At 39.9% G+C, this 138,765-nt stretch overlaps 2 long non-coding RNA genes across 12 annotated transcripts; both read left to right on the top strand.

The window, feature by feature from the left end:
* The first annotated feature begins 36,660 nt into the window (after positions 1-36,660).
* Positions 36,661-95,891, top strand: LOC135301148 (uncharacterized). 10 transcript variants are annotated; one of them, XR_010362890.1, is made up of 14 exons: positions 36,661-36,873; positions 39,578-39,621; positions 61,228-63,142; positions 63,574-63,700; positions 66,401-66,649; positions 69,518-69,611; positions 75,370-75,593; positions 84,491-84,575; positions 85,421-85,552; positions 86,296-86,456; positions 88,116-88,187; positions 89,138-89,229; positions 93,764-93,946; positions 94,463-95,891. It is a non-coding gene; the product is annotated as an uncharacterized LOC135301148 (long non-coding RNA). The 10 variants fall into 10 exon arrangements; XR_010362887.1 differs by lacking the exons at positions 93,764-93,946; positions 94,463-95,891 and adding an exon at positions 90,703-91,230 and having other exon boundaries at positions 36,662-36,873; positions 85,400-85,552; XR_010362884.1 differs by lacking the exons at positions 93,764-93,946; positions 94,463-95,891 and adding an exon at positions 90,703-91,230 and having other exon boundaries at positions 36,662-36,873.
* Positions 95,892-98,944: 3,053 nt separating this feature from the next.
* Positions 98,945-114,876, top strand: LOC135301149 (uncharacterized). Of its 2 annotated transcripts, none has more exons than XR_010362894.1 (4): positions 98,945-99,007; positions 101,831-101,924; positions 107,353-107,539; positions 107,627-114,876. It is a non-coding gene; the product is annotated as an uncharacterized LOC135301149 (long non-coding RNA). The 2 variants fall into 2 exon arrangements; XR_010362895.1 differs by having other exon boundaries at positions 107,416-107,539.
* The last annotated feature ends 23,889 nt before the right edge of the window (positions 114,877-138,765 follow it).

A 138,765-nucleotide genomic window follows, 5' to 3' on the forward strand; every position in this document is an offset into this window, starting at 1 on the left:
AAACTGTGCAAGAGATGAATATGAAGGTGAGGTAGTACATTTGTGGACTTTTCTCTCAAGGTAATGATTTTGGAGTCTCTTGTTGGGGTGGATAATTTCCTTCATTGGCTCATTTTCCTGTCTCAGACTGTTGAAATCAAAGGTGGCAAAAGGTATTTAAAATGCTTCTGCAAAATCAGCTGTTAAGCTAACATTTTAGTCTTTTATATTCAGGCCTAAATGCAATTATTTAGAAAATAAAAGCCTGGGGAAGAAAGATCTGTCTCTTGTGAACCATTTCACTATTATTCCTTTTGATCTAATTGGCCTATAGCAAAATTCCTCTATATTTTCCATTAAGAGGAAGAAAAAAAGACTTTATTTTTCTGCTTCAGGGAGAAAAAAAATGATTGGCAGCCTCTGTTCAAACAAATAGTTGTATTTACTTTGCAGTAGTATTTCTACTTTCACACTAGAAAATTATTTTATGTTTGCAAAATTAATCCTAAAGATTTGAACAGGTTTTCTGAATGGGATGAATTGTGTGTTTTAAACAGAAAACCAGAATAAAAAAACAAAACTAGAAGCTGCCTGAATGAGTCCCACTACCACAAAAGAAAGATCACATTGTCACTGAGATGTGGGTCACAGCAGAATATGCTTCATATGTTTAATTGAATCTTTTTATGAATGGCACACTTTCATGCATTTCTTATTAAAGGAAACGTAGTGTTTTCATTTATTAGGGGCTCGGAGCAAGGCTGTATTGAAGAGATTAAAGGGTGTGATTTATTCACCACCAGCTGCCAGTGCTTCCGACCTGAGAGATGATACCTTATGGGAGGGATTTCTGAGGGCAGGAGAGCTGGGGTTCATCTCATGTCCTGAGGGAACATCTCCCTCAAGGACACGCTCTCCTGCTCCACAGACACCTCCACCCATCTCCATTGGGAGTGCCATTTGAGCCCTCTCTCTGGTAAAACAGCTCTTGAAGGGGGGTTTCTCCTTTTCCATGGCCACACAAAGCAAGGGAGTACAGCACAGAGACATGGATTTAGTAATTCCATATCCTCTGAACAGAGAGAGACATGGTTCTCCCAGGAAAATCCTGGGAAGCTGTGTAAAAACTGTGGGAAACCTAGAAGAAAAGAGTTCCAACAATTATGATGTCTCTTTCTGTAACCATTGTTTATAGATATGGTTCTCCAGAGTGAGCTGTTCATAGTTCACCCATGGTGTGAGAGAAGATTCCTAAAAACCAATCAGGTCTTAGGTCCACCATTGTTTCGATAAGAACTGTAAATTTCTTATTTACAGAAACCCAGGGCACTGGGAATATTTCTCTGTCTGCTCTGGGGTGCCCAGACCCCCAGGGAAGCACTGACTCTGACCGTCATTCATGGAGAAAGTTTCTTGGACTTCAAGACAGACTGAAACCCACCAAAGTGTGAAATAGATTATAGAGAGTAGTGTAGGCGTGTCACTTGGTGAGAAATTTAGGGTTTGGGATTTTTAGGATGTTGTGGATGGAAGCAAGGTGGAGGGCACAGGGTGTTGTCCTGGGTTTGTTCTTCATGCTTCTTCCTTCTTCTTCATGGGTTTGGGTGGCATTTTGTAATTGGGCAGAAAAGTCCATATTGTGGGCTCTTTGGGATCAGTTATTGGGTTAAAAGGGAAAATAATCCAGGGGTCAGTTGTTAACTGGATAGTTTAGCTTTAGAAGACCTTGTACCAAGAGATTATTGGCCATTTTTTGCGGTGCTTTTCCAGCGTGCTGAGCCTGGTGTGGACAGTGTGCAAAACTTTAGGTAAGATAATAATAAACCAGAACCTGAAGACTGAAAAGATCCAGTGGGTCTCTCTTTCCTGACACAAAACCACTCCAGAAGGGTCTCCCCTGACACGGGAGCCTCCTGGGAGGGCCCAGCCTGAGACCCACAAGTCGAGGGATTGGCAACAGAGATTTCTGATAATAAAGTGTCTTTTCATGCCTTCTGATGGAATCTCTGTATCCCCTTTGGCTGCCCCCATACCCCTACAGTAGTACCTGGAGCTCAGGTGGGTGCTCCATCCAGGATCCCATTCCAAGCAGAGGTGCTGGCTGTGAGCATCTCCCACGGGGAGCCACCGTGGGCATCTCTGCCCCACATTGCAGTGCCTTCCCTTTGGGAACTCAGCTGGGTTTTACAGCTCCCTGGGGCACAGAGGGAAGGCAGGGCTCCAGCAAGACTGGCAAAGATGCAAAAGCAGTGCCCTGATGCTTTTCACCACTGCAGGGATGGGGTAGGACCATGTGCTGGCTGTACTGACACACAGTTGTGCAGGCATGATTTTAGTTTATTTAGATGTATTCCCTCTGGTGGTAGGATGACTTCCTAAAAGGAAATAGCATCTGATTTGGACAGATGTCTGTCATTGTAATTAGAAGTTTTCAAGTGGTTAACGACAGCAGAAATGGTCAGAATCAAAATATTTAGGCTGCCTCCCATGTGTGTTCTAAATCAGGCTGAGCCCTCGCACAGAAACATGAAATAAATAAGCACAGCCTCCCTGGGGGCTCATGCACACACAGATAGGAAACCATTCTTATTAGGGGAAAGTAAACTGTGTTTGGTAAATCCAGAAACTGAATCCATACAAAATTAAGGTAGAAAATGTATGTGTCCCCCTTTGTAACATCAGCATGAGTCCACTACCTCTTTTCCAGTAGCATCCAGAACTGGGTCACAGTTTCCACCCTGCACTCCTGATTTGAAACAACAACAACAATAACTACAGAAGGGTTTTACAAAGTTAAGGTGTTTGCTTTTAAGATCTCAGTTCTGATGCTTTCTTATTTTATCCCTCTCCACAAGGTCCTCAGCTGGTGCCATTTCCTATCATGGAATAATCTCTTCTGTGTCTTGCAGGGGAAGCATAATCTCTGCTGTCTCTGCTAGCCAAGTCTCCAGCAGGAAGAGGGAAGAACATTTCCGGAGCCTCTGGAGAAGATTCATTGCTTCTGGAGTATTTTCTTCTCCTCAGACATCATTCAAGGCAAGCACTTTATCTTTCCAAGCACCTCTCATTACCCAGGACTCCCTTTCAGTGCTAGATTCAAATTATTAAGTGTTTTTGCAACTCTGCAAGTGTTACAGGAGAAGGAGAATTCTTTGCCAGCTATAAATCTGGGATGTGGACACACAGGATGGGAATAGCCCATCACATGAGCTAATTAGTAGGTGATTACTTTAACGTGGAAGGAAAACATATTACAAAAATTTTTTGCACTCCACTTGTTCTCACCATGCACTAACCCTGACCTAAGTTACTTCCATTTATTTTTTTTTCCTTTTTACTCTGAGATTTCAGAAGGATTTTATCCTAGGGTTGCTAAGTCTGCTTTATTGTTTTTCCATATCTTATTTCAAAATGTGACCTGACACAGGATTCAGTTCATCAGTTAACGATTGAAAAACAGGCTTCTCTCCAATCATAAATACATAATTTCTCTAGATGAGGTTTATTCTGATCTCTCTTACAGGAGAATTGTTTATGCAAGCTCCTCTAGCCTTCATACAGAATTCAGATTGCCTGCAAAGGTTGAATTAACACAGTAGAAACCTTTTTCACTTGACAAGTGAATTTTTTATTGAGTTCAGGGTTACTCCTCAGCTACACTTATAGAAGGCTGAATGATTTTGGTCTTTCATGTTCTGCTTTCTCATCACATCTTCTTCAAAGCTCAAGCAGCACTGGGTCTCACCCTGCCAGAGAGGATTTGGGCAGGCTGATCATCAGGTCACTGATGGGAATCCAGAACTGCTGAGCCATGAGCAGGGAAATTGCTTTTGTCCTACATGCCATGTTCTGACTTCACACCTCTCTTGTCATGGTTGAAATGTGGCTTGCAACAGGTAACAAATCTCCCCAGTTATGGGGTTTCTACAAGAAAAGTTATTTCCTGTGTACTCATCCCTTGAAAATTTGATATCTCCACGTTTGTGACAGAGCAAGGGGCTTGGGTTTCTTTTTTTCCTGTTGGAGTTGAGCAATGGAATTTTCTGTTTTGGTGAAAATGCAGAGGTTTTGCAACTGCACCTGCATGCAGCTAAGGTTACTGTCTGTTTTTAGAGTTCATCCTGCAGCCAACCCCCAGCCAGCTCTGGTTCCTGTTTCATTCAGGACTTGAACACTCCAGTCCTAATTCTTCAGTTCCTTAAATTTCACCCAGGCATTTACACCTGTAGGAAGTGGGTTTAACAGGCTTTGCAGCTCTGTTTTTGTGCCTTTCATTGTACTTTTCCCAATATAAATAACACTAGAACAGTGAAAGCAACAGAATAAATGCCTAGGAGAGATGGGGTACAATAGGAAAGCAATGTGTTAATTTTTCAAAATCAGTCTGGTTTCTAGGTTCTATTCACTTGATAAGGGAATAAAGTATAAAAGAGTTTTGAAAATCTCTTCCAGAGAGGAAATCAAGGATTGTACCTGCTGACAGATGGTTTGGTTAGCAGATATCTTTGGTGTGTACTCTGTGCCAGGAGTTGTGATGAGTTTGGTCAAAGCTTGTGGTCAGGGTGGCCTAAGTTCTGCTCTCAGCTGAACCCAGCTGATCAGGCTGGTGCAGGAGAGCACTTTTCCTTCCCTCTCTGTCCTCAGGTGCTCTGAAATCTAAGCAAGGTTTTCTGGCATCTTAGGGAGCTCGTGCTCTGTTTCTCCACAGTGTAAAAATCGAGCAGAACATGTAAAGTTAGAATAATTAGAGACCTCTTAGCAGCAAGTTGTGGCTCTTGGCATCAGTGTTATTGGAGAATATGTGCCCATACTGCTCCCATGATACATTTCCAGAGCTGCTCCTGGGGGCTTAGGCAATTGGCATGCTCTTAAAACAAGTTATTTTTGATAAGGAATTGATTGGGCAGTCATTTCTCCCTCAGGTCCTCACCCTCTCAGTGCAGCTGAAGTGAGATAATAAGCATTTTTAAAAACGCAATGCTTCAACAAAATTATTTTGGTTAAGATGACCTGTGAAGGGATATCAGTTTATGCTTTATGCACTCAGGATAGCTTGCCTCACCTGAAAGGCTGAGGTCTGCAGCTGTGAAGGTTTCTGGTGGAGTTCAGGGACCTCTTCAAGCAGAAGTGGGCTATTGCAATTTCATCTTGAAATTAATTAATTTGAATAAGCAGTGCCAAGGACTGCCCTGCTCAGGGGAAAGGTGCACTCTCCAGGTCATCCTAACGGAGCAGAAATAATTCAGTGCCACATCTGGCACCCAGAAGTGCAGCAGCAGTGATGAGGCACACCAAAATCTCTGATCCAGGGAACTGATGGGAAAACCTGGAACCCTGCCCTGTGTAAATCAGAGTTTTGCAAGAACAACTAGCTGATTTTCTCAGTGGTGACTGACAGAACTCCTGTCTGCCTTTGTCCAGTGCTGCTGGGGCACAGAGCCATGCCCCAGCCCCACCTGTGTGCTCTGAGGATGAAGCCCACCTGTTTGTAGCATCCACAGTAAGACAATGCTGAGATAAAACTTTTACAAGGTAATCTAGCTCTGAGTTGAACTGGGAGGAGCTGATGTGCACTTGTGTTATTTTAATGGAGGAAAAGGTAGGTCTGAGCCAAAGGGGTGTGTCTGGGGTCTTGGCATGTGTCCTAAAGGTCAGACACTTTTAGGAGGGACATTATGACATGAACAGCACCTTCTCCATGACTCCAAAGCAAGTTTAAGCAGCCAGCTGAAAGTTCTGAGGTGTCTGAATGTACTAGTTGGTCAATGGCTGTTGAAGATGAGACCTGTTCATGCCTAATTAGAGCCCTGCAGCTGTGCCTGCATGGCTGAGGTCTTGCGAGACCCCAGAACATCTGCTGCCCATCAAGCTGGGAGCTTTTGGCTGATGAGGAGCATGCATTGCTCATGGGTCTGCGAGGCAGATGGCAAGATGTGATGGTAGGAAAGCTCCTCTGGGAGCCCCTGGTTAAGGGAAGTGTGTCAGAGTTGGTTTTTGAGCACTGCAGGCTGTGTTAGCTACAGGAACTTTCTGCCCAGTAAGTTGTTTCCTGAGGCAAGCTGTGTCTGAGTAAAATAGGCTTTTGAGGTAGCTTGTTTTCATCCTGCCTCAATGAGATGGCTGGCATGGATAGCCACAGAAACAAATCATGGCTCTGATGTTATTTTCTACAAGGGATAATTGGGGCTGAAACACTGGCCCTGGAGCAGGGAACCTCAGCCCTTTTTCCAGCTTGTTCGAGAAAGTGGATGTGATTAAAATAATGAATGGAGGAAAAGAACTTGGACTTCCATTGTCATAATGCTCTGTATTTCACCAGGCCCATTAATGCATTGAGCTTCAAATCCTGTTACTCCTGGAGTGCAAGTAGCAGACCTTTCACCAGCTGTAGGCAGTGCTGGGTCCCTGCAGCTTTGATAAGCAGAGAGGAAAGACTAAAAGTTCAGCATCTGGGGAAAGAAGCCCAGATTCCTTTCCAGGTGAAAAATAGCCATGAAGCAGCATTGTTCCTGTGTTTGCACAGGATCATGGAAGTCACACAGTATTCCCCTTGCACAGCATCATTCTGCCTGTCTGTCCTCCCAACCTGACTCTTGCAGCTGCCTGGCCCAAATCCCAGCCCTTCAGCAGGAGCAGAATGCTGCAGTCTGTCCCTGTCTGTGTGTCAGGAAACGTGAGCATCAGCCTCCTTCTCTAACAATTGTGTTGGCTCCCATCTGCTTCAGAACCCAGCTCCCTTGCTCTGTTCAAAACTCTATTTGACAATCTGGATGTTAGCACAAAGATGCTGCTCAGCCTGCTCTCGAAAACAAAATGCAAAGAGAGGAAAGAATTTTGTTGAAATATATTAGTGAATATTACAAGCTGGGACTTGTTTCAGCCACTGTGTTCTCCATGCATCTGACAAAAACAGTGCCTGGCTTATTATCTATTACAGAAAACCCCTGTGATCAAAATGTACTTCAGCTGCTGGAAACCATTGTAATTTTCCTACTGCTCGCTATTTACACCAGGAGAATGAATCCTAATTAATTTTTGTTATGTACTTACTGTGATTGCTCAGCTTTCTCAAGGGAAGACCGAGGTCATGAATCAGAGTTTGTGGAAGGATTTGCTTTTTTTGAGATGCTTTCCAAAGGTTTTCATTGCACCTGGAGTTTGTCAGCCATATCCTCTTGGGCTGTGTGGAGAGAGCATTATGCATGAACTTTTGAGCTAGTGAAAGAGGATGCTCCAGGATTAGAGTCTTAAGCAGTCCCCAGGCTTTTCTTCCTGTTCCCTTTTCCCTTCAGAGCCCTCCCAGGTCTGACCTGCATTTCTGTGGCAGAGATGTTGGTTTGGAGATAGGCAATGACAAGTCTGTGTAGATAAAATGTGAGTATCTTCTGAGATAAAATTCACAGCCTTGCCCTGATCAGGTGAGATTAAAACTCTACAGCTCAAGTAAACTTAAAAATATTTATAGCTTTCTCCTTTTGGCCCAGAGACCATCTTATGTGAAACAGATGAGAGCTTAGCCTTGTCTTTAGATTTTGTTATTCCTAAATTTTATGCTTGTAAATGAGCTACCAGAATTCAATGAAATGAACCCCTTTTTAATAATGGAATCTATCCTGCAGAGCAGTAAGAAATAAAAATTCCCATTAGTCTTATTCAATGAATAGATTGTATTCAATGAATAATTCTATTTTAAATATTCTAGTCAATAATTCAATGAATAGATTCAGCAACTCTTCTAACACATTGAAGTGAGTCTAAAGAAGTGGGGGTTTTGGTATGACCTTTGGTTTTCCTTTATTTTCTTTTCCTTTCAATAACATTAGTGTATTTAAATCTTGGACTGCTTGGAAAACAGAAGTTTTACTTCTTATTTGGCATAGAATTCAAACAGGGGGTAACACTGTCAGAGTCTGGAGGTGGATAAAACATTTCCCAGATTTTATAGAGAGCTTGAACTTGGGATTCTGATTTCATTCATTCCAAGGAAAGAAGCCAGACAAGAAGTTATATGCATAGAAATATTGTAGATGTATTGAAATATTTGTATGGCTCTCATCACTAGTTTCTGAGTGAATAGGTTTGGACCTGAATTTCAGCTGCAGTCAAGAGTCTGGATCAAGGCTTTAATTTAGGGCCATCTTTCTTTCTAAATGGTTTCCATGGGTATATGACCCTGCTTGTTGTTTTTTGTTTTTTGGGGGTTTTTTTTCACTTTAGGCAGCACAATGATTTAAATTGGCAAAATACAGCAGAGTTGTTTGCAGATAATGAACCTGTGGATATTGTGGGGAGCTGACACCTGTGATTGTCAGCCTTGACCTCCAACAATTTTTTCTTTAAGTGAAATCTTTGTGAAAGCTTTGCCTAGTCAAAGATCTCTGAGGAAAGGCCCAAACATAAGTATATTATTAGTGAATGCACCATGAAAGCTTAAAAATAAAAATTGATTTCTAATTATTAAAAAAAGGGAAAAAAAAGGAAAAAAGCTTATCCTTAAGCTTTATCCTTAAGCTTCAGGATAAATTGCCTGGGGTTATGGGAAAATCTGAAAAGGCAAAAAGTTCTGTGTTGCTTCCTGACATTTGAGCAAACAGGTTTTTGCAGCTGTGTGTAATTACAAGAAGTTAGAGGACTGTTTATTTAACAATGATATATTTATACATTTACTAGGAAATACAGCATTAGTCAGAGAGGCATTAAAATATCTGCTAAGCTATCCATTATAATATCTGCAAACTGAGCCCTTAAGAAATAATATTCTTCCGTAGTATTCTTCCACACAGTCATTTTTCAGTTTCCTGTAAACACAGCTAGAAAGGCATAATCCAAGGGGGAAGTTCATGGAGGTTCACACAGAAACAGGGAAGTGCACCTTTGAAGTTTATTTCTCTCTCTGATATAAATTTAACACCTGTTTGCATGTCAGGACTTGGGGATTTTGGGGTGTTTGTGTCACTTATGTTGGGAAATCTCAGTGTCTCCATTCCCTATGAGGAAAATGAGCTCTGGCCTGATAAATTCAAGAGGCAGAGGGGGGATTTAGGTGCCCAGAGCTAAGACTGACCTGCAGTTCTGGCCCTGCAGCCACATTTGCCACTCCAGTTTGCACAACAGTCCCGTGCTAAAGAGCCTTTGATGGTGATGTGATGCAGCCCCTTCCCCAGGGGACCATAACCCATGTGCTGTAGATGTGCTTTTCCTGAAAAAGCTGCCCCAGCTCAGTTCATATATTGAAAATTTCTATCCCTCCTTTAAAAGTTAAATTCTGTTAAGTTAAAGAGCCCAGGGAACTGCAGCCAGTGTTTCAAAGTCACAGGCTAGCATTTTATGCATTCATATTGAAACCAGAAGACAGAATTTAATATTTTTTAATATTTTTCTTGGGTAATCTATCTTTTTTCTTCATCTTCTTGAATTAATTTAGTGGTGCTGAAAAGTTCTGAAGTTCTTTTCTGGGCTAGATTAATTATTTGAGACAATGGGAGTTGTTTAGTTGACTTCACTGTGAATTAGAACAAGTCATTTATTTAAAGGCAAGATACAGCACGAACAAGCAGTGAAGTCAACTCTTCATTCTTTTGTTCTTCTTACAAGACACACTTGTAAGCTCAGCTTTGACCTCTAATCATGAAAACAGATTGTTTTCCAGACTTTTTCATTATATGGTGATTTGAGAGGAGGTTACTGGTGATAATATGCACACCTTCCAACTGAAAACTGGATTAATATCATTAATTCTCCTCTACAAGTTCTATCAAATGAAAAACAGAGTGTATCATGGAGTATTTCAAATAGATTTTTATTGTTTTGAAGGAGTTATATGGTGTGATGTTCATAATCACAGAAAACTATAATAATTTGAGTTGGAAAAGACCCCTTAGATCACCAAGTCCGCCCAGCACTGCCAAGTCCACCACTCTAATAATGTTTAAATTGCTTCCTTTTGGGCATGCCTGTGCTGTAGATTTTAGAGGTGGGGAACAAAACAGAGGCTGTGATCAAAAATGGAGAACCAGTGGGATTAATTTGTTCTACAGCAGCATTTTATTCTCAGTCCTGCAGTGCATCTTGCCCCTCCATCAGTATCACATTTTGTCTGAGTGGAGAAGGCAGTACTCCACCTGACATAATCCCTTGGGCCATGGCTGATAACCTTCTTATTATTTCTTCTTATTTCTTATTTCTTATTTCTTTTGATGCCACCAGCTGTGGTTAGAAAACCAGCACTGAACAATGCTGTGATACTAGAGGGGAGAAAACCCAACCCCCTGACTCTTTCTTTTGCTCTTATATTTTAAGTTTTGCTAAAGAGGGATAAAACAAATTGGAGCCATTTTTATGGGGTATCTTTAAGAATATGCCTTAAGGCTTTTGCCTCTTTCTGCTGTGGCAGATGATGTTGGGAGGGGACACACATTGCTCCACTAGAACAGTCCCAACTTCCCAGTGACCTCAGGTTTCTTCTTATTCGCTTTGTGTTTCATCTTATTCATCATTCACAGTGTCTTGTGCAAGCATGGTTGAATTCACACGAGGTGGTTATTTAAATGGCATGTTCTGCCTTAAAATTGTCTGCTTATTCTCCTTAATTACAAACATTAGGATGCCTTACTCAACCACTACCCTTATCCTGAAAATCAATCTGAATCTGGTTTTGAACTCTCCAGCAATTTTAATAATATGTTAATTTTATTTTTTTAAATAATACGTTAATTTGGGTTGGACTTGATGACCTTGAAGGTCTCTTCCAACCTAGTCATTCTGTGAATTCTGTGAATTTTCATAGTGTTAAGAATCTTTTGATCTCACTCTGCCTCAAGATATGATTTTCATCATTGGTCTAGTCCTTCTCCCACTGAAGTTAAAAGAAGGCTTCCATTAAATTCAAGAGGAGACAGAATTTAATCCTTTTCAAAGCAGTACCTGGTTTGTAGACAGGTGTGCTGCCTGGACTCTCAGATGGGAAATTACAATTGAGATTTTAGTTTGATTAATCAGTCTACAGTAACACAGAGGACAGTCTGGATCTCAGTCTTAATGGTAAGGGGGGGTCAGGTCCCTTGTCTGATGCTTAAATCTTCTGCAAAATGAATTTTTTTTGTCACTTTGAAAAAAAGAATGCTGTTTTGTAACTCTTTCCTCTCTTTATTGCTCCCATCTTTGCATTCAGTGCAGAAAAATATTCCTGTATAATGACTCTGGTCTTGTCATAGTAGTCCTCAAATGACTCTTTATCCTAAAATGACTCTTTATCATTTCTCTGTGTTTTCCTGACTGTATACAGAAAATGGGAATGTAGAACATGTGGTGGACTGTTGTGAGGTTACCCTGCTGATAGCAATATTTCTCTAAAGAGCTGTTTTTACAATACTTTTTCTGAATCCACACCCCAAATTCACAAGGAGGACACATTAAACTGACTTTTCCTGTGGATTCCAATAATCTTTAAAATCATGGGCTTTTCAATCCTCTGTGGTACCCAGTGCTCCTGCACCTTTTACAAGCAGTTAACATTATTATTGTTTGATCTTGCTGCTTCTTTCTGGCTATTTTAATTTTGAGATTAGTCATGTGTGCTCCACGACTTCCCTGTAAAGACAGGGGATGAGTTTTGCAATTGGCATGTTGTGATGAGACCATTTGGGACCCTAATGAATATATTAAACAGGCTGGGGGAGATGAGAACTCTTTTGGATTTGTCTGAAGACGTCTTTGGAGCCATTCAGTGAAAACAAAACAAAATAAGGGGAAAAAAATTTGTTTTCAGCGCTCCAGTTGCGACATTGTTTGCTTCAGAATGAAACGCTTCACTTTTAGGTGACTTAAACTTCAGGCCCAGTTCCAAAGAGAAACATCTTGATTTAGGAAAAAATATTTTAGCAAAAACTTACAATTGTTTTGATCCACTGTTCCTTCTTTGTGCCTTTTTCCCTTCTGTGTGTCTGCAGCTGCCAAAGTTGTGGCACCAGGGCTGTAGGCTGACCTTTCCTGTTTGCCACTGCATTTTTTGCATAGTTCAGGTTGCACTGTCCTCACATCACTCCAAAGGGGAAGAAAGCAGAGCATGGACAGGCAGTTTCCCTCAGTGCCTTCACAGACCTTGAGTCCCATTTGAAGCCACCTCCAAATGAAATTAAGATAAAGGCTAAGAGAAATTGCATTCAAGAAAATTGTCCTGGAAGAGATTTAGAAGTTATTGGCTTAAGAATGTAACCCTTCTGTAACTGCTGGAGATGAAGGGGTTAAAGGGGTTAAAACTCTTCTGTGATTGTTTTTTGGTTTCTGATTCTGCCTCTGGAGCAACTGTGCAGGTCACTGAAGGCAGCAGGAACACTTAACTGGGTAGAACAGTGGTTCCAGCTGCTACAGCCCCTTCTAAAATCACCCTCTGTGGCAAGATGTTTATAATTAGCTGTCCTTTCTGGTGTTTGGGAAGATACTCAAATAAAACCCCCAGCACTACACAAGAACAAAGGGCTATCAGTGGGGAATGCTGATGAATGCAGTTACTGGTTCAACGGGGCACTTGTGGGAATTTGCCCAGGATTAATTTTGATTTCCCAGCACATTTGCAGGTGAAACATATTCTGAAGTGAAATAAGAGGTTAATCATGAGAAGGCAGCTGACTGCTCTAAGCAGCAGCCTTTTTCATCAATGCCTCTGATGCAAATAAAAACCCCAAACAGCCCTAAAACTAAATATAGCATGAAAGTCCTCAAAAGCCAGTCAATAAATAGTAATTATCTCTCACAGCTGGAAGCATGTTTTGCTTTGAGTGCAACCAACAAACTGTGCTTGACTGTGTGCTGATTATTTCAATCAGGTTATAAAGGAGAATGCTATTTTGGAGCCCCTCACTTGGAAGGTGTTCTTGTAAATGTGTTCTATTTCCAAACCCTTCCCTTCCTGCCCAAGACCTGGAGGAGTGGCAGAGCCTGGCTGGTTTGACCCCAAAGCTGGGCTGTGATTCTGACATTGCTGAAGGACAGAGCTCCCCCAGATCTCCTCCCTGTGCTCCCACTGCTCTCAACAGAGGGAGCAGAGCAGACATTCAGGGTGGGACCAGCCCTGCCAGGCTCCATGGAGGAATGCCACTGGGGAGGGGGGAATCTCAGTATTTTGGGAGGGAGAGAAAGGAAAGAAGAGACAAGAAGGCAGCTCTTGGAAGAGGAGTTAAAAACCAGGCCTCCCATGTTTCATGGCACAGTGAATTTTTTTTTTCCCCAGACATGTCACCAGCACTGGAGAGTGGCTTAAACTGTGAGATGCTGACAAACTGATCCTCAGGACTGGCTCTCTAAGGCTGTCAAACTGAACAACAACTTTGGATTAACTCTCAAAATTAACACACCAACAATCAGGTCAGGAAACTGAAATTTATAATGTTCCCGTGATGCACTGTCCTCATTCCAGGGAGTGAAATTGTGCTGCCGTACCAAACATCCCAGGGAAAGGCTGGGCTGGCAGGGATAATTCCCATTTCAACAAGAGCCACATTTTTCAGTGTCATCTTGCAGTTCTTGGGGCCTGTTTTAGAAACTACATTACCTTTGAGGCTTTGTTTTTTGCCTGTTAGAATGATGGTTGTCTTCTGGAAAATAATATCTATTCTAATGTTCAGTCTCCATTTCTGACAGCATCAACATAGCCAATAGTTTTCTCAGTGCATAAATAAATTATTGCCAGGCTCTTGTAGATGGATGTGCACTGCATGGCCATACTTCAAATTATTACAGATCTCCCTGTGTGCAGTGTGCTGAGTTTTGAAAAATATACAACCTGAGGTGCTGCTGCAGCTCTTAGATGAGTATTTCACATATTCTCATCTTCCTTCTTCCTAAATGGACTGGTTGAAATTCTCAGATTGGTTTTGGTATTGCTGGTAAATTAGAGAAAGCAAAGAGGCTCTCAATTGTTTTAGTTATTAATTAAGGAGATCTCTGTTTTACTAGAATGACAGGCACAAGGAGGAAATTTTGAACTCCCAGGAGGGATATTTTATGTTATTTGTTTTTTTTTCAAACAATGAACTCTTTTTTTGGAAGGCTATTTACATTTTCATAAGTAACATTTTAGGATGCTGAATGTAGCTTTTCAAGTAAAAGGCAATCATTAAAAGGACTTTGAGGTGGTGTCACTTACAGTGTGCACCTGAATTATCCTTGAGAACCATAAAAATTGCTCTATTTAAGTATTTTCCTTTTCCTTTTCTTTTTCCTTTTCCTTTTCCTTTTCCTTTTCCTTTTCCTTTTCCTTTTCCTTTTCCTTTTCCTTTTCCTTTTCCTTTTCCTTTTCCTTTTCCTTTTCCTTTTCCTTTTCCTTTTCCTTTCCTTTTTCCCCCTTTTCCTTTGTTTTGTTCTTCAAGATTCATATAAGGAGCAGAATCTTCCTTTGTGAAAACCCCAGAGGAATGGGATAGAGGGAATTGGATGGTCAGAGGTTCAGGTATCCCTAAACATTGCAGAACTGTGATGAAGTGTGGCACAGTGCAGAAATTCATCCCAGTCCAGCGAGGTTCTCCCGAGATCAGTGTGGAACAACATATCTCGGTGTCATTCAGATGCTCTCTCGAGGTTGCATTCTTGGCAGCTGCACACTTTGGCTGGTTTTTTTGTTTTTCCAACTGTATATGGACTTCTTTTGTTTCAAATTAATCTCTTGATTGGCTGCAGATGTACACCAAAATGTCCTTTGTTTTAGTGTACATTTTCAAGTGACTAATGATTAGCACTGGTTGGAAACTTTTCCATTGACAGACATTTGTGGTTACAGCAAAATTTATATTTTCTGTGGAAATGCATCACTTTTGCCAAGGAGAAAAAAAAACCAAAAAAACTTTTTTTTTTTTTTGTCAAGTCATCCTGAAATCCATGGTTTATTTTAGGTCAGCTGGTTAAAAGCTCAAAGCTGTTGATTGTTTCAGGGCACTACTTAAGACTTGTTTTTGATGACTGCTTGCATTTGTTGCTCCAGGCTCCATTTATCAGCCTGCTTCATCCATCAGTATCTCTGGCTGTGATGTAGCTGTGATGCCTTCAGAGACAAAAAAATATCCCACAGAAAATTATGGATAAGAGCACAACTCCTGTGGGGGATGCAAGAGCACCAAGTTTGCAGTTGCAACCTGGCAGGGTTGTAAATGCAAACAACTTAAAAGGATTTCATTTCTGTTGTTGCAAAGCAATTACCTTTAGTTAGAAAAGTTTTAATTGTGATTTTATTTGAATGCTATATTGGAATTTTTTTTCAGTGGTTCGTGACATTTCTGTGTTTTAAATGAATTAATTATGTGTGTGTAAAAATACTAAAGCATTTCTATTAGATAAAAAAAATGCTATTAGAGTTAAACCAGGACTGTGTAGAGATTCCCAAACTGCCAGCTGCTTTCTGAAGAAATTTTTAACAGCTGTTTCACAGGTACTGGGTTTTTTTTCATCATAGCCTTCCACAAATGGTCCTGTAAACAAATTAATTTAAGGTAATAGTAATAGTTAGCATTAAGTAGTCTGAGGATAAAGACTGTGAACATATTTTTAATGATATGGGAATGTGGGAATGTTAATTTTTAAAATAATTTTATTAATTTTCTTAGATTTCTGAGCCAACTGGTCATATCCTACTGCCATATCATAGTCATATCCTACTTGGGGAGCTTTGTGTGCAAATTGGAGCTGTGAGAAACATAGTTTCCTTTGAAAGCATTTCTATCCAGTCCATAATTGGAAACTATTAATAATTTGATGTTAAGTAGAATGAAAATCTTATTCTTGAGCCTCCTGTTATCATCTGTAGTTTTTAGCAGAGGTGCTTTTGTACTCAGCTTTAAGGCTTAAAAAACCAAAACCACAATAATAATAATAATAATAATAAATGCTTTTGCCTCTTTTAATTTGAATTTTGAGGGTATTTTTATACAGCCTTTAAAATTCCCTCAAGTCTCATTTTTCAATCCCCTGTCTACAAGTACAAAGGCTTGAAACCTAACCTTGCACTAAGCAAATACAGCATCATTAAGTAATTACTTGTTTTCAGGAACTGTGATTCTAAGGAAAAAAAAAATTATAAGACTTTCACTGGTATATTGAGAACGGGGTAAATGAGGGATAACAATAGTGGAACTCTGATTTTTGCAGTGGCTGCCACCTCTATGACCATAAGCCATTAAATGTTCACAAAAATGAATAAACAAGCTGCCTAATGTCGTATTCCCCCATGATTTGAGACTTGATCTAAATAAAATCCTGATAAACATAATAGACACCCTCCCAGCTTCTTCAACATCTGTGCCAGCCTCATGCAATTGGAGCATGGAGGAGACAGAAGGGATGCACTAACCAAATGTAATTCCTGTAAAACAGGGCTATAAGGAGATGGGATTGGTAACTGAGCACATCCAGGATTTCATGTTATCTGAGTGCACAGTTCATGTTTATGCAGGCACTAATAACCTCATTTAATTTCTACAATATCACTCATTTGTGGAGGGATGAGAAAACCTCTCCTTTGTACCCAGTAGTGTGCACACACAGGGGTTCTCACTTATCAAAGCTAATTTTACAATTAGAGAGCACACAGAATCTGTGAATTAGCCCCATAATGACGGGAACAGATGTCCCTTGCTGTTGAATGAGCAGCACAGGACATCAGGGGTGTTCTGTGCAGTGCTGCCTCATGCTTCCTGACAGCCAGCTCGACCTCCCTGAAGCCAGCCTGCTCCTTAAAAACCTTTCCTAGTGTTTGTCTAGCCAGAGGCACATTGCAGTGGTGACAGAAGGCAGCCCCACTGCAAGTCCTAACCCCTTCCATCCCCTTTCCCCAGGCTGCCAGAAGCCCTGGGCAGGCCTTGTTCATTGCAGTCATTCCCCTCCAGGGATGCGTCAAACAGAAAATCAAAGTTAATTCTCCTGAGGCCGCTCTTGGACCAAGCCACATACAGACCTAATCCTAATTACATAATATTCCCTTGTCAAACACTATTTTGCTGGGGCAAGATGCTATTTATATCTCACAAGAATGGGATTTTTAATAAGCACTAGGTCAATTTAAAGGCAGAGTTGTGGAAGGACTCTTGTTCCCACAGCTGTGATGCCAGAAAAATCATATGGAGGTTTGTACAGGAAGGTTTGAACAGATCTATTTTACTGTGATTGCAAAGAGAAAAGTGAAAATATGGTGATTAGGGCATAAAGGAGGAACAGCCTACAGTTTCCAGGGCAGATATTGCTGCTGCTTTTGTGTATTTGGTTAATGGGCAAAACAGGCTTGGGAGGGTTGAAATGTTATGTATAATGCAGGCATGAACTGTTGGCTGCACATCACTAAAAATGTGCAAAGGGTGAGTTGATAGCTGGGAAAGTATCTGAGATAACCTGGTGGAAAATCAGCCCTGCAGTGGCTCTTCAGCATCCTCAACACCCTTGGAATGCTGCTGCAGAAGGATATTTCTATTTTTCCCCCCTCCTCACAGCTTCACAGCAGCAAGTGTACAGGAAGATTACCCCCAAATATCATGTGACAGTTTGGTGCTGGGCAGCTTTTAATTGAGAGGTGTTAGGGTGTGAGAGATTGCAAGAGATGGAGCTGTCATTCCCAATCTGTTCACACGATTACATGGATGTGGGTAGTCTCATAATCCAGATCTACCTTTTGTGAGCAAGCCAGGACCAAACTGCTTCCCTGATGCCCTGAAAAGGGGAGTAATTTTTTTTTTCAGGGTGTCCTTTGCAGCATGTGATGGGAGGTGCTTGAGGTTTGCTGTTCCCCTTCTTGTTGGGCTCAGTGCAAGTGATTTTGTGAGGAAATCATTAAATCAAGTGAAAGCATCATGTTCTCTAAAGGAACAGCAGAAAGCCAGCACAGTATTTGCAAACCACATACTCTTGCTGAGCCTCCAGCTTGTTCAGAAGGGCTTTTCTGCTCTAATTCATCTGATGTGCTTTGGTGAAATCAAGCAATTCTGTGCCTTAACAAGTGTTCCTGTGGACACAAACAGGGTGGCCTTGGATCACACGTGAGTTAAGACACTGAGTTTTTGCGAAACAATAGATTGATTAAGGTAGAAGCATTCTGATCCTGTCCATTGAGCTTCAAGCTCTGTGATTGGCAGTCTTAACTCGTAGTCACCATGTCCCATTTCTTATTTTGGAAAGCTCAGTTTCCCCTCCAGATCCTCAGTGCTGAATGGCTGGAATGTATCTTTTGATTCCAAGGGAAATTTGCAGGCATGGTCTCTGGGATTTAGCCTGCCCAGGGTTAGGCATGTTACTATAGGGACACTTGCAGCACATCTGTCCTTATCCCTGTTGCTGGGGGAAGAAAACTCAATTTTAACATTCAAACACAAGTGTGCTTGGTGAGCGCATATATAAAATCCTAGCTGTTTGCAAGCTGATTTACCTTATAATACATTGCATACACAGTTTGCATCGTAGTGTTGGGAAGACAGAGGCTTCTACCTGCTGAGACTGCTACCAAACCCAGTTCTGCATTTAATTTTAGTGGACTCCCTCAGCGTCCCTCCCTGCGAGCTTCGGCGGGTGGGATAGACAAATCCCTTTTCGGGCGCTGTTTTTCCCCACCTTTGGGACAAACCCTGAGCAATTCCTCGTGTTCTGCTCGTGTTTTTCAGCGGGTTTCCCTCCCTCTCCCGGTGCCGGGCGGGTCCGGTTCCAGGCGGCCCCACGAGAGGGCAGCCGGGACGCGCCGCATCCGAGCGCTCCGCTCCTGGTCCCGGCTCCAGCTGCTGCATCCCACCCTTCCCAGGTGAGGATGCCCTCTCTGAGTGCCCACCTGCGCCTCTGCCTGCTCAAATCCGCGGCTGGTTGGCGGCAGAGCGAAACTGGACAGGCTGCCCTGAAGCAGCAGCCTGTTCTTGTGCGTGCCTAAGGGCAGCGGCTCTCCTGTAAAGCCGGGATGCTCAGAGGAATATTCCAGCTTGCTAAATTTAAAAAAGGAACGGGACTGAGTCGCTTTGAATTTCTAAGTTTAAATGGTGTTTATTCTCATTTTATCAGGCAAAGGTTAAAGATTTGCCTGGTGGTTCTGCCATACATGCTGCTGGTTATGGCAGTCACTCTGTAACTTTGGGCAATACATTTTCCAAAAATTAGATACAAATTATAGATCTAGATCTATAAATTATATTAATAATATTATATTAGTATTATTAAAATATTATTATAATATAATTTATATTTATAATACAAATTATTAGATCCATCTTGTATGCGGAGCTGTATATCAGATCATTCCAGTCCTCTCCTTTTGGTTTGCTGTTTGTTTTTTTTTTCCCCCCTCCTCTATCTGTGGTTGAAAAGCACAACTGCTGGAAGCAGAAAGAAGTCAGAAAGATTCACCAGACTGGAATATGCAAGATCCCTGTAATTTCTTGGGAAGGGATTGATGAAACCTCAGAGGAGCTGCCTAAAGGCTACAACCTTAATTAGTCATCAGTCTGCTGTCAGAGTGTCAGAGAAAGAAATGCCTGGGTGAAAAGCCATAGAATGGTTTGGTTGAAAGATATCTTAAAGATCACCCATTTCCCCTGCCATGGGGAGCATAAAAACTAAATGTTGAGCTTTTATTTTCTTTTGCTGGTGTTGGGATTAAATATGTGAGATGGTATTTTTTGTTTGGATTTAGATGTTTATTAGTTCTTATTTTTATTACAGCTTTGCAAACTGTGAGTTTTATAGTACTTTTAAAAAATAAGTTAAAGATGGAAACACATCTTTTTCTTTATAAGGGTTTTTAAGGATAAGTTGTTTAATTAAGAAATGGCACAAATTATTTTTATTTTTAACTTAATAATTACTTGTGGTTTGTAATGTGGATTTTTAAAATTTAATTACATAATACTACTTAAATTTATGAAGAAGGTGAAGAAGAACAGAAGAAGGATTACTTTTTGTTTTAAAACTTCTATCTTGTTATATATATATTATATTTTAAAACTTTAAGTTTTCTACTATGTGATATTATACACTTTTATTCAAACTACATGCTTATAGTTTTAGTTTTATTATTTAGTTTTGGAAGCTTTTTCTATGGCTCCAGGTTAAATGTAGTGGTTTTTGTGGGGTTCGCGTTTGTTAGTACAGAAAGTGTAAAATGTTACTATCTGGATAGTGAAAGGACACCTTTCACTGTCCCAGGTTGCTCAGAGCTCCATCCAACCTCGCCTCAGACATTTCCAGGGGTGGGGCACCCACAGCTTCTCTGGGCACCGGTGCCAGGGCATCACCACCCTCACAGGGAAGGATTTCCTCCTATTATCTGATCTGTACTGTTGCCTTTTCAGTTTAAAGCCATTTTTCCATATCCTAGCCCTACACTCCCTTTAGAAAAGTCCTTCTGCATCTCTCCTGCAGGCCTCCTTCAGGTACTAAAATGTGCTCTAAGGTCTCCCCAGAGCTTCTCCTTCTCTCCTTCTCCTTTTCTCCTTCTCCTTCTCCTTCTCCTTCTCCTTCTCCTTCTCCTTCTCCTTCTCCTTCTCCTTCTCCTTCTCCTTCTCCTTCTCCTTCTCCTTCTCCTTCTCCTTCTCCTTCTCCTTCTCCTTCTCCTCTTTCTATCCCCTTTTCCTCTCCTCTTCCTTTCCCCTTCTGCTTCCCTCCTACCATCCTCACAGGACTGGTGCTCCAGCCCTCTGATCCTTTCTTTTTGCCTTGAAATAGTGTTTTACAACAGGAAGACTTTCTTCTTTGATATTCTTACTGGTTTTTGGGAATTTTTCATGGGTTTTTGTTGTTCTTCTTGTTGTGCTTTTTTGTTTGGTTGGTTTTGAGTTTGCTTTTTCTTTTTCTTAGATTGCTTACCTGACCAAGATGAATGTCAAACCTGAGGGCTCTAATGTGTTAGCAAAAGGTAGGTGAGGAGAATCTTAGATACTTTTTGTTTCAACAAAGGAATAAGTCGTACATCATAAGTAAGAAACCTGCTGTTGCTTTTTTAGATTTTTTTTCTTTTGCTAGAAGTTTTTGAAAAAAAACTGACAGGGATTTTAAAGCTCTGGGAAACCTTGTAACTTCAGAAACAGGAAGATAAACCTTGAGGCTATGGTAATGCTGCAGAAACACAGCAGAGAGTTTAAAACAGTGAATATATTCACTGGATATACAGGATTGACATGAATTCTTCTACACTTTGCCTGTGAGTTCCCTGGGCAAAGCCTGTCTTTCTTTGTGTTCTGTAGTGATTTGGGCCACACCAGAGGAAACCCAGCAGGGCTGGGACTGTTTGTGATCTTCTAATAAGTAAAATCAACAGCAAAACATGGGATGTTTCCAAAACTGGCATCTCCTCTTCCCCTGACCAGGTTCTTTTCTTGTTTGTTTCCTCAGGAAAATTTATAAGCCCATGTTTTGCCATGCTGTCACTGTGGAAATTGCTGTGATTCCAAATACCTGAAGATCATGGCTCTGGATAAAGAGAAAATAGACTGCCAAGCAAACAGAACCTTTTGTGTTGCAAACAGATGAGTGCAACGTGAGCTGAGGATGCAGAATGTAATTTGTGGTGGGAATTTTCCCAGAACTGGAAAGGCAGGAACTCAGGATATGGTCTCCAGGTCTGCTCCTGACCCAGTCCTAAGGATGATGGATATGGCAGGCCATGCCACAGCCATCCATTGTCTGCAAGTTTATTTAGAGGGGGAAAAGGAAGTGAAACAGATATAAGTGATATCTGACATTTTCCTTTGAAAATGAAAAATATTTGAGATTACTGAGATTTGATTTCTTACATGAACTGCTGTTTTGCCTTCTGTATTCTCCTTTTGTCTTTTTCTTCCCCCCACCTCCTTAGCTGAAAGTCTCTAGCAATTTTGTCAGAAGAAAAACTTGGAAAAAACTCACAGAAGTGTTCACATCGGCATGCAAATGAAGGTGGTGAGAGTCAGCTGGCATGGAAATGAAGAAAACATGTCATCTGGAATAAATGCAAATATCTGTTTAAAATGCCAACCTTAACTATTTTGCTGCTGATCAAAAAGTGAAAGAAAACTGAGACGCTCAATGGAGGAAGGAGGAAAATTTGCACTGGCTCTCATCTTTGTGAAGCCAATGAAAAATACCTGAGTGGATAGCTTCCCTGAGTTTTTATTTATGATTCCTTATGGAGAATGGAGGAAGAGAAAGGAAAAATACTAGAGGAGAATGGTGTATCCTTTGGACTGAATAATTAGTGGTTGACAGCAAGAATCTCAACACAGCATCCAGGCTCAACAGAGAAGATAAAACCCTGACACTCCTAAATTCTGCTAGGAGTTAGGGGTACAGAAAGCACACCTTTCTCCCAGCTGAGTTTGAATACCAGAACTCAGAAACAGAAATCACACATTTAGCTGCAGCAGCACTTTAAGTGGGTGGATTGGAGGAAAAGATTGACTTGAATGATAAAAACTCTTTTCCAAGCTGGGAAGAAAAAGTATGTTGTGTTTCTTCTAAGATATTACCATTGCATTCAAGTTTTGGACAAGGCACTGGAGTAAAAAGTATGGAGATGAGAAGGTCTCAGCCATGATTCATGCTTTGTAGCACAGTGATAGAATTAAAATAATTATGGTTTCTGAAAAAGAAATAAGCTCAAATAATGATTTGAATGCCCTTTTTAAGCTTTGTTTTTGTGATACACCTCTCTGCAATGGTTTTGGTTGTCTCCTGGGTCACTATTTTCTTAATTAATCATAGTTTAGTTGGTTTTTACTGTTGTTATTATTATTGTGGTTGCAAAACTTTGAAATATAACACAGTGAAGACTAATGAGCTCTTGTGAATAAGGAATGAAGATTACTTGGTTTAAATCATGTTTGGAAGAGTGATTTTGGCTCATGAGCTGCTATGACCAGGATTTTCACTAGATAGGGTTCGTTTTAGGATAGCATGAGAACTAAATGTTTTCTTTAATGCTAGCAAGATACTTCTTTTAATTTGCAAGAACCACCTCACTGCACTTTGAGAGAAAACTTTCTTTATCATGATCAAGGTGTTTTTATTTTTAAAATTTATATATATATATATATAATAACCACGTGTGTTTATGTGCATTTAGAAGTTAAAATGTTATTTCTATTGTGAAAATTGGATTTGTTAAAAAACAAAAAAAGTTCCAGTAGGCCATGAAAAAACAGTACCCAGTAAAAAGTGTCAAATACACATCAAGGACAAGTTCTTGGATGAACTTTTTCTGTGCTGCTCGTTGATCTTATGAAAAGTTGATCTTGTGAAAAGTTCTGGCAGTTTGTGAAGCAGAGAACAGACTAGTTTTCTGTAGTGCTATGAGGTGTGATGGCTGTTGGACCACAGCACTTCCTCTAATTACAGCTGAACACGTCAGTGCCTTGTGGCCAGTGTGACTTAAAAAGGAGAAAATAGAGATGCCAGGTCTTTGTGCACAGTCTTTTGGGCTTTTGTATGAAGAAAGAATTATTTATGAGAACATGCTGTGTCACTGAAGTTATCAGAGGTCTTTGTTAGGAGTTGGGTTTGGTTTGTTTCTCTTTTTGTTTTTTATTCCTTTTTTTTCTAAAATGCTGCCAGGAAAAGAGATGTTCTGGTACATGGATAATGAGGCATTGCATCAAAATGTATTTCTTAAGCATTAGTAGTTACAATGAATATTGCCAAGAGTGGTGAGTTATCTGGAACACTTGATTTTTAAAACAACACCTTTTCCCACACACCCATAGAGCTGTACTCAAGAAAAATGCTGTGGTCCCCCTTGTCTGTTTTACAAAATACCCAGAATGGTCCCCTGAGTTTCAGATTAGGATTACTTCAGGTTAGGATTTAGCAGTTTGCACAGGCTGCACTGCAAAGCACCTCCTTGAGCATAACACTGCCATGCCAACCCCAAAAACTGCACTGGCAAAACCTATGGAGTGATTTGTGTCCAAAAGCTATTTTTATGGGCTCAGATCTGCAGGCTGATGCGTGCCAGGAAGCACAGCCAGGGCTTTGCCTGTTTCCCACCACCTGGCAGCGAGGTCTGGGTGCCACAGGGACCCTTGTGCCCTGCAGCAGGCTCCAGGACAGACAGACTGCTCCTTGGAGCTGCCCCTGTGGAACAGGCAGGCTTTGGAATCAGCAGCAGAGCTGAAGGAGGGGTGTGCAACTCGCCAGGTGTGGAAGAGGTTTTACCGGGACTGCTGTGAAGTTTGGTAAGAGGATCCATGTTTACCCCTGGAAGAATTTCCTACCAAGGTCATTGACACAGAAACCAAGAAAGAAAGAAGGATAAATAAGAGAAACCTGCAACTGCCTATTCCAATAATCACTTTGTTTGTCTTTCCTGACCAGTGAGTGAAGTGTAAACTTCTGAGTTCTGTAGGAATGTATAAAAAGCATGCAAGATATAATAAAAACAATTTGAAGCCTTCTGCAAATGGAGTGTTGTTTTGTATTGTCTCCATCTCAACTCTGACAATCAGGATCTGGGGAGAGAGGGGCAGCAGAATCAGGTCAAGAACTGGCATTTTTAGCAGTGGAGCCTAAAGGGCTTTTGAGGCACAATTCCCTTTTTTTTGGGTCTGCAGCTGGCTTGGATTGGTCTCAGCTGGAAAATATAGGGATGGCTCTCATGTTAGGACTTGTCCTTGGAGGAAATTATTTTAAAAATAAGTCAAGGTATGATCACAGTTCAGAATCATTATTTTGTAATAAATTTCACATAGATGCTTGGCTTACATTTTGTCTCGTGCTAGTTTTGGATATAGATTAAATTAAATTAAATGGTGTGGAGGCAGGTTTGCTGTGCAGTAAGAATGTCCATATGCTGAGATACAGCCAAGATATTAGTTACAGCCATCTCCTGATATTAGACAAGCTCTTCCAGACCTTCTCTCCTGAGAATGGTAAAGCACACAGATCACCAGGGCTGTCCATCTGCCCCTTTCATTATTAATTTCTGGTGCTACTAAAAATGTTTTGTTTTTTGATCATGAATTGAATGTGATGAGTTGAAAGCCATGATGAAACACATGGTGTGAATCTTCAAGGTGCTCACAGACCCACTGAGGAAGAAGAGTTCCTCTTACTGCAACCTGTGTGGGTAACATTCATCCTGAAAATGGCACGTCAGCAGTTCAGGGAGATAAAAAACTTGTTGATACTGTACTGTATACTGTTTATTCTTGTTTATACTTAAAACACATGAGGAATTGAAGGCTATAATGTAATCACAGGTAACTGTAGCTGATGGGAAAACCATTTAAATGGCAGCCCAGAGTGTCTATCACAGAAAAAGATTATTTAAAAGTTTTTTTTCACATCAGAAACATTGAAACACATCAAAACTAACATTTCATGTCGCTCCTAAACACCTTTCAAAAATTATTTTGAAGAGTGAGATAGGAGAGAGGAAATCTCTTTTTCTGTTTCTCTTTTCAAGGAAAAAAATGCCTAAAGATAAAGGGATTTTTCATTTTCTCTTTCCCTATTAATTTCTATTTCAGACTTTTCCATTTTTAGCCTTTCCTTTAAAAAAGAAGGGCAAATGACTGATAAGGAATAAAATATCATAAATTCCATGTGAAATATTGTGAGATTTGCCTTTCTGCAAAATGTGTTCAAAGAACATTTTTGGAGGGAATGCAGTGGTATCATTTTCTTTTGACCTGTGGTCTCAGCTGCTGTCGAAATGTGGAATTCTTTCTTCATAAAATTGGAAGAATTAATCAAAATAGCTTTGCCTCATGCAACATGTGGAAGTCACACATTTCATCCTGTCAATTTTCAGTTCTTGTAGTAGCTTGCTGTGTGAGGCTTTGTGTATATGCAAAATTTCCTAAGTGGTACCTGTAGGTCAAGTGTGTGTGGTGGTTTTTGCATGCTTTTGTACAATTATTAAAATGTCAAATTTGGACATCAAAATGAGTTTCTTCTTGCTTTTAGTACTGAAAATATCCTGAGCTGATCAGTATAAAATATCCTGGGTCCTGGAAAATGGCAATGGAGTGATTATCTGTTATTTCCTGCCTTTTTTCTCACTCACCTTTTTCTTTAAGGGTAACAACTTTACTGGCAAACATCTTGTGAGCAGAGACTCCATAAAAGTGAACAGCTCCCAGTTTCAGGAAGGTCTTTGATTCTTATTTGCTGAACCTAGCAGTTTGAGGCTACATCCAGGCAAATTTAATACCAAAATGAATTTTGTTGTGGTAGATACAGCTGCTTTTGGCTGCAAGGAAGAAATTCTTTAGGATCTCAAACCAATTCTCAATTCTTTAGGATTTAGCTGTCCCGAAACCTTTGCATAACTTGGAATTTAGAGACTGGAACTCATACAAATTCTGCACACCAGTCCCTGGTTCAGTCTAAAATGCCTTGAGATCCTCTTGATCCTTAATAAATTAACATGCATATAGCAGAGATTGAGGATGGAAATAAAGTCATAACAAGTATAATAATTGATACTACAGCATGAGAAAGAAGAGGTGAAGTTTCTGGCTGTATGAAAAGATGTGTTTTGATAAGGGAGCTCAAGAATGTCCTAGGGAGGGTATCTTACATGCTGAGAATAGCAAGTAAAAACCTATATTTAGGAACCCCACAGACTCCTGAGATGTAGCTCAGTAATTATTTTGCATGTTATTGCAAGGTCAGAGTCTGAAAAATGCATCTGATATTGGAATACTAGAAATGCCAGCTGTCATGCTGCAATAATAACTGTAATTAATTGTCAGTACTGTTTCCCTTCTGACCTCAGAACACTTTGTGAAGATCACCAGAGTTGCTGTCCCAACTGGGAAAATGCCCCTTTTTTAAGGAAGCACGTTCTTACATTTTTTGCTGTAGTTCTTAACCTGTACAGTTTGATTTCAACTTTTTGTTCTGCTGCAGAACTTTTCCTGCCCATCTCTCCTTACCCTCTCATGAGTGAATTCAGTGCTTTTTTTTGACCCTCAGTGCCATTTTATCTGCTTCTCAGCTCTGTGATCAGGATATTTTTACAGTATCCAGGCTTAAGGAATGCAAAGTCTGATGTTTGTGGTCAGACAATCAATGTTTAGGCCTGGGTAAATATCCTGGCACAGATGGGAGTGCTTTCCTAATTTACATCTGAGAGGGTGAAATGAGATGTAAGGAGAAAATTCAGTAAAATTAACTGTGGAGAGTGAGATATCTATACCGCAGAACCTGCTGTCATTTTTATCTGCTGGTGAGTGCTTAAAATGAAAAAAAAAGGATGATTATCTATAGAATCAGAACCATCAGAAGTGGAGCATTTAAGTGAGAGTTTAATTTTTTTTTCTTTTATAATGAAATGAAGATAGTATAAACAATTTCCTTCTGTCCAATGAAATTCAACACAGTCTAATTTCACAGGTGTTTATTTTGGCCATTAAATACAATTAAATACAATCTACGAGGATTTTCAAGAGGATTTTTTTCCCCCAGCTGTGTTTTCTCAGCCTGCCTGGACTAGTTAGGCTCTGGAAGTGTTCAGGAGTCTACCTGGAAGATCAAGACAACCAATTTTTATACATACACATACAACTTTTATGTGTACTGCTTGGTATCCCCAAACTTGTCCCTCAAGGTGGGCTTTTCTTCAGTTATGATGGGACCCCCTCCGTGTCCACATCATAGATTGAGGATTTATTGTCATCATTTTGTCTGTTATTTTTGTGGTTAACAGTGTTTATATTTGCAGCAGTGCCCATCTCTTTGCTCTCCAGATTAACCTACCCTTTCAATTCACTTTCCTGATACTGTAGAAGACCTTTCCAGTAGAATAACTGGCCTGTTTAGGACCCAGGCACAAAATTCATCATGATGTTTTGGTTCAAAGCAGGTGCTGGTTTTCAGTGCTACCTCTCCAGCTCAGAACACACATCCTATTAATTTACACTATTTAAATATTTGTACTGCATACTGTTAATTTTTGAATTGATTAAGGACACAGGTGAGGTACAAATGCTGTCAAAACCTTTTAATTAATACTCTCTTGTTTGGCACCACCTGTTCTTTTGGTGTATTTAGCATTTCTGAAAAGTGTCAGATAAGTGGTGTAGAGTCTTCCAGATGCTCCCAAACCCTCCTGACATTGTGTTTCCCAGCTCTTATTGCAGAGCTTGCTTACTGAATGGTTTGTTTATAGGGAAGAGGTTTAGGAGCAAGGCAAAAGTGATCTGGATTTTTTCAGCTGAGACTCCAGCTTAAGCTAAAGTGAATTCTAACAGAAATAATTATTACCATAATCTCCAAGGGTTAAATAGTGGTCTGAGAGAGATCTGTCTTCAAGCAAACCATTGAATCCACCTCAAAAAATCAATAGTTCTTACAACAATTTAGGGAAAATCTCAGTTTTGTGCTTTGAAGAGACAAATAGGTCAGGAAAGAGAATCTTATGAGGTTGGGTGACATAATATATTGATCCAACCTCAGAGGAATTTGTACTGGCCAGAAATCAACAGCCAATTTGTCTGGGAAAAGAAGAAAATTTACTAGGATTAGGAGAATACACAAATGGGGAAAAAAAGGCTGTACTTCTGGAGCAGATTTGTTGCCAAGTATTTATTAAGAGTTTTCTTTAAAATTTCAGAGCAACTATCAAATTACTCCTCCATTCCAGTTTGGATAGCTTTTATCCCTGGTGGACAGTACAGTTTAGAAGCCATGTGATGTGTAGTGAAAGAGCATTTGTGATAAGTTTGCCCCAATTCCTAGCAGCACTGTGGACACCTAAGATTTTATATAAACCAGATGAGGTTTAATCATCTCTTTGCAGGTGCAACTGTCCTGGTTTGCTGTTCTAAAATCCCATTAATTTCTTGTCTAGAGCTCTACCAAATGACAACCTTTAAGCTTGTTTTGCCATAAAGCATGTGACCAATGCACTGGAGTAAATTCTGTGCAGATTTTACCTACAATGCTTAGGTTTGTGGGTTGCAGGAAACTTTTTTGTAACAAATCCTTCTATTTTCAAGGTGTTGGTACTTCACTTACTTCAGCTAAAAAGAGAAAAGTTGGCTGTAGCTTCAATTTATCAGGTATCACACATTTCACATCATGGGGGAACTGTTAAAACATCTGAAATAACATTTTGGAAATAATATTCACAATAATAAAATTATTTGGAAATAATTTCACGAATAATGTTTGTGAAATTTAGCTATTTTATGCACAAACGAGTTTTGTACTTTGAAGAAAGAACCTGCAGGTATTTTTCCAGGGGGAGAAGCACAGGTTTGAATATAGACATTGTTTGATGTTCAAGTTTAAATTCCTGTCCTGACATGCATTTCTCCATGTCACAGAAATCCACCAGCCCTGTGTTTCATGGACCCTGTGTTGTGGTAACTGTTGTTAAAATTGACTTTTGAGTAACAACTGTTGTATGCCTGATTTTATGAAGTTCATGTTCTCATAGCTGGCAAGGAAAGTTACTAGACTAGACCTCTACAGCTAAAAATTAACTCCAGCTCTATCTGAGGTTTGTGTGGGGTGAATAAAGCCATATATTGACTAAATTTCCCTTACTTACGTTGTAAATGGAATTATAGGGATTGACTGCAATGGTCACTGAAGGCAACTAAAGAGAATATTTGTGGGAAGGAAATTTTAAGCTCATAACGATGACTGTTTGGTCTGGAAAACTGATTCTGGAAAAGTGATTGAATCCTGCTCATAGGAAAAAATGGAGTGTGGGACCTATACGTTAGTGCAATGAGGGTGGTTATAAAAAGTTGAATGTTACAATAGACTTAAAACAGAATTTTGTGCTGAGAGTCGTGGAAGTACCTCTTGGTTTTTCTTTGTGTGTGTGAGGTGTTGGTTTTGCTTTGTTTTTTTTTTGTGTGTGTGAGGTGTTGTTTTTGCTTTGTTTGAATCAAAATATAAGGTTGAAATAAGACTGCTTATGAAGAGGCTAAAACTGTGACCACAGTTATGCATCCCAAGCTCACTGAAGTCACACTGTAGCCACTGCATCTGATTCTTGGGAATTGCTTTCTTAGGAGGCTGCTCCCAGAAATTCTAAATTTGTGTGCAGTAGATCACAAGTTATTCTAGAAATGATGACAGCATGTATAGTAAGATCTATATTTTCAATCTAAGTACTGTCTGATAAAGAATGCCATTAGATGAATTAGAATACAATTATATATAATTGTATATTATAATATATAATATTATACATTACATATAATATATGAGTATATATAATTATATTAGTTATATAACATTATATTAATTATATACAATATAATATGTATATGATTTTATATGTATATTAAATATATTATATTCAATATAATAATATATAACATATAAAGTCATATTACAATAGACATTAGAATGTCATATTATAACAACTAGATGCTCCCAGTTAGGAATGTGATTTTCCTGTACTGGGTGCTGTCACAAAATACAACTCAAGATCCCTGCCAGAAGCATTTGAAAAACTTAACTTCCAACCTGGAGCCCTGTGTTTTGTTCAAATGTACTCCCTGCTACTGAAGGTTCTGTATCCTTTCACTAAGTTCTGCTTTCAGAATTTGAAGAAGCCTAACTGATACCTAAGCTTCATGTTTGTCTTCACTGGCTTGCAAGAACACAGAGTTCTGGAGAATATATTCTAAATTCAGTCACTGCTTGCACTGTTCTGTTCCAGCCCTCAATGCTTCCTGTGATTTCCAAGCAGCAATTAGATTTTGTTTTCCAGAAGTACACGCAAATTAATTTTAAGTACCTATGGGAAATTAAAGTAACATTTCTGCAAAACTTGTACTTGCAAAGTTATTTGAACATTTGAAATTACTTGGTCTACTGAGGAAGATTCAAACCAACTGTTCAATTATACAACAGTGGGGTTTGTTCTGTCTGAGAACATCTCAGGGATGCTTTGTGTGAGCTGTTTGCAGAACCTCTCTGCTTCAGGGACTGCACCAGCATAATAAAGGCTGTGCTTGGTCATATGTTTACAGGAACACAGAGCAGAGATTTCTTTTTTTCCCAGGACTAGAATCCTGCACTGTAACTGGCAAATCTCCTGGAGCCCTTGAGCTCTAGGTACAGGGAGATAAAATGCCTGTGTGCAAACAAATAAATGCTCATTTTACTCTCTAGTGTTGGAATGGGTGTGGCAACTTCTCACTGCTTACAGACCAAGTTAGCCTGATAGGTTTTGTTCTCTTATATCAAAACTTTATAGAAAAAGGCAAATACTAGAGAAATATTTGTTCTTCATGGAGACAAAATTTTGAGGGATCCTTTGAAAGGAACACACCTTTTGGAATACCTAAATGAATATATGACAAAAAGGAATGCAAATGGATCACTGTGTAGCTTTGCTTTTATAATAGTTAGAAGTTTGAAAGGCTTTACTTTGCTCCAGAGAGAATAGCCCAGTGGTATGACTTACCACAATAAATGCATGCATCCATCTGTCCACATACTATATATAGTCTTTATAAACTTGCAGCTACATAGTCATGTCTTAAAAACAGAGCAAATTTTTCCCTTGTGTATTTGCCCTGGCCATGAATCTCAAAGTCATTCCTTCCAAACCAGGACAATGTTGCCTGAGGCAGGCAGACAGAGTTTTTCTGCAGTGAAAGTTGTTGCTTTGCCCATAATCCTCTCTCAGTGTGTGCTGGCTATCATGACATATTTTGCCCCAGTTTTCCCCCCACACACACTGATAAAATCAAGGTTTTAACCTGCTTTGCTGTGCTGCAGGTGAGTACCAACACCCTTTCAGTCCCTCACACTACGAGTGTACATCTCCAGGAAGGAGCAGATGAGAGTTTGCAACTAAAATCTATATATTCAGATTCAGACCACTCTGGGGAGAGAAGTATGAGGTTTCATTGGTTTGCCCATCTGTTTTCCTGTTAGACTTGCCTTCAGCAGGCTTTTTTCATTAGTTTTAACATTTTTGCTGTGGATAACATCACTGGCACTTCCAGTCCTGTCCTGAGAGGCTTTTAAAACTGCTCAGAGGAGCAGCAATCCAAAAGCTGAGTGCAAATCCCCTTTCAGTCTCTTGTACCTCTTAACCATGTACTTCTAAGGAGATTTCAGCCTCAATAGATGGGGTGAGATGGAAATCAAGGATAAAACTTCATTTCCTTTACAGCATTATTGGAAGAATGGTGTACAGTCAGTCCTCTTAATGTCCAAATCAGTAGTCAAGTTTTGTGAAAAAAAATTTTGCCCATCTTTATGCTCTACAAATCTGATTAGAATCAGATTATACACGTTACCTGAAAGGCTGACAGTTTCTCATGCATCACAGAAGTCTGATCTCTCTCCTGCTGAAACTGCCAGGAAACCTTCCATTAATTTCTCTGTCAACTAAATCAGAAACTGTTTTTACCAGGTACTTTGATACTGAAAATATTGATGAATCTGGAGGGTGTTTTGAGACTTGGCATGACAGAAGAGGAAAAAACGCAATGGCAACAGAAAAATCCGTGCCCTGAGCACTCTTGGAACAACTGGCGAGCAGTGAGCAGTAATGGAAGCTTGAAAAGGCTCCTATTGGCAAAAGTAGAACTCAAAATGTTTTACAATGCACCAGTAATGGAGAGCTGGTTTCTAGACCACATTTTAAGACTTATAAAAAGTGGGATGCCTAGCAAAATGCAGCAGGATAAAGTTTGCTGTTCCTTTCAGCCTATCCCCAGTGGGACTGATTCTGCAACAGGATTAGTGGCACAGATACCTTTAGAATTCCATTGTTTTTCTCAAAATTAAATATATTCAGGGGTGTGAATGAGTGTATTTAGTCTCAAGGCTGAGACCTATTCTTATAAAACTTCCTGTCTGAAGGAACAAGCATCAGTGTGGTAACCCATGAACAAAACATGAAAGAACAAAAGAAAAAACATGTCACTGGACTCTGAGCAGGGAAAAAAGTCTAAGACTGTTTACTAAGACTCAAAGGTCAATAGTACCTACCAGGAATCCACTACTCACTTCTCTTTAAAAATAGCAGCTCCCATACAACATGCCTAGGATAATATTATCAGAGGTGGTTTCTGGTGTCGTTTTGTTGACCATAATTTTGTACCTGTGTTTCTTCTGTAACAAACACCCTCACTAGTGAGGAAGGTACTTGTGATATCTCTCCCAATTGATATATATGGCAACATTTCTTAAGAGCAACACAGGACACAAAGGCTATTTTAAACTACTTTTCCAGGCTTTGTTGTTTATTCAAGAACATACATGTTCTGTCTTGGTTACAAAAAAAAAAGTGGAATGGAGAAATATTTCAGAGATATCCTTAGAAAAATGGTGTTGGTTCAGCCACCAGAGCTGATATGTGATACTTCAATGAAAGGAGAGCAGAAACATTTCCCTTTCAGTAAAGGACACCTGTGGTGGAAAATGATTCTACTTATTTGAGCATTTCATTACTTTCACACGTCCAATTTCAAAGCCTTTACATCTGCTCCTAGCAAGCTTCAACTGAGTTTTGTGGGAGTTCCATTGATTGAAAATGGTTCTTTTCCCCTGTTCCCAGTGTGGGTATTTTTCCTGCCAGATAAGGATGTATTTGACTGACCATCCAATTATGAAACATTGCTGATACAGGTAAGTTGAAAGAGGTGTAAGAGTGATAGATACAGAGTAACACTACTGATAACTTGCTCAAATATTGTGTTTGTTTTACTGTGCCTTTGCTGGCTTGTGTGTTTGAGCATTGCAAAAGACCGAGCACGTGTGAGCAAACAAACTTCTTACTGTGATCTACACTGCAAAGAGCCACTGTTTGTAAATGTTTGCATTCTGCTTTGCTAACACTGGAATGTTTCCTGATCCTCTATGGAATGTTTCCTTATCCTCTAGTTCACACCTTTCCCTTGCTCCTGGAGGCAGGCACTGAGTCCAGCCTGAAGCTGAGATTCTTGCCCAAACTCCAACAGCTGGAGCCTTGACAGTTATCAAATCTTGTGAAATTTCACAACGACTTGCAGGAACCGTGATTAACGGTTGTTCCTTTCTTTTATTAGGAATATTTCGTGAGGACTTTGAGCTATGAAGTTGTGCAATTTTTGGAAGTCCTTGTGGGTTATGATTAGCATATTCTAGTTAACCAGGACCAGGAAATTAGCAACATTCTTGCTGTGGCCCCCATGGATCCCCACACCCCCAGTGCCAGAGGGGAACGAATGAAGTCACCTGAACCTTCCACTCTGATGAAAGGCTGGGAAAATGAATACAAGGTCTCCACACTTTCCTAGAAGCAAAGGAGTCTGAGTGGCTGATTGCCAAGTGTACCATGCCAAGAGCTGTTGGGATCTCCGACACATTCCAGTGGGAATATTAACAGGCCTGGGTAAAGTCTTCCAAGAGCTCAGTGAATATCTGCTCTTTAATGTATGTAGGGTTTGTGGTCCCCAGCTAGCCGGAAACTCTCAAAACTCTGCAAATACCTTCTGAAACTCTCACCCCCAGACTGCTCTCCAAACATTCCTTCTCCTCTCTTGGAGCATATGTGGTCTCAGAATCCTGAAACCATCTGGAAGTATCAGCTATAGGCTTCCAATCATCACCTTGTAATAGGATTAGCACCCCATCAAGCCCACAGATGCTGGGCATCTGCTGAAATAGCTGTAACACTTTGAAATAGAAAATATCATTAAAGGGGTGTGTGGAACCTGAACCAAAGCTCACCAAAGGCAGTGAATTCTGCTGTTCCATGTGTCTCAGTGGGTTTGGGGTTAACCCATGGTCAATAATGATTTTGGATCCTCTGACTTTTTATCCCATCTGAATATACTCTGAAGCAGCTTTTAAAGACCAACTGAGACGTGTTCTGTCCCTTTAGATTGTGTGAAAAGACTGAAGTAATATAAAGTGGCTACCAAAAGTCTGCTCCTGGACAGGACAAAGACACTCTACAGAGAACCTGTGGAAGAGCCAGAATTCATGTTCTTAGGGAGGCAAGACAGGGGTGTACCGCTACAGGCTGACCCCTGAAACAGGGTAGAGCTGAGGAAAGTCCTAAATTAGGTTTTGAGCTGTCTAAAGTATGCTGCAGACAGAAATCCAATGAGCAAGAGTCAGGATGTTTCAGTGCTTCCTTTGGTCTCCATCCTGGTTGCTGTGCTCTGGTGATCTCAGTGTGATTTGGGCTGTAGGGATTTGGGATTGGGCTGTAGGGATTTGGGATTGGGCTGTAGGGCAAGGTACAGCCAGATCCCTGAAGTGATTTGGGATTGGGCTGCAGGGTGAGGCACAGACAGAGCCCAGCACAGCACTGAGAGCAGTGGGGAGATACTGCCTGGTCCTGACCAGACTGATTTTGACACCTGGTGTACAGGTGAGCCACTGAGGACTTAATGGGAAATAACAAGTGAAGAACAGTGTTTTATCCACATGGAAAGCTTTGTGGAAAAGAGGAGGCATTAAAACAACTGACTGCGCCCCTTGTAGTGTTTTACCATGGGCAAAGTCATAAGATTTTAAGACTGATGCAAGTACTGCTTTTAGTGTTTGGAAAGAAGTTAGGGAAAGACTATGGGACCTGGACAGAGCTGCCAATGTGCAAAGGACAAGCTGGGAGATGGGGCACACCTCCAGCTATTCAAAGTGCAGAGCTTCTTGTCTTCCCCTTGCAAAATATCAACAAGGTGATACTGTGGAATACAAATGCCTGAATTTCTTTATCTTGAAAGGATCTTCAACAACCTCTTAGTGGGCAGTGGACAAGCCCCCCACTTTGCCTGTACAGCATCAGAAGAAGATAAGGACAGAAACAATATTGAGCTGAAATAGGTTGGACAAACCAAGCTGTGCTCCACATGGGGTGCCTGTATTGAATTCCACTGTAAAATGGAATATTTGAAAGACCCAAGCACTCCCAACTTCAGAGCACAGTGCCTGGATGGAGTGGCTCCATGTCCTGTGTGTGAATAATCCCCATTGTTTGGTAAATGGAAATGGCATGAGGGAGCCCAGCTGTGGAAATGACAGATCCTCAACCAACCTGGTGACTTGAGCTCAACTTTTCCTGGTGTTTCCCATTTTGCTGTGCTTTGTTGGCAGCTTAACCAATGCTCTGTCTTGGAATTTGTCCTGGTTTTTATCACTGGATGGTTGTCTTTGCATATTATCCACATTAGATCTAGTTTTGTAAATGTATTTACATTTTATGCAGACAAAGGGTTGTGCTTGCCTTTTTTCCATTCTATATTGATCTCACTGTTATTTTATCAACAACTGTAAAAGCATTATAACTTGGAATTATACAGCTATATAATTATTGATATTGTTAAAGTTGTATAGCTGTTGGGGGAATTGTATAGCTGTTGATTTTGCTGATATCCTGGTGTTTGGCCTTTGGCTTATTCTTGTATGTTACCATTGATATTGTCAATATTCTATAAATGTTTTATTGATTTTAATGATATAAAAGTTTAGAGACTGAATCAGGGTCAGTACACAGACATATTCCAGAGTTAGTGGAACCTACAAAATCAATACTTGTACCATATTTTCTATTTCTTCTGTAAGGCTGCCCTGTAGAGAAATAACAGACATAGCATTTATTTAAAAGGAAAATAAAGGGGCATTGTAGGCACAGAGTTGGTGGGGCTGTGGCTCATCCCTGAGTGGCTGCAGCTGTGCAGCACAGGTGAGCAGCATTGCAGGGAACGAGCCATGGAGTGCCCAGGGGCACTGACCAACCACAGAGGGCACACAGGGCACACAGGTGCAGGGCATTGACTTGGGGGTATAAAAGGCTGGGCTGAGGGACAAGGAGGCCACATGCTGCAGCCCTCTGGAGTGGAATGGTGTTCGTGTGTGTGGATTGAAGCTTTCTGACATTGTATGGTGATGCCCTGTGCATTGTGACCCTCTTCACTGCAGTGTGAGTTTTGACAGTGCTTCACCTCCCAGGAGAGCACTGAGGAAAAGTGCTTCTCACTTTCTTGGCACCTGGTAAGCTCAAATTTCCTCTGTAATCTTACCAGAGGCTCATTTCTAACTTTACAGATAATATTACAGTCAACAATATGTCCTTTACTCTTTTGGATGATCTACCTCAGCCATATCTCTAATAACTGGCATGAGTTACTTGTAGGCTCTTTGTCTCAATTTAATAGATTTATAACTTTTTAAGTAGTTTTATAATGGTTTTATTGCTTTTTTTGCCTTTATTCTGTGTTCCTTTTAGACATCCTGTTAAGAAGCGTGGCCTATGTTGAACAATCGGTCCTTATAGCAAACTACAAACTGTTTGGAAAATATCTAAATTAGTGTCACTTTTGGCCAGGACATGACAATGGTTTTGTCTTCCAAGAGGTATAAAAAGGTTGTCAGGTATTGTTATTTACCTGCTGAGTAGTATGCATGAATTTGAGCCTTTTGCTGCATCTGAAAAATACCCCATAAATATACAGATGTTGTGGGCTTGTTTGCTTGCAGGTTTTTTAAGCAACAATGAGTTTATACTGGAAAAGAGAGATGAGCATCTGAATTTCTGTGAGAAAAAGCAGGCATCTCTTTTGTTGGTTTCGTCTGTTGGGGTTTTTTTCTTTCCCAAATCCATGTTTTTGTTTCACCCATCAGGAGAGGGAGTTTAATGATGTTTGTTTCCAGATCTGAACATTGTCTGAGAACATTTTTTTCGTGGACCCATCAAGCCTTTAAAGTGAGATTGAGAGTAGCAAAGGGCTGGAGCTGAAAGTCACATTAGAAACTCTTCAAATGGGACAGCACTTGTCAGCTGACAGTAAAGGAATTTTAAGAGGCAAGCACCAGCTGCTACACTAATGAAAAAAAGAAGGAACACATTTGACCTGGCAATTGTTTGGGGGTTTTTATTGCAGTAGAACAAAAGGAGAGCCTGAAAACTCTTATGATTGGGGGAAGGAGTGGGGAGAAAGGGAAAAGAAAGCTGGGAATTCCATGTGCCTTCAATTCTGCTTTATAAAACTGGCCTGGTCCCAAATGAAAACACAGATGTAAATTGTTTTGTCTTCTCTCTTAGACTACAAAGCTTACAGAATTAAACTCACCTCAGTGTGTTCATGTTGGGCTAATTTGCTCATTCAGCTGTTTTCCTGGAGCAGTGGAAGTTGGTGAATACAGCTTGAGTGGTCACCTTCCCTGGGGGTTTTATGCCAAGATGGATATTTTTAATAGCACCGGTAGGCTGCCATGGGATGAATTTTCTCTTTTCCTACCTCCACCTCCTATGCCCACACAGCTTTTTGGCTGACACTCTTTCTTTGGGCCAAACCCAGCACAGAAAAGTGATGGAGGTGCCAGAAAAAAACAAGATTCACATCCCTACAGAGACTCTCCCAGCTCATTGCAAATATCACTAAACTGAGGGTGTCAGAATTTAAGATTGGGATTCTCCCTGAATGATGGAGGGATCTTTTGCAAAGCTTGGATCAGATTTCTGGCATAAGTTAGCAGTCATCTGAATCTGAGATTTTGGTCTGTTTTTCTCTGTGGTAGGAATGAAAAAAAGGGATTTGAATGAAGTGAGAAAGAACTCAATGTTCACACTCAAAATGTTCTGAAACAGAATACTTTCTATCTGCTTGAAACTTCTTTAATTTTATATTATTTGAAAAATAAAAATATTTTTCAACATAATTTTTTCCCTGGTTTGGCAGTGAAAATTATCTTCCTTTGCAGAATGTCTGCTGCACTGGTCTTTTCAGCCAGGAAATGCAGTCTTGTAATTGGTAAATAAATAGTTCCTGTCCTCACTTCATGTTTAGGCCAGCCATTTGTTATTGTTATTACTGACAATTAATTTAATAATTTGGCAAGTTGTACAAATATAAAGCTATACATCCAAAATGAAAAAAAAAAAAAACAAAAAAAATCAGCACCATAAAAAATACTAGAATAAGAAAAATTCATAATGAAAGGCAACTTTGAAATTAAAAAGTTGAAAAATGCTTAGTGACAGTGACATTTAAACAGTTCAGGTAGAAAATATTTGAGAATATTTGATAGATTATTTTAAATGAAGCCCTACATGCCCGTGGATGTTTCCTAAAGTTCTTTTGCATATCTTGTGGCAAAATGAACTTTTCAAGGGTGCCTGGCACTGGGTTAAGACAAATAGTTTTAGAAAATTGAGAAGCTATGAAAGGGATGCTGTTGTTTAAAGGAACTTAAACAAAATAGCAATTCTCATGCTGGGTAAGATGGCAATTATTTCTCTGCAATAAGAAATGTGAAGAAAAAAATGGCAGGGTAAGTGAACACAGGAAATCAATAAAAGGATGCCATTAGTATCATTTAGAGATCACTTTGTTTCAGAAAGAAAGGGTGGGTTTTTAAAGCTTATTAGCAATAGAAAAGCCACTTGTTTATTATTTCAGTGATTTATTTATAAGACAGACCAAATGTGTCTTGTAAACTGAAAAAATCTGTTTAACATGCGGTGATCACTGGAGTAATGTGAACCTTTCCTTTATTTGTTTCTGTGGTGCAGCTCTTTTGTAACTCTTGTCTTTTTTCCCGACAGTAACACATTATTTGGGGCGTACAGGCTACTAATTATATTGTACAAATACACAAGCAACCCGAAACTTCACACTGCTTCAAAGGAACTGCAGTTTATTTTCTTCTTTTGGTATTAGTAGTAATGATCGTGTTGTTACTTCTTTCATTCCAGGAGGAGCTGCTTCCAAGCCCAAGGAAGCTGTTGATGAAGCAGTGGTGAGTCTGGATGTCATTTAAAAATGCAAGTATTAAAGAGAAGTGGTTGTGTTGGTTTCTGTCAAGTCATCCTGTTTCTCAGGTTACAACAGCTTGTAATAGGTGAATAAGTTTGACCTCTGTGAATGCCAGCGATGAAATTGTCAAATTATTCAGGTGCTTGTTTGGGTGAAATGGAGCAAAAAGCTGAAAAATATCCTAATAGGCAGGGAATTGGTTGAGACTAGAAAGACAAGGGTAGCTAGTGAAGTGTGGAGACTGGGCTGAGGTTCTGCAATAAAAGGAGCAATCCCACTCAGTGAGGCCTGAAATAAAATTAACTAAGAAGGAGAGAAGAAAAATTGGTCTGTGCCTGCTGAGACAGGTTCCCACCAGCAAGCCAAAATCCATTATTGGTGATTTCAATGTGAAATGGAGGGAGCATACAGCATCAGCAAGGAACTGAACTGGAGGAAGAGTGTGCTCATTCAGTGTTTTAAAAATGTGTTTTTACACAGTCATAACTGGATATGCAGCTGTATGGCAGGGACCAAGGAGGTACCAGTGTAAAGCTGGTTCTGAGCCTTGTTCTCACTCCAGCTGGGTGGCAGCAGATTCTGGGGATCACACACCAGTGCTCATCTGTCCTGCTCCATGGGAGCAGCCAATTTGCTGCTGAAGAGGGCTCATAGCCGGCAGGTTTCCACCTCTCCATACCACGTTTGGGAATTCCCCAGGATTAGGAAGTCTCCATCACCCCCTGAGACTCAGACCAGGAGCAGAGGACAAAACCAGGGAGGGCAGGAAGAAATGTTTTGTGGCAAACACGTGTGTGAGGAGCAGCAGGAGTTAACCCATCATATGAAAGTATGTTTGTCCCACTTTCTTCAGCTATTCCACTCTACCACTCATGCTCTGATAATTTTAAGCAGGTCAGTTAGACTGGTGCCTCTCTTGCCTGTGTGTTTTTCCTCCCCAGTCTATCCCCTTTGCAGGCTGTGCTTTTGCCTTTTCTGTACTACCACCCCTGCCTTGCTCTGAAGTGGTTTTCCCATTTGTTTCTGTCCATGAGGGAGAGTGAGAGGAAAGAATATGCCACAGATACTTTACGAATAATAGAGTGTTTCTGAACTAAAATAATCAAGGGCTGACACATTGACCTTTTCCACAGCTCTGTCTGGCACTAACAGCCATCAGCTGCTTTGAAGGGCATTCCAGTGAGACTAATGAAATGGCAGCCCCACTGCAAGCAGCTACTCTGCCTTTTTTTTGATGCCAGTGATTATCTCCCTTAGTGTGACTCCCTTTCCTGTGCTTTGAGCTGATGGAGAAATATCTCCTTTCTCTTGTCCCCACTGCTCGAGCTGTTTGCTACATCTGAGGCATGAATCTCCAGCGGAGCTTGGGCAATGTTTTGTGAGTCTCTCAGGAAATGCTCTCCCCTGTGTGTGTACCCTGGCCCGCGTCCCCCGTGAGAACTCCGGCCAGCGAGCGAGACGTGAGCTCCTTTTCCTGCAGCCTGCTTGGCCATCATCAATCAAGCTGTTCAAATGGCTTGTTTTGTTATAAAATCAGCTTCAGCTAATGTGTGTGTAATTTCCTGCTGCCTCCCCAGGCTCTTTCCAACTGTGACATGATCTAGGGCCTTTTCTGGTTGCCCAGGCTGCCGGGGGATCTCGTGTGTGTAAAAGCCACGGGTAAAGGAGCAGGGTCTTGTTCCTCAACCCTGTGTGAGGGGCAGGCTGCAGGGTGGTCATGGTCAGGATTTTCCAAGGGAAATAAAGTCTCTTGGTTGCTGTGGGGATCCAGGATATGCTGCTCATGCATGAACCAGCGCTCTGTGAGGAGAAAACATTCCCTCTGTGTGTCACTGATCTGCCTCTGATGGCTCCCTGGAAAATTAGCACTGACTTCTCTGAAGTAACTAATGAGCTTGCAATAGGATTATTGACGTCAGGATCTCTTTTCTGAGGGAAAGGACAAGAAATAATTAAATTATGAAGGAAAATGATGCATCCTTTTCTATCTCTTTGAAATTAATCTTGGCAGGGAAAGAAACCTAGGGTGGCAACAGTTTTACCACTGACCTGGAGACAGAAGCACACAGTGTAGGGAGGACTCCCCTCAGGTACAGCTTTAACTCATGGGATGTCTGAATTTTGTGGTGGGACATCCTGCTAGAGACATCCCTCTTTAATATGTTAAAATCTCTTTATGTACTCATTCAGTGAGTCTATGGCAGAACTTCCCTGCAAGAGGAAGCCAAGTGCATTCCATTTATGATATATTGTCTTTCCACACTAAATGTTTAATTAATTAGGCAAAACAAAATTGTGTTCTTGGAAAAAGCAAAGGTCCATGTTTTAGTAGCATTAAGTAGTAATCTATGCTTAGATAAGAAAGTGAGAAGAGAGCATTCACACCAGATTAGCAAAACCGGCACAAGCCTCAGGCTCCAGTATCCTCTAGAACCTCTGTTCCTGTGTGGCAGCAAAGTACCCATGAGAGCTTCAAATCCAACTCTTAATTTGCTTTGATTTTCTTGGTCCTCAAAGAAGAAGCTTCTTATTCAGCTGTATGGAATGTTTCATTTGACACAAACCAGATTTCTCTCCCCCAGCCGACCTCTAACGATACTCCAAGTGCTTACTACAGTTTCATCATGGCTGCATTTTTCAAAATGCATTTTTGATTCAAATGCTGAACAAAAAACAATTTGTGCCACCCTGCTTGAAGTAGTCCAAATATTACTTTGGATTAAACTGGTAGTTTAATAGGGGTTTTATTGTTTTTTAGTCCAAGAACTGATTTTGTAGCTTTTGGATGCTCTCTCTGCATTTTACTATGCAGTAAAATGAGTTGTAATGAATTGTATTTAGTTCATTACTTGTCCCCTTCCATTTATAATTATAGTGCTGCAATGAACATCAGTCCTAGCATAATGCACTGCCATTGTGACAATATTGACTAAATCAATCTCTCACATGAGCTGTGAGGTTGTAAAAAAAAAAAACCAAAAAACCAAAGACAAACTTAAAAGTGGGTTTGGTTTACAAATGTACTACTACTATTTACTCTTTTAATCCTATTTTTTGTGATAAAGCTATTATATGTGGCAAAGGTGTGATATTGCTAGACAAATAGGATGGGTCCTCTTCAAAACATGTCTCTCTTTGTAAGATGAAGTTTGATGTTTTGCAAGAGATGTAGCATAAAAGGAGCTTCTTTTTCTGTAGGCAAAGGATTATCTCTAATTAACAGTCAAGGAGGCAAGACTTAAGGTGATATCCAGTAATTTTAAAGGTGGGGAAATGCCCATCAACTTAAAATTAAACTTTTATCTTATCATAATATTCACTTAACATGTGATGCTCCTCTTGCATAAGTCATTAGAAATACAAAGATGTTTCTATACGGAAGTTCTAAAATTTCCTCTTAACCTTTGATATTCTTAAAAAATCCATCTTGTCAGCAGTGCCTGCAGTGGGACAGGTTAGGTGAGGACACCAGTGAGGGCTGGAGCTGTGTTTGGTGGGCTAAGAAACCCTTAAAAGGGAGCCCAGCCTCCAGTCAGAGCTTCACACAAAGCTTGAGAGGAGAGGCCAGCAGAGATGTGCAAGGAGGAATTTGAGGAGTAGGGTGCAAAGCTGTGAATCCTTCCCACACCCACAGTGTTGGGACACTTCTGCTTCCTTGCTGAGTGTGATGGAATTTCTCTGGGACTGCTGGGAACAGTCCCCACAGCCACTCACTGGTAGGGACCCTTTGTTCTGGATCTCCTTTTCTCTCTACTTAAAGGCTTGTCCACTCCAAACATGCAGGCTGCTCTGTATGGAAATGGTGCTACTGTATGCATCAAGAGGCTTTGTTGACTAAACCAAGTAGTTGTAAAACATTCTTTATCATAATTATTCACCAGCTGGTCACTTAAAAACCTTGGTGAGTACGAGCCTGGTGCCTGAAGCTGTTCGGTTTAAACCTTTATTAATAATGTTCTCATGGCTTTTTCTTTTAATTCCCATAATGGCCGGATACTGAGCTGCACATCAAAGGAATTTTGGTTTTAAAAGCAATGGTGAGTGCTGCACATTGCATTCACTCCCCTTTGATCACCATCCGCAGCACAAATAAATCTCATTAATCAATATTTTCTCCATTTCCTCCCTGCCTTTCTGGCAGTGCCAGAGATCTGTTTCTGATTTGCTTTGCTTTGTTTTAAACGAGAGGAAGATTTCTATGGCTATCTTCTGTCTAAAAGGTAAATTTCTCATTACTTTAGGAATGAAACTGTTGTAACTGGGACTTGATCAGAGCTTCCTCATCTTGAAGGTCAGAGCAGGAATATTGAAGCAATTAGAGCAGCCTATGAGTCTGTGAGCAATCCATTGGCCAGGATTCATTCACAGAAAATATTTGGTGTACCCTTGCCAGCTGGAGGCAAATTAATAAAAGTCACAGTCTGTTCGCAGACAATTCTTGAGAAAAGTGATACATTTCCTGAAAAAGCTGTGGCTTGCCCATCCTCTTCCAGTTGTGACTAGAAATGGCTGTCAGTAACTGGTGCATTTTGCAGGAAGGAAGGCTCTGAGACCTGGTTCCCCTTCATTCCTCCCTGAGCAGCTCCGTAGCTCTGCCCTGTGTTTGCAGCTTCACCTCTCTGCATTACATGCACTCTTGGGGTTTTTTATGTTGTGGGTTTGTCTTTTCCCCCTCTGTTTCCCCCATGTATGTTTTCTATTTGCCTTCAGTTTGCTGGTGTCAAGCATTTTGGTGCATCTGCTGCCACCAATGAATGGCTGTGCCGGGAAAATCCGACTCCTTGGGGGCGGAAAGGGAGAGAAAGGATGATTATTTTTCCATTCTGTTGAACAAAGCTGGCTTCTGTTGCCATTTTTAACACTCCAGTATTACTGGAATTAATTTGATGCATCTGTTCCTGAATTACCTCCCATAGTTTTTAGTCCTTACTAGACTTCCAAACCAGTGTTGATTTAGGCCTGTTTGTTCCCATCCATATTGCATTCCCATAAGCTCTATGCTATTTTAAAGCAGTTGAATTGCTTTTTCAATCCTTCAATATTAAAGTTACAGTAAATTTCAAGCTTCATTATGTTATTAAATGTACATGTCTAGATTCTCTCTAGGGCTGTATAATGTCTGGCATGTATTACCTTCCCCAAGTATGTTGTGAGTATTCAGGTTCCAGAGCCTGGTCAGGGACAATATTATGGGAAATCCACAATGTGTAAGCACTTTTTTTATTGGGATGCTCCAGATCCCAGCTTGAAGCAATTCCTTTTGACTCAAACAGCATAAAAGTTGAGAGAGTAAGTGCATGTTGGTCATAAATAATATTTTCTCACAATTAAGCTTTCCAAGCAGCATGCCATTGGCAGAGTTGCTTCACCTTGAATTTAATGTTTTCTTACTTGGAGCTGTGGGGAGATAAAGACTTATTTAATTGATATATATATTTCAGCTGATCTTGTTGAACACACATAATTTCATTTGATTGGTGTCCCTGTAACAAATCCTGTGTTAGTTTTCAGATTTGCATGTCCTCTGGGCTCTTGGGCATGGATTTATTCAGCAGCAGAAGGAGCAAGGTGGGAGAGAAGGGTTGGAGATAGGGGTTGAAATGACAATGCTGAAACTCCTGTTAAAAGGAAAAATATCCTGTTAAGAACCAGTCTTTAAAAATGCTGCTGGGGAGAGCCAAACCTTCTGCCTCCTTCAGGTTCAACTAATTTAACTCTCCAGTCAGTATTTCTCCTTTTCCCTGTCCCAGGAAACAAAGCTGAAAACACAGTGGGAGACCTAAAAACTTCAGCTAACCTTGGTCCAGGCTGGGCCATAAATTCAGACCAGCATTACACTACACTTCCTATGGCCCCCAGAGGCTGATGCAGTGGCCAAGAATAGCTGAAACAGAGCAAGGCTCTGGCCATGCTCCCCCAGCCTCTCTCACACTGGGAACCAGAACAGGGGAGCTGCTGGGAAGGTCCCACGCTGCCAGGGAAGCCACTGGCACTGGGGTGCCCTCCCTGCCTCCCTCCTCTTCCTCACAGCTGACACAGACCTGTTTAGTTTATATATTTAAATATATATATTTAAATATATATAAACAGATTATTTACACCACCAGGAAGGGCCAGGGGGTGACAGGCTCAGGAGCTGGTTTTAAATAGGTTGTCCATATCAGGGCTGGGAGTCCAGAGGCAAAAGATTTATTTTAAGCTGGTCAGAGGTAAAAGAATTTTGCAAGTTTGATACCTTTTCCTGTCATTTGTCTAGCCAGAGTTTTGTGCTCCCCACAGTTAGGCTAAAATGCATTTGAGATCCCTTTTTTCCTTACAACTGGAGGTAAAAATAACTACCTAGTCAAAAGCATTTCGCATGTGAAGTGATAAGTTTTTCTTTTTATGAAGGAAGCACAGACTCATTTAAAAAACAGACTGTAAACAAAATTATTGCATTTCAATTCTAAAACCTGGTGTTTGGAAGTCAAGTACGTACCTGTAATAAGCTATTTAATTTTGGTTTTAGTTTACTTGTACTGCCTTCCCTTTTTATGCATGAAAGAACAACAGTTTCAGATAAGTCACAAGCAGTTTTAAGCAAAGAACCCACAAAGAATCAAGTCACTCAATTTAAGACAAAATCCTTGTCCTTGAAACATTCCCTGAGGTGAAGCCACTTGAGCAAGAGTGGAAGAAGAGGCAGTAGCGGTCTAAATAAGCATTTCTGCTTTCTGTCTCACCCTCAGCTGAGTTGGACTTTTTGGATCATCACACTGCTTTTGAGCATAAGGAGTTGACATGAATAACTTAATTTTGCTTTTGTGAAAGAGGGATGCTGGTGCTGGTTTTGATTTTTGTTTTGTGAAAGCAAGAGTGAAAAACTAGAGGTGGTGTCCTACCTTGTTTTTTTTCTTCTATTTTCAACTGACTGCATCAATGAATGAATGTTTCCTCAGATATCATTTTTAGTCTGTGTTGCTGGGACATTTGAGAGAGAAATTCTTGGTCCTTTGGTACAGAGCATAATCCAAGATATGCTTGATCTAGAAATTGGTATCCTGGGGAGAAAAATGCATTCCCAGCAAGATGTTTGCGGATGTAAACCCAGGCAAAACCCAATTTTTCTTTTGTGTGTAAAGCATTGGAAATGCACCTTGACTTTGAGGAGACAGTAACCTTTTAACCTGAATCAGGAGGTTTAACCTGAGTCAGAAGGCTTGATCCCAGTCCTTAAAAACTCCCTTGTGTGAACCAGAAATATTTAAATGCTTTTGTGGGAATAAAGGAAAAGCAAGTTCAGCTGGCAGTCCCAGGTGTTGGCTCTGTTCATTTCAAGCACTGCTCACCCAACTTTGTGCCCATTGAATACCAGAGATCAGTGTGATTCTGGGTAAAATGGGAAGAAATAAAATCTATTGTTCCTAGAAGGGACTGAGACAGGTGCAGGAGGAGAAACAGGCTGAGATTGTAAACGAAATATTTGTGTGTTCTTAGTCTCTAGCAACAGTGGATTCCTTTTTGCAACAAGTAGAAAATGTGCATATTGTGTTTGGTTTTTTTCTTAACTGCCCAAGGTCTGTAGAAAAATGAGTCCCATTAACTTTCAGTGAATTTGTTCAGCTCAGACCTGAAGATGTTTTGGATACTTTCCCCTCTAAGAGATAGTCCAGAAGCATTCCATATCATACTTAGTGGGAATACTGAACGTGTTTTCTTTACTGTTTCTGCAACTTGTGGGAATGACCTGGAGTGAAATGAAGTCTGTTTCCTTCTTTCTCTCTGTCCTTGACCTTGCCAGCTCTTCTTGCCATTTCTCCCTTGGCCAAAGCCTGTTTTATAGCAGAAGCATGGCTGGTCAACTTGCAGCTGGGGGAGACAAAATACAGATTTACTTCAGCCCTGCATTTTCTGAGAAGTTTTACTTTACCGTATGGAGGAGGTAATAAATAACCTTTGGCTTCTGCTTCAGCCACCATTTTACCTGGGAAGGTCAACCCCACACCTCATTTCCCATTTTCTATGGTTGTTACTAGTAAAAGACAAAAAGCAAACAGTGAATCCACTGGGGCTACAGGACTGCTTGAGAGTGCCAGGATGTGCAGGAAAACTACAGATGAAGTGCCCTCTCTAACTATGGTTTATAATTTATAATATATGGCTTATAATTGCTTCTTTCTGTGCATGGCTGCATTTCTGAGGGCACTTGTCAAGGGCACATCAGACCCCCACTGGTCTGGGTGTAGCTCTGTCCTGGGCAAGGGATGTGCTGCCCTTCAGCTTGGAATGTCTGAGTGTTGTTCTGGCCCACAAAGCTTTGCTTTCTAACTTGGCTCTGCTTGGCTATTGTTATTTCTGGTTTACCTCTGTGTAAACTAAGCCATGGGGATGCTAAGTTCATCCAGGCTGAGCAGTTCATTTGCTTTACATTAGCACAAGTCGTACACAGAGTCCCTGATCCCATAAATCCAGTAAACACAGCACTGTGTTTTCTCTCCCAGCTGCTGCTTGATGAGCCAGCACTAAGTGCTATGGTACCTGCTCTAAGTTTTGGATGATTAAGTGGGTTTGGGTATTCACAAAATTAAATTAAAACATCTGAACTGTGTAGAAGCTCAGCTTAGGAATAGGTCCTTTTTCTTTATGCTCCTTATATAGTCATAGGAGAGGTAATTTCATGTTTTGCCTCTTTGAAGGAAAAAACCAATCAAATCCTACAAATCTGAGAAGGCTTCTGGCTTATATATCCATATTTAGAGACTCAGTATAGAAAGTGTGAACAACTAAGGAGGAATTTATCTGTGCTACTAAAACTTGTGCCCATTTAGTAAAGTACATTTCACTGATCAAGTTGGAAACTGGCAGCAGATGGGTACCCAAACAAAGGGATAGTTCAAGGATCGCTTGGAGTAGAATTTTGGTTTTCCAAGCAGAAAAATGAATGTGTCAACCTCTAAAAGATGAATTGTTTATTTTGTGTTTATTTTCAAAGTCTGCTGAAATGAGATGGTTATCTCTAGAATTCCGCCCACTGAAATCTGTGGGTTCTTGTAGTTATCTGCTCCCATCTTATATTTTTTTGGGAGCTGGAAAGAAAGCAGGGCTTGTCTGGAAGGAAGCTTGTACTCAAGTTTCAATGTCCTCTACCGAGCGAGATTCACTTTTTGGCTGTGGAAAGGATCCCCAACCTATCAACAACACTGACAAACTTAAATTTATTACAAGAGTACTGATTTTTTTATACATGCAGTCGATTCTAAAGTGCTTTTTGTATAGTTCAGTTCAAGTGGTTAAAGAGAGAAAGCATGAGAAATGTAAACATTGTTGACATGAGCTGTTTTCTATTAATTAACTTGTGCATATCAAACTGAATGCTGTTGCCAGCACTATACATGCAGCTCCCTGTCCCCAGAAGACGCTTTGCCAAACACAACACGGGTTACAAGGTGGGAAAATCAATCAGGGGAATCAAGCCTTGATCTAAACTTCTGCTGCCATGTACATGATTGACACTGGCACACCTGTGAGCGTATTTACAGGAGCAAGCAGTTTTACTGCCTAAACACCAGGGCTGCTGAAACACCTCACTGATGCTTTCTAACAGGTGCATTTGGGGATTTTTGGGTTATAATGCTCAAAAAGGTTCCCTACTTTGTGCCTTCTTGGAGATCTGGCAATGCAAGGCTGTGTGGTTGGCTGGGTACTTGCAGCCTTGCTCCTTGGCAACCAGCCTTGGTATTCTTTTGTCTCCATTCTGCATCGTGGTTATCACACTGCCTCAGCATGGGGAAGGAGCAAAAACATTTTTAAAAGTGCAAAGGAAGAAGTTGAATGAAGATAAACATTTACATAACTGGGGAAAATTACCCAGGAAGGACTGGAAATCTGATGACATTCTGTTTACCTAGAGCAGTATTGAAACAGTTTGTGAGAGATACAAACCAGAACACTTTGTATAAATCACTGTGAATGTAAGGACCTGTGAAGCCAGACAGTAAACACGAAAATTATCAAGCTGGCTCAGCACAATAGAACTCAATCAAGACAATATTTCGCACAATACTTGTACTAAAGCTCTCTTGAAATGGGAAAACAGCAAGGTGATACCAGGCTTCATGTGAAAAAAAGTTGCCATACACTCTACATGTACAATCTATAAATTTTGCCCATTCTAACCAAATCTAGGCCTTGCCATTCTATAAATGAAGATATGAGACTACAAAATTTTCATTCCCGTTTCATTTTTTTACTATTAGGTCATCATAAGATGTGTTTGTACTTCTTATGTGTTTTAGCCAGGAGAGGTGAAGCTGTGCAGAAATTTGGGCTTTATGCTGAGCAGTTCACACCTCTGCTTGATACAACCTGTGAGATATCAGAGGGTTGAGATATCTGTGAGATACCAGACTGCATCTCAGAAATGCATTCTGTTTTGTTTAGAAGCAGAGGTTTCATTTGTATAACTACCACAATATTTGGCTCCTCTTTCTGAAGCTAGTCTGAGTTTTTCATGCCCTCAAACTAGATTAGATGTGTGTTTTCTCCCAAGACTTCACTGTAATCCTAACCAGGTTTTCTTGTGTTAGGGGTCAATTCCAATATTGGAGGAGGTGCTGGCAAGCTATGGAAATGGATGTTTGCTCTTTTTGGCTGGCTGATCTAGCCAGTCTCTTGATTACAGCATATGGTGTGTGAAAACAAGCATCGAACCAATCAGATAGGCAAGGCTGGAAAGGGAAGTAGCTAAAGAGGTCTGGGAAAAACTCACAACAGGGAGATCTCAGCAAAAAAGAGGCTGGGGAATTATTAATGTGCAGATGGATTAGAAATTCTTCTCCTATGGGAAAGGACCACAGCAACCACAAAATTCACATTTTCAAAATGAAACACAAGGATCACTTCCTTAAGCAAGGTTTCTCAATAATAACATGAGACAAGCAAATTCATTAAAATAACATAACTACCCTTCTCACTGCCTGGGAAGAGAGAGGAATAGTTCCGTGCTCAACTTAAGTTTTGTAATAAGTACTGTATAAGAACATAAGCTAGATAATGTATGTCATGATAAATGGAGTCTAGTCTACCAGGAGGCATTTATTAATAAAAGCCACGGTGACAGCCAAAACAAACAGGCCTCCACAGAGCTCAAGTTTCTGTTTCATGCTCTGTGTTTGGGAGGGATGTCTCGAGCTCTGTGCACAGCAGTGAGGCAGAGAGTGGCTGGAGGAGAGGGCAGGAGATGGGTACAAGCTCCTCACTTACACCAGCAGACAGGGGAACATGGGCAAGAGCCTGGCAACAGATGAGATGAGAGGGAAGGGGAGAGGCAGGCTGGTGAGGCAAGGGAGCACAGAAACGTGACAACTGTGAAAGGAGGGCTGGGAGGAGGAAGGATGAATTGTTTGAGTGCTGGAGCTGATTTATTCACTTTCTGTGGGAATGCAAACGAGCTGCAGATCCCAGTCCACTGTCAGCCCTGAACATCTGGGCAGATTCTGAGCTTGCCTCCTGACTCTCTGTTCTCTTTCTCTTCTCACAGTTCCTTGCCCTTCTCTGTGTCTCTGTGACAGCTGTATGCTCCTTGGGAGAGCGGTGTTTGGGGATTTCCCCATGGGAAATGTTCCTGGGCTCTCTCAGGTCTGTGGGGGGGCTGCTCCTTGGATCACTACCTGTGGTGGATGTGGTGCAGTGCCCAGCCCTACCAGCTGGCAGTAAAATACAAATTCACCTTTCTCCATCCCCTCTTTGGCGCTGTTCAGAGCAGCAGGACTATGTCAGGGAATTTTGGGTGTTCTAAGCATATTCATATCATATTTGATTTTATTCAGTTCCACTTTGTTGCATTTTTTTAAAATCTTTGGGAGCAGGCTTTACTTTCTTCCTTTCAAAAGTAAACAATTGGTTCCAGGGCCAGTGAAAATATAATCCCTTCATAAGGCCTGAAGCTGAGCCCTTCCCAGTAATGTTATGGCAGGTCATTGTTCTGTCAAAAGATTATTAACTTTTCTTGGTGTTAAAACATAAATAAATAAGTAGGGAAGTTGTGCGTGTCCCCAGGGCACTTGCTCAGCTATGAAAATACCAAGTGCAAGTACATTTCTCATTGCAGAAAGGAGAATGGGGATATGTTTGGAACAATAGTAATCAATTTCAGAAATGCTGGGATTTATTGGGCATGGCAGTTTCAGATTTTTGAGGCATGTGTAATACTATTTTCTCCCCATCCCTTTTATACAAACAGATAAAACTTTTGGTGGAATTAGAGCTCACTTCACATGATGCATAATGCTAAAGAAGCAGGGAAACAATTCATAACAAGTTTCTCTGCTCTTCCCAGAGACAGATTTTATTAGCAAAGACTTGGTGTCCATTTTAATAACATTTTTTTTTTTAGATATGGTTCATTACTTTCCCAGAGGTTAAAAGCCATGCTTTTAACAAAGAGAAAGAGGAGAATTCTTTTATTTCAGGTCAGCTGCTTTTCAGGTACATGACAAATACATGTGTCTGTATTTCCTCATTAGGACACAGAGAATCATAACTCAATTTATTTTCCATTTTGACAGTGTTAAGTAGCTGTTATCAGTAAAAAAAATGAAGAGTAATGTAATATAATTCTTCCATAGAAATGACATTTGGAGAAGTTTTTTCTTAAATGAGAAGGCTTCCCAATTCACAGTATCCAGGGGTTTCTTTTTCACATAAGAAACTCCCCATTTCCATACCCAGAGCTGAGTTTGCTGTTGGAGCCCTGACTTACTAGCGTGTTAAAATTTTTTTGGCATTTGAAAGTAGAACATATAAAACTGATTGGTGTTGAAGTTTAGTTTGGGGAAAAAAACCATTTCATATCTGATCTCTTGCTCAGCTTTTGCACTTGGGAGGTCTCTGGCTTACTATAAAAATCAGATAAAATTGGCTGCCAAAATCAGGAGTCATAACAATCCATTTAACAAACTTGCCAGATTTGCTGGAAGATCTAACACTTGATCCTCAGACATCTGCCTTTGCTCTCTCTGTCACTCAGTAACAGAATATTGTGTTCCTAGTTAAGTTTGCTTCTTCCCATACCCAGCAAGGCCATTTTTGTTGTTTTGTGGGAGAGTTTATGGCCCTCTCTTGGTTGCTGTGACTGAGTTCATTCTGACTCTTGTTCACTTTTCTTGCTGCCACCAACAATGATATCCTGAACTTTTGCCTTCCTTTTTTGCTCCTTAGTTGTCTGTAGCTCACATCAAATCCTCATTTGTCCCACCACAGCTGCTCCCTGGAAGCTTGCTGGCAGAAGGGCAGTTCTTATACTCGTCACCTCTTAAAAAAATGGATTATTTCCATGTCAAAACCATTACCTTTAGGCCACGGGTGGTGGTCTGCCCCATCCTCTCTGCTCTTTCTCACTCGCTGCAGCCCTGAGCAGGGTAAGCATGACCCCATGAGCCAGCAGGGTTGTTCTGGGACAATGAGGCAGCAGAGGCTGCCAGGAGCAGGCTGTGACTCACAGCCCAGAGGAGTCCTCATGCCACGCTGGATGGGGTCCTGGCATGCCCCATCTGAGGCTGGGAATGCCATGGCTGGCCTTGGCAAGATGTGCAGGATGATCACTGAGCTGCTGAAGGAGGAAATGTGGAATAGAGAGGAGCTGGGAGCTGAGGCTCAGTGCAAGCAGGGCTGCTTTGTCCCAGTGTCAGTGCTCTCCCTCCAGCTACCCCGTGTAGGGCTCCTGGTGGCTGTAACAGGACACTCACCCTGCTTCACCCCAGCAGGCTGAATCTGCTCCTCAGCATGTCACTTCATCATCTAATTGTGGGCTGTGAGCATGATGTGAGCAGAGCTGAGCCCTGCTGCAAGGCCATTAACTCAGATGGAGCTGCCTCCAGAGATGAATGTGCATGGAACTTCAGAGCTGCTTTAATCACAGGGTTTCGGTATTCATGAACCCCTGTGTAAAGAGAGCTGGGTAATTAAGATCATTCATAATGCTGTAGGATATTCAAGCTAAGATAAGGAAGGTAACTTGTTTTTTAAGGGCACAAATCGATCTCCTGCTGTGGTTAGAGAAGCATGATCCAGTGCACGTGTTCACAGGAAGATTTAATAGTTGTGCTGCTGTTCTCTGAGTGCATGTAACAGGAAGAATGAGGTTTTCTGATAAATTACATAGTCATTTTGCTCAGTGTTGATGCCTCTAATCAAGACTAATGTGCATAAAAACTACAGTGAATCAATGCAGTGCTTGTCTCTAACCCTCTCCTGAATACTGGGAAAGAACAAGATTTTTTGGGAGATAAACTGCTGTGCCTTTCCCTTCTCTCACACTCCTTAGAATTCATCAAATGTGAAAATACAGTCATTTCTTTTCTGAAGGGAAAGGGAACACAGCAGGTACGAGGAACATGCACAGCCTCACAGTCCCTCCCTGCTTGTCTGACTCATTCAGAGCTTTGGAAACCCCCCTTCACCTAAAATATGACCTGCTGTGGGAAAGCAGAGGGGTTTTTCTGTCCCTGCAAGTTCCCAAATGGTCCTTATGGAAGAGGTTTAAAAATGTGTTTTCAACACATCACACAATTAATAACCAGCTCTGTGCTCCCTTCTGGCTTAAGTTACAGGGAAAGGCTCTCCTTGCTTTCCTCAAATCTCACAGCAACATGCCATGAAATTGTTCAGGAGAGAGGCCCAAGAGCTGGTTCAGGAAGGCAAGAGAAGCAGTTTGTTGTTTTAGGTTGAGGCCTCAGCTTTTGGGGAGAATTTGGCATTTTCCTTGCTCATCTGAGAGAGAGGCTGTTGGATAGGAGAACTTCACTGCCTCCATCTCTTGGGGAGGTGCAGATCCTACTTGGAGAGGAAGCAACAATCTTCCTTTTCTTGGCGTGCTGGTCCTGAGATCCAGAAGACAGAATCTCCCTCCTCCAGGGCAGCATCTGTTCATGCTCTGTTCTCAGTCCCTTCTCTTCCCAGTGTGAAAGTCTCTAGGAAGCTTCTGTGTCCTGTGACCTGTCCCATGTATTCGCCAGTTTTGTGAAAGTAGAAAGAGTATTGCTAGGCTAATCACCTGGAAAAAGCTCTCTAGGTGGAGCTGAGGGATTTGTTTGGGGTTTCGATTTACAGAAATGCTCAATGCTCCTGCACTTGTTTATGTATCAAAACAAAAAATAATGGCTTATTAAATTTGATTTTGATGTACTGCTCTAATTTCCAGTCTAATAATTTCCTGTCCTCAAAAATACTCATTTGCAGTTTGCAGGAGGCTCGCTAGAAGTTTCTTTGATATTGTACTTTAGAAAATGTCACTTAGTTTTTGCTATATTCTGTTCTACACTTGGCAAAAACACTGTTCCAAGTTACATTGTGAGACCTGTAAACCTGGTGTAATTTGATATGGAAATGTTTAAATCTCTACACGGTGAGGCAGAGAGAAAACCACTGTTCCAAAACTTTTGCATGAGCATCCAGTTTGAGCCTTAGATACCTACTTTGGGAGGAGCTGAGATTAATGGTTTGCTCTTGTGAGAGCTCTCACAGCTCAGTTCAATATTTTCCCTGCACTAGGCAGTAATGTAGCAAAACCCCAACTTGAATACCAGGAAAATTTCAAGGTGTTTCACAAAAATAATGATATTGTATCTGATTCTCTTGTCAAGTTCTAAACAAGATTATTCCTGATTTGCAAAACTCACCAGGGTGCTGATTAATGGCTTGTCACCCCTTGTTGTTCATGTATTCACTGCTTGGAAAATGAATCCAATGTTTAACTCACAGAGAAGTCAGGTTTTCAAGGGGGCCTGAGGTTCTCTAAAGAAAGTTACTTGTGGAAGATTGTCTGAATAAACTGCATGTTTCATTCTGAAAATTTGCAGCAGCTAAAAAAGAACAAATGTTTGTTGCACACTGAAACACAGAAATTTATATTTTAAGAAAAATGAATTCTAAACATTTTTCTTTATGTCTAAATCCAGTAATGGTTTAACAACCAAATGTGTTCTCATGCCTAGAGAAATACCTTTGCAAATTTTTAGGGCCAGATGCTTTGTAAAGCATAAATGAGAAAACAAAAATTACTGTGTGAAAGGCATATTTCATAATGAAGGTTTTAAGTGAAAGCTAAAAGATTTTGCCATAGAATTTTCCATGAATTGTAGTGGAAGATGCATGCTTAAGCCACCCATACTGCAACTCTTATTTTCATTAGGCGTTCTACCACTGCCTTCTTTCCCTTCACCGAGGTCTCTGCTGGTTTTGTATTTTTCTTTTTTTCCTTTTTCTGGTCCAGACAAATACCACAGTGATGAATATGTTAGAAAGCTTCTAAAATAATGCAATGTCCATAGTTTTTCACTCTTTTTTCTGTCCCTGTGCTTTACCTGATCTTGCAAATAGATAAACAACAGCCAAAACAGTTTTTTTTTTCCCAGAGGACTCCAGGCAAAAGCTCTCCAGGAGATGCCAAAAAGTTTAAATAATTTATTTGACAGTAACTCATTTATTTGTATTCCTGAGCATCTCTCACTTATGGAAAGAGGGAGAAACATCAAAGTACTGTGGAATAGTAATTTTTGATGACATTTATGCTTTAACCTCAAATGGGAGAATTTTCCATTTGGACAAATATCCTGTCCCCTTGGACCTATCCCAGTATGAGGTGCTCTATGTTTCTGTGAGAAGCTTTAACATTTTGGGGTTTGTTCTGAAGAAACATTTTAGCATTTTTAACTTCCTAAGCCATTTCAGGACAAAGAAAGAGCTTCAAACCGTCCTAGCCTTTTCTAATATTAGATTTTATAGGTAGGTGGATCCAGTACCTTTTTGTTTCTGAAAGCAACAACTTCTAAAGTATTTAGAAATTCTTAAGTAGTTTTCCAAACATTAAACTTATAATAGCCAAATCTGTTCAGTTATAAGCAAACGGTATCTAGCTGCACCTCATATAGTTTTCCTAAATATGGTATATAGAACTAAGATTTTATCTGAAGAGTTGTGCTTTGGAAGGAGATCAAAAAGAGTTTCTCTTCTGACTGCAATTTTGTTTTGCTTCAATGTTTTTGTCAGGAGGATCTGGATTATTACAACTGAATAGAAAAACCATCTTTTCCCAATGATTTGAAAGCAAAATGTAAGACAAACTGCTGTTGTATGAAAAATTACTCCATAAATACTGAAAAGGAAGAAGAAAGGAATACCCTCCAACCAAACAATCAAAGAAACCCATTTTATTTTTTGGGTTTTGTTCTTTCCCTTGGTGATGACATTCAGTGGTTGATTAATGCTGCGTCAGGCCACGTTTTGTTTAGCTACATAAAATCTTTCTGCAAACTCTCCCCATGCCTTTGTGGATGGTGACAAGAGCTTGGATTTTCCTGGTGATGAGTGGTGCTGTGGGGCTGTTCTCAGTGTGCTGAGTGATGCTCTGATTGTCCATTCTCATCAGGCAGCATTAGAGGCAAGTGCTTTCTGTGGAGTGTTTCTTGTGCCAGAGGATGTGCATCACCCTCCCAGCAGCTTGGCTTCTCTCCTGCATTGAGATTCATTTGGATCTGCAAGCTGTCCCCTGAGCATGAGCACTCTGTGCAACTGGAGATACCTCATTCCCTCCTAATCTCTCTCCCTGTTCAGAGCCCTTTGTACATGGTTCATTTTCAGAATTTTATAGATCAGTCTCCAGAAATTACATTTGAGAGTTTCTCGATTTGATGGATTTTGAATACCCTAGATTTTTCTCTCCCTTTTTTAATGTGTATTACAAAATCACCCAAATTTGCTTCAGAGAGGGGTGTTGCTTCATTTCATTATTGAATATAAATTTATTCTGGTTTGGTTTTTCTTTTTAACATAAACAGGTTAGTGCATAATTTTCTGCTTATTTCCTCTGTTTCTATCTCTTCTGTGTAAATAGGAATTGAAAACTTGAAAAAAAAATTTAAATGTTTGCTACAGCAGAATTAGAGAACAGAAAAACAGTCACAGAATCACAGACCAGGTCAGGTTGAAAGGCACTTCTGCAGATCCTCCAGTTCACCCTCTCTGTTCAAGATGAGGTCAGCCATGGGATGCTGCTCAGGGCTGTCTCCAGTAGAGTTTAGTGTCTTCAAGGCTAGAGCCTCAACAACCTCTCTGGGAAACCACTGAATGATTTGTCTTTCAGTGAAAATCCTTTAACTTATATTTAAATGGAATTTGCTGTGTGAGAGAGTCAGAGCAGTCTCCTTTATTGTCTCCCACTGGGTAAGATTCTCCCATACTGGCCATCTCCTCCTGAGACATTCATTTTTTCCAGGCTGAACAGTTCCAGTTATCTCATCCTTTTTGTATGATAGATAGTCCAATTTTTTCACGGAGTTTGATGAACTCAGCATGTCTCTCTTGTGCCAATGAACCCAGAACTGGGTACAGCACTGCAGATGTGGCCTCACCACTCCTCAGTAGAGGGGAAGGATCACTTCTCTTCACTATCTTGTTGGCAACACTCTTGCTGATGGATCCCAGGGCATTGTTGGCTTTTTTTTGCTGCAAGGGGACACTGCTGCCTTGTGCTCAGCTTGGTATTTTGATTTTCCTCACCTGATACCTGCACACTCAAACAGTGTCTTTATTCCATCTCAGTCACATATTCCTGCTTCTACCTCTTGCATGTTTTATTTTCCTGTTGCAGTCATCAGGATCCTCTTGTTGATTCATGCAGGATCCAGGCATGAGGGTTTTCTTGTCAGGACAGACCAAGGCTTGGAGGAGTTAGTCCCAGGTCTCTCCCTTCTCTCCAGGACTGTCTCCACGGGATTCTCTTAGGCAGATCCTGGAGGAAAATCGTGTGCTCATCTGGAGTCCTGCTTTTTGCCTCGTTTCCTTCTCACAGGGCCTTGAGCTCCACCATCCTGTGGTCGCTGCAGCAAGGTTGACCCTGACCTTCACACCCCTGACCAGTTCTTCCTTGTTGAAGAGTGTGTGCAAAAGACCTTCTTCCCTTGCTCATTCCTGGATATTCAGGAAAGGAGACTGACTTGCACTTGTCTATTGTGGTAATTTTCTTTAATTTTTTTGGGTATCTCTGCATTTACTCTCAACCCTATACCCCAGTTGATTAGAACTAGCTGTGGTAAGAACTGTTCTGGCCTGCTGCCCAAAAATAATATTCCATCATTTCCTGACAGGGAAAAAAAGTCCTGTAGACTTGTGGCCATTTGTCCTCACATCTATTTGCAGCTCCTTATTTCCCTTGAGAAGCTTCCAAGACCATTTGGAAGTTGAATTTTCCGATGCCCTCACTGATTTCCAACCCCCTCCCCCTCTTTTTCTTGGAGAGACCAGATTATGAGGAGAAATCTCCCACGTTGTTTAATTCCATTATTCACTACTCTGTGTCCATTTTATTTCTACTCCTCACACAGCATTTTCTTAGCTCCTCCTTTTTCTGAACTTGGAGATTTGCCCCCTGTAACACTTACAGATGCATAAACATATAAAAAGTGGGCACTTTGTCATGTTACAGATTTTATTTAACAGCAGAATCAGCTATCAGATTATCATTAGGTAATGTGCTGACATACACATCCCTGAGGGAGATGATTTTGAGCTGCTGGAGGAAAAACGATCAGGATTAGTCTGCCAAATATATGGTAGGTATTAATCATCATTAAGAACAGCAATTTTTTTTTGTCAGAAAAGCACTAAACTACAAAGCTTGTCCTTTTGTCCACAGAACTACTATAATATGCAGTGAACTGGGGTTTTTTTTTGATAGAATCAACTTTGACAGCATATTGATCTGATAATTTCTATTACTTTCTAGCATTCCAATGTTTTCTCCTCAGAATTCCCCTACAACACATAAAGACAAGGATTTTGATCAACTTGGACTGAATGCCTATGGAATTTGCATTATATCCATTAAGAAACTTCAAATAAAGTTTTAATGCTGTTTCATTGTCATTTCCCACTATTGAAAAGACAAAAACCTTCTAGGCCTTTTCAATATGTGAGTACCTTCTGATGGAATTGAGCTTACTTAGCACTGAATTCCATTGATCTTGGAATTGAGCTTACTTAGCATTACAACTTTGTGTTCTGTGTCCACAGCAGCATACAGAGAATTGAAGTCCATATTCTTGTATGATGCACTTGAACTTAAACCAGGACTTCGTGTCTTGAGCCTAGTGAGATTCAGATCCCAAAATTATGGATATTAGCAAACTGAGGTTCTCCAAGAATGACTTTAAACTCTTTGTAAAACAGTGTCTCTGGTTCCCCTTAGAGATATTAGTGTATTATTCTGAAATTGAAATATATCAAGAAGAAAAAAGATGGAATAGAGCATTAAGGCAGTTTTTACGTGATCTTACTCAAATTTTTCAGAGTAGATTGAACCAACCCTTGAATGCAGTAGATGACTCCATTTTCCACTTCTTATTCTACCCATTTAGTCCTCACTGCAGAAATCATTTTTTTCTTTAAAATAAATACATCAAGTGTTGCACATGGTGTGAAGGAGGGAGCTCTCATCATGCTGATCCTGGTCTCAGGGGCATGATGCAGATCACAGTGCAGCTGGTGGCACCAACAGAACACACAGTGTTTTCTTGTTGTCTACTACTGTTAAATTTGCAATGTGTTCAAATAAATATTTGTGTAGCTAACAGATAATTTAAAGCTGTGCTATGGGCATCTCTTAAGACTGAGAACTCAGCGATATTTAAAATTTGCCACTAGGATTTTGCCAGGAGTCACTAAATGGCACAATTAAATTTGCAGAGTTCCTTCAAGGTTCATTTCCTTTTAGGAGAAGATCAGCTGTCAGAACAAGAGTTGTTCTAGAGAAACAGCATAATCAATTAGCTAAGCACTTTTAGCCAAATGATTTTATCCATTAATATATTTTCCCCAGCACAGTTGAAGAATGCTGCTGTATCAGAATAGTTAATGATGTTAAACTTCAGAGCCCAGATGAATTTCTGGGTTCATTGAAAGGAGCATAAAACTAGCAATTTTGGGAGTTTTCATCAGAAAAGAGAGTCAGTTTCTCCAGTAAGTGACTCCTTGTGGATAACATCTTTTTCTATATAAAAACTGAAGAACTATTAGCATAATACCACTAAAGCTCTCTTAGATCTCATGTTGTGCTGCTGACAGCACTGCCATGACTGATACAACACAGAAGTATGTTAAATACATTAGTCTTTCCACTTAGGTTTGCAAGCACTTACATCTGAAAAGAGGAAGGGAGAGGATGGTTAGTTAAAATTATTTTTCCTTCCTCACATAAAATACAGTAGGTGAATCCAATGTTAAAATAGATGAAAGTATCAGTGAATTCCTGTTGTGAGCATAAGGTAGTACAGAGCACAGCCTTCCAAAAAAATTCTCATGTAGGAAACCTCCTGAGAATGAATTAGGGAGTGTGTGATGGCATTGAAATAAAAGGATTTGTGCAGCAGTAGCTGCAAGCAGAGGTTGGTTTGTTCTCCTGCCAAATGGATATATACTGACCTCACTGGGATTACTCAGAACATGGGGACCAAATCCTGCTTTTGCTGAAACCAGGGACAGAACTCCCATTGACCTCAACAGAACCCAGAATTAATGCTCTGTTTCTCTGTGAGTTATGTTTTCACATCATTTACAGGAGGGAGTTTTTTCTTCTTGGTCAACGTGGAAGGAGCTTGTCATGAAGATCTATGAAGCAGCTGCAGACTAATGTCACTGGGAATGAGAGGAGATTTTGACCCTGTTTGTTGGAGAGGAAACTGAAAGTAATGAGCCCAGAGTGCGAGGAGACCTCTAGAACTGGAAAATTTGGAAGCTGCACAGCAGGATCACAACAGCCACTGGAGCTTTGGGTTTGCTGCAGTTAATATGTGACACGGAAAAGGGAGGGAATTTCTTATCCCTCACACTTTCCCTTTACAATAAAAGCTAGAATGTAATATTTCCAAAGATTAGACTTTAAGAATTGCAGCAAATATGTTCAGCTAATGGCTTTTCTCGGTGAATGGAATGGTACACCAGCTGAGCTTTTCCTGCTCTCTCAGTTCCCTGGAAAATTCTGAACATTGTAATAAGTTCAGAGGTGAAATTGATGGCAGGTCACACAGCTACTGGCTGAGGAGTGCTGATGTGTACTCTGAGAATGGTTAATAGTTCATTTTATTGCACAGCCAAAATAAGACAGAGCTGTAGTGCAGACTCTTTTCCACTTGTACTCTGGGGATTCTGAAACATTTCACTTTTTCCTGGTGGCTATATGGAGCAAAACAAAACATCAGCCAGTAGTTTACATTTTTGCTGCCTGCTTTATTTAGCACCATCCCTGAAGTGACTCTGGGCATTTATAAATAGAGAACTCTCACAACACTGAGCCCATGTGAAAGATGGTGTCGGCTTTCCTCTGTGGAGATTAAAAACAGAGGATTTTTTGTGCCAAGCCCAACTTCATGGCTGAGTTAAGCCAGGGAGCCTGTTTTCTGTCCCATCATTGGCTGTGTTGGGGATTAATGGTATAACTTGTTCTGTCAGTCTGTCTTTGCAAGTCAATTCACTGGTCTGCAATGTGATAGGTACTTAAAAACGAGCCTTGACTCTAGATCCATGCAGGAGTCCTTCCTAAGAGAAGGATGCATTGCAAAATGGACAGGCATTGCCATTTTTCAGAATCTTGTGTTAGTAAAATTGCTACTGGGTTGGAATGGAAATATTTTATATCCCTAAAAATTAGGGGCTTAATCTTACCATGAGACATCATTTATTAGAAGTGTTTCTTTCTGAAACTTTGTGTAATTCTTTCTGTTCTTTTCTATATTCAGTTGTCTTTGTGTCAGTAAAAGACAGTTAATTACACATCAATGCAAGGAAAACATTCAGGTTCTTTTTAGATGTTTTATATGTTTAACAGCTAAAATCAAAGAGGATTCCAGCCTAGTGGAAGTTTTGCTTAGGTTGCTATTCAGCAAAACCATAGATCAGAACTTCCCCAAAGGGAACCAACAGCCCTACAAACAATATAAACCAGCCTGGTGACATGGAGAAGTACCTGATGGCAAGGGCTCTGAAGAAAGCATGCTTTAAAATCCTGTTTTGTGCACAGATGTGGATGCTCAAAACAGGAATCTTTCTTTGAGAAGGGGTCAGGACACAATACAAATAAATCAGTAAACCAGAAACGCTTGTGGGACAAAATATTTCAGTCTTTCAGGCAGTTGAAGTCCAGACATTCAGGGGAAGTAAGTTAAATAACTGGTGGTGCATTTGAATGAGAACATTCATCTTTTTTGTCAAAGCCCCACAGATATTCTTCAAACTGACAGAAGCATCTGACCACATTTCCCCCTTTCCCTACCCTGAATGAACTTGTGAACTAGTTGGGCGCTGCCTGGGTTCCGGGCATTTCAATAGTTCTGGCTGTATTCTAACATTCAGCCTAGAGGAATTCCTGTTAATTTTCTTTATGCTCTTTATTAAGCTTTTGTTTTGTTCCTTCAGGACTTTTCTGCGTGTTGAATGGGAAAACCATTTTATCTGATGCAGTTTACATTTCCGTAATGGTGAGCAATGGGTACTTTCTCTGAGAACGTACTATGCAAAGATCCAGAGTGCAAAAATTCTTGAACTTTGTGTTGTTTGGGTGGTAGGTGAGACACTCATGGACCTAGACTTCAGTTCTGCAAGTGACTTTGCTCTATTCATAGGGTGGGGGGATACAAAAGCTTGATGCTCTGCATCTTTGCAGAATTTGTTATGGGCAGCTGTAAACCCCCAAACAGTTTTGGGGCTGGTTCATTTAAATTTATGATTGTTCTGGAGAAGGACTGATGAGGAGGAGTGCTTGCAGGTGCTTAGCAGCTTAGAGTGCTTAGCAGCAGGTGATGAAGCGAGCAAATACCTGGGGGGTGCTGGGTGTTACTGTTGTGGGGGCCTGCAGACAGCAAATGCAGAAGCTCCAAGAATTTTCTCTTGGCACGTATTATAACATCAGGTGAACCACACAGAAGAGCCTGGAAGAGACCAAGGGTTTTTTTTGTAGAAACAGCCAGCCATCCTCCTGCCCAAGTATAGTGCAACCTGCACTGTCGAAAGCCACGTTCTTTTGGCTGATTTTCTGGGTAAGGATCATGATGAAAATATCAAGATGGAATCATGTTAAACTCACCAATTTCATAGATCTTGGATTAGTCTGGCAGGTGCACGTGCTACCTAAATTCATCCTGTCTGATGTTTGTATAACATGGTGAGGTAATCCTTCTAAGCCCTGTGCCTTTGTGGTTGTACTGACCAATCCACTGAAGCTTCAAAGCCTTTTAGTATCACTTAAGACATTTTGCCTGATCAAGCTTTTAAATATGCCCTGCTTTAAAATTTTTATTTTGGACATGTCAGAGAGTCTCATAAAAGAAGTTGTATTGCAGTGTTTTAACTTGGCTCAGAATCTTTGACCATTTTTTCCCCTGTACTTTTAAAGTCTGTAAGCATTGAGAGATTTACAAGTTTGGGTTTCCTTGGCCACTGCTCCTTTTCTGTCTCTCTTTTTATTTCCCAGAATGTAAGGCATAAACCAATATAATCATCCTTGGACTGTAAGGAAGATGATCTCAAAGGCAGTCAAAAATCTGTTTTGATGCTTTTAAATGAGAAAAATATATAATTTTACATATAAAATAATCTAATTATTTTATTTGCCTGAAGCTTCGAGATCAAATTGGGAGAAACAAATTTACTGCAAACAAAATGAAACCGAAATATGTTTTAACTGATTTAAACTTTGCTTTCTGGCTGCTTCACCTCAGGTCATCAACAGATTATACATCTGTTCTTCCCATAAAATAACTTGACAATTAACTTTGGAAACCTTTCCTCTAGGAAAGGTGAGACTGTGTCACAGGATGTGAGATGAGACAGCACTCTGAGGGGATGGGAACGAGCAGTTCAGCTCAATACATTATACATCAAATTTATAAAGCTGACTTTGACTTGAGCAGGACAACAGGAGCCTTGTCCAAGCAGCTGTCACCAGGACTGGCCCTGATTTTAGAGCTTCACCGGAGAAAGATTTAGCAGCAGGAAGTTTCCCTTTGCTTGGCTGCTTGTGTGGTGGATGGTGTGGCTCTCCTTTTACTATTTCAGGCCTTTCCTGGCTTGTACAGCAGCACCTTGTAATACCACAGCATCATTTATTTAGGTCCATGTGAGGAGGAGCTCATGTTGGTTGTTTATTTGTGCTTGGAAGTGGGTTATTTTCTTTCAGCACAGCTTTCCCTCACCATAAGAGAGAGAAGGGACTGATGTATTCCAAAACAAGTCCAATTAAGTGTTGTCAAAACTAAGAGGATGTCTGATTTCACAGTCAGAATACCCTAAATGATAACTTGATCTAGTATTCAAGTTACAGTGTGGTTTCCAGTGTCTTTGAATACAGCTATTCTGCATAATATAAAGTGTGATTAAACAGAAGACACTGATAAACACTTTGTCAAACCCACATTATGGTTTGGCAAAATATACCTTGTGACCTTTTATGAACATTTTTCACTGATTGCAACTGTTCTTTCAACCCTAAAATCAGCACAATAGTTTGTTTGAAATATTAAAATGCAGGTTTCCAGCAGCTGCAAATTTCTTTTGGTCCCATCTAGTTAGACAAGAGTCATGTACCTCCAAATTAATGTCCAGATTTGCTACTGTTGACAGACCTCAACATGGTTATGAATGTCATTCATTTCTGCACCCTATGATGAATACAGGGAAAACAAAGATCATTAGGTAACATATTCCACAGCAGGACACATTCCACTGAAAAAGTCCAGCCATCAAGAAAAGATGAATATAGGAACAAACAAAAAGGGGACTCTTGAGCTATTTAGTTTTTCACTTTGTACTTAAGAACCATATTTTTCCTTGAGAGTCAGCTGGTATCACCTGGGGCCAAAATTTAAACCTGAAAACATGGACTGGGATGCTACAGATAGGGGGGAAAAAATGATGCAATATCTTCAGCTTGTCTAAGACTTCATGGGGCTGCTGAGCACCTGAACTGTACTGGTCAGGACCATGAAGTGTCCTGGAAGTTTGGTAAGGTAAAAATACAATGATAAACCAAAAGGCCTTGATCCTGAAACCTACCTTTTTCTTAAACACTTTAAATAGCTAATAATTTGGATTTAATGTCTACACATATTGATTATATTTATAATTTTGTACACTAGAGAGATCCCATATTATTCTATTAATGAGTTATGAAACCACTGAGAAATAAAAATATTAATAATGACAAAATAGATGTACAATCATGGCAATGCTCAAAAAAGTGTTGCTGCCACGGCAAATAGCCCCAGCTGAAAAAGACAAAATAATTTAAGCACAGCTATGAACAAACCCAACCAACCAGCAGAAAGATTGATGTGTAGTTTGCTTATTTTGTGTAGTTTGATGCTTTGTTAATGCACCAAACTTGCAGCATGCAACAGTCTTAAGTGACTGTCCTGTATCAGTGTGTCCCCAAGAAGAAACACAAATGATACCAAAATGGAGAGGTTTTTCTTTGTAAAATTTGTTCAAACAAATTTGCATGGAGGAAAAATTTGAGTCATAGTAATATTTCAATATCTGTAAATGTATATTGCTACAATGCTAATAATTTTAGTGGATTTTTATCTTGGAATGTGTTTAAAATGCTTATTTTAGAATGTGCTTAAAATGCTGACAGGCAGAAATCATCTTGGCACCTGGGCAGATTTTCAGGTGAATTGTTTGACAGGTTATAAACCTGCAAGTGTGATTGATTTTTTCTTTTTTTTTTTTTTTTACAGTCATATTAGGAGTGTGGACACACTTCCAGCCCAGATTAAATATGGACCTTAATGTACAAATTAGGTAAAATACCAGTGGGTAGTCAAATGGTAGAACTTGATACGTTACCAAAAGAGATGATGTTTGATGCCAAAAAATCAAGAAATACTTCAGATATTGTTTATTTCAAAAGCTGACTTCCTGTGAGAAATTCCAAGCCATGCCAGCTGAATCCAATAAAAGGACAGGAGACCTTGGAGTGTGTAGAGGTAGAACACGATTTTATAATAATATTTTCTAAATGCAACTTAAGATATTACCAGTGAAAGCACAGTAACATTTAAAGGGAATTTGTGTTCCTGCTTGATATTTCTTGGCTAGCATATCTAGTGCAAAGTCACAGAAATTAATGACAAAATCCAAGATATAGAGTGTTTTTTTTCTGGATTTGTAAACACCTATCCCAAACATCTATCTATGCTCCTTGAATATGGTAAATCCATCCTTTAATATTAGCGACTGTATTCTATTAAAAACTGATTTATTTTGTATAACATGCTTTTGTAAGGTAGGACTTTTTGGTTGTTGGTAATATGAGTCTACAGAGCTCAATGACTGTCTGGAATCAAGGTGGTTAATCACTTTTTTTTATGGAGTTGATCCTGAGAAAGAAGCTCTTCAGCATATTGGTGCTTTTTTTGTATAAATATTTTGATTTGTTAGAAAGAAGAGCATCTGAAGATTTTGTGCAGAAAGCAGCTCCATTTGGAGCTGTTCAGAGGACCAATCTCCTCCAGGGCCTGTGCCCCTGGTAGAAGCTGGCATGGACATTTGGTGCATATCTGCAACCATGTTCAGTTTCCTCCTAAGGAATTTAGTCCACGTGTGGTGAAATAACTCTGTGAAATTCCAAATAATACCCAGCAAGTGGCCATGACTGGGGAATTTAGCTCAAAACTGCAGCACAGCTCTGAACCAAAACAAATGGAAGTGCCATACCTTCTCTCCTTTATTGGGCTTTTCATTGGTAGCTTGGTAAAGAAGTTCTGTCTTCAGGACTAAAAATAAGAGCTTTTTTGCAGGCAATATTGCATGGCTTATTTGAAAACCAGCATTTGATTTCATTGACTCATATGCTAGATAGGTGAACACTAACTGTGGACACATCAGGTTTTCCCAGCTAAATTCTATGAACAAAAGACATTAGAAAAGGAAAACTTTTGCAATTAATCTCAAATGTGCCTTCATCTGTAAATACCACTATGAGACCTGCTTAAATGTGAAAAATTTACATGTCTTCAAATTTTTTAACTTTTCTGCACGTAAATTATCATACATGCAAAGAATTATTTTAATTGGCATAACTGATACAATTTCTTTTTGTTTAACTTTGTGCAACTTGCTTCATTTCCCATTGCAACAAGCAGAGATTTTTTTTCTCAAATGTTTGCAACTCAGCCTGTTGGAAATGAAGAGCTGTTGCTTCACCAATGAGTTCTTCAGGTTGCCACGTGTGAAAACACCTATAAAGTATGTAAATAGTGTGTATTTAGAAGGAAGACGGCAAATCAGAGCTGGCTCTGTAATTCTTAGTGGATGTGGAAAGGAAGTGAGATAAAAGTGAAGGGCAAGGTTCATGAAGAGCCAAATGGGGAAAGTGCAGTGGGAAGTGGGATGGAAAAATATCTGAGCTCCTTTCTGCCCCAAGGGGTGGGGAAGCAAATGCTGTGCAGTGAGTGTTGGTGTTTAGGAAGGAGGTGACAGGGAATGCTGCCCTGCTCAGTGGAAACCTTGACAAAATGTCTGGGCAAATCATTTCTGTGATAGCCAAGGATCTCGCCCCTGTCTGGGTTTCCCCATGCAGAGACATTCTTTCCCCTGCTTTACTAGGGCCCTGAGAAATAGAAAAGAAGATGTCATCTCAAGCTAATTCTATAAACACTGCTATCAGAAAAGACATTTTAAACTATCATAAAAAGGCCCATTGTGCAACTGGACTCTTGGAACAAGAGTGGCTTATAGCTCAACCATTGTTAAAGGTTAATGTTCCTATCATTGCATTCCTTTTTCTAGTTCCCATAACCAGGCTGTAAAGATAGATAAATATATGAGCTATTTCTTTGTGTTGGCAAAATCACAATTCAGAAAGACATAGTTTCCTAGGTTATTTTTAAACTAATATGCTGGTTTATAGCTAGATGAATAAACCCCTTTTTTTTAAGAGAAAAGATTTTAATGTTCTGTTGCTTTTGCAGAATGTGAGCATTTGTGAACATTTTTGTCTATCAAAACAGAGTAACAGCTTTATGAAGTCAACTCATGAACTGAAAAGGAAGCTAATTAAAACAATAACATTAATTTACTGTTGCCAAATGTTAACCAGTCTTGTACTTTCCACAATTATTTTTACTGTTGTACAATGAACGTCTTTGTCATTGTTGTGCATTGTTATGTTCCTGTAAGTGGGGAATGCAGATTCCCGGGCAGAAATTCTATTTTCTGTTAGCTGACGGAGCAAGAGAGTCTGCACATGTCTTTTCCAAGCTCTCCCCATTTTCACAAAAGGAGCAAAGAAATATCTCCTCTGTTTTAGAGAGTTGCTGTGCTGCTTGGTCAGTACACCAGGAGTACTTTCGATCAGTAAAGTACTCTGATAGAATGCTATAACTTCTAAGAAACTCTTAGATTGAAGTCTAAAACTTTTCCTGTGACATGGCAGAGGTAGAGCACCTTATCCCAGGCTTTCCTTAAAAGTCAGGGAAAATTCAGTCTTCACAGTTCCATCTGATTTAGAGAAGCTTCTGAACAGCCACAAAATTCCTCTTGCCCAGCACTGCTTCTCTGTTCAAGCATCTGCAGAGCTGCAGGTGGTTCTGAGCTGCTGGGTCTGAGTGATGGAGCTGGTGCATCCTTCACTCTGTGTTTTTCAGGCAGTTTTTGGGTGAGTCCCCAACACAGCTGTGCTCAGCACCTCTCCACAAGGGCTGGATGCTGTATCACTGCTCCTGGTTACAGGTTTTCTGGTTCAGGGACAAACTGAGAGGAGAAAGAGGCCAACTGCAGCTACCTCCTATTTTTGGAGTCAGTCTACTGGAACCGTGCTAAAAGTAATCCCAAATAATTTCTTTTTCTTACAGGCATAGAAAGCATTCTAGTAACTCTTTCCTGTCTCGTGGTGGTTTTGAATTGAATCAAATAATTCCCCAATCTTAAAGAAAACACCTGTGAAAGGTAAGTTGATAAGGTATTTGGATAGCATGGCTCCATGGTAGTGATATATCCTGGTGAACAGAACTTGGGTTCCAGGTGGTGTCTGAGTAGATGGCCCTGATTCCCTGCAGAGATTTGATAATCAGGTTGTTCTTTAGAAGCAAGAGATGGATGGGAAGCCCAATTAAGGAAATTCTTAAGGAAATTCTTTTTTTTTAACACAAGAAGAAATAATGAAGGTCTGTCTGTAATTGCTTTCTGGATATGAGCTCTATTGCTGCCAGCACTGTCCAGGTAGCCCATCAGGTAATTTTTCTATAGAAAATTTAGACTTGAGGAATTTTTAAATGTACTTCTCCCATTCCCATGTAAAAGGGGAAATCTATTTTACAGAATTTTTTTTTTATTTAATTGTATAAAAAGAAATTCAGCCCTAATCCTCTTTAGCACTTAGATATTACCAAGTATTATATTTTTAAAATATACTTAAAGGACTTGTTTCAAGGGAAGCGCGCCTGCACTTAGAGGCAGATGCTGCAGTACAGTTGTGAAGAATGTTGTTCTGCAAGCTGAAAGAGATTGATTAGGCAACTTTCACCAAAAAAAAAAAAACAAAAAACCCCTACTTCCCTTCTCTACCCTCTCTCTTCTTCCAACCCTCCACTTAAACAAACCCCTCTGATAAAAAATAGCACTTAAAATTGTGTGACATACTCTGAGGAAGATTGCTGGGCTTGATTTCCTTTCTGTTTTTCCTTGCCTTCATATATAACCTTTCATGTCAAAGCTCAGAAGCTTTTTTTGGCAGGAGGAGAGGGCTGTGCCAAGAGCAGGGGCAGCTCATGATATGCTTTCATGTGTCACTCATGTCTGCAAGCACACACCTTGGGTAACAGCCAAAAAACACTGGGGGAAAAAGCAGGATGAGCATGGACAGTAAAAGATGCCTCTGTAGGGTATAGTCATGAAGATATTGGTCACAATCTGAATATTTTTTTCCTTGCAATTGATTTTGTTGCACATGTAAACTTCCCTTTGTAGTAATAGAACACAAAAGACTGTGGGAAATGGAAAGACAGAAACTCTTACAGATGGAGGAGGGTTTGATCTGCAGCCTTGGAAGGAGTTTGGATGGATGTAAAAATAAAGCATACTTACATTAAGTAGAAAAATCATATAATTATGTTTCTATAGTTGTAAGAAAGACTATGCCTTGAGTGAGAAACTGTATTGATAAATGGTCAAGGGTTTATAGTGTAAGAGAGTGGTTGTGTAGAATAAACAAAGAGTTTAGAAGTTATAACAGAAGCATTTGTGTGTATGTGTGATATTAGCCATTGGGTAAAAGTATCTACAGTGCAGCAGAAATAAGTAAAGGTGATAGGTTAGAAAAGCAAAATACACCCTGTGAGACTGTCTATTAGATTAGAAAGTTCTATATTGCCTTGTAACAAAGAACTTTTGACTGTTTTGAGCTATAACCAACTGCTTGGTCTAAAATCTCACAGCCTCTGAGAGTGATGTTTATCTGAGCAATAAATCGATTTTAGCCCAAAGATGGTCCCATCCCCTCATTAAAAAGCAGTAACAATGATAAAAGATGACTGGGGATGAACATATCCGTCTCTTATTGAAGTCAACTCAAAACTTAGTCAAGTCAGAAGAGAAGGCTGCCCTGAGAGTGGAGCCAGTGCCACATGACCAGGATTTGTTCACGTTTACAGTGCAGCCCTCTCAGCATCCCCTTCATCCCCGTGTGATGTCAGGGGATGTGAGCTCCCACCAAGCATTGCCAGTGGCTGTGACTCATGCTCAGAGAGATGGAATTAATTGTGGTTGCATTTCTGGTGCTAATGCTGCTGTTTGCTCTTTACATGTAAGAAAATGGAAAGAAGGAAAAGGGACAACAGTCTCCTTTCTAGCAGCTACACAATAAAGTGTAGCTTTCAAAATGAATGGCTGTTTTTTTTCCGATATTTTTAAGGGGGGAAAAAAATAATCCTCCAGAGATGCAATCTTGAGCAAAGTACAAGAAGTTCCCAAAGGATGCTGAACATGAGCAAAAACATTTCCAGCATACTTATAGTAATGCTGTGTTTACTTTGTCAGTTAATGATTCATTACCCAAAACAACTTGTGCATTACAAATGGCTCTGCACTGTATTTATGGAGCTGCAAACTGTGAGTGGCAAAGATGGCTTCACTTTTCTTGCAGCCATTTGTTTATCTGAGCACCAGAAAACAGAGCTGTAGAGGGAGTGGAGGGTATCATATGTTTGTTTAGTCTTGCAGTGCCTTTGCTCTTTGATGAGGAGCTCCTATACTCTGCATGGGACTTCTCTTGGGTCTGAGCAGAGACCTGGGCCACAAATTGCCTCTGTTCCCCTTCCAAGACCTGTTGCTCCGTTGCCTCCATGGGCAGAGGGACCCCACAATTGCCTAGAAGCTGAAGACACAAATGAAACTGGTTTCCAAGAGCCATTATAAGCTGCTCATGCAATTGCTGCAGGACAGGGAAGAGGTCAGACCAAGTATTCTGCTGGGGTAAATCACTCCAGTTTGTCATGGGATTTAATGGAAGGGGCTGATTTATACCAGTCAGGAGTCTGACTTGTCACAGACAGAGATGGAAAACGCAGCTCAGTTAAATTCAGTGGGAGTTGTGCTCCCTTGTATGTAACAGAGCTGAGCTCCTGCAGCTGTGGGAGATGCATCTCGGATTTCCCCACTCTGGCGTTCTTAAAATTGTAGCAGAGCTTTCCAATCATGGCACATTTTTATTTTATTTTATTGCCATCAGGCCATCTGAGCTTGGTTAAACATGAGGTTGTAAGTTTATTAGACTTTTTCTAAAATTAATTTCACCCCGATGGCTTTCACCTTGACAAATTACCTCATAAATGGACATAGGTGAAAGCTGGAATCTTCTAACATTAGTCTAAAATAACAAGTTAATGGTTTTACTTTGCACATCATAGCTACAGAATTTGATCAAAAGCCCATTGTGGAGAAACTGTCTTGTCTTCAAAAGGCCACACTAGGAACATTTTGCCATTGCTGGTGCCAAAAGATCCAAGCTGTTTATTCACAGTCTTATCTTCAGAACAGTGTGGTGCCCTTTCAAACACAAGCCCACAGAGGGATTTGCTCAAAGCCTCAGGCATCCAGCTCCTCAGAGTCCAAGGTGCAAGGTCCGGACACTCCATGTCTGACATCCAGAGGAAGGGCCAGTACTTCTGCATGGACTGAAAGGCAGCCAGTGCTTTTCAAATCAGCAGGTAGAGAGGATGAATTGCTTTATTCTTACTTGTATCTGGAAAGGAGAGAAAGTACACTTTGTTCAGCATCACCAGACTGTACTACTCCCCTCCTGGGACTCATGCAAAAGAGCTTACCTGTGAGAGAGAAGAGCTTTAAATTCCCTTACAGAAACTATTATTGCTTTAAAAATAAACCTGGCATTTCCTGGCTGTGCAAAATTTACATATTTATTGAATATTAGTGTATCAACGCAGAGATATTAATCAATAGTTTCAGATAGTGTCTGCAAATCATCTTTCCCCCAGCATTTTTTTTGTTCATGTTGTTATCAGTTTTTATGAGCACTGTGTATCTCATGAATGCCAGCTTCCAGGGTGATATAAATCTTAGAGCTGTGAGAACTGAAAAGATATTTGCAAGCAATTATGCAATAACTGTATTAAAATAAAACAAACTGGGGCCAAAGTCTAGACATTTGCCTTTCAGTTGTGTGATTCTTATCTCTGTCATTCAGTTTCTCCATGGAGATGGTCAGTAAAGACTCCTCATAGAAGAAAAGATAAAAGGTCAACAGCAGAGTTAGCCAAACTTTAAATTTTAAACTGATACCGTATAATTTTTCATTATTGAGTTAAAAATGTGAAGCCAAATGATGCACTATTTTAATTGATGCAATATTTTAATTGATAAGCCTTCCATAGTAACTCTGCTGCATTCCAAGGAGTTTGGAGCCAATACCTTTTAGAAAGCAGCAAAATGAGGGTAGCTTCCAGATAAGCAAAAGTTGGACTCAGATATGGAAACTGAACGAGGACTCTGCAGGATTCCAGACAAATTTCAGAGCTGAATGGAACAAAGGCCATACAAGAGTGAGGTCTCCTTTTGAAGAGTGAGCATACTGTGCATCTTTACAGACTGGTGCTGGTAGCCTTTAATTCCTTCTGCAGAATTTGAATCAAGGGCTTTGCATGAGTTAAAACATAGTATGAGCAAGTAAAGAGTACCAACAGATATGGGAAACTGGTGAAGAAAGAATCTAATGTAGAACTAAAAGCATGGTGTGACTACAAAGCATATTCAATTTGCAGTTACATTGACAGACCTAGAGAAACCACTGGGATTTGTCACATAAGTGAGATCAGGGGAATTTGGACTCCTCATCAGATTGTACAGCTATTAAGTGATATATTGTGGTGTGTTTTGGACTCAGTAGAGGAGCTTCTGTCCTCAGAGCATACAGTGAAGGAAAGAGCAAAAGATAATCTTTTTGGAGAAAACAAGATCAAGATAAAGCAAGCAGGCTGGTGGGGTTGGTAGTGATCATAATTCCAATGGGATCCAATTGTCTCTTTTTCCTAAATGCTGCTCTGTCTTTCTAAGGTGTTTTGATTTATGAAGAAAACTTGTGGAAGCTTCATTTCATGAGAATAGAAACTAGATCAGTATACAACTGATCTCTTGTTTCTTTAATGTCAGATAATTAGACAGAGTGGTGGTGAAGTCCTGTGTTTATATCCTTATTTCCAAAATCCTGTTGTCTTATCATGTATTAGATTGCCAGTTCAGATGCTTTAATAAATCTGAACTAATGTCTTCATCCAGGCTGTCTAGTTAAGTTTCTGTTGCATTCATTGTTGTCATAGAACAGCCACATATTTTGATGGTTTTTTCCCTTTCAACTTGAAGGCATATTTACAAGGCACATTATTTCTACTAATATTTCTATTTATATTTATATTAATATTAATATTTGCATTTTAAATTATTTCTATATTATTTATATCATGGTTCCTCCATTTGAAAACTTTGGGTAAGCATGAATGTGCAGGCACTGCTGACGATTCTTGTCTTCCAAGTATTTACATTTATGGAACTGGAGCTAATTTGTTTAAAGTTTCAGCAATTTGACCTACCTGAGCTGCAGACAATTCTCTGGGTCTTTCCTTTTTTAAGGGAGAATTGGAAAATGATTTTTAAGAACTAATATTTTTGCATATAATAAGAAAGAGGGTCTTGTGATAAGAGGAGGGAAAGAGAATTGCTCATAACACCTAACAAAGTTGCTCAGGGAGTATTCATTATTAGGTGGTTGGTAAATTTATGAGATATTTGAGTCAAAAAAAAGCTTAAGATATGGTAGAAATATTGCCTGTTAATATGTAAAATGAGGCACTGTGATTTGCATGGGTTCTTACAAATTGGCACATTCAGTAAAAACATACTTTCTTTGTTTCCACTATTTTTTTGCTGTTTTGAGAGGAGAGGAGATTTGAATGTCCTCAAGCATACCCACTACATGTTTTTACAAGCAAGTTCTTCATTCCCAGCTCAGTTTGCCCCTTACTTTATCAATCCCTCCCACCATGATTTCTTGTTGCAAACAGAGTCAAGACCTATGACTAAATCCCCTGCTGTCACTCAGACATATTGTTTTGTGGTTGTTTTTTCACTTATTTCCATGTTGAACTCTCACATTCATATTTCTCTCTCCAACTTCTAACATTCTTTCTTTTTTGAGCATTTTTTCTTGAACTGCTTGAGATGGTTGACAGAAAAACACTGAAGACTCTATCAGCACCACTCATAAGAATGCCAGAGTAAGAAAAACAGAGGACAGGATCTCTTGCAACTGAAATATCTGCATCAGTAAAAGTGTTGGTTGTCTTCTAGAACCACATGATTTCATCCTAAATTGCTTCTTCAGCACAGAGTGAAATAACAATAGAAGTTTTTTCTTCTTGGGTGAGTCTTTTCTTGCAATTAATGAGGGGGGAATTGAGGCTATTATCATCTCTTGGAATGTTTTGCTCACCATTAAGACCCCCTTCTTCCAAATTACTCATCTAGAACCACAATTAGTCTCCCACAGGGGTTTTCTTTTCAATGTCATTTTAAAGAAAGCAATTTACGAGATTACCCTGCTAACATCATGAAAATGTGCTTTATTGCAAGACTTTACTGTGCTTTATTGCAATAGTTCCAGCCTCTCTCATAACATAACCTGAAGTGCTGGAGCCAGTGAAGCTCTTTTCAGGGATTTTTACTCATAGTGCATGGGAACTGTGTTCTGTCTAGGGTTTGTTTAGGTGGATACAAGCAGAAAAAAGCATGCATCAGCCCAAACACTCTAAGCACTTTCTCACACAATCCTAAGAAAGACAACAGTTTAAGATTTGATGTATAGTAATTTAATAACTTCTAAGCTTGGCATTTGACAGCTTGCATCCACTGATACTGGTAGATAAGGGACTTGGCACACAGTGCATTAAAAATCCTTCCCTTTGAGGAAGGATTCACAGTGTTAGTGCTATGCTTCTTACAAATTTCTTTTTAAATTTCATACCCATCTCCAGATTTCAGCCTGTTATCATCTGAGGTTTTGGGTTCAGGCTTTTTACTAGTGGGTGCATTCTCTCCCTTTATGAGCCTTGTAGAGAGCTGCCAGTAAACAACCTGAGCTGATATTTTCCTTTTGTCAATACTGGACTGTAACAGAAAAGGAAAAAAATAAATGTAGCATATTTCAAACGCGCTAGAAAATAACTTTTGACATATGATAGTTAAAGCTTAAGCCAGTTCCTATCTTATCCCTCTGTGTATTTATAATCCCTCTTGAATTCCAGCACATTTTGTTTTGACATTTTTCTCAATAGTTACCAAGACTAATATGAGTAGTTTCAATCCACTCCAAAAATGAGATACAAAATGAAATACACCAAAGATTTAAATGATATAAACAGCTATGTAGTGAATACTTAACCGTGTCATGGCAGGTGAGCTTGAGGGCTCACTTTGAAAGTGAAATTGCCTTCATCTTCACTACACTGCATTTAGTCAAAGTAGTTGTGATTCTAGACCATGAAGCATAAAGTACTGAAAGTAGAAGGCATCTTTAAATGCTTTATTTTGATACTTAGAAAATATAACAAACAAACTGGGGCTTTTTTTGATGGGCCACTCTCCTGCAAGAGCTCCTCTGGCAGAACAAATGTCATTGTGGCACAGCTCCTCTCTTCTGCACATGGCAGCCCACACGGGAGACCCCACCACGCTCAGCTCTGTTCAGGATTCAGGCTGAAATCAGTCTCACCAGCTCACTCTGGGGAAGACCAGCAGCTGCCCTGCTGGTGAAAAGCTGTCTAAAACCACTGGTAGTTTTACAGCATGAACCAGTATTTTTCCCCCTTCCACTCCCCACAGCATCTCCCTCCCCCAGAATTCTTTTGTTGCTTAATCTTTCAAAACCATTCCAGACTCACTGGCTGTGTAGCCAAGCCAAGCAGTGCAGCTTCCTGGTCATGACTTGCCACCTTCCCTGCCTTGGGAGGGCTGGCACTTCAAATATGGGAGCAGGAAGCAGCAGCCACCCTAAAGTGGCTGTGGGAAGACATCTGCTTTTTGGATCTCCATCTCTCCAATCAATGAGCACCAGGTTTGCCTTCCACAGGGTCTGAGACCTGCACTCACTTTGCAGCATTGCACCACTTGGACTAAAAGTGTTAATTGTGATAAAACCCCTCAGTTGTTGTATCCCTTCAGAGACCTTTTCCTTTGGAAAGCCAGAGAGCCGTGCCCAGATGTCCTGATGGGCAGATTTTGGAGGTGTATCCAAGGCAAGACTGAATGGATGCTTGTGGACAGCCCTGCTTCAATCCATTTCAACCTTTTGCAAAATTAACCCCTTATTTAAAGCCATCATGTTTAAAGTCTTAGGAAAGCTTCTTGGATATTATTTTGGGAGGTTCTTACAAACCTCAGCTTGGCTCTTGTGCAGCTCCACCTGAGGCACCGTGTCCTGCTCAGAGCCCGTCTTTGTGAAAGAGATCTTGATAAACTGGAGCAGTTTAAACAGTGCCATCAGCTGAGTTTTAAACAGAGTGTTGGACCAGCTGACCTCCACTGGTCTCTTGGCTTAAATTGTTCTGTGGTGCATTGATCCCCTCAGGGGAACCTCTGCAGGAATTTCTGCAGGAGAAAAAGGGTTCAGGCATGTGACTGCAAAGGGTTGTCCTTTCCACCAAAGCAGGAATCAGCAATATAATAAGATTTACTGTCATCTACATTTTTTTCTTTGAGTTCCAGTCACAGAAGTTTATATACATATTAATTAAAGGGACACTGTAAGGAAAGAATAATTTGTTTATTTAGTCTCCAGTTGATTGATTCTCCAAATAAAAATTTCCAAATTGCATTCCTAATTTCCTAAGCTATGCACTTGTCTTTTTGTATTTCATTATGGAATTGATAGGTTTAGATTGCTCCTTTTTAGTCCTCTTGCAATTAGACCTGGTTATTGCTTTTTTTTTTTTCCTATTTCTTTGAAGAACATTGGAACAATTGCATTTTTTATTTGGTCAGAATTTACAGGAATTTACTTATCTCTATCTTGTAATTTTAGTACTGTACAGACTCTGAGAAATTGCAGTCAGATCAAAATTAGTTTAGGAGGCCAATCCTTCTGTCAATATTCTTTTCTTTTTCCCTTTCTAGAGAAATGAAGGATAAAATGTCATTCTAATTGCACAATCCTTTCCCTTTAGGACAGATTGCAAAAGGAAGGGCTCTTCCAAAGAACTTATTATGCTTGTTTCTTATTTCTGTTGTAGTTGTCTGAGGCCCCGGTCAAAATCTTAGCCATGTTTTTCTAGGCATTAGTTTAATACATAGAAGCAGTTCTTGCTCAGCAAACTTATATTTAGGAGGCAAAGCAAATAGATAAAAGAGAAGAAAATATCTCATCCAGGCTTTTTCAGACAGATTGAATTTTATTTTCACTGCAAAAAGGCAGCACAAAAAGTATTCCTGAAACAAGATTGATACCTGAAATTAAAATTCTAATGAATCAGTGGAGCAAAAGTCAGTTATCTCAATGCAGCTGCAATCATGGAGATGACATTAGCAAGTATAAAGTGTGCTGTCTATAATTCTACTTTGACCAAAATTACTTGACATAAAAACATCATCCTTCTACTCCTCCCTACCGTACTCTGTTGTTAATACCTTAGTAAAGGGGTTTAATGCTGCTTATAAGGTTTTTTAGTAGTAAGTATGAACTCCTATCCCTTGATTGCTGAATCAGTGAGAAGAAAACGACATGTAACTCATCATTAGAAAAAGTTAGATGTTTGTTAAGGTCTCCCTTACCCTGTGAAAGATACTGCCTGGTTTTGGTCAATGACTTTATGAAAATGACCATACAAAGGGCATTTGTCTGAAAAAATGCAATTAGAAAGATCAATTCATTTCTTATTTGCTTTCCCTCTCCTACTGATTTTAACCACATCTCCACGTGAGATATGTCTAGTTAATTGCCATTTCCAAAGTTAAACATTGATCCTGACACAAGCTGTCCAGATAAGAGAGGTTGCCTTCCACTGCAAATATGTGTTCAAAACTTTCTCATGCATCAGAAACAAAACAAATTCCTTAGTCACATTTCAATTGTATTATAGGTCTTTATAATTTATTCTAGCTCTATTCCATCCTTTTATGGTTCCAATGGGCTGCTCTCCATTGCCACTGCTGACCCACTTTCAGTAGTGCATTAAGTTATGTGATTAACATCTGTCACATGTTGTTTGTACTCTCTTCTTCTCCCCAGGGATGCAAGTGTGTGCAGTGAAGTGTCTTGTTAATTTGTTATTTTAAATATGGATGTTGTTGTGTATTTATTAAAGAAGGCAAGGTCAGGGAACGGGCCTTACTTTTGGACCAAAAAATGAGTGTGCTTGTGATGCATTTTCCCCTTAGCCCTGATTACAAATAACAATACTGTGAGTAAAATGAACATAGAGACTTCATTTTGTCGGAGCAATATGACATCACATGTGGTTTTTTTACAGCTTCCATCAGGGTTTTGTTTTTCTGCATTTGTTCTTACAGAAAGGCATGTCTGCTTACCAGTGAATTATCTGAGTCCAAAATCATCCTTTTGGATCATAGATTATCTTTTACCTTTAGTAGCCACACTGAAGATAACATATGGACATATGTATATGTATCTATATATAGTACTAACAGTATTTTAACCTTAGAAAAATTAGTGCTGCCAGTAAAAAGCAATCCTTCATCAAGAAAAGGATGATGGACACAGTTTTACAGTGTTTTAACTTTTATCTTGTTTTTTCTCATTTGTGGTTTCTGAGGCAGTTCCTCATGGAACTTGCCTTTGCTTTCCTTGCTCATTTTTTTGCCCAGTTTATTTCTGGTCATCTTGGCCTATGCAAAAGCTAGAAGCTGGGAGCCATTAGCTTTTTAAAATGTGAAAGCTTGTTTTCATATTTATTGGGCTGTTTCAGACTGAAGTGTTGGAAACAGCTGGGAGGCTAATCAGAAACTTTCTGAGAAATACTAATTAGTGAAAAATTTAGTGGTCTGGATTGGTTTTAGCACAAGAGGCTCATTCCCTGTCAGATTTCTATATCCACAGGATGTTTGCTTTGTTATCCTAAGAGCACTTTCTAAGTGGAAAAAGGAAAGTTTGAAAAAGAATGCATGATAACAGAAAATGAGGAGATTATAAATATGAACTCTGGCTCTCCTAAACCAAATGGCTAAACTCTAATTAACCTCATTGGACCCAGGATTTCATCCTGAAGGTTTCTGATAATATTTTTCAAGCTATAGAATGTAAGTGTGAAGAAATACTATTATCTGTGGTATACAATAGTGGAGGATGCCAAGAACTACAGTGACTTAATGAAATACAAAAAGATTTCTCTGTGTCACTGAGAGTCACTGTCACCAGGCTTGCCACGTGGGAGTGATTTTCTCTGTCACACTCAACTCTTTAAAGCAAGGACAATTATGAAATCTGGCATATCAGGTTTCAGTATTGCCTCTTTCATCCCTTCTCCTTCCCTCTCTGTTGCCTTGTCTAATGCAATTCTCCATCTTCTGGTTTTGCCTGGGACAGCCCACAAATTTGGGTTGGTTTTGATTTGGGTTATCTGGCTTTCCAAAGCTGAACAGTTGAACGGTTCAATTTGTGAACTGAACAGAACAAACCAATTGAACAGTTCCTATTTCATGTTACATTTTTCACCTAAAATGAGACCTCTAACCCAATGTTGTTGTAGCTAAGATTGCAACAGGGAGAAGATCTGGACATGAGAGACTATTTGCTCCACAAAAGCAATTTTCTTATTTAGCCACCTACGCTGAGGAGCTGCCATTTGTTCAGCTGCTCTTGACAAGGTGCCTCTGAGTGACCATATCCTCAGGCAGAGAGAACCAGGACTAAACCATTCTGTCAGAAGTAAAGAAAGGCAGAAGATGGGCTTAAAACTGGAGAAGAATTTTCAAAACTGAAGAGAATGTTCAGATCCTGATAGTAAGCTGGAAGGTGCCAGGACTTCAAGAGCATACTTGAATTAACCTTTCTCTTTCATGTCAAGGAGTCCAAAAGGTCTGTTTTGTACCATAGGCTCTCTTCAGTCTTCCCCTAGGATTCTTGGAATATTCTGGATCCTCCTAGGCTCTGCAGCAGTAGGAGATGATAGAAGAAGTCTTTTGCTTGGAAGAATTTAGTACCAGGGGTACCTGGGCTACCCAAAAACCCTGAGCCTCTGTGTCAGGCAGTTAATCAAAAACAGGACCTTTGTGACTACACCTAATAGTGAGCATGAGTTTCTGAAGATGCCTTTGCTTCCTGTTGAATATTATTATAAGGGTAATTTCTCATGGAGTTAATTATGTCTAATGTCAAATTAGAATTCGCCAGTGCTGATTATAATTGGTTGTGTTTTTCTGCACACAGAAATTCCTAATGCCGTTCTGTTTAAATCATAGTTCTGGATTAGCAGTGGAGAAAGATTCTTTGGAGTAAAGAACTGACAACTGTAATTGTGCAACGAAATAATTGAAGCGTGCTAAGCAATTAAGGAGTCTATTTATAGCCAGAACATATTTCTGACTCTTTTTGCCATCCTCCTTTTTTTGTTACCTTACGTACAAGGGAAAGAAACAGCACGGTTGTGTTGCCATAGCTTAACCAGAAACAATAAATGTGTTGTGTAAAGGAAGGATCAGTGGGCAGCCCTGCATTAAACATATGTAAGAGTGTGGGTTTGGTGGCCAGGTCAGGGCCAGGGACAGATTGATTCGTGTGAGTCAAAGAACTTGGCAAATTTCTTGATGAAATTTCCAATCCAAAGTGGAGTGTCGTTCCTTTGCTCATCTTCTCTGGGACAGTGCTCCTCTTGAGCAATGTGGGTCAGCTGCTCCTTGTGAAAGTTTCATCACTCATCTCAGTCTCAGGAAAGTGACATACTGTTCCTTAAAGATTTTGGCAAAAGCTGAACCTCGCTGGAAGAGGGGCCTCCACATTGTTTGCACAGAGGCCAGGGCCAAACCCATGAATCTGGTTTATGATTCAGGGACTGGAATCTCAATAATCTGCAGGAATTTGTTCTTGGAGTCCTGGTTTTGGCCTACTGTAGCTACTTTCTTGGTTTTATTTCTTATTTATTGATGAGATATTTGAGGGGTATAAATCACAATGAATCAAAAAATGCACAACCCTGAGTCATGTATTTGTGTCTGGGGCAAAGAACATGGGGTTTTGCTTTGTGTTTTGACTGCTACCTATCCCTATTTCTGTTGCATGATCCTAAAAAGACAGGGTCTATTTTTCATGGGAAGGAAGATTATTATCACTAGTACAGAGAGGGAATATGTGAGAGATTGTAATGAAACAGCTAAGGTCATGGTTCGTGGCAAACAGGTGAAATAAAAATATTAGTTGCTGTAAAGATAGTAACCCTTTGGCATTTGGAAATTAGTTCTTGTGAATTGTACATTAGTCTGTCATGTAAATTTTGTGTCAGAGCAGGATGCATAGCAGGAAAAAGAACTATTATGTCTCTCATGTTCCATTTCTTGTTCTTATTCTAGTCATGGTTATAAACTGTACTGAGGCTCCTCTCTTGGATTGGTCTTCCTACCATAGATGACATCATTTCTTTGCTGAATCATTCCTAGGTCTCAGTATTTTCTCTTAAAATTTTAAAATTAATTTTTTTTTATTGTAGAAGCAAATTCCTGTGCATTTTCCTTCAGAGTGCAGTCAAAGTTCTTTTAAGCTGGAAGATATTCTAAGTACTGAGATGTTACTGAGACTTGAAAATTGTTCAATGTTAACTCAATTTTACTTTAGTATTAGATTAGAATTAGTTTTCAAACACTTCTACCCCTTTTTAAGTTCTGAAGTTACACATTAAGCACAGCAAGCATTATAGATTTTGCCAGCAGTCTGGATAAGATCTGACAAGATTTGCTATTTCCAAAATTACATGAAAACAGTCCTTCTTAATCCTCTACAATTCAGAAAAAATAAACAAAAACTTTAAGGTATTTCTGTTTGTCTAGACATAAACCCAAGCGGGTTGTTTTGTTTATTTTTTTCTGCACTAAAAACTTCCACTGTTGCTATCACATTTCCATGTAGAGATTGATCAAGGACAGGTCCCTGCTGCTGATTTCTGTCCCCAAAATCTGACTGCTAGGATTGTGGGAAGAAACCTGGCAAGTTTTTTCCTCACGGATCTCTTCTGTTCAGACAAACCTTCATGACAAAGGCTGATTTCTGGGCTTAGAGATTCTTCTACCAAGTCATTTTTTTTTCTAGGTTGTGCAGCCCTTACTGTGCCACCAGCTGGGTTTCTGGGCTGCTTGGGTGAGTAGCTGCAAGCCCAAGGATAGGAAGGTTTGATCCAGAGCAGCCTTTTGCCCTTTTACAAACATTTTCTGCTGCTCAGAACGATTAGTTGTATGTGTTGGCTTTCACCTCAGAGAGTTAGACATGACACAGAAGAACTGCTGTTCCTGTGAAAGCCCAGCTAGTTTGTGGCCTCAATAAAGAGGATCCAAATCAATAATTCATTGATTAGCTGAATTGATTAAAGGAAAGCCTTCAGTGTGCACCATGCTGGGTGAACTTGCTGCCCTGTGCCCCAGGATGCTGTGCCTCGCTCTGTGCAGAGAGCAGACCAGACCCAGGTGCTCCCAGGGCCTCTTTGCACAGCAGCAGTGGTGGTGTCACAGGAGGGCCCTGTCCCTGTGCTGTGGATCACACTGGTGGTGATAAACAGACTCCTTCACTGCTGGATGCACACACTCAACACCCATGCCATGGGAAGGGTGTGGATGAGCTCTGGACTGTCATCACCTTCAGTGCAGCTCTAAGGTTTCTGGAAAAACAGCCTTTGTGGGTGATCTGAATGACAGTACATGCAGCACTGAGGAGGACAAGCTGAGGAGTGTCCTTTAATTTAGCCAGGATTGTGGGAATCTTCACCATAAGGACACTCATTTTATCGTGGAGCTAACAAAACAGGAAATCACAGACAAAAAATAGCCATAAAGCCAATATAAGTGCCATTATATTGTCACTGTGGGCCTGCTGTGCTTAAGAACAAAATCATAATCTTGCTGAAGGCCTTTTTATTGCCTACACCACTTTTCATTGTCCAGAGTTTTCGATTTCACAAATGAAAATTAGGGAGCATCATTCCCTTTTTTTGCTGAGATGTGCTTTGTTGCTAAGCATTTCAGCTGAAGTGCTTTGAGGCTAAAATCAAGACAAAGCATTTCAGTGTCATCTCTTTGCTAAATCAATTCTCTGATGCTTATGTTTGCAGAGGAAAGGGCCTAAAGAAGACATCAGCCTGAATATGCATCAAGATGACGCAGGCAGGAAAAAGATGAATGCTGCCTTAGTAACCTGTAAGTAGGATCTTCATCTGCCAACATACCAGCACATTAGGAGCTTAATACCATGGTGTAGGACATGAGAAACAAGGATTATATAGATTAAATTTGCTGACTTCACCTAGATAGAAAAGCTCCCTACAGGTTGGAAGCTAATGGAACTTCGCAAAAAAAACCCAAAAAAACAAAAAACCCAAAAAACTAAATAAACCCCTGTGGGTCATAGTGGACAAAAAACTGGGCAGAAATTGGCAGTGTAATCTTGCAAAAAAGATCGAGCAGGTTGTATTTGGGTTGTACTGGTGAGAGTGGAAGCAGAGTGAAGGGAGCCTTCCCCTCTCCTGCTCTAACCACTACAGCAAAAACTGCTGTAGAAAAGTCAGCAGTAATTAAAATGTCTTGCTGCCTGTTAGCAAGGAAGATCCTAAGAGAGGGGCTTGCCAGCATACAGAGATGTTCCAAAATATTGAGCAACTGCTGTCCAACTCCACATTCATCCATCACAATGAACAGAGGGTCCTGCTGATTGTGAGCTATGCATGTTTTTGTGGGTTTGGAGCCATTCTCAGCCAATCATTAGGAGATGGAACTGAAGCACGTTTTTCTGTCTATTGAGGAATGCTGACACCAACTGAACAGAATATGAATTGATTAAGGGCTTGCCACTTCAAAGTCAAGCCAATAGCTTCAGTCCCATTGCTGTGCACGCAGGGATGGAGATGCTTGTAAGCAGTAATGGAGTGTTACACCAAGTGCTTATGATTGCACAAGTTTTTGTGAGCCAGAAAAAGAGATTGCAAGTGCCAGTGTGTGGAGATGACTGCCATTGCCTATTCCAGATTGTGCTCTTCCACCTGCAGCTGAATTCTCAGTGCTGGAATTCCTCCCAAGCCTTTTCAAGCCAGCCATGTCATGGAAATGGCTGCCAGTGATTTATCCAGAGCTTGGCATAAGTCCTTGGCTGGGTGGGGAGGAAGAGTTTGGCCAACAGAGTAAGTGAATAGAGTTGAAATAACTTTTATCCAAAAAAAATATGATCTGTCTGCTTATGAAGAAAACCTTTTATTTTGCTGTTCCTACAGGAAATCAACATTTACTTTTGTTTCACTAGCATGATCTGTAGCAAATTCAGATAAAATGCATCTGAAAACATTGCCCAGAAGTTGCATGGGATGCTCTGGGATCAGTGCTGTGATGGTCACAGTTGAATGTGTGAGCCATCAATAAGCACAGTGCTTTCCTGGGATGTGGTAACAAATCCAATTCACCAGCCTCTCCTTGGAAAGAATTTCTGTGTTATAAATTGTCTTGAACTGATTTTTATTGTCACCATGAACATTTATTTCAGCAGCCTCAGCTCTTTCACAGCTATTTGCATGTCACAACTACTGAAAATGCTGTATTTCATATCAGAACTGCCATCAGTTCTGGTAGGTGAAAGGGTTTTCCCAAAGCAGCCTGGTTTGAACTGCTCTACTGCATCATGCCTTTTGCAGGGAAGCAGCTGAGTCAAATGGCTCAGTCAGAGATGTTAAATAGGATTACAATAGGCTTATTCCTCATTTGTTGGCATAGTTACTCTTATCCAACTATTGGAGGGAGCCCAGATGAGCTAAACTTGGGGCAGGTCGAGCCAAACAACAGTTCTGTCAACCCTTTCTGCCTGAGTGTTGTGATACAGACAAAAATAAGGGGTGGAGTCACCTCTCTTGTTTTACTTCCTTTGTATCTGCAGAGTATACCAACTCAGGATTGCAAGAATCTGTGAAACTGGACCAAATTAAATTTATTTGGTTCTTATTGATGCAACCTTGCTCAAGCTTATAGGAGTTTTTACCAGCAGGAAGACTTTCAAAGTGTCAAGCATTATAAAGATGCAGGAGTGCACACTGACAGGTAACTCCCTTATCTCTTGGTATGTACACAAAGGGGGATCCAGGACAAGAAACCAGTTGGGATGCTTTGTTTGATACATGCAGGAGGGTTTTATCCTGATGAAAAAAAGGCTAAAATGAGCTAATGAATGCTCTTCCCTGTGTCTCCTGCTGCACAGCAGCCTGAGGTGCAGGAGGGTTTGTTCACAGAGGTTTTGGAGCTGGGTTGCTGATGCTCCAAAGGCCACTTTCACATGCTGTGGGTGGCCCCAGTCTGTGTCAGCTTCTCAAGTGCCACCGGGGAAGGGAGAGAACATATAATCAAGAAGAATAACGATGTGCAAACACTGCCTCAATTCAATTATTATATAACTCACCCTTTAATGCCTTCAGTAGGTTTTGCAGAGGGTGGGATCAACAGAACTCTTAGGTTCAGGCTCCTGGAAGGAGAAAGCAGCCCAGAGCCCAGGAGTGTAGCAGCTCACTCCAAGATGATGATGTTGGTGGCTCTGGAATCCCCTGTCAGCTGTCCCTGGCCCTGTACAGACATCTGAGCCTCCCAAAAGTTAACCTCCACTCCTAGCATAAAGCACTTTCTTCTCCTTCTGAACCTAGCTTGCTAAATTAGTTTTGACATAGAATATTTGGAGTACAAACAGTCTATAAAATGTTAGTGGATAATGGTCTCTTTTCCCTGGCATAGGATTAACAAAGCCAGGCAAAACAGCCAAATGCTGTGCAGCTGTATCTGAGCTGAAAAACACAAGCTCTTACAACAGCCTTCAGTGCAGCAATGAAATGAAATTTCCCTTAGAGTTTATTGATGTTTCCCATTATGACGCAGTGCACATGGTTCAATTAATTCAATAAAGTTTTATATAAAACCAAAATGAACCTATAATTCTGCCATTAACTGCCAGCAATTAATATTACCTCTGCAGAAGGAAAGTCCCCTCAGTTTCATTCTTGATAATTCAGCCCCAGTAATCAGTAATTCATCTTTGTTGCCTCAGTGCCTCTTGAACAAAAACAGAGAATGCAACAACTTAAAATTATTTCTAATTTGGTTTCTAATGTGGTTTTAAAAAAGGATCTTTTATATTGGTGGTTTCTTATAACCAAGAAAAAAAATCCCTCTGTAGCCTTTCAGGAAATGCAATATACAGTAACAAATATTTTAGCTGCATTTGTCTTTTCACAAATCTTCATCTATGAAGTGTTTTGAGAATTAATGGGTAATCTTTTCCTCTGAATATCATGTGCCATAGTGAATATCTGGTTTATGTAGTCTTACCATAATATGCCCACGAGACCTCAAAAAATTTTAGAAGCTCCCTGTTGCCTTTGCAAACATGGGGACTAGTTAATAACATTTTTGCTTCTAATTATAAATTAGTGTTTTTTCTTCCTAAAAGACCAGAGGATTTGTGCCATATGAAAGTAACAAAGAAATAATAAAGTCAGAAATTTCAATGAACTAATATTTTCTTTATAGGAGAAAATGAAATTAGAGTTACAACCGACTTTTTACTGTTTTTCGGTTTGACCTGTGTCATGTAAAGTTTCTTATAATGAAAGATATTTCTATATACATTTTTTTGGCCTGCTGTTTGCTATAGCTGTCTTGCTAATAGTCTGTAACACAATGTTATGTCTCCTCTTTGTTTTCTGGTAAATACAGGTAAAAAAATATTGTAAAAAAATATACAACAAAGAAAACCCAAAAATGACACCCAAAAGCAGATAAGTCCAGGTGAGTTTTCATAAGAAAATTTCTAAGAATGCATGCACATTTTTGCCACTGACACACTGGAGGTGACAAGGAGCTCAGGAGCTCAGGAAGATCCTTCTGTCCCATGAAGGACATCTGGGGGGCCCTGTATCTTCTCTGAGGCTCCAAAATGCTGCCCTGGGCTCCTGGGGGTCACTCAGATCTGCTGATCATTCCCAGCTGGCTGGAGCATGCTGAGCATCTGTTCTCTTCCTCTCCTCCTTCCCCAAGAGTAAAGGTGTTGAGAAGGAGCTGGTATTCATCTGGATTTTATCATAACATGGGCCAAGATATTAAATGGGTTTTTTGAAGCACTTCCAGAACCAATTATCTAGCTGGTGAAGAGATAAAAATGAGTTACAGATTGACTTGGATAAGATAAAATGAATGATTTGCATGGTATATGATATATTCCAGTACTGTAATGCTGGAAAATAGCCCTAAGCAATGAGCCCTGGAAGCAGCAGTTTCACTGCTGTCAGCTCCCAACCAACTCCTAAGGGAAACAAAACCACTTGGTCACACTGCCCAGTTTGGGGAGTAGAATCAGAGGGGCTGGAGAAAAAAACCCTTGTACTGACCTTTCTTCAGCCCTGCTCCTCACAGTACAGATACTTCTATTGTACACTACAAATTTGTTTGAGTAGAGGCACTTAAATGACTTGATGGACTGTAAAAATTGTCTCATCTGTTTTTTCATCTCATCTCAAGATTATCTAGTTTGTTCTTTAAAGATCTCCAGAGCTGGGAATACACACACAGAGTTATATGCTACTTCCTGATTTTTCCCAATATTCTTTTTCACTGCCATTAAAACCTAAAAATCTGAGCCATGAAAAAAAGTAATCCTGTGGATTTGGGTTGATTTTTTTTTCTATTAGCATTTTCTTCAGCTTTTTCCCATATAATATATTTTTTACTGTTTCTTTTAGGTGTTGTGTCCACAGCCTCCTCACTTGGCCCACCTCTTTCCTGAAGAGTGCTGCTCAGCACTGAACAACAGCTGCTGGACCTAAAATACCTGGTAAGATTGGCACTGTGCTTTTGCTCTGATTGCACACCTTGCTGCACTGCATTCCTCTTTCAAGGCAGTGCTGCCCTGTTGCCATGCAGCTGGAGCTGCAAGGACAGCCTCTGTGTCTTCTCTGCAGAACCCAGGCAGTGTTCCCTCCCTCCTCTTTGCTTTTTTAGCAGAAGAGACAAGCAGAATATGAAAACTCTGTGAAATGTTTTGTGTGAGACTGTGAAATATTAGCCTGTCTTCCCAGACCTTCATTTGTCCACTTTGTCATTCTGAATTTCCCCGTCCTCCAGCATAGTGGCAGAAGTTCTCAAGATAACCTACTCTGGAAATAATTTTTACTCCATCATTCTACAGCTGCTTATGGTGATGAAAATGATGAGGTCCCTTTTTTGTAGCTTTGCTCAAAAATTTAAATGTGGGGTTTTTTTAAATTAATTCTTTGTTTTCTTGTTAACACTGCAACTGATCACATCCCTGTGTATCCCTGGAAGCCAGGCAGGTGCTCAGCTGAGCTTTTGGGGAGCTGACAATGCACAGCATCCCATCCTGGCAAGAAGCCTCCTCTGGAAGGCCTTGGCACTGACCTGCTCTGTGTTTTAGGAGTGGAGGGAGAACTCTTAGAGACACCATCCTGTCATTTTCTGTGCATTATCTGCCTGAATTAGTGACACCTGCCCAGAGTGGAGCCCTCGGGGCAAACCAAGCTCATGGGAGGCCCCAGTGTCACCGTGGCTGCCCCAGGTCAGGTGCCCAAAGCCAGATGTGACATTTGTCCCTGCGTGCCCCAGCTGCCCTGGGGGTGTTGCTCCTTCCACCTGGGCTCAGCTGCCCAGGAGCCAAGGGTTTCTGCTGTAAGCTGCATGACTAAATCCTCATTTCAGCCAGGCAGCTCCCCAGAGGATCACTGATCCTTTCCCAGCCACTGATCTCACTTCTGAACAGATTCTTCCCTGGACAAGCTCATTGTGTATTCTTGGGTGTTGGAGGAGCCTAGGTGACTAAGATTGAAACTCTTAATTTTAAGTAGGATTAACAAAGGCGTATATTGGGGTTTATTCATATGTAAAATCACATAATTGTACTTCATGAGTCCACTGAATGGACCCAGACTTTTCTTGTTTTTGGAAATGATCTATGAAATGGCAATGAACAAAAGAGCCTCCCAGTAAAAGAAACAACTTGTGCCTTCTACTATGCAAAAATTTCTGTCCAATTAATGAAACAATATGGTATGGCTCTCCAGGCCAGAACAAATTTGGAAAAAGTGTATTAGGTGAGATTTGTTTCCTTTCCCCTTTGTGGGATTCTTCAGGCCACGAAAACAAGGTTACTTTAGTGTAATTAACCTTTAAGAAGTTTGGTTTGTTTGCATGAGTTGAACTCTGTCCTGCATTGCTGTATGTGAGAAGTTTCCTTCACCTGAAATGTACTTCCTAAAAATCCAATCCAATATCCCTTTTTTTTTCCCTCCAGGAAAACAGCAAAATCAAGCAGGAAGGATTTATGGCTGGCTGGGGGAAGGAGAATAAAATGGGTCATGAAAAAAGGAGGAATAATGAGACTAGAATAATTTCTGCTGTTATGGGTTCAGCATAAAAACTTGTGCAGTTATGTGGTATTGATATCAAATTGGAAGGAGAGTTATTTATTGAAAATCTGTGAACAGAAGGAGTTTTGGCTGTCATTTGACATGGAAAAATGTTGCAACATGTAAAAAGAGCTATGTAAGTTCATAAGTAAGTGTTTGTCTAAGAATTATCGTAACTCCACCTGATAGGAGTTTCATTTTTCGTATTTATTACTGTTTTGGATAATGGAAGACATCAAATATGTTTCTGAATTATTTTTTTTTTCTGAAATTTGGAAATAAACTATGCTTTTCATCAGCTATCCTTATTAAAACATGTGTTTTTGGACATAGTAAAAGGGTGAACATGAAGTCTTGCTCATTTAATATTGAAATGTGCTGAATAAAGTCAACTGAGAAATCCCATCTCTGTATATTATCAGTGTTTTTAGATTTATTTTGTGGAATTCATCCTAGCAGGCAGTTGATCCCAGGGGAGAGATCAGAATCTTAAATGGGCAGAGAAATAAAAGAACACTGATCACATGAATATTTATGAGCATTATGATTAGAGACAGCTTTTAGCTACAAAAATTACACCGGATTCAAATTTACAAAAAAAAAATTATAGATGTTTCTCAAGGTATCCCTGAATTAACACTTAAAAGGCCAGATCATTGTTGTAAAGTTGAAAATCTTGCAGAGACTATTTCACTTTCTTTTTTATTGGACTTTGGGTTCAAGATTTCTCCCAATCCATATGGGCAGCCTGGGTCCATATGAACAGTGAGGGATCAAAGATCTGAGCAGTCAAATATTCAGTTTGCTCTCTCTAACCTGGAAAAATTGGCCTCTGAGTAATGCAGAAGCCTTTCAAGTCTTAGTTTGGGGTACCTCAAAGATCAGACTTTTCTTTATTTTTTGCCGCTCCTCTGGAAATTTTGAAAATAGTCTATACCCTATATTTCCAGTCTGTTACATCTCATGAGATAATATTTGCCTTCTGTGCATTGAATTGAGGGCATTTCATGTGAATGATATAATTGAAGCCCGTGATCCTGTTTTTTTTGGATGTTTCCTAGGTCAGCACCATTCACCCTCTGTATTTATATTCCTGCTCAGATGTTTCCTCTGTTCAGAATTCCTAATCCCTTCAGTTCCTTTCCCTCTTTTCTTTGGGAAAGAAAACCTGGCAGCTGTGACAGCAAAAGCTTCAGACACACTGAGAACATCTGGAAACCTGGGTTATTTCTCTCTGGCCTTGGAGACCAGCTCCAAGTGAGTCTCTTTTTGAGGTAGAAGGACCATCATAGAAGCATTTGCTCATCCTTTTGGTCACTTTGAGTGCAGCAAAGGGCTGGAAGAGGTTCAGGAAAACGCTGTCACAGTAGAGTTTTTGGGTTGTGTCGTGCTTGGCTGTGGCTCTGTCCCCAGGCACCAAATGTGGGATATGTTCATTGATCCTCAGCTCTTTATTTTCCCACACAGTTCTGGGGGTAGTTCTTATGCAGGCAAAACCTCTCACCAGAACAAAGCCCAATTAAAATCTGATGTCTGATGCTATTAGATTGTATCCTTCTGTATCTTTGCATGACTTTTAAAATTGCTCTCCATCAGAATTGTTGCTTACTGAAAATTTGCCACTGCTGTAGTTTATCTAAGAACTCAATCTAAGTTTGTTGCCTTACAAAAAATAGCAGACTTAGGGGGCTTAAGGCTTTCCTGAATTGCCACTTTTAGCACATTGTGATTAAGCCCAGCTAAAACAGAGAAAAGTCACAAGGCAAGGAAGATATTTTGCTGCTTTTCTTCTACCACACAGCCCCGTCACCAGCATGGCAAAGTGTTTGAATGAGATGGCTTTACAGACAAAAAACAGCTGCTAATAACTTAACTAGAAACACTTGAAGTATTTAGATTCTAGGCTGCTTTTGCCTTTGGGTTGTTTTATTTATCTATTTTCTGACTTTTTGCATTCTTTTTACCTTCTCTTTCCATCAGGTAACATGGTCATTATAGTGTAATAAATCAAAGGTAATCATAGCACTTGATTACTGCAATTACCTCAAATGAGATCCTTTTGTTTTTCACTCTTAAATTCATCTCAGAGGAATATTCATAATTCCCTGTCCCTCTGAAACTTCTGTCTTATTGCAGCACACACTGAAATATAGGACCTGGAGACATTTAGTACCTCCCAGTGTGGTAATGCCTCATTCTTTATTCCTCAGATCTAAAGATCTAAAGCCTTTAAATGTCCCCAGAATGCTCCTTTCAAGACCAACAATTCACAGTAAATAAAAATACTTTTGAAAGCACGTTGTTACAATGCAATTAGATATAACCAGAAGTGCTCTTTTCAATGGCTTACAGAAAATAAGATGAAAGTGAAGGTACAGGGAGTAAACCCCAAGCTTTTAAATGTTGATAATTATAGATAAGTGTAATTATGCTAAACTGCATACCTATTCTGAGAGGTACAGCTGGAATATTGCAAGTACTGCTAAGTAGAGTGAAAATATGAAGCAAAAATTTAATAAGAGCATAAAGAAACTCTAAATGTTCACATTATGCTATTATGAATGGCTAAATCACAGGATGTTTTAGAAGTAGAGAAAACAACTTATTTATTAGCATATTTCATACAAATACCAGCAGTCTCATTTACATAAATATGAGTATCTATTGAGTGGAAAAAGCAAAATTCTATAAAGTGTATTTTATGCAATGAACAGAGCACCCCCTTGCACTAGGAATTCATCTGCACCTTACATCTTAAGCACTGGTAGAGATTCAGTACGCTGTTGTGGAGTTTTTACCTTTTCATTATTTTTTAGAAGTTGGTAAACCACTTACTGATTTGAACTTTAAAAATATAAAGATTTCCATCAAAACTTCCTGAAATCCATCCTGTTTTAGATGAGTTCCTATAATACCTTCAGCTGGACACACTCTCTGCTATTTCAGTGAATCTGTCTAGCCTGTGCTTGTGCTGAGCTGTTCACCACAACCTGTTTGAGGACAACCATCCAGCCAATATCTTATCCACTGAGAGGTCCATCCATCAAATCCATGTCTCTGCAGTTTGGAGACAAGGATGCCGTGAGGGACAAAAAGCTGTGCACAAATCCAGGTGGATGACAAGCCCAGGTAGGTTTCTCTGCCCTCTGATAAGAAACAGACCTTCTGCATGCCTTTTTATAAATACCTGCTGTGAGCTTCCCAGCTTACCCAGAGGGCTGACAGGTCCAGATGCATCACAGAAGAGATGCAGCTTTTAGATTCTAGGGAAAAAACCCCATGTCCCTGTTTTACATACCAGCAATCTCCAGCTCAGATAGGGTCACGTGTAGATGTGGCTCTATGTAGGTTATCACCAGGGCTGAAACAAACTGATTCATTGTGCATCCCTGCCAGCAGTCTGTGAGTGATCATTGAATATTTTGTTCCATTAATTTATTTTGAGGGTTTTTTTTTCTTTTCTGTTTGCTTTTGGAAAAAGCTCCTTAGCTGTGTCTTATAAACTGTTTTAAATCATACACTTTACTTTCTGTCTACCCGCAGACCACTGAACTGACTTGTTAGAGCCTGTTCTCTTTACAGTTTCATGTTTAACTTCTGCCTTAACAGCTCTGATGCCTTTTTCTTTTCATTTTTTTTCCCCAGGCTTCACACTAAAGCGTTCTCCAGCTGAGTTATGCCCCTTAGTCATGGAATTCACACCCCAAGCCCTCCGCTGACGCAAACCTTGAAGAGCAGCTCTGTGGAGGATAACCTAAGTGCTGCCTCCCGAGCTGAGTGTGCTGTCCTTCCTTGTTATTGTAACATTGATATACATATCTTCCTTTCCTCATCTGTTATACCCTAATGTCATTAGGACGAGCCTGCAGCACTTTTAAGAGCTGGCTGCCCAGCCTCTTTGACGTCATTGCAGAAAGGTCTCGGCTGCGGAGCCTGCACATACTGTCTGTGATATAGTGTATAAAAATCCATGTCAGTGCTGGCTCTCAGGGAGCTCTGGAAATGATTCAGCTGTCTGGAATGGGCAGATGGCTGCTATCAAAGTTTTATTATCACCATCATTATTATTACAGTGGTTTGTGACACATATTGAACTTTCAGGCTAGTGTTAAAGCTAAAGTATTTGAGCAACACTTTCTGAAATTCAAATCCCTCAAATCCTTTCCAATCTGACTCCAAAAAGCAGGAGTAGGTTTAAAGCTAATTAGACAGATTGCTTGGTTCCACTTCCAACTTTCAGAATAATTATCTGAAAATTCTTGTTCTCATGTAAACGCAACTGTTAACTATTTTTAATTGCTTTGATTTATTGCAGAACTTAAATTCAGTACATATTGAATGTTCAGCAGGGTGGAAAGAAAATTTGAGTTAGTTAAGGGTGCATATGCATTGGATTGCCTACCAAGTTTTTACTCTTTGAAAAAGCTTGCAGTCAACCTAGGCTACTGCATACTGCCTGCTGGAGGCATCCTCTGTCTCTAACTACACACACTGAGGAATTTCTAGGCAGACATCTTCTCCTGTTTGGTTTTCCTTCACCATCAACCTCTTCCTCCACACTTAGAGATGTCTCAGCCAAGGGATCTACAGGGCAAGCTTTCATTTATTAAGGGACAGTTTGTTTCATAGTTTTCTACTCTTTGTAGCTTCATCTTGTCCAGTATCTTCATAACACCCTGGAGTTTCTTCCAGTGTCAGAAACTCTACCCCAGAAACTGCTTTTCTAGCCTAGGCTGAGTCTGATATGTTCCTTCCTAGAGGCAAAGTGAAATAAAACCACTATTTTCCCCTCCTAAGTATGGTTCTATTCTCTGTTCCCTCTTCTGTAACAGAGTTTTGTACCCAGATAAGTCTGACAGTAATTGTTGCTTGCTACTCCAGACACTCTCAGAGAACCACTAATCGTTCTTTATCAGGCTGCATTTAGGTGCTGAGGAATCTCCTGAGAGATTTCAAATAACCTAATCACCAAATGAAGGCATTTCAGTGAGCTTATGTCTGCCATGCTTTCAGTTAATTTCCCCAGCCACCCTGAGGGTTTGTCCAGGAAGCTGTGTCTGTATCCCCTGAAGTCTTTCTCAAACTGTACTCCCACCTGATAGCAGGCAAAAAATACATTTTTCTGACATCCTTTGTATACATTCTCTTGTCTTGCCCCACTAATTAACATGACAGATGGTGGTGCAGAGAGGTGGAGTGAGCCATGTGGATTAAATTATACATTGCTTGGGTTCAAGGTATGAATTACTAAGATAGGTATCCTCTTTTGTGCCCCCCACCTGAGACACTCAGCCTGACTTACATCTCCCACGGCTGCCCAAGCATCAGCTACTTGTTGGATGTGTACTTGACCTTATTTCCAAGGAAAAGGTTGTGGAGGGGAAAGCAGCAACAGAACCACTTAATGATGAGATGAAACAGCACAAGAATTGACTTAAAAGAATAAATGGACTTATGTCAAGCTGTGTAGTGTTGCCATAGGTTTGCTAATGGCAGCCAAGCTCGTTCTCTCACAGCTGGTTCAGGAAGCTCCCTGCCCATTCCTGGGACAAGCAGCTTTTGACACAGGATCATAGGATCTGCACAGGCATGGCCACACCCTCCCCCCAGCTGCATGTCCACTTTTCCTTAGGGTCAAGACACCAGACACAGTTTTTTGGGTGATGAGGAGAGTGATCTGAAGCAGACTTTGACACGCAAGACACGATGATAACTCCTGGGAGTTTCCATCACTGCATTCCTGAATTCCAGCCCAATTCTGGAGTGCTCATTCCCCTCCAAAGGCTGCTGTGCTGGCTGGAACCAGGTCAGACTGTGCAGGTGATCCCAGCAGCTAGCCTGAAGTAGGCTCAGATTTAGGTGTGTTCATGAAATAGGCTTGAGTTTGCATATTTTGCCATAGGACAAGAATCAGAGAAATTTGAACAAAAAAAACAGACCAAATTTTTTCCTTTGAATTTTAATTTTTTTTCCTGGAAATTCTGGCAGAGTACTTCTTTCCTATTACTGTAGAAAACATTGGCACTTGGCCTATTTTATTCTCAGGTTTACCTACATGTAGCAATTTCTGTAGCTTGGGACAACATCTTGGCTGCAGGCAAGAAGAAAAAAGCACTGAAATTATAATGTGATCTCTGAGCTTGGCTGGTGACATCTTCAGAAGCCACAACAGCAGAACACAGGTCAGTTGTGAGGCACATTTTGTATTTTCAGGCCTGTTAATTTAAATAAAATAATACCCTTATGAATGGTGAAAATGAATGTGCACATATATGGGTTTAGTCCAGAACCAGAAGTGTGATGGGAAAGGAAAGGAAAGGAAAGGAAAGGAAAGGAAAGGAAAGGAAAGGAAAGGAAAGGAAAGGAAAGGAAAGGAAAGGAAAGGAAAGGAAAGGAAAGGAAAGGAAAGGAAAGGAAAGGAAAGGAAAGGAAAGGAAAGGAAAGGAAAGGAAAGGAAAGGAAAGTTTTTCTGTAATATAGGAGATGTTTAAGTTAGGAGTCAGTATTCCACAGATCTTTAACTTCATGGATGTATGACAAACAGTAGTTTTGAAGATGTTAGAAATAGGTCCTTGTGAACTTTTGAAAACCCTGAAAAACTAACAATTATTTGATTTGCTGGAGAATTTTTTTGGGTTTGTTTGGTGTTTTTTTTTTTTTTTTTTTGAACCAGAGATGGCTTGGCATTTGAAAGAAATAGATGAATGTGACATCCAGTGTACGGACATTTATTTTCATTTGAGCTCATTTGGCTGCAGCACACCGCAAAGAACATTTTCATCAGTCATTTCTCGGTTAGAATTTAGGAATATGGAAATAAAAAAAGGCAAAACCGACTGTGAAATACAATCTCTACATACAGTTAGATTTTTGGCCATCTTGATTTCCTTGTCCCCTGTATTCCACACACAGTACCGTGGCCAGAACAAGCTGCTGTGGATGTGAGAAGAAAAAGCACGTCATTCTGATTTAAAGCACATGTCCCAAGCACTCTGCCTTTTCCTGAGAATTTAGCCAGTGGTAACACATTAAAACACTTTAGAGCCCATTCAGCACAGGGCTGTGTTACATATGCATGCTGGCCTTTTCATTAAAATTCATGAGTAGTAGTGCCTTAAACTTGCCTACTACAAGGATTTTTTTGTTTGGATAGCCCAGACAGGCTCATAAAAGCCACCGGTGCTTTACATTCTAGATCCAACTCCACAACAATAAAAGTCTTTCAAAATTGCACATATAAGGAATTAAACCAAATGCCACAATGTAAAGACAACTGTAAAACCCCCACACTGTATTCTTAAACTGACAACTTAATCATTGCCTGTAAGATTAGTGTCTGTGCCCTGGCTGAATTTAAAAAGATCTTACATTTTGTGGCTAGAATTCCAGTAAAATTGGCCAATGATATGCAAATATTTTCCTCTCCATTGAGGACTCCAAATTAATCATTTCTGGAAAGGGGGCTATTTATTTTTTATTTTTAGGAATGGCAGCATGAATAAGTTCTTAAACTAGGGTAGCAGGATATGCAGGATATATAGTAGATTGCCACTAACACTTTTAGCTAATCCATCTCTTTTTTCATTCTCATCTGAGACTTTTTTTCTTCATTTCTCATGAGAGGTTTAATGTTGGATTTTCACATTTTACAAAAGACTTAACCAAGTGTATAATGTGGTAAATATGGGTAATCCTGCTGCTGATGGAATAACTACAGGGAATGAGATTTTGGACCTTGTGGCAGAGGCTCTCCTGTGAGAGCCTCAGAGTGAGTCTGTAGACAGGTTTTGGTATAGAAAGACTTAGAATTTAAAATTATTTGGATTTAGAAATGATGTATAGACTGCTTAGTGAAACAAAGAAAAGTATTTAATGAACATGTCTAATTAATTAGGACAAGAATAGATGGTATGAGTATCCTGTAGGGTTAGTGGTGCTTGGGGTGGGGCTGTGGCTCACCCCTGAGTGGCTGCAGCTGTGCAGCACAGGTGAGCAGCATTGCAGGGAACGAGCCATGGAGTGCCCAGGGGCACTGACCAACCACAGAGGGCACACAGGGCTCACAGGTGCAGGGCATTGACTTGGGGGTATAAAAGGCTGGGCTGGAGGACAAGGAGGGCAGATGCTGCAGTCCTCTGGAGTTCAATGGTGTTCCTGTGTGTGGGCAGCTGCCTGAAGCCTTCTGAAGAGGTTTGGTGTTGCTGTGTTTGGGGTGAAGCTTTCTGAAATTGCGTGGGGCGTGGGGACACACTGTGTGTTGTGGTCATCTCAGCTGTGATGTGTGCTCTGGCAGTTTTTTATCAAAAAATGACAAACCTAAAAAATAGAAGAGCCTTGATTCCTGGGTTGTAGAAGAATTTCTAGATTTTTCCATCAAGTTTGATTTAAATTGTCAAGTAAATTTACCTTATTAACGTATATGCAAGATTTTGGTTTATATCTTATGAGGATGAATTCTTCAACCACTTTTTAGCAAACTTTGTAAACTAGGCAACATAGCAATGATGAGTAATCACTGGTATTTCCATGTGTTTTTAATGTTGATATTTCAGTTGAAGATTGTTTTATTGTTTCCTACATTTTTACTCCTAAACTTCCTATTTTCTTTTTTTTCTTTTGGAACTGGTAATCCATAGTTTGAGCAGCCCTAGGGAGGTATGCAGAGGTATTGCTGTTTTAAACTCTGGAGCAGTGGAAGTAGTGGTGGTGATGGTGCAGAGCTTGGTGTGTGCCAGCTGATGTGTTCTTACCCAGCATTTTGGGCACACAGAGTAACACCTGTGCATCTGCAATTTGCTTTTTGATTTATCACATTGTTTCAGCTAATAATTCCTGGACTCTGGTAGTACAACACGTGTCCCATCCAGCCTCATCCTTGCTGGGATTATGGTAACCTCTGGCAGAGGAGAAAGTGGGGGGCAGGGAGTGATGACTTCTGGAGTTGTCCCAGTGCCAAATGTGATGCAAGGGGTTGAAGTTTGAGAACATCTGTGAGCTGCACTTGAGGAAATGACAACTCTGCAGGTATCTGCTGAGAAGCACAACTAAAAGCAGATTGCTCCCCTAGGGAGTCCTAAAGGAGATGTGGTATTAGATTTTTTTTGTCATGTGATATTATTTAATTTAATTAAATAGGCTAAAGGAGAAAAGACCCTGTCATGGTTTAGCCTCAGACAGCAACTAAGCACCACACAGCTGCTTGCTCACTTGTTCCCAGCGGGGTAGGGGAGAGAACTGGAAGGGTAAAAGTGAGAAAACTCATGGATTTAAGAGTTAGAGCTAATTCTACATGCAGAAGCAAAGCAAAAAAGGAATTCTTTCCTCACATCCCAAGGGCAGGCAGGTGTTCAGCAATCTCCAGGAGAGCAGGGCTCTCTCATGTGTAATAGTTACTTTGAGAGACAAAAGCCATCTCTATGAGCATCCTCAGCTTTATGTGCTGATCATGATCCATATGTTCTGGGACAACTGGTTAATTGGGGTCGGCTGTCCTGGCTGTGTCCCCTCCCAGCTCCCTGTGCCCCCACTGCTGGATGAGGGGCAGAAAAGGCCTTGGCTCTGTGTGAGAAACATCCCATCCCTGTGTTACCAACACTGCTTCCAGCATGAGGGCAAGCAGCTTAAACAAGACCCCTTAATTTTGTAGCTACATGAGCCTACAGGTAAAACTTAATACTTATCTTAGCTGTGTGCTTTCCCCCCCTAGATTACTTTGGAAAAAAGCCCAATGGAATCTGTGCAGAGATGTAGCAGAAAGAGAACTTTTTTTCTCTGCCTCTCCCCCTTTCTGATGCAGCTGCTGAACCCTACATACAGCTGGGCATTCTGCAGCAAACAGATTGCAGTCTGGAGGACTTCATGGCCATACAAAATGTTAGATAAGAGTCCTTCTGTAAATCCATCTCGTGCCATGTTCAGAGAACATACCAGGTGTCTCTAATTTTTGTCATCTGGAGAAATTGTGGAGCCTTTGCCTTCTCAGAAGTGTGATGTTCTTCCTTCCCCATTCCCACTCTCCATGTTCTCCGATTTTCTATTCCTCTGCCTTATTGCTGCTAGACCAGGCTTTTAGTGGGAGTGAATCTTTGACCATCCTTCCTCAAACCTTTGCTGTCCTGTAGCCCTGGCAGGCCTGGAGTGGTTTATGGGTTTGATTTTTTTGCATAACTCCAATGTGCAGATTGCTCTGTGAAAGTTCTCAGAGCATCCTGAGCAAAAACAGGAGTTCAGCTCCTCCTTCAGGGCCCTTCCTAATCGATGTACTTTGGAAGAAAGGAGGCGGGATTTCTTCTCTTGTAGGCTGTCTGGGAAAGTCTTACTTTCTCACAGTAAATACCAGAGCACCTTTCATTTCTGACCACTGAGGTGGCTTACTGACAGGACTGTGGTTTCTGGTGTATGTAGGAAATTCAGGCTGAAGCTCATAACCTGTCCTTCTCACTGTTATTGCAGGAATAAATTTCAATAATACATATCTGTGTCAAATAGGTTGCATAGTTAAGCTCTTGCCTTGCTTTACTGCAGCATCTGGGATTCATCAAATTATTATACAGCTGGTTAGATGTAAAATACATTTGTGGACTCAGTGTCTGTGTTTTCTGTTTCTGTGAGCTATTAGTGTTTTATTTTCTCTTTGTTTGAAATAAGCAAAATTTTAATATTCTATATTTGGATTGTGTGGACAGCTGAGTTTGGCAAATTCCATCACCCTAACCAAATTGCTATTATGGAGAGAATTAAGTTGCATTTTGTAAAGTGAATCTATCATTCATTTGAGTCATTAAGAGAAATAACTCAAGTAATTATGAGGAACAACAGATAGTGGAACTCCTTATAGGTGTAAATAGATATGCAAAGACAAATTAACATTATTATCTGTTATTGGAAAGAAATCATATTTATCCTTCAAACTACAACATCACTAGTTTCAATGTTACAGTTACATTACAAGTTATTTTGAATATTTTTTTCAAAGTAGAGGAGTTAATTGCAGAAAAAATTTGATCTCCGAAGGTGATCCAGATGGTGATCAGGACAGCAGGGACTTGTACTGCTCCAACCAGCCTGGCCTCCCTCCTGAAGACTTGAAAGCAGTACTTCAACACTGGTAATGCCAACTTCCATGACCTCAGTATTCAGTCATGTTTTTCTTACAGTCTTTCCATTTTTCAATCCCATAATTTTTAGAAGCCCTGATCGTAATTTTGGAGTAGCTGAGTTTAGCAAAATGGATTTTCACCAGGGGTAGTGATTACAGAATAATTCTGAGGTCCAAATTGTTTTGACAACGGAGGAAAGGTTTCCTTGCTTTCTGCTTCTTATGATGCTTACAACACTGCCAGTCTTTCCTAGAGCAATTCAGGTGTTCTGGTTGAGGGATAAATGAAAAATCGCCTCACTCTGCCTGCAGTACTAAGTATTCTACTTGTCCTTGAGTTCACGAAACAGTTCTGGTGCACCTCTGCTGGTGGGTGAGTTCAGGAGGCTTTCACTGATTTTGAGCTGCATGAAACAATGCCCCACTGCCTTTGCCTCATTAACCCTGGGGTTAATTGTCCTGTTTCAGAGCAGTGTGGTAATGAAGCTGGTGTAGGTTCATGGTAAGGGATGGCCATCAAGATGATGGGGTTTAGGGGAGTCTTGGCTGCAAATGCCAGCTCCTAAAGGCAGCTTGCTGTGGGATCACAAGCCTTTTGTGCTGTGATGTGTTTGTTGACAAATGTGACATAAAGAAATTTAGGAGGAAAAAGAAACCACATTTTCTTAAAGTGTTTTAGATCACTTTGTGGTCTAACCACATGCTCAAAAACTTCCTGAGCTGGAAACAGTCTCCAGATGACCTACAAGCTTTAAAACTTACCAAAACAAAAAAGTTCTCTGCCACAAAAGCATTCCGATGGCTGTGCTTTGGTAGAAAATAGTTTCTCGTCATATGCTTTAACACTGAAAAATGCACTGGTTCCTTGTCACCTCCTATTCTTCTGCAGAAAATACAAGGTTGTTATAGTTCAGCATAGCTTTTGGCTTACGGGGTGGCTTTGTATGCACGGCAATAAATTGGGGTGTACGGTAAAACTTTTCGGCAACTTGCCAAATTACCTCGAGTGTCAGCCAGGCACAAGTGTTTTTCTTGGCATCAATTGCAACAGCTTTTAAACAGCACAATGCACCTTTCTAGCATCTCTTTTGTAGAAAGAGCCTTTTCAATGGAAAACTTCTATCTGCTGTGAATACTGGGAATAATTAACCACCACATCAGATAGTAATTGCAATTTAACAATACACTTTGTCTGTGATTTCAGTGGGGCTTTGAGCTAGAGGATTTATGATTGAGACTGACGTGTTAGAGCTTTTTTCTGATCTTTGACACCTAAGCTTTCTTTTACAAGCTTCTGCACTGGTAGAGCAGTGACACTTCTGCCTTGAAAGGCAGCACTGTGCGTTTCCATGAGACTCTGGGGTTTTTTTTTGAACATACTGAATTGTACAGGCTTTGCTTCTCCTCTACACCCTCGTGTCTGCTGTAGTCAGATGTAAAGGTGCCTCATTTAGGCTTACCTGGCTTTAAACCAAATTCCTTGGCACTGTTATCCAGCCTCTGCATCACATGCTGGGGAAACTCTGCTCTGTTCTCCCCCAGCACATTGTTATCCACACTGGAAGTGCCTGGTCTCTACCCAGTTTGGGAATGTAAATTATTCACACCCTTCATTGCAGGGTGATGTGCTCTTAACCAGCCAAACTTTCCCTGGAATGCAGGCTAACCTTTGGAACTTGGTTCTTTAGTTCTCCCAGTTCTGTCCTGCAGCTCAAAGGGATCCTAAATAGGAAGCTTGTTGTGTTTGCATGAACTGTGATAATATTAAAGCAGGACTAAATGATCAAATTTTAAGCTGCCTTTTTTTTTTTTTTTTTTTTTTGGTGATGTAGTAAAAGATACCTTTCCATACAGATCCCTCCAATCGCAAGAATAATAAATATGTATTTTTTGTCAGCTGGCCAAGGTTCATTCTGAAAGTCTCTCTCTCCTGGTCAACAAACTTAATAATTCTATAAGATTTACCTTTACGTGCTTCTAAGGTCTCAGCTTCATGTGTGACTTCGCATCTACTCCTGAAAATAAAACTTTTTTCTTTGCAAAGTTTGGGAGATAAACTAACAATTTAACAGAGAGACTTCAGCTTTTCTGTGATGTTGAATATTAATAATTAAAAAAAACACAGTAAGTTTCAAGGTTAAAAAGAACTAACTATTTTTCATTCTTTTTGAATTGTCAGCTTTTAAAATTTAGATTGGTGGAGGCAGAAACCTGTAGGATTTAGACCAATTATTTGTGGTTGTTTTGTATGCCTTAGGAATATTCTGTAGATTGCCAGCATTGAATATAAACGTGTTAGAACTGAAAAGTCTTGTTTTTGGGGTAATTTTTATTTCTGCAGCAATCAGCCCCTGCTTTTTGTTGCTATAGGGAACCATCTTTACTTCATTAAAGCCTACACACATGTAAAACTCCCTTCTAGGAGAGGTTAATGTCATTATTAGAGAAACACTAGAATTTTTTAGAGTATAAGGTTAAGTATATTAAAAATTAAGCCAACAAGATTTAATTAATAAAGCAAGTAAAACTTAATGTTTGAATAAAAATTAGTGGGAGGACCAACTGTACCTGAACCATGTAGTTCTAACATTTGCAATCCTTCATGATGCTGTAAGGATTTTTTTTTAGCATGTCTTTAGATTCTTTTCAGCAAAATTTTGTAGGCTGGTTCCTGACCTATCATTTGTTTCCTTTTGGAAGCAACAAACAACTTTTCTATAATATATTTCAATTTTCCTTGGACTTTATATCAGCTCTGGCCAGCTGTGCTATTAACCCAACTAAAAGTTGGGCTGTAAGGTCTGAGGGAAGTTCATGCCTTCAGTGGAAGCTTAATTTGCTCCCAGCTTTATGGATTTTCAGATCTATTGCCCATAACACCTCAGAGGTTCTGCTGACGTCTTTGCCTGAACTTTGTGGTGTGTTTTTTATGCACTTTGTTATAGCTGAACACAATAGAAGTCTGGCTGGTTTACAGTGAAGTGTACAATTAATTGTTCTCTCCAACAAAATAAACAATACTGGTTAACTATTTATTTCTGTGTAAAGATAAATCCCTGTAAGCAATTCCTGGTTCTTTGTGCTGAGCAATACATCGGCCTGAATGAGAAAGTAGAGCAAGCAATCATGTCCATTTTTCTGCTTTCCTCCTTTTTTTTTTTTAATGAAAAATATGGTAAGTAAATTAGAGTTTACTTTTTCAAACTTGATCTTTTCAGGGTATTCTTTCACTAGACAGATTCTGTGCTATTAGGGAAAAAAATGGACAAAGGTATTGGCAACAACCCAGCTTGTCAGACTGGTCTTAGTAAGAATTTCTGTGCTAATTATGCTCACTCAATGCTGCAAGTGCACATTTTCTACCCAGAAGGGTATAGATCCCCACAGTTTATTGGTTTTGTTTTATCAGAGAAAATCCATGAAGATGGAAGCTGTAGATCTTCCTGCAGAGTCTCTATCTGGAATATGTGCAAACAACTAAAATCTTTGGAAAATGATTTTAAGTTCCATTACAAACATTTTATGCTGAAAAACTCTTCTGCCTCACTGCCATTTGATTTTTCTTTTTGACGCAGTAGTGCTTTGGGTTTAGTGCTTATTTCCTTTGTGAACTGATGAGAAATACATGTGGTTTTGTGTTGTCCTGTGTAAATCAAATCAACTCAACACTAATGAAATCCTTGAGCACTGTTCCCTTCTCTCTTCACTCTTCTGTGTGCTGAATTTTTGTAGTGTAGACTAATAGGATGGGAAACATGAAGCATATATAAGCAAGTCTTGGCATCCCTCAAAATAGAGGCTATAGAATGACTGACTGATACAGAGCTTGCAGTCCTTGATCTGAAAATCTCAATCTTGCCATGCACTGTTTCTTTTCTCTCTTCCTTCATACCAAGGAACCTTCAGTGGAAAAAAAAATCGCATAATTTATCTTGTCTTCAATTTTTTTTCTGCAGTGAGACAAAATTTGATTTTCAATTAGAAAAAATATGGATATCTCTTTTTATTTTGCCATTGATTTCAAGGCCTTAAACTAAATCCACCCCTGACCTGAGACTTCTGATTTGTACCACATGCCCTTGGGCAGACCAAGGGTCAAACACATCCCTGTACAGTGGCTCAGCACAAACCTTGATGTAAATGCCTCATAAATCCTGAAAAGATGGATTTTCTTTTTATGGGGATAAATTTTACCTAGCTCAAGGTACACCTTGTGTTCAGTGTAGGTGTGGTCTGTGGAAGGATCTTTGAACTCTAATTGCAGGTAAGTTGAGAACAGGCAGGTACAGATATTGCAATCCAGTCTGTTATCCAGTGATCATAACACTAATTGTTGGTAGGTATGAGATGTTGCTAGTGCAGATTTGCCATTGTTTGTGTGAGGCTGAGGCGAGTCACAATTTCTGTAGGTATGAAAATGTCCAATAACATGCATAAAAATGTGCCTAGTATGGCTGCAGATAGAATAATATTAGTAATCAATTATTATTAATCCATCTTCAGCTTTATTAAGTGTAAGTAATAAGCAAAACCAATTCCTGTGAAGTTTTTTCCTGAAGTCATAAAAAGCCACCTCTGCTTGGGATGAATTCTGTTTTTTCCATGTCAGCTGTTTTAATCTTAAAGCTCTGGAGTTCAAACTGTGTTTATGGTTTACAACTGATCACAATCTCTAAGATTTTATATCCTTTACTATGCAAACTTAATTTTGGTCCTACATTTCTAGAGGAACTGCTTGTTGGAAGCAAGATTTTAAATTTGTTTTGCATTAGTATTTAAGCTTGAGATTAAAATTTGCACTTATGAATTGCAGATGCACACTTTTGCTTAGGAACAGGATATGGCAGGATCAAGTTGGCTGGAATAAATAAATTTAAAATTAAATAAATAAATTGAATAACCAACAGGCAAATATTTCAAAAAGTAGTCATTACTTGCCTGGATCTTGCAGACAATTTAGAAGATGATGGCATTGTTGCGGTTTTGCTTATTCTCACCTATTATCTGGGGGTTCATTGCTGTTTGTTTGTGACAATACATTCAAACTAATCTCAGGTTATGGAGCCCCAGACTAAGCAAAGTTAGAAAAGAACAAGTAGGGTTATCCAGAGCAGGTTGTCCAGCGTGATGCTGATATAAGCAGGATTTCAACATCTTCAAAATCTGCTCAAGTCCCTCTGGACACCAATACAACCACCTTGTACACAACCCACTCCTCCATTTCTCACATAATCTATAAACTCCCTGCACTGCTCCATTTCCCAGGACATTAAGGAAGGGGTTAAAAGATAAGGACATGGTATCAGCCCCTGAGAGCCATCACTAGTGACTGGCTTGCAGCTGGACTTTCTGTGGTTCATGACACTTTTCTGGGCTCAGCCATTTTCACTCCCCCTCCCTGCTATGTACCTAACCTGTATTTAAACTATTTATCCAGGGGTATGTTATGTGAGAGAGTGTGAAATAAACACTGTCCTCTGCTCTCCTGGCTTCCACCAAGATTGGTCAGGCACTATGTGCCCTTTGGGAATTCATTCTGACTGCTCCTGATTTCCTTTATCTCCTTCATGTGTCTGAAAAAGGATCCCAGGATTATTTGCTTCACCAGATTTGCAGGGATGCAGGTGAGGTTGAAAAATCTGCAGTACTTTAGATGTGCCCTCTTTCTCTTTGAGAAGACAGAGGTGACATTTATTTCTTCCATTCCTCAGGAAGCCTTTCCAGCTGCCACGACCTTTCAGAGATAATCAGGCAAGGCCATCGCCAGCTTCCTCAGCTCTCATGGCTGCATCCATCAGATCCCAAGGACCTGTGTGTGCCCAGTGTGTTTAAGTATTCCTTAACTTCACTCCCCTCAACTGAGGGCAAGTCTTCCTTGCTCTGAAAATAATTCCATTAAAAGCAAGTTAGAGCAGCATGCTGCTATCAGTATTAAGCTCTTGGATTTTAATCTAATGGGGTGTTTTAGTTTTCTTTTTTTCCCATCAGAGTGATCCTGGAAGGTGCTGAGCACCCAAAATTCCACTGGCAGTATCTTGGCCTCTGGGCTCCCAATAGCATTTCATAGGATCAGCCTCTCCAGAATCACTTATGTGTTTTGTGTGTAAAGTTGAGGAATGAATCTTGGAGATATGACATACATTTTGTTTGTTGTTTTAGGCCACTTTATACTTGATCTGATCTTCAAGGTCAGTGTTCTTGTCTCTCTTGAAAGATAAACAAGCTCGTGTCCTCCTTTGGCCAGGACATCACATCTCAAAAGTATGTGTGACAGAGCTGCAGTTTACATTTCATCTGCTCCAGCAGTCGGTTCTGACAGCTGCTAGGAGAGCAGCAGAGTGCTGCTCCCTGCCTGCCTCCATCATTGCTGTAATTCCTTCTTGCAGCAATGGCCTGGGAAAGTTTTTATCTGACGTGGGTAGGTGATAACACAGTGGTCACACTCATGTGAAAAAATGGTGATGTTCTTGTACCATTAGCAGGGCTTGAAAGTTCTTCTCTTCCCTCCACGTTCTGTTCTCTCTACCAAGAACCTTCACACTGAGGGATATTCTTTAACTATTCCACACCAGGCCTTTAACAGAGACTTAGTGGCAATTTTCATATGTCTCAATAGATTAATAGTGCAGCTTTTGTGATTTCTTTCTGGGTTTTTTTTCGTTAAGCTTCTCTCATTTTTCAGTCCACAAATCATCACTTTCTTGAGTTTCCCGTTGTTTGGTTCCCAGGACCAAAAAGTTGAGATAAAATCTCAGTAGAGTGAATTTCTGGTGGGAAATGTAAAATTGTAGAAATTCCCCACATGACAAAAATCTGCATACATTCACATTCCGTTGTGATTTGTTTTTTTTCAATGTAGTATTGTATGTAATATAATATTCTTTTTAAAAGTGATCAAAATTCCAAAGTTCAAACTATGGGTTTTTTTGGGAATGCTGAATAGGAATTCAAAGACATAAAAAGTGGTTTAATTTGAAATTTTTATTCTTGAAATTTTTATTCTGTTGGAATTTTATTAGAATTGACATGTTAATTTTGTAATTTATCCCAGGGAAACGGATCAATTTTAAATAGTCATTATTGTATTACTATCAGCTTTTGCAGTGGTTTTTGCATTATTTTTCTGTGTTGTGATAGGTGAAAGAGAAAATTTAGGAAAAATTGTCTTTATTTACAAGAAATTTCATCCTGACTCTGTAGCCTGTCCTTTCCCACTTCTCTCAGTTTTTAAAAGAAGTTCTGGGTGTGCTTCCAGAGGTCTTTTCTCTGGAGCACTCTGCTGGGAAGAGCTGGCAATCTAAACAAAAGAGAGAAAGGGTGGAAATGTTAATGTCACCACTCTGCTAATGGAGTTGTGATAAACACACAGAAGTCACCTGGGATTAACCCTGGGACAGAGCCAGGAGCTGAACCCTGTCACCCAGGCCCTGGTGCAGCACAATGAAATCCTCTTTTGCTAAGGAGCTCTGCCATAGGTGGCAGCAAGCGAGAGGCAGTAAAAACTGAGCAATTTTCTGTTTATTTCCTTCTGGTGGCTTACATCCCTCACCTGTAGCACCAGCACTGAAATAAACTGATAGTCACCACATTGAATAAAGCCTCAGAAACAGTCTATTTAACCCTTTAGAAACATTTATTTTCATTATTAAGTCACTTACATGACATGACACAGCTTTCTTAAATCCCATAAATATTCCTGGTCCTGGTCTGAGACAAGTAGTTAATGAAATGCTGGCCCCTACTCCAGATTGTAAATAGGTTTATTTCTCTACTACAGAAAGATACCATTGGAGTGAACAAAGGAATTTCCTTCTATTATTTGTGAGCTGCAGGAGGCTAAACAATCTATTGCATTATGAGCTGCACTCTCACACAGATATTCACATACACTGCAAAAGAATTCATGCTTTGTCTGGAGGAAAATGGAGTCCCAGAGGTAATTTCTGGACTGTGTGGGAAATAATGCCTCCTGCAGAAAATTTATAGCTATGATTGTTTAATTGAAATGAGAAATATAGTGTTAAATGTTTTTAACAAAAGCATTCAATTGTTTCATGTTTTTTAGCTGACTCCTACCACTGCTAATTTATAGAAATCATAAATCCTGGACAGAGTTTCAGGTCACTTCACAGGCACTAGTTTGACTAAATTCAATATATTGTTTTGATCACATCATAAATTTCTTGAATGATTATGCATTTAGTTTGAACTTAGTGCTGCTCTACATTGAAAATAATAGATTTTATACCAAATTTCATAAAACATCATTTGGGAATAACATTGCTAAATACAAGAAATATTTATTTCAGTGTATGACTGGCAGTAAGGGTTGTCTGAGAAACAGATTGTCTTGAGAAGGGTCTTTTCTGAGTGTTTAGCTGAAAGTGAATATTATAGGTGTGACAACCAACCAGGCAAAAGCCTGTCACTGCAGAGCCCATGGCACCATTCAGTTCCTGTGTGGGTTGGTGCTGTCAGCCTCCTCACATGACCCTGCTGTGCTTGGGCTGGAGGCTTCCAATTGATCAGACATGATTTTAGTTATGAGGCCCCTGCAGGAGCTACCCTTGGCACGCTCAGCCTGATGAATTTTCTCATCTGTTGGCATGAATTTACAGTATGGGTAAGCATTGTGTTCATCTGCATGGAAAAGGGGCAGCTCTGAAACGAAATTCAAGTTCATACTAATTTTTTTGAATCGGAGCTGAGCGTGACTTTTTTTTTTTTCCTGGAAAAAAGAAAGTGAGGTTTCCCAACCTGACTGAAAATAAAAAACCAAAACGAACACACAACAACAAAAAAAACTCACCAAGGAAACAACTAACTTTCTGACATATCTTTGTCTCTTATCTCAGAGTCCTTCACAGGCTTTCAGGGAGGTGTATTAATCCCCACGGTTTTACCTCTACTCTCCTTTCCCTTTCCAGCTGTTCTTGCCTTCTGAGATCTCTGATAATGTGTCTTCGGAGTTTTGGGGGGATTATCAGCAGGTGCACAATTTCCTTTTTTGCTCCAGCTCCTGTGTCAGTAAAAGGAGCATCAATGCAGCCTTGCCTGTTCCACAGCAGCTGGGAGCCAAAGCTCATGCTTCTAAAGCCCATTGAGCTGGGTACATGCTAATGTCAGATAAGGGTAGCTTAGTGATTGTTATTTCTTTGGCTTAATTGATAATAGGAATAATTGAAAGTGAAGATAACATTTAACCCTTTGGGCTTAGGTAGATTTGAGAGGCTGTATTGTTTTTATCTACTGACTCTTTCTGATGAGGTGAATTTTATCCCTCAGGAGAAAAAAATTGATTCCAGCAGTAACACTGAAGAAAAGCTCTGTGATACACAGAGGAAAAAAAAGAGCCTTGTATGCCCTTTAGATCCTCTGTCCCTTTCTCCTCAATTCTGAATCCACTTTTCCTTTGCATAAGACTGCCATTAAACAATGAAAAGCTCAAGGCAGTTGTGGTCTTGCAGTCACCATTTAAGGGATGTTGGGAGTCAGGGAGAAGCACTAAATTGCTTGTCTAATGATAAGCCAAAGCTAGCATTCACTGCATGGGTTTTGGACCAGGCAAGGAGCTTATGTTAACTCTGTGCTTGCAGAGATTCCTCATAGGATGGCTTTTTAAATTCATTTAAATCCTCTCTTGTTAACCAGTGATGCCCAGAGCAGCTTTTATGGTTGGCTTTGAGGAGAGCTGAGAACTGTAGATGAATGATGTAGATACAACCAGGTATTTCCCTGAAAAATATCTATCCATCTATAGCTATTCAACTTCTCCTGTTGAGTTAAACTAATAATTTAAAGATAACCATCAGACATTTTTCAGCAAACCCCTCACTGAAACAATTGCATGTTTCATAGTTTTCAAAAGCTTCCACAAAAGTCAGCAGATTTATGATTTAAAGAAAAACACCCTATCACATTCAACAGCTTGTAAAAACAAACTTCCTCCCCAGTTAGGCATTCCCTGATCTCAGTGCAATCTTTTTAAAGGGCAATTACTGGATAGGAACATTTTAAAATGTTTGGTTGAAGGTTTCTTGTTGTCTCAGTGAATTGTTCGCACTGAGCGTGTACTTCTGTTTGCTCTTGTGGTGCACTTGAGCTGCACTTGCTGACAGTATTAAATGCAGCTCAGTGCAAACAGCTTGTGAAAAAAGCTGACTTTTAGCAAAGAGGAAACAATCAGTCCCTGGAAACATAGGAACTTGTGTAGAAATTCATCATCACTTCTCTGGTAACTCGCCAGGCTTTCAGGGCTGACTGTGCTTTTGAGAACTGGTCCTCACCCCGCGGGGTCACAGTTCCTCACGTGCCACTCTTGGGCTTGGGAGAAGGAGCTGTGAGCAGATCTGGGAAAGGGGCAGTTCTTTTCTCCCCAGGTAGCAAATCCAGCCTTCCAGGCAGGACTATTGCCATGATATTCAGTTTTTCATTTGGAGAATGAAAGTGTCGTGAGCAAAATTCAGCACTAGAGCCAACCCAGTCTTTGGTTAAAGTTTGGGTGTAAAGTTAATAGGGTCTTCATCATCTTCTTCCTCTTATTTTTTTAAAAACAAAGAAAAATGATGTAATCTTTTACTACCTAGCCTCCATTTTCCTCATGCATGTATTTCTCAGTTATGGTCCCAATGTTTCCCATCCCTAGGGAACTGAGTCTACTTCAGTCAAAAAATGGCAGCAATGTTTGAACTTTCTCATATGGATTGGCTCAAACACCCAGTGAAATCAAAAATGCTTTCAGTTGCTCAGCAAACCATGCCCATATAATGGTGCATACTACTTAGGAATATAACCACAGGAAAATCAGGAAGCTGGGAGATTTCTCAGAAGACATAACTGGACTCTATTTAACTTAATCTCTGAGGTACCCTTAAATATTCAGTTATGTAATAAATGTGGTCAGGAATTATTTGTTGAAATGGTTTATGTGTGTGTTGGAAAGTGGCACTTCATCAGAACCACAACTTTTTTTCTTTTTCTGAAATATTACTCCAGTTTCAATAAAACTTTCAACAAGACAGATATTTTAAGTCCAAGGCAGAATTTGGTGGGCCTGGAACTGGGGATGTCCATCCAGGAAAAGTTAATCCAGAAAATGTGATAACAAAAACAAATTAGTGCACATGGCCTGTAATTAGAATTTAACTGGAAATTAAAAGACAATTGTGTAGCAATGGGAAGACAAATGTAATGGAACAGATTTCCAATTGAAATAGCAAAAATACTCATCTGATAGGGCAGATTCTTATTTAGTTACTAAGGGATTCAGGAGCTTCTGTTTGTGAAAGAGATCACATGTATGTTTGCCTCTAATTGCAGAGAGGGAAAGGGAGACACTGTCAGGCCCATTCCATTCTTCTATTTCTTAAAAAGTCTTCAAAATTTTTGTATTCATCTTGCTGCCATACGGTGTCAGGCTTTGAGCTTCAGGTGAGATGGAGCAATAAAACTGTTCCCTTCACAAGTTTATTTGTAAACTCATACTTTATACAAGCATTTGAATTAGTTGCCCAAATGGAAGCTAAGTAATGCTATCTAAATTTTGTGTATTTTCTTGCAGTTGTATTTATAGTTATAGTGACATTTCTCAACTTAGCAAAGCCCAGGAACAGGGAAAATGTGATGAAGAGCTGTATGCTGCAGAACCCTTCCTGTTGACATGAGGAAAGTGATATGTTTGAGAGAAATTTGCAATTTGCTTCTCCTTGGATTGCATCTGCAGTTAGAAAATGAGCCCACTCCTGAGCAGAAGTGATGAAAGACAATATTAATCTTAGTGGGGTGCTCAGACACGGCACACCAAGTACCTGGATAGAAAACTGACAGCCAGGACTAGGCAAATTACTAATTGCAAATTGCTAATTGCTTTCCTTCAGCTCAGGCTTTTTGGCATTGCTTTGTGACCTGTTATGTTGTCACAAGATGTAGGTGCTAACTATGAAGTATGTGACTGTAAAATATAGATTTGTCAGTGACAGAGCCATGCTGGAATGATAAAGAGAAGCTTCCCTTTTCTGCTCTAGTGCTTTTCTTCACACAGCAGGGTGGTTACATGGAGATCTGAAAAATTTTGTGCAGAGGGAAATGGGAAGAAATCTGAATTCTGTCAAGAGTACCTTTCCAGGATGTGAAATTGCCCAAACAGAATTCATAGTGGGATATAATAAAATGTGGTTTTCCTCATTAATATACCTGATGCAGCCTTTAGCTGCTTGCTTACAAAGACTTGAATTGAACTAGGACTGACCTAATGTCACTTTCCTTTCAAGGAAATCTGTTGTGCACATTTTCTTGACTAAGAGCCCACAGTGTTTCTGTGGTTTGCCATATGATAGCATAAGGGTTGTTTGATTAAGGACTGTGAAGGTGTTCCTGCTCCCCAGAAAAAAACAATCCCTGGACTCAGGGCAATACATAATCAAGCTTCTAAAAAGTAATTGTGTTTTTTAAAAGGAAAATGTTAACAGAACTAAAGAATCCAAAAATGCCTGGAGCACCACTTCTGGAGGTGAATTCTCCCAGAACCCTTGCTACAACACAGAAAAACTGCAATACCATTTCTGTGCTAAATATTAACAGCAGTACCACAGTTCCTGACCCTCAGAGATGTTGACAGTGTGAATCCAGAGGTGATAGATGTGTTTCAGCCGTTTGGGCTTTTGACCTTTTCAGTATTTGTTTGCCATTTCATTCTCTCACCTATAACCCGGAGATTTATGGCAGAGCAAACTTATTAATCCTAACAACCATATTTTCATTTGGAAGCTGAACTGGCTGTCAATAAACATCAAAAGGACTCCTTGGCTTCCAGGGAACACCTGTGAAAAGAGAAGGCTCGTGCGTCATAGGGCACTGCTGGAGTGAAACATTTATTTATTATTATTTATGTTTATTGTGCTGCAGTTATCACTGGGGAACCTGGCAGGGCTCCTCACACTCCAGGGAGATGAAGACAAATCTCTTCAAGGGTTGTTTTTTTTTTTTTTTTTTTGTGTGTTCTTGGCAAGGTTTCAGTAAGATCATCTTTTTTATTAATCAAAAGCAATATTTAGAGCTGAGTCTGCAGCTCCTCCAGAGACAAAGAGTCTTTACAAAGCTGACTGGAGCTGGTTTTGGTGAATAAGCTTTGGCCATGGACACCGGCCAGAGCCCATTAAAGTCAACCGGGATCTTTCCACGGACTTCTGTGTGTTTTGCTTCACATCCTTGGGGCAAAATGCTGCCACTGTGAGTCACATGAATATATTTTGCCCCACGATTAATTAAAATTAATTTTATTAATGAAACTACTCATGAGATCAAAATAGTAATCAATATGAGAGTGATGGATTGGCAGAGAATGTTGTCATTGCCATATATAGGCCACGTCTTACATTTATTCCTTGACTCTGGTGTTATTTTATGTTCAAGAAGTAAAAATTTTACTTTGTGATTATCCTGCTTGCTTGCATTTGCAGTGTCTATTCTTATAATGATTATGCACCAATTTTGTGAGGTTTAGTTGGAGATTAAATCTATATATTTTTAAATTTTCAGCAGTTTACTGAAGAAGGAAATTGGATGATAGCAAAAATGTATAACATTTAAGGCACTAGAATTACAAATGTAATATTGAAGTAAGTAGCCTGAGCTTCAAAAACAGGAGATAATATTTAAATTTTTGTATATGAATGCATTTTTTAAATAGGGTTTGTTTTTTTTTTCATGAAGATTAAGAATCGTGGCAAGAAAGACCTTCAGATATGACAAGCCAATTTTTCCACTTGTGTGTAGCATTTCTAGGTGCCACTCTTACAGGAATAAAAGTTGATCCTCTTTGATGCTAGCAATATAGGTACTCATCCACCTCCAGAACTATTCCAAATATTTTTTCCCTAATTATGCTGTTACAAACAGCTTAAATGCAGCATCAGCTGTGAAGAAATTCATTGGGCATTGCCACCCACTCTCCAAATGTTTTCCTAAGTGAAGTGTAAGTTTTGAGGGAGTGATTCCTGGGCAGAAGGGGTTGTCCTTGGAACTTGGGTTGTTCCAAGGCTTCCACGGCCCTCCCACCTTTTCCCTTTGCAGTGGGAAAAGGGAAAAGCAGCATTGCCAGGGCTGCTCAGGCCCGGGTGCTGGTATGGTGTGACTCCAGTGGAGGTGGCTCTGGGAGCACTGCAACCACCCCACACTCTCTCGTTTTCTGTCATCCCCACTGCTCTGACACTTCTGGCAGCTGCCTGGACCTGCCTGCCAAAGATTGCCATCCCGTGAATGTGAGCCCAGCATCCAGTAATAATATTTGATGATATCCACTTCTGGTTGTAAACAATTTGCCACAAAACCAAAAAGTACCAGCTGTTCTCAGAAAGTTTTTATTTTTCCTTCCTGCAAATTTGTGCTTCCTTAATATTCCTAGTTTGGTTTTTTTTTAATCAGTTTGTTTTTCAAGCATTTGTTTAATTTATGAGTTTATTAATTTTCCAAGAACTTTTGCTAGTAGCATGATTTGCCTGTGTTTTTCCAGCAGGAAACTAAATCAAGACTGGTGAATGATGCCAATTGTCAAAAGTTTGTTAACAGCAGAGAAATGTTTTTTTGGAGAAAAGTTGAGTTTTACCACCTGTGTTCTCTGTCCTGAAGATGGTTTTCTGTGAGGGCTTGGGAAAATCTCCTCCCAGCACTCCACCTCTGTGTAACATGGGGATAATGTCTTATCCAGCCTAGAAAAAACAGAGGTGAAAGTAGAAACAGAAAGTCTGATGATAGGGATGAAAACTGTTCTAGCTGAGCCAGATCTTGCAGCCTTGAGGTTTTTACAAATTAGCTTTTGATGTCCAGTTCATCATTCTCAACCGTTTAAAAAATAAGTTAGAAGAATGAAGCCAAACAGAATGTGACAGAATCCTTCACTCACTTTTTACTCAGACAATAAGTGGATTTTCAGCCAGATTTTGCTTATGTGCATGCTGAGCAAAAACTATTAGGGGTCCCTAGAGGGGTAAATAATTTGTTACTGTAATCTGTGAATGTCTTCTGTGACCATTCACTGCATTGGAGGGGTTGGATTGAGTTGTACAAGAAGACAAGAAAAAAAGGCAAACAAACCCCAAAAATTAAATAGCACATTACTCAATGGAAATTTGCTTTCAAGCATTTTCAGGGTTACCCATGTGGAAGAATAGCAGTTGTTTGTTCCAGCTGCATATACAAAATGTCTCCTTTTGCCCAGATATTGCTAGGAAAACCATCTTTCTTTGATAAAACATGTTAGTTCTACTGTGAGCTCTTTTGGGTTCTGTTGGTTGGTTTTTTGTTTTTTTTTTTTTTTTTTCATTCTTTGCTTAAAGTTATCCTTTACAGAATTAATATTAGTCTGCTGATGGATGTAAAAGAGTGGTGTCCTGGCTTCTGAAGTGTGCTTTGTGTCACAAATCCAGGGGGAGTGCAGGAGTGGTTATCACAAACAGCAGTGGCATGGTTTGAAGCTTTGAGAGTGGTGATGGATGGACAAGTCAATATCACAGTGACAGGAGAGCTTTTTTGGAAAACTCCTCAACAGCAGTGTACTGGCTTTACCAAGGCAAACTAAAGGAGTTATTAATTGGAACTATGTGTATCCATGGCAAAATAGAAGGAAAAAATGTTTGAAGGAGAGATAGAATCAAATGGGAAGATTGGGTCTGACACATATTTGATGCGATGCTGACAAGCCTGAGCAAAGTCACTGGGACCTGAAGAATAATCCAAACCAGCTTTAAGCGAGGTTCTGAAATGGAAAACTATAAAGCTTAGCTTATAGACTGATGCACAAACTGATGGCTCTTTGAGGGTTTGGCATCAAGCCATCCAAGTACTGAATTTACAGCAGATGGTGAGGGTGTTGCAACTTTCAATCTGCTAGAGGTAATACTAAAAAATATTTAAATAGACTAATACTAACTTTAAACCAATGTTAAAGTGGTACTTTTTCTTCCTGACACCCTCAGTAACAGGGAAAATATGAATACAAGTGCTGATCTTTCCTTCCACCAGGGAGCTTCTCTTGTCTCTACTGGATTGACTCACAACGTGTCTTTTTATAACAGGTTATTTTCATGGCATTTTCTGTGTACAAAACCTTCTGTAAAATTCTGTGTGTGAATTTGCATTCCTGGTTTATTATATGCCTGTGCAGTTCCTAGTGGGCCTGTAATGTTTACAGGGTGAAGAGTGAACTTGTTTGTAGTACTGTATTCTTTGTGTGATTTGACAGAGAATTAGGGAAGGTTGGTTTGGGTGGGGGAGTTGTGCATGCTATTATTACATCTACAGGAAGGAAAATCTTTGGAGCTCTGCATAAGCAAAGCCAGGGTTTTGATGGCAGTGTGGAAATTCACCTTTGCTCTCCACCAGAAATGTCTTTCTCCTATAAGTTTTGGGAAAAATCCATGCAGGAAGTAATATTTTTTTCCATACCAGTGGATCCCAAAACACCTTATAAAAGCATACATTTGTAGCAAAACAAATCTGCCTCTGTATGCAGCATAAACCACCTAGATAACCACTGCAGAGCAGACTTGCAGACACAAGAATGTTTTCCTGTCGCAGACATTTTTATCCTTATTAAAACAACTTACACTATCAATGTACCACAGTCATAACCAGAATTGTTGAGGTTTGCCAATTAATTTTGTTAAAATAACCTAAGTTAAGGAGGTAACATCAGATTTACCAGTCTGGTTTGTACTCAGGGATGTCTGGAGCAGTTAAAGCAGTGCAATAGAGAAATGAATTGCGCCCTTTTTCAACAGAGCTGGTTTTTAGTGATTTTCACTGTTATAAAATTGAATGACACATTTGTGAATTACGAATTATGGAATTAAGAATTGCAGTTCAGTGTAGCTCATACTTTAAGGGTTACCTCTACTGTTAAGTTAGAAAGAATCTCCTTGAAAAAACACATTTCAGTCTGAATAATGTTTCATAGGAAGCAGAGGCTGTGCCATAGGGGTTTTTTATGGGGAACAGAACCTATTAAGCACCTCATGATGTGGAGGCAATTCCAATTACACGAACAGAATTTTCTAGATTTACTGGCAAAGTTACATTTCAGCGTTACAACAAGTGGCCACTGGTGTACTTTAAAGCCAAAACAGCATTCAAGTAGTCCCACCCTGGTAATTTTCTAGCCTGGGTTTGGATGCAGTTACTTGGAATTCCACATCCAGTAAAAAAGGCTATAACAACTCGCCTGTTCCTTCTCCTTAGTTCAACAGTATTGTCTTTCTGGAAAACCTACCCTCGCAGCTCAAAGCTATATTAAAGGAAAATGGCCAACATAATCATCTCTTTAATCTGAATCATATCTCCTTTTAGGAATGCACTGAAAGCCAGTAAGTGCTGGTTCATTTTGCTCTCCATGACGCACACGAGACAGGGCAGAGCTGACCAGCTGCAGTGAACCTACTGCTGAGCTGGGCCAACAGATTGCTCCACACTCCAAGCAGATGTTTCTCTTTTAGACTAATGGAGCTCTTGCAGACCATATCCCTTCCCAAGAGAAAACACCAGCACAGTTGGAAGCTGGAAGGACTCATCTCAATAACAGAAGCAAGGTGCCAGCAGCATCAGCCACAGTTTATTAATAAAAATCTATGAACAGAGCAGCAATTGCATTTTCTTTTAGCTTGTTTAAAAGAAAACCCTCATAAACAACACTTTTTCTTCGCTGTGTGGCCCTCTTAGTTGTAGTGCTTCTTTGTCCTATAGCAATAGACTTCTGTGTGAGAGGAGAGGAAATTAATCTCTTGCTATTTGCCTCAGTGTTGCTGTCAGTCATAAAATGAGAGAGAAAACTGAGTTTTTGAAAATATTCATTGTTTAAATTATGTTGCACGTGATAATTGGTAGTCTATTTGTGTCCTAGGTAAAACTAAGGAGAACTTCATTATGCTTGGAGAGCAGACTGGGTTTGTTTTGAGCCTTATACCTGAAGTACCTCTTCTAGTGTCAGTCCATTCATGTTTGTTTGTGTCACTGCAAGAAGAGAGAAATGCTCATTATATTTCTCCGGGGAGGAATGACAATGAACAGAGCTAGGTTTCTATATTAGACTTTGAATAAGAATTGTTTCTAATTCCTTGAAACATTCTCTTTCCTCTTGGAACTTGTACATCCATCTTTGTATAGTCAATGGTTTTGAGAGCTGCTTTTAAAATGATAATTAATGCTGGGGTTCTTATGCAAATGTGACCTGAAACCTGGAGAGCCAAATTTCATAGAAAGGGCATAAAAGACAGGAAACTGGGGAACAGTTTGTATTGCTTCATTTCTGTTTTCCAGAAGCAGTGGCAAAAAATCAGAGCTCTTCTCTTGGAGAAAATGTTTTAAATTTCTGCTAGGTCTGGAACAAAAATGTCTCTACCTCTATCTCTGGGTTTGGTTTTTTGACATTATAATATATAGTGGGATTCAAACTTTACCTGGCTTCTACAATGCACATGTTTCTCCCTTGAGAGACACAGTGAGGGGTCATGCTAAGGATTTCATCTATTGGCAAGAAGACAAGAGTGAGGAAAAATTAAGATGCTAGTGTCACAATCCTCCTTTTCCAAGCATTTAGGGAAGGTAGAGCACCCAGAAAAAACCTCATCACAAAATGAGAACTGCTGCTGCTTCCAGCAGCCCAAGAGCTGGGCAGGTTTCTGCTCCTTTTTTGTGCTATTTATGTTGAGTTTTGGGGCAGGTAACCCTTATTAGCCCACGAAAGTCCCACAACACAAGCACTACACTGTGGCCACCAGCACCAGCTGTAAGGTTTTTTGCCCTGGTGAAACCTCTGTCACTGATGCTGAGCAGGGAAATGAGCAGTTTCCATTATAGTGCAACTGAAAGGGAATGGCAAACAACACTGTACCTCACATTTCATTGGCTGCACAGAAGTGTTGGCTTTTAATAACATCTTCTTAAGATTATTTATATAGTCTGTTTGCCATTATCCATATCAGTTCATGCCCTTTGTGTATTTTAGATAACATTGTTGTGTTTTCCTTTGACTTAACATTTGGTGTGCTGTGAACTTGCCAATAGTGAGAGCATATCGTGCTTGCCTCTGTCTGATCCCTTCCCCAGGCTGTTTACCAAGGAAAAACTCATTATTTGAGATTGCAAATCCAGCTTTTACACTGGAGGTCTCTGTAGCTACACTTGCAGGGGCTCTTTGCCTGTGCTTCTTCTGTTCAAAATTATATAGGTTGTTCAAATGCTGAAAAATCATTAGAGTGAAATGAAAAGTCAGGCAAAGCCCAGCACCTTTTTCTGACTGGTTCTGGGAGACTGTGCAGTGGACAAACCTGAATTCCCCTAGAGGCTGATCTTGCTCAGTTCTGAGAGTTGGTTTTCTTTAGAAAACTGACCACCCACATGAGCTTTAATCAGATCCAAGCTCCTTCTGCCAGCTGTATGATTCTCCTGAGAATTTTTGAGCAGGATCCATGAATATCCATTTAATACACTAACCAGAGCAGCCTCCTGGGTATCTGTGCTACTGAAGAGCTGGGATAAGGCACTAGACAAAACCATCTGAACAAAAAGTGTGTATAGAAAACTCCTGAAGCTGTCATCTAATTGCAGCTAAAGATTTGCAAAAAAACAGGAATTAATATTGGCTGGATTGCTAATGACCTGCTGAGGCTGATTGCTAATGATTAAAAAGGTAAGCATAAGGAAAAAAGATGCTTTCAGATCCTACAAAATCTAAGCAATAGCTGTAGCTGCAGAAAGAGGTTCCTGAGTAGATAGGATGCAAACTATTACAGTTCTCCCTGCCTGCCTAAAAGCAAATACAAAAGAAAAAAAGGCATCAAGGGCAGAAAACAGCTCTTCCCAGAGTACAGGCATCTATGACATTGGCCTCTAAACTCATCTGACTCTCCAGCCATTTGGGAGTCAAGCCCCTGTGAAGGATTAGTTCAGCCTCCTAAGATCTGTGAGGATTAAGAAAAGTATTGTGGTTTTGGATTTTTTTTCCGCCTTCTGGATCTTAGACTACACATTAATCTGATGGCCAAGTCATAACTTTGAAACTGTGGAACTTGTGCTGACAGTGAGGCACATGGCATTTTTATTTTTTGTTTTCAGTTTCTACTGTTAAAAAAATATTCTGCAGTGTAGTCTTTAATTTGTATTACAAGACAGCCTCCCTCCCCAGAAGAAAAACAATATTTGATGCAAAAATTCCTCCTCAGAAAGGCTTCCAAAATGAAACAAAGGAGGAACAGATTATTCTTTCCAGAATGTGTATTAAGAAAGGCTATGAGCAAGTTTCCTCTTAGGGAGTACCCAAGAAATAATTGTCTCTTTTTAGGAGGGCAGAACCCACCTAGGCTGCTCCTGTGTGATAAAAAGCCAAGAACACCTGATTGTTCTTGGAAAGGAAAGGTGTTTAGGCTAGGGAGGACTGTGAATCAACAGTGTTGGTAATTCAAAAAGGAAGCACAGATATGTAATTCTGACCCTTTTCCCTGCCAAGCACCCTTGGGACAAGGGTTACCTTTCTCCAGCCTGTTCCCACTGACACATTTCCACAATTTGCTTGTAGCCCTTTGCTGGCTGCATCTGCTTTTGCACTAAATCTTGTCCCCATGCTGAAGGCTCACCTCAGTCACTCCTCTGCCTGAGCCTCTGATGCCCCTGTCTCTGCTGTCCCCCTGCCCTTCCTCTCCTCCATCCCTCCTCCTCTTCTTCAGCTCATTGCTCATCACCTGCTTCTCCCACACCATTTTGCAGTTTCATTTTTATTTCCCCTACTTGCTCAACAACCTTTTCCAAGTTTGTATCAGATATTTGTCATCTTCTTCATTGCTGATCTATTGGCTGCTGAGGCCTTTCTGTAAGGGAAATAACAATCCTGCTTGCTCCAAACAGATTTTAGGTACTTCATAGTGGAGGAAACTCTCTGCTCTTTTTTTTTTTTCCTTTTTTTTTTCATATTGCAAACTACCAACTGCTTTTTCAGGCCTTTGGTTTTAATAAAGGACACATAGCACTAGGGACTGGAGTAAAAATGTTGTAGAGTGGCATGTTCCTGATTTCATTTAAGTATTCTGAGTGTGAGTACTCTAAAAGACAAAAAGAGTTAAGCTGAGGTATGCTCTAAGATTTTGTGATAATGGAAAGCTGGAAGGGATTTGGTTTGTGGGTTTCAAGACAGAGTTCACATTTATTCACTTCTTAACCACTCCCATTTCCTTCATCCATTCAGCAGATAAAGCTGCTCTCTAAACCAATAGCTGTTAGGCTTAACATATTTCCTATCATAGTTCTGGAACAAAAAACATTTTCATTTGTTTCAAACTGGAGTAATTTCCACTCTTTAGTGGTAAAATGAATACATACATATACATGTCTCTATATATGCAAATGTACACAAAGATACAATGGATTAAGACTAGTATAATGGGAAAAGTGGAACTGGAATAATTCAGCTATATGAATGAATTTTAACATGAACAAAATCACTAACCTGTCTAGAGAATGCTATTTGTTCTTTGAACAATGGGAAAAATGATCTTTTTTCTATCTTGGCAAAGGGCTGTTTGATTTCTGAGGCACATGGAAGATTTATACTTAATGTATACTTATAAAAATTTACATTTTTATTGTCACAGTACTTTAATTCAATGCCCAGCTTTCTGCTCTGAGTGAATCAATCAGATCTGGTTTCATTTTAGGGCACCTACTGCTGCTGTTCTGTTCTTTAGCAGAATTGCTCTTTGTCTGAGCTAGATGTCACCTCCTTGCCTTTGCCCTACAAATTCCCCAGGAATATTAAGGAGGTGCTGCACACCTCTCTAATCTTTCCTTCTGCCTCATCAACTTGGAGGGGGATGCCTAGTTCTCCAGCCAGGGTAATCCAGCCCAGCCACCCAAAGTTCTTCATTCATCATGAACTCATTTAATTTTCCCCAATAACCACTATTCCCAGTCTTCTCTATCTTAATCAGAGGTTCTTTACTGAACCATTCCTGCTCTGATTAGTTTCTTTATTTGCATTCTAATTTCCAAGTGTTGTTCTCCTCTTTAGTCCCCATTCCTTTGTCTCACTTTTCATTCCTCTCAGGTTTAACTCAGCACTCAAATCAGGCTCTGAGGTGCAACAAAATGGTTGCCAAAGATCCAGAGCTTTCAGGTGAGGTGAACAAATTTAGTCCCTCAGCTGCTGTGCGTTCATGTGCTCTCACCTGGAAAATATCTAACAGGGAGTGAGTCTTTAAGAATCTGATTTGGTAAAATGAAAGAAATCTGCTTTGAGCTCCTGTTACCTGTGAATTTTCAAATGGCTGTAACCTGGCCAAATTTAGTGACTTCTCAGAACATGAATAAAAGAGCTGCTCTTCTTTTGTGTCAGGATTGCTCCTCCCATAAGAATGTTCTCTTGATGGGGAAGAAGGTAAGTACAATGTTCTTAAAAAGAATAATAAATCTCATTTTGTTTTCTGCTCTAGTTCTTAGTAATGATTTGGGCAGTTTTGGCTGGAATCTTAAATCTTCCTTCACATTTAACTAAAACAAAAAATCAACCTGAAGCAGAAAATGAGCCTGGAAACTTTCAACCAGAACAGTTGGTTTAGTCATATTTAAGTAATGGGAAACAGTGTTCAGTGAACTTTAATAATCTAGGTAGTTCCTATTTTACTTCTAACAGGAATTTTAGTGTGGAATATGTGTGTGTTTCATTGCATATGCCAAGCTGAAGTCCTTACTGTTTTCACTGTGTAATGAGTATTGTACATTTAAATGTAAGAAATGTACTGAGACTTACTGGAAATCAGGAGAATATGTGAGCTCTGAAGGTGTTTCAGTTCAATAAACCAGTTCTATAGGATGTACTGGATAATAAAATTTGATGTACATCATAAAATTATGTATATTTTAAAAATATATGTCATAGTAAAAGTCTGGTGAAAAAAAATATTTTTCCTTGCTTTCTTGGGTCTGCCATGGATTTCCTGAGAATGAGCACAATAATTTAGCCTTCTGTTTCCATTTCCTTATCTTTAAACATTTGTCTACACATAATCCTTTTTCCTCCTCTGTTTCTTATAAATGCTTCTAAAGCCAGGATTGTTCTTTAAATGGGCCTGTTGTAACTTGCATGTAGGATGGTCCTACTTTTTTTCTCTTGATTACTGGCAGAATTTAAAATACTGCTGTCAGCTAGTTTTTGCTAACCTATCCCAACTTCTTATGATGACGTGCTTGGCTTGAATTGTGCTTTAAAATTATTTTAAATAAGCATGATCCCTTGTGTGGGAATCACAGAAGTGACACCATGCTGATTTTGGGCTCCTCCACCTGCCTGACTGGAGCAGTGTGAATCTTGTGCTTGCAGTGTAAGTGGCTGCTGTTGGTTTGCTGCACACAGTAGATATTTTGGCAATGCCCTGCAGCCTCTGTGGAACTGGCACAGCAATGTTTGCCAGCACCGTCCTGTGGCACACATTGCTGGAGTGCTGAGCTGGTGGCTGAACCCATAAATACACCTGTGCTGCTCACCAGGAGGTGCAGGCTCCTGCTCAGTGTGTGCTGGATGAAATGGGCTGGATGCAAGGGCTTTATCCAAGCTTTAGCACTCAGGTTGTTCAGTGCACTTGGATGGAAATCATTCGGCCCAACAAGTTCAAACAGACACCACAGGAATCTGAGGTCACAGGAGACTTCCTCCTGTGGTCCTTTTGTAAGCATGTGCATGGTGATTTAACCCAGAGAGTCACTAGTCCATGTGTATGTAGTTAAATGTCTTTGATAACCTTTAATAGTAAATTACCTCAAGTAGTCTGGATTAGATTTAGAATGCAGCAATAACAAGCAGTGCAGTGTATGACATTTTGTTTTCTGTTTTGACTTGTTAAACCTGACTACTTAGATCTTTTCTATCTGTGTGTGCACTTTCCTTATCGATGGAACTTCATCTGAGCATCAAAGAGTCCCTTCAGGAAATCCAAATTCCTGGATTATTGAAACAGAGCCTTGTTGACTGAGGTTCTTTTATTAGACAGGTGAATTTCCTGTGGGCTTGGAGTCCTGTGTAACAAAATCACCTTGCTTCCAAACCACATGCTTCAGTACAAAAAAAGAAGCATCATGTTTATCTGAGTGTTTCATCTGGGACAAAAAAAGAATTAGAAGGGGGCTTCTCCTTTGTGCGCTAAATGTCTGCTACACCATAACAGTTTCACTATTATTTTCACTATATTATCATTATTATTCACTTACCAACCCAAATGTTTGGAAGGAAAAAGTTAATTCTCTGAGTACAGGTTTGGGAGTTCACTTGGCCAGGGGCGATGTGGGATCAGAGTATCCTGCCTGGATGTAACTTGGAGATGCATGGAAGTCTCCAGAGGGTTTGCAGATCAGCAGCTGATGCTGTAACTGGATAATTGGTCAGGAGGTGTTCCAAGCCACATTAAAAGAAAGCTTGGGAAAACAGCCACAGGGGAACTCCTGCAGACTTTGATTTGGCACTGAAAGCTTTTGGCCATCCTGAGGGTAATCATGGCACTGTCAGGTAAAAACTCCAGGCTGGGGTTGAGTTGTCCTGAGGGGTTTGGTTTCTGCCGCTTTGGGAGGAAGCAGGAGCTGCTGTAGGATGTTCACAATCCCAGAACTCTTTACTTGTACCTGCAGGTGAGGGAAGGAGAAGATGGAAATTCTCAAGCAGGTGAACAAACTGAGAATTATTGAAATATTTGCAGCTGAGCCTTGTGTCCTTAACCAGATCTAGTCATTGGGAATGTGTCCTTTGGAAATACCTGAGCTGACCTGGTGCCAGAGTTCAGTGGTTGTGCCAAGCTAGCAAAGGTGTTTCCCACTCAGAGTGATCCCAGGAAAGCAATGCCCCATGGAGATTTCTGGTCATGCTTCAGTCACCTGTTTCATCAGAGGGAAGAAGAAAAGGGTAATTTGTGGCCAGACATTTTTGTGGTCTTCTTTTGTACTCCTTTCTGTATTTTCTTTAGGCATTTCCTCAGGGAAGCCAAGAGGCTGTGCCCTTATGTGTTGATTTAATATATAAGTGAATATTTCCATATATTTTTGCCCCCAATTACTGACCACTTGAAACATCTCTTCATTGATATCCAGGCATATATCCAGGAGACAAAGTGATTCCCAGCAAAATTGTTTCCCTGATGTGTTTTCTTGGGATCTGTTCCATGTTCTGAGGTGAGCTAGCTTTGAGTTTGCTGCAGCTGGATTAGTTTTAGATAAATTTGACTGTAATGTCTTGATATTATAGACAAATATGTACAGATATGCCCTTGATATCTCTGAGGATGGCTTGCATGACATCCAGATACCACTGATTGTCCAGTAATAAAAGTGAGTTGGATAAGTTTCATGGTATATTGATCAGTGAAATAAAAATGGGACCTGCTACTTTACCTTGGGTTACTGCACATAGCTTCAAAATTACTTTGAAAATAAAATTTTACTTAATTTTGGCTAAAATTTGAAATTAAAATCAGCCATAGTTAGTGTGAATATTCTAAAATGTTCAAAGGTTTATGCAGCAGTTATAGGTTACACATGTATATTTCACCAGAAATCCTTTTCAGGTGCCACAAATTTAATCTGCATAAGGAGGAAAGGGACTATAGAGAGCTAAAAATCTTACAGTCCTGTTTTATTAAGTGATTTCTATCAAGTTTTCTCTTCTTTCCCCATAGTTTTGAGATTTAATTCCACCCCTGCCCACATCAGCCAAGTGCGATTACAAGTTTGGTAAAGATTTAATATAAAACACTTCTTTTTATCTAGAAAAATTTCTTGTATACTATATCTCTAAGAAATTTTCCTTCTGAGTGAGGGAATTTGGTTTTAGCCAAACCGGCTATGGGTGTTTTTGGTTTTTTTTTAAATGAAAAAGAACTTTTGGGTTGTGGTTTTCCTTTTGTTTGTTTCCTGATTCTAAGGCAACGCTTGCATCCTTATTGATCTTGGCCTTGGAGCACTTGAATTTAGGAAACCTACAAGACCCTTTATGCATCCAAATTTCTAGTCCATTTTTCATTTAACCAGAGCTCCTGGATGGACCTGAGTTTAGCACAGCAAAAAGAAAGAGAAGCAATCAGAAGAGAGGTATCTTTGGATTATAAAATGTCATTCGGGAGTGTACAGAGTTTGTTGGCTTTTCTGTGAGATATTCTATTTTTTTTACTAATGACATCTTGGATCATTTACTTCACTGTCACAACTTTTTCTTTTCCAATTAAAAAAAAAAATCAGTATATCCCTTTGAACAATACAAATTCTTATTTACTTTCTCTGACTCCAAGTACTGTGAAGAGTTTTTATGATATCTGGTTTTAAAATTATAAATAGAACTTTATTTTTGGCAGATACCAATCATATTTAAACTTCTGGCAATCATGATGATAAGGAAGCTTGCGTCTGTGTTAACACTACTGTTGTACTGTTGTTGTTGCGTCCTGATTTTTTTTTTTTAAAGAAATATTTAGATTTTACATGGGCAGAACTATACTTGAGAGTCAATTTTGTGCTACTGTTATTCCTCAAACAAATGCATTCCTCCTTCTCCCCTGTTTATTCATCTGAATGCTGGGTGAAAGAAAACTGCAACTTACACAAATAAATGTCTCTGAAGGTTTCTAATTTTTTTCATAATTATATAAATACAAGGAGTGATAGTGCATGAATGAAAGGCTGAGCAAGGGCTGAAGAAGGTCCCTACATGTAACACCTTGCAGCTGACATGAGCTACCAGTATTGGTGCAACCTAAAAAAGTTTTTTCAAAGCCAAAGTTTCATGCTTCACTGTTATTAGGAGAAAACTAGACTTCCAGTTTTTCTAAATTTCTTGAAATTAATGAAACATTGCAGCTGTTTGCAAACTGGATCCAATTTATGGGGCTGTTAGGCCAGTTGTCTTTGTCACATCATTTTCTTCTTGTCAAATAATTTTCTTCTTGCTCTTACTGACATGAATAAGTAGGTTTAAGTTGTGCTGAGTTAAAAGTAAGTTTTTATTTAAGCCATCCAGGTTGAATAAATAACAACAAACTACAGACAGGCAACCAAAAATGAGTCAGACGTGATGAGTCATTGAGTGTAGAACACATTTGTTTGAATTGTACAGAAATGTCAGTCTTTAAGCAGAACTTCATGTGAAATTACATTGGGAGTTATCAGAATTAGGAGTTTCTGTTTGGGTGTTTCTGTATTTTTGATGAGTGCATGTAAACATTGTTAAGAAGGATCACTGTGTCTTTCTTTGAAAATGACTCTCAGGATATTTGAAAGAAAAGTCTTCAAAGTGTTTCAGCTACATTTGCACAAAGGCTGTTGCCATTTTTTTGGTGTTTTGGCACCTCTGCACTAACACCAGTCTCTCCTGCAGCTGGGAGCACCCAGCACTGCAACCCCAAGGGTGTATTTGGATTTTTTTAAATAGGGAAGAGTGAAATCCTTTGGAAAGAATAGGGGTTAAAAACAGAATTCACTTTAGATTTAGATTGTTCACTTTAGAGGAAAAATACAATTCACTTTATATTGTAATTGTGCAATTAGTTTTCAAATAAGAAACAAAGAACTTCAGGCTGCTGGCAGTCAGATCAGGAGTCATGTCCCTCTTTCTTGAAAGTTCAGGGTTCATCACTGGCCAGACATCATGAATCTTACAAATCATCTACTTTTTAAAGTTATTGACTTGTAAATGTGCTCCTGTGAAAAGGTGTGATTAAATATAGCCCGTGCCCTGGGGCAATCAAGAGTACTCCTGGATGAAGGGAAAATCAAACTAATGGTGAACAAGCCCCTAGCAATTTCCTGGTATGTTACTTAAAAAGGGACATGATTTTATTTCCTTTCTGAATATCAGGATAATTGCACGTTTCTGGAAGCTCTGATCCTAATAATGGAGAGTGAAATATGAGTTCAGATCAGAATTTGAAAGAAGCCATAGTTCAGTGCAAGAGGCTGCAAGTTTTTATTTGGGGTCTTATAGGAAAAGTATGGGAACACAAATCCAGCCATTCCTAAAATTCACTATTGTGTCCTTCAGGATTAGTATTAGATCTTTCTGAGCTTGATTTATTTATGTCACCTATTAATTCTGGGTAGAGTAACCAAAAAAAGTGTGTCATTCCTTCTGGATTTTCAGAATTATATGCAGCTTAAAATATTAAGTATGTAAATATATTCAAAATTAAAATAATATCAATACAGGCAAATATAATTTTAAACATTTGATTTATAAATGTTTTTCCACTAAGAAATGGTGACCACAATAACCGCAGAATCTGAGTCTCCAGAACATACATAAAACACAGAGGAGACTTCATTTTAACTTGGATAATGATTTTAAAATAAAAATGCTGTAAAATCTAAATGTTTGCAGAGGCAGAATGTTACTTGTGACTCACCTGCTCTTTATCAGAACAACCCTGATGGTGCCTGACCATGCAAGTGTTATTTCTGGGAATTACCTGGCTGCCTTTTCTCTGTTCCCAGGAAAAACCATCTCAAAGAGAGTTTAAGAAATTAATTTAAGAACTCAACATTATCAAGCTTCTCATGTAAATTGAGTGGATTCTGAATATCTGAGAGTATTTTAGGCATGGAGAGCTCATCTATCACTGGTCTACTCAGCTGAATTGTTGAGTAGATTACTCAACAACTGCTACTCACTTTCCAAGTAATTATTTTTTTGGTGTATTTTTTTGCTCTGTAGTGGTAGACAGTTTTCCCCTACTTTTCTGATGATCATAGAGACTAATATGCATTTTGTCATGTATGAGCTAATATTTCTAAACTAAACATTGAAAATAAATATCCACTGCTTTGCTCTGGCAGAACAGCATTCCACACTTAAAAATATTTCTTCACATATATTTTAATCTCAGCCATGTCAATCCTTGTTCTCAAAAATGAACAGCAATTACTCAGCCAGTCCATAGCACTGCGAGTTCTTTTCAAGGTAATGTATTTTGGTTTTGCTTCTACATCTGGAAAATATTATCTGTATCAGCCTTTTTTTCCCCCCCTTAACTCACAGTAATACACCATTCACTATGAGGTGACTTTTTTTTTAAATAAGATGCATTAGTTAAAGGAATAGAAACACTTAGCTTGGATTTCTCTTCATCTGTGTCCAAGTATATCATCACCTGGTCTTGGATGTGGTGCTTGATTCCTGTGAAATTAGAAAATCAGTCCTGGTGTGTCTGTATTGTGCTGATTCCAGGGAGTTTGGTGTGGAGCCAGAAGGGAAATGTATGGAAATCTTTGTTGAAGCATCATTCCCTTAACAGACATCAAAATAATCTCTTGTTTGGCTTTGGAGGGAATATCAGTACAGTAGAAAAAAGTTACAATAATTTGTTTTAATCAGCATAACTTGGAGGGTTTTTGAGGGTTTGAGTTTTTTTTTTTTTGGTGAAAAATGCAGCAGGTGAATGAGAAATAATGTGTACCAGAGGGTTTGTTTGAAATGAAGTATTTATCAACGATTAGAGAAAGCATAAAGCTTGCAAATAGTTTGCCTTCTTTTTGTCCCTTCTCTTGATGGTCACATGCTCCAGGCTGCCTTGTTGAGGACAATGAATTTTGTCACCTCACCACATGTCTGTGTTTCTGAAGGTTTTCCCACCTTTTGAGCATCGTGGTTTCTGTTGCAGATGGATTTTTGTAAGTTTTTAATATGATGGCTTTTAATTAGGACTAGACAAGCTCTGAATGAAGCAACGCATCTGTTAAGTTTGAATTTATCAAATTTCAGACACAGAGCCTGTCATGTCAGGGAAGTCCAGCAGCTCCCTGTACCCTGGCTATCTGCAGGCAACTCTTTCAGCTGATCAAGAAGCTCTGAAATATGAAATTTAAAATTCCTGCTAAAATGTGCATCTCATGTAGTGTAGGTGTGCCTCCATTGCCCATGAATTTTTGTTGTTCTTATGATCCATACTTAACTGTTGGCATGAATTAATTAATTAATCTTGTGCCAAAAATCTACATTGCTACTTTCAAATGTAAATTTGGACCATTTAGGGATGGGGAAAATGTGAACTCCACTTTATGGGGGAAAAGGCCTCTGAGTAGAGTGCTGCCTACAGAGCCTGTGTCTATTTTAGCTGCTGATTACAGTTCCTGCTCTGTGGAGGACAGCTGTGTATGAACCATACAGAACCCAAGAAGCAAAAATATTTTATTGCATGTAAATAACAAAAGCCAGGAGTTTTCTGCAGCTGCTTCTGGAGCTTTTTAGACCACGTTGTCTGGGTCTATTGGTCATTTGTGTAGTAACAAGTCTTACACCCTGACTAATATTATTTAAAATATGCCAAAAGTAGCATTTAAAATAAAAACTGTACTTTAAAATATTTAGCTGAAAAAATAGCAGATAGTTTTTGTTCCAGTGGCCTTCAAAAGGTTTATCAGGTATGAACCAAGGAAAAGGAATATAAATATTAAGATGCTGAAGAACAGAGCTTTCATGGGTTTTTTGGGATTTTTTAAAGGAAATAAATGGTAAGCATACATGATACCAGCTGCATCAAGTAACAATTGAGGGGTTTGTGTGGGGATTTTGTGAATTGTTTACAAAGTACAAAATTTGGACCTAAGCAGTTTGTGTGTGGTGTTAACTAGTGTTAATTACTGTTTGATATGTAGACTGATTAATGCAAGACTAGTTCCTTCTTTTTCCTTCCATATTTTTTGTTTTCATATATCTATGAACCTTTTTTTTTTTTTTAAGTAATGATTTATAGACTGTATGCTAGACAAGTAATGTTATGGACTAGATTCTCTTCCTAGGCATAGAAAACCACTTCCCAATTGTCCCAAACAGTGAAATTGACCCTCATAGCTCTCATCTCCAGTTAATCAATCTCTTTCCTACAATTTGAAGCCAGGCAGTGAACTCAGATTCTCTATGGCACAAAAGAGGCAGAGCTGAGGTCAAAAGGAGAAATGTCCTCAGTGCAGGCTGAGGCTGGCTGTGCTCTGTGTCCTGATCTGCAGTGTGAGGCTGCCCATGCTTCACTTTTAAAGATCCTTATTTTTAATATATTGATGGCTAACTCAGAATCCTAGAAATTTTCTTCCTTACTTTTCCATCCAGCTTGTCTAAATGACGGGGTTGTCTCATCTGTTCTTGAAGAAGAGTTCTCTTTTAGTAAACTGGTCCCATGTTTCACTCTCCTTACTGTTAGAAAATGTTAATCTTGTGCCAACACTCAGCTGTCCTTAGCAATTTAGGCTCGTTGTTTCTTGCCCTGTTACAAAACAAAAAATGCTACCTTGGTTTTTTTGTTGTTGTTTTTTTCTTTCTAGTTATTCTTTTATATTTTTGGAGACTGCAGTTCATCTCAAAATCTCTCATATTTGAGTGCTTTGGTGACTTAACTTTTCCTTAACCGTTCTCTTTTAGTAAACTTGTCCCATGTTTCACTCTCCTTACTGATAGAAAATTTTAATCTTGTGCCAACACTCAACTGTCCTTCCTAGCAATTTAAGCTCATTATTTGTTGCCCTGATACAAAAAAAAAAATACTGCCATTTTTTTTCTTCTAGTTACTTCTTTTGTATTTTTGGGGGCTGCAGTTAATCTCAAAATCTCTCATATTCGAGTGGTTTAGTGAGTCAATCTTGCCTTAACCATTCTCTTTTAGTAAACTGGCATTTAGTAAAATGCTTCATTCTCCTTGCTGTTAGAAAGTTTTAATTTTGTGTCAACACTTACCTGTCCTTCCTGGCAATCTAAGCTCATTGTTGCTTGCTCTGTTACAAAAGAAAAAAAAATGTTTGTTTGCTTTTTTCTTTCTAGTTACTTTTTTATGTTTCTGGAGGCTGCAGTTTGTCTCTAAATCTCTCATATTGGAGTGCTTTGGTCACTGACCCTTTCCTGGGGGCCATCTGCAGTGGTGGAGGCAATGCAAGCCCCTTTCACCACGGTTTCTCTGTGCCTGTACGTGCTGCTGGCTCGCAGGTGCACACAAAACGTGTCAGGAAAGATTCAAGGCTGAATGGATGTGACGTGCTGACGTCAATGACCCAGGCTTCAAAACAGCTTTATAACCTGGAGAAAACACAGCAAGTCTATAAAAGCTGTGGGAGTAAAATCTCTCTGTGCTGCAGTAATCCTTCCTCAAACACAGGCACCCCCAGCAGCCCTGCTCAGCTTGCTCAGCCTCCAGCTACTCATCACGCTTCAGGCTTGGCTCTGCCCTCAAGGAGCAGACAAAGTGACTGTGCCCAAAGCAGCTCTTATTTCCTTGCTGGAAACCCTTTTGGGTGTGTTTTCTTGCTCTCCATGGAGGCAGTGACAGGCTCATTCTCTCTGGGCTAAGATAAATGAGCACACAGCCCAGTTGCTGCCTTCTTTTGGATGTCCTCCGGTGGCTTTATGTCCACCCCAGTCTGGTGTGACTGAGAATTTGTCACCATCTTGCACAAGGCAGCTAGCTGAGACCTGGAAAACAAAAGCTGTTGAGGAAGGGTGTTCCAGACCTCTTAATTCTTACCTTTGTTTTTCCTTGGAGTGTGCAGTTTCACATTTGTTTTAAACCTGCATCCCTGGGGCCTGTTAATAAAGGGTATGGGTTTCCCCCACCCCTAGCCACAAATCCTCCTTTGTGTTGGCTGTCATTGGACCAACCCAGCTGAAATCATGTATTCAACAAAACCAACAACACATTTTCTGTACAACCTCTGCTTTGCAGTGGGCACAAGCACCACTGGAGGAATAAAGAATAAATTAGGATTGTCATAGGGCTAAGCATGCAGAGCAGCAGCCTAGGCTCAACTGAGGTTACTGAGCAGCCTTGGAGGAGTCTGACCATTTCTTATCTCAGCCAGATCATTAAACCTCAGCCTTGCCCCTCTCAGCAGAGTTATTCAGTGTTTTAGGCTTTTCCCCACCAGTGCTCTCAATGCCACCGTGCTCACATATTATTAGCCAGGATGTCACTTTGTGCTGTGTACCCCAGCACACCTGCATCACTGGTAGTGCTGTTTCAAATGTGTTTCTCCCCACAGCTCTGTGTCCTTAAAATTTGGTTTTCTGGATTGTTTCTTCCTAGCTTGTCCATGTCTTTGGAGCTCATAACTGGGGCAGGTCTTTGACATGAGCTACACAGGCTGAGGAGCAACAGAAGCAGCAGCTTGAGAAGGGGACAATTCCACATTTGTGGCCTTTTTGGACAACAGCAATGCACCAAACCAGCTCTGCTGAAGTGACACCTTTCAGCACAAGCAGCACTGCTCCCCTACACCAGCCTGGCTGCCTTGCACAGGGCTTGAAGTTCAGGCACAGAGGTTCAAGACTTGTTGAATTTGGGTTTAACTGAGGGATCGTTCACAGGAGATGTGACCAAGCCAGCAGCTGAGGTCACACTTGAATTGTCAGCACAGCACCCTGGTCTCAAGGTGCTGGTTCCTTTTTGCATCCTTATTTCTGCAGCTGTGTGTTCTGGACCCATGGGATGGCCTTCCCAGGGCCAGGGAATTCTGTTGATGTTGCTGTGCTCCCTGTCTAACACAATGTACTGTACAATAGCACATTACATGTTTCATCCTTTCTTTCCAAATTGTTGCATTTCCTTAATCCCCTTCTGCTTGTACTGGTAACAAAACAAAACCACTCTCAAGCCTGTTGCTGCATAATTTTTCTTATCAAAGTCCTTTTCCCATAAAACTTTATGTTGAAATATTCAACAACCTTAGGAAAACATGTGACTTCCCCTCCTCAATTACTGCCTGCCAGAATTTGGGTTCTCTGTTTAAAATGAGACCTTTAGACCATTTGGGGTTTATCTACAATAAGCCCACAGATGAGGTTCCTCCTTGACCCTGCAGCTGATTGTGAAACTGTCACAAGGAGAGAGTTATGCACTTCAAGAAGGCATAAATCCTGGAGTTAATCATAATCAAACTGCAGAAGTTAGACAGGGATCAGTTAAAGGCACAAAACCAATCTAGCAGCCATTTCAGCTGCCCTTTTTGCAAATCCATCATTTGGAAAAAGATAAGCATCCAAGGAAAAACAAATGCCTCTTGCTTGAATGCACACAATTTCCAGTACAGAGGTGGTTGCCTTGAAATCCCAGCTCTAATTTAATTTGCTTTATTCAGAACATTAATTAGAGGTGAGAATGGAGGAGGGAAGCAATTGTGTTGAATTTTGGGGGGGTTCTGATGGGCTTTTCTGGTATGTCTTTGATTGGACATTCTTTGAGGTTTTTTGGTTGGGTGTGGGGTTTGTTTTTTTTTTTTTTTTGGTTTTTTTTTTTTGTTTTGTTTTTTTTTTTTTTTTTTTTTGTTTGCTTGGGTTTTTGGTTGTACTTACAAAGTTCTCTGTCTTGCCTGACCCAGCAGAGATTATCACAAGAGAAGGTTTTCCAGTCCTCTGGAAATCAATTAGATATTGGACTGAGTGAGCAGAGAACTGGGCTCAGAGGCGAGATGTGCAAAATTCAAACCTGAGTTATCATTCGTCAGCTGAAAGTCTAAGTGTGAAAACTTTTTGACTCGGATTGAGTCATTTATAGGAATTTCTGTCAGAGGCTTTCCTGTGGATGTTACTTAAAAGCAAGTGTAGTATGGCTTTAGATAAACAAAACTGCAGGGAACAAGTCTTGGCACAAAAATTATTTGCTTCTTGATGGAAGTGGAGGCAGCCAAAAGGGTGGGAATCCAGTTTCACAGGGAGATAAAACCCATTGCTTTTACGTATTTATTTTATGTCAGGGTTTAGTGGGTTTTGTTTGGTTAACTGGAATGGGGGTTTGAGGGTTTTTTTTTTTCTGGTGGGTTTCTTTTGGTTTGGTTTTCTAATTGTAGGGAGGGACAAAAGGAGTTTGGAAGGAGAACAAGAGATCAAGAATAAAGCCTTCAACCTGTCTGCCTTATCCAGGGTGAATCAGCTGTATTATTGTCTTCTCTGGCATATATTTTAAAAAGTATTTTTGAAATAGTTCAATTTGATGCAGTACAATGTAGCCTGGAGAGGAGGGTTGGGATCCAGCACCCAAGGTAAATGAGTACTCCATGGAAACTTGAGTATGGGAGCAAGGCTCAGTGGGTGTTAGCTGCCCACACAGGATGAAAGGTCTGCAGTAGGAGATAGAGAGCAGCCCCCAGTGAGACTGATGGTCACCTCAGCCTCGTGGTACACTGGCATCAAAGCAATTCCTGTTATACATTGACTTTTGTCCAAGAAAAGGGGAAACTAAAACTTGCTCATGTTATGGACGTGTCTTAAGCACTGAATTTCTCTGCTATTATTTTTCTTCTCTGTAGCTCTCCTCCTGTCTCTGTGTTTTATTTAATTTGCTTTCTTGACTGGAAATTCCATTTTTCTTGATGCAACTTTGTGCCTGGTACTGTTCCACGAAAAGTTTTGCTCTTCATACATCAAGAGTTTGTGACAAAAGAAATAATTTTGTTAGAAACCCTCTGCCCAAGCTGTAATTGGCACACTGCATCCCAGAGCTCTTCTGTACAAGAAAAGAGAATACATATTGCTGTGCTGTGCTCCTGATGGTCCTCAACTCTAATTAAAGATGCTTTGCCATCTGTGAAACAGCTCCAGCAAGAAATGTGAAAGCAACTCCAATTGTGTTATAATCACTTCTAGCCTAAACGTTTCCTTGATGCTGGCTCTTTTGTCTGATTTGGGGATCAAATCCTCTGTGCAAAGGGTTTTGGGCTATGGCCCTTTCTGAAATGTGTGGATTAGTGTTCTGTGCTGCTCAGGAAGTCACATTAGGTGACCACAGTGCTGCCTTCTGGCCACAGGTTCAGGTAAAGGTTTATCATCTACCCTGTCCCTTACCCTTTTGTCCTACCACTTTCCAAGTGTGAAATCCAGGTATGACACTGTGCAAGGGCTCTGTCTGGAACATCTTTGTCATTCCTTTTTTTAAAATATATATTTTTCAGCTACCACTTCCCAGAAACTCTCTGGAATAACAAGATGTGTATGGAGGTTTAGTCTCCAGGAGAGTATGCTCTCTAAGGTGCTAGAGTTGTGTTTTGATTTGTGGGGCTTTTTTATCTTTAAAAAAACCTCCAAAATCCAACAAAACAAACAAAAAAAAATCCCAAAACATCTATGTCCCCAAAACCTTGCTTTTGCCTTGCACAGGTTTGCCAGAAAGGTTTCCACCTTTGGCTTGCACTGACAATGATCTTATTTTCTGGCTGTACAATACATTGCAAGCAGAACTGAACAAGTAGATTAAAAAATTTGAAAGCACTTGTGACATCAAGGGATAGATTAAATCACAAGACAATTGAATCATATTTTCTGGAGAAGATAACATTGCAAAATGATTAAATCCATAGGCCATTTTAACTGCCTTATGTCCTCTGCTTCAAAATATTGAGGTCAAAGTACCCGAGGCCTCTGCTGCTCAAAATTTCACTTTGAATTAGCTGTCTAGGGCTATCAGGTCTCCCCTGGAAGTAGGACATAGAAAACCTTCAGTGTGAATCAAAGTTAAAACATGGAGTGCTTACAGACCTTTTTCTGTAGAGGCTGATCCAGAGCACTTGGTGGAAAGGGGATGGGTGAAAACCCCGTGGTTACTTATGAGAACTGTTATTTTGTTTTAGATTAAATGGTTATTTAACTTGGTGGATTAGCAGATGTCAGTTTCTCTGGGTCTGGATTGAAGGCACTTGAGACAGTAGTTCATGTTGGGACTCGGGTGTTTATTATTATAAATCTTATCACTAAAACAGCCTCACAACCATGACTTCTGCAGCTTTTCATAAGCAAAGCACAAAATGGCCAACAATCTCTTGTTACAAGGTCTTTTAAGACTAAACTATCCAATTAGGAACTGACACCTAGGTTATT

Source organism: Passer domesticus, chromosome 5 (assembly GCF_036417665.1).
Source record: "Passer domesticus isolate bPasDom1 chromosome 5, bPasDom1.hap1, whole genome shotgun sequence".
In the NCBI taxonomy this organism is placed as follows: domain Eukaryota; kingdom Metazoa; phylum Chordata; class Aves; order Passeriformes; family Passeridae; genus Passer; species Passer domesticus.